This window comes from Hyperolius riggenbachi, chromosome 12 (assembly GCF_040937935.1).
Source record: "Hyperolius riggenbachi isolate aHypRig1 chromosome 12, aHypRig1.pri, whole genome shotgun sequence".
In the NCBI taxonomy this organism is placed as follows: domain Eukaryota; kingdom Metazoa; phylum Chordata; class Amphibia; order Anura; family Hyperoliidae; genus Hyperolius; species Hyperolius riggenbachi.
Genome location: NC_090657.1, coordinates 123048107 through 123192285, shown reverse-complemented (window position 1 = coordinate 123192285; position 144179 = coordinate 123048107).

Sequence of the window (144179 nt, the reverse complement as noted above, 5' to 3'; positions counted from 1 at the left end):
TAGTCATTTTTCTTTCAATTGCAAACGTAACCAGTTTTTCAATAGTGTAATGGTTTAACATAGAAAACTTACTGTTGGCTCTAGATTCTAATCTATCACTCCGATTTGCAAACGGATTTCACTGAAGCTGTAACTTTCATCCCAGAACATAGTTTAGGGGCCATTACTTCTTCAACTATAGTCATTTTTCTTTCAATTGCAAACATAACCAGTTTTTCAATGATGTAATGGTTTAACATAGAAAACTTACCGTTGGCTCTAGATTCTAATCTATTACTCCGATTTGCAAACGGATTTCACTGAAGCTGTAACTTTCATCCCAGAACATAGTTTAGGGGCCATTACTTCTTCAACTATAGTCATTTTTCTTTCAATTGCAAACGTAACCAGTTTTTCAATGGTGTAATGGTTTAACATAGAAAACTTACCGTTGGCTCTAGATTCTAATCTATCACTCCGATTTGCAAACGGATTTCACTGAAGCTGTAACTTTCATCCCAGAACATAGTTTAGGGGCCATTACTTCTTCAACTATAGTAATTTTTCTTTCAATTGCAAACGTAACCAGTTTTTCAATGGTGTAATGGTTTAACATAGAAAACTTACCGTTGGCTCTAGATTCTAATCTATCACTCCGATTTGCAAACGGATTTCACTGAAGCTGTAACTTTCATCCCAGAACATAGTTTAGGGGCCATTACTTCTTCAACTATAGTCATTTTTCTTTCAATTGCAAACGTAACCAGTTTTTCAATGGTGTAATGGTTTAACATAGAAAACTTACCGTTGGTTCTAGATTCTAATCTATCACTCCGATTTGCAAACGGATTTCACTGAAGCTGTAACTTTCATCCCAGAACATAGTTTAGGGGCCATTACTTCTTCAACTATAGTCTTTTTTCTTTCAATTGCAAACGTAACCAGTTTTTTAATGGTGTAATGGTTTAGCATAGAAAACTTACCGTTGGCTCTAGATTCTAATCTATTACTCCGATTTGCAAACCGATTTCACTGAAGCTGTAACTTTCATCCCAGAACATAGTTTAGGGGCCATTACTTCTTCAACTATAGTCATTTTTCTTTCAATTGCAAACGTAACCAGTTTTTCAATGGTGTAATGGTTTAACATAGAAAACTTACCGTTGGCTCTAGATTCTAATCTATCACTCCGATTTGCAAACGGATTTCACTGAAGCTGTAACTTTCATCCCAGAACATAGTTTAGGGGCCATTACTTCTTCAACTATAGTCATTTTTCTTTCAATTGCAAACGTAACCAGTTTTTTAATGGTGTAATGGTTTAACATAGAAAACTTACCGTTGGCTCTAGATTCTAATCTATCACTCCGATTTGCAAACGGATTTCACTGAAACTGTAACTTTCATCCCAGAACATAGTTTAGGGGCCATTACTTCTTCAACTATAGTCATTTTTCTTTCAATTGCAAACGTAACCAGTTTTTCAATGGTGTAATGGTTTAACATAGAAAACTTACCGTTGGCTCTAGATTCTAATCTATCACTCCGATTTGCAAACGGATTTCACTGAAGCTGTAACTTTCATCCCAGAACATAGTTTCGGGGCCATTACTTCTTCAACTATAGTCATTTTTCTTTCAATTGCAAACGTAACCAGTTTTTCAATGGTGTAATGGTTTAACATAGAAAACTTACCGTTGGCTCTAGATTCTAATCTATCACTCCGATTTGCAAACGGATTTCACTGAAGCTGTAACTTTCATCCCAGAACATAGTTTAGGGGCCATTTCTTCTTCAACTATAGTCATTTTTCTTTCAATTGCAAACGTAACCAGTTTTTCAATGGTGTAATGGTTTAACATAGAAAACTTACCGTTGGCTCTAGATTCTAATCTATCACTCCGATTTGCAAACGGATTTCACTGAAGCTGTAACTTTCATCCCAGAACATAGTTTAGGGGCCATTACTTCTTCAACTATAGTCATTTTTCTTTCAATTGCAAACGTAACCAGTTTTTCAATGGTGTAATGGTTTAACATAGAAAACTTACCGTTGGCTCTAGATTCTAATCTATCACTCCGATTTGCAAACGGATTTCACTGAAGCTGTAACTTTCATCCCAGAACATAGTTTAGGGGCCATTACTTCTTCAACTATAGTCATTTTTCTTTCAATTGCAAACGTAACCAGTTTTTCAATGGTGTAATGGTTTAACATAGAAAACTTACCGTTGGCTCTAGATTCTAATCTATCACTCCGATTTGCAAACGGATTTCACTGAAGCTGTAACTTTCATCCCAGAACATAGTTTAGGGGCCATTACTTCTTCAACTATAGTCATTTTTCTTTCGTTTCAAGGGTGTTTATTGACAGAAAGTGTAAAATATAATAACAACAATGTGGTATATTTAAGATTACCCCCCTTAGGGGAACATATTTATAGCTCTACATAACATTATTTATTCAATGAAATATTCACATGTAATTAGTATAAGAAAGTTGCTAATGATTGCTTCACATTACACACTTCCATATCATTTAGGGGGCAAGGGATAGGAGGTAGGGAGTAAGGTGAGATTGGGGAAGGATAAGGGAGAGAGGGTAGGGGGGGGTGGGGTAGGTGTGGATGGCAAGAGCCCTGAGTGGGGATTCCACAACATGCCAAGGGTCTCTCGCACCTGCACAGATTAGGGGGAGGCAAAGAGGGAAGAAATGAGGGGAAGGGGGATAAGACGGGACAGGGGAATATATTGTGCAAGAAAAAATGAAAACATTAATAACTTGTCAAAATTAACATCTTATGGATTGAAACCCAGTTCATCGACACACAACTTCATCAGTGTACCCTAATTGTAGTATGAATGTAAGATATATTCGCACAATCATGACCTAGAAGGTGTGTAGAGTGTAGGAAAGGCCTTGATTGTCCTGCCATGTTATCCAGAGTTCCCATATCTTAAAGAAATTATCTAGTTTATCAAAAAGTTTAGCCAAAATGTGCTCAGATTGCATCGTGTCGTTAAGGCCTTGAAAGACTGCGTCAGTTGACAATGAGGGCGACCGCCATTTAGAGGCAAGGTGTCTTTTGGCTTGTGCCATGATAAACTGAAGAAATTTATGTGAAGCATATGATAGAGATGGAGGTTTATTGCCTAGGAGGAATATTGTGGGGTCAAACGGGATTTTTTTACCCAAGATCAGTTCTATTTTTCTCCATATGTTTTTCCAATATGCTTGCGCTACCGGGCATGCCCACCATATGTGCCATGTATCCCCCTTTTCAGGGCATCCTCTGAAACACTGATCAGAGTGTGATGTGGAGAATATGCTAAGTCTTGCAGGAGTATAGTGGACTCTGTGGAGAAGTTTGAATGAGGTTTCTATGGATGAATAAAATAGGCTATTTTTGGTCAATTGAGTGCAACAGTATGACCATTTTGCAGTTGTTATAGTAGTTGAGCAGTCCCTCTCTCAGTCGGTCTGACATTTCAATTTGTCCTCCATATCGTGTTCGAGAATCTTGGCGTAGATCTCAGAAATAAAGCCTCTGTCTAGTGCTCTTCCTCTGCATCTCACCTCAAATGGGGTGTAAACTAAAGAATCGTCGTTTTTGTCAAGTGATTTCAAAAAGTTAAATACCTGGCCTGCTCTATAGCGTTCAGCTAGTGGAACTGCCAATTCTTTGAGCATGTGAGGTAGAGACATAATTTTAAATGCTCTTAGGAATTTTCCCAGAAATAGCAGCCCTTTATCATACCACCATCTAAAGGGTGATGTGGTGTGGCCCAGGGGGAAGTCGGGATTTCTCAGAATATGAGTCATACAGGATACTGGTGCTTGAAAACCGTATTTATATCTGAATTTACCCCAAAGTTTTAGTGAATGGGCTGATACAGGGGAATTCTTATGTATGGTTTTATAGGGAATTTTAGTAGCCCACATAGCTGCTGGTAAAGATAATATGGCGCTGCGATTCCCGAATTTGCCACCGCCAATTGGGATATCTGCGCAGCTAAGTAGTAGTTCCAAAGTATGGGGGCACCTAGGCCGCCCCTGTCTTTTGGTCTGGCTAGTGTGAGATATTTAATTCTAGGTTTGCGTTGTCTCCAGATACATTTTTGGATCTGTTGTTGTAGATTGTGAATGGCGGACTTTTTGACAGGAATAGGGAGTACTCTGAATAAATATAAGATGCGTGGGAGGAGAGTCATTTTGGCTGATATGATCCTACCAAGAAGCGAAATTGGATATTCATTCCAAGACTCCAGGTCTGCCTGAAGTTTCCTGAGTAAGGCTGGATAATTATGATCATATAATTTATTAGGGTCACGGGTTAATTCCCAGATATTTTATCTTTGTGGTTTGATGTTGAATGCCTAACGATTTAGCTAGAGATTCTGTATCCCGTAAGGAAGATTCAGTGAGCATCAATTCTGACTTATCAAAATTGAGCTTTAAGCCAGAAAAAGTAGTGAAGGTCTGGAGGGTCTTAAAAAGGTTTGGGATAGAGGTGTGTGGGGAGGTAAGGGTCAAAAAAATATCATCTGCAAAAAGACTAACTTTCTGCTCTCTGTTCCCTATAGTAACACCAAGGATTTCTTTAGAGTTGCGTATTGCGTTGGCTAAGGGCTCCATCATGAGGGCAAATAACCCAGGTGACAAGGGGCACCCCTGTCGAGTCCCCCTCTGTATAGGGAATGAGGATCTGCATGAAGAGGGCATTTTCAAAGTAGCGAATGGTGACGAGTATAAAGCATTTAAGGCTTTCAGGTAATTGCCCTTGAAGCCAAATTTCTGGAGAACTGCTGTCATGTAGGGCCATTTTACCAGATCAAAGGCCTTCTCCATATCTAAGGCTAGGAGGGCCAGATTGGTGTGGGACTGCTTACAGGTGTGTTGTATATCAATTATTTTTCTGATGTTGTCAGATGCCTGGCGGAAGGGAATAAATCCTACTTGGTCCTTGTTAATAAGCATGGGCAGTACATTATTTAATCTAGTTGCTAATATTGATGTAAATAGTTTATAATCAATGCCTAAGAGCGATATGGGCCTATAGTTTTTTACTAGGAGAGGGTCTCTGTCGGGCTTGAGGATGACTACTAAGGCTGAAGATAAAAATTCAGGGGGGGGGGACTATTCCTTTTAATATAGTGTTATAAAATTTTAGTAAATATGGGGCGAGTTTACAATCGAATTTTTTGTAATAGAAGGCTGTCAAGCCGTCCGGGCCCGGGGCTTTTGGCCTCTTAAGTTTTTTAATGGCTTCATGAAGTTCCTCCTGTGTTACATCGTGGTTAAGGGATTTTGCAGTATCCTCAGAAAGTGAGCCCCTGATATTATGGTTTAAAAAATCCTCTTGGGTTTTGGAATAAGCGTTATCAGATCGATCAGTGTATAGGGATTTATAAAACTCCAGGAAGGTGCCATAAATCTTATCAGGATTTGATGTGACTGTACCATCCGCCTTTTAATTTTGGTAATTCTGTTGAGGACCTGTTGGCCTCTTAATTTTTTTGCTAACCAGCGATTCGGCTTATTGATTTGTTCGTATGTTATTGCCTTGCACCACCTTAGAGATTTTTCCGACTCTGTGTTGAGAATAACGTTCAGCTGTAGTTGCAGGTCTTGGATCTGTTTTTTTAAGAATCTAGAGGGGTTAGTCTGGTTTTTAAATGAGAGCATTCGTATTTTGTGCTCTAGATTAGCTTGAATTGTGTTTTTCGATTTTTTGTAAGTTGAGGCAATGCGAATAAACTCCCCTCTAACAACAGCTTTGTGAGCCATCCAGCAAATACCAGGAGATATGTCTGGGGTCTCGTTTTCTGCGAAATAATGATTGATGCAGGTATCTATTTTTTCATATATGTCCGAATTGAGGAGTAGGGAGTCATTCAATCTCCAAGGTGATGGTTGGTGCCTGGCGGATAGAGTGGATAATACTGTCAGCACTGGATCATGGTCTGACCATGGTGTCAATAAGTTCCTTGAGTAGACCACAGAGGGAACACATGCTGCCGATATTAGAATCAAATCTATTCTAGAGTATGTGTTATGTGGTGCTGAGTAGAATGTGTAGCCTCTCTTGGAACCATTATGCTCCCTCCATGAGTCCACCAAGGAGTGGAGTCTGCATAGATTATCGAAATATGTCTTATTTTTCTTTACATCAGAAGGTCGGGGGGGGGTTGGTCCTATCCAGATTATCATTTGGAGTGGTATTAAAGTCCCCTGACCAGATTATAGAATCAAATTTAAGGTCTAACAATAGTTCCGAAACCTTGGTTATGGTGTCATGAGGCTTATCAGGAGGCGCATATACATTTACTACGCATAATGTTTTTGAGTGAAGGGTTCCTATCAGAATGATAAATGTACCTTCAGGGTCTATGATTTGTTGTTGTATTTCTATGGGGAAATCATTGGATAGGAATATTGCCACCCCTCTACGTTTCGTGGCATAGTTTGATAAAAAAAATCTCCTAAATTTTTTATGGAAAAAGGACGGGTGGGACTTTGGGGTGAAATGTGTCTCCTGGAGACATAAAATATCGGGGCAAGGCTTACTATATTCCTTAAAGGCTTTATTTCGTTTTTGAGGCGAGTTTAGGCCTCTGGGATTGTGCGAAATTATATTTAGGGTCTTATTAACCATGGTCTAAAAGGGGCCATGCTATAAGACGCTCAGAGAAGAAAATAAGGGTAGTTTTGATTAGCTGTGTGTTATTTGTATATTTTTGCTCTATGCTACATAATCTTAGGGAGTTCAGAACTGGGTGTAAACTATTTGCTAACAAGGAGATTAGGATAAGGCCAAAAGCCTTAAGGTAGCCCAATGGGGCTAATATCTCAGCCGAGATACAGCCCATATTAAAGTAAGGCTGCACTCGAATGACTAGTTCGGGGGACGCAATAAGCTCCAGGGCTTTCCACCTGTTAAAACCTACAAACCGTGTGTACAGCCTGGCCTGGGGTTATTATCATTTAAACATTCCTAGCTTACATTAGATAAACCTCTATCTTAAAACAGATCCTAATTATTAGAACAGATCACCAATACACACCTAATGGTGGGTTTACTTACTAAACAGATTTAACCAAAAGTTGGTGTTTTACAACTTGAGTTCCCATGCTAAAGTCCTTCAAGATGTCCATCAGGATGGAGCCTAACGGCTTTCCAAGATCCTAGCTTCGCTGGGGTAGTCCTACATGGTTAGTTCCAGTGGCTCCAAATAACCTTGACCCCCGCATCATAAAGGGGGGTTTGTTGTAGGGCCTATCAATAGGTTCTAATGAAGTCTCCATTTTGCAGCCCGACACGTTGGCATGAGGTTCTATCCCACATCATAAAGGGGACTTGTCTAGGAGCCTGTGGCGTTACAGGAGGAGCAGGGGAACTCTAAAGAGTACGATCTACCTAATGGAGGTCAAAGCTGTAATTGGTGTTGTGGTCATACTGCGTGTTACTCATCTTGCGAAGGGTCATGAGAAGGATATTCCAGAGCCCGTGGTTGAAATCGCGATCGGCCGATCGTGTCCCAATTTCTCCTTCTCCTCGGGGATCTCTGTTGTTTCGCCGGTTGGTTGTTAGGTGGAGGTACTGTGTAGGGTATATTTGCTTCGTCTAAGGCTGAGGCCATTTCCTCTGGGGTCTTGCAGTTGTGCTGTTTGTTGTTGATGGAGAAAGATACCATAAAAGGGAATCTCCAGCGATATCTTATTTGGGCCTTTTGGAGGGCAAGTGTATACGGTCTCAGTGCCCATCTTTTTGCAATGGTGGTAGGCGCCAGGTCTGCAAATATCTGGACCGTTTGTGGGACTCCGGGTAGATGATCAAGGTCTCGAGCCGCTAATAGAATCTCGTCCCTGGCATCCTCTGATGCTATTTTAGCTATTATGTCCCTGGGCAGTTCTGGGTTTCGAGGGCGAGCAAAAGCTCTGTGGATTCGAACTATGCGCCTTAGGGACGGTTCTATATTTGGGAGAAGCTCAGAGATCATGTTTGAGGCGTTCTGTTCTAGGTCCTCGTACGTTTCAGGAAGGCCTCTGATTCTTACATTGGCTCGACGGCATCTATTCTCTAAGTCCTCCATTTTTTCCTCAACAGAGGTGATTCGATTATCTTGGGAGTCTATTTGAGATTTATCGATTTGGACTGCTGATAGTAGGTCATCCGACTGACTTTCCAGTAGATTGACACGTTCACCCAGATCATCGATTTTAGTATTTAGTTCATTTACCGCCTCGCGTAATTCCGCACGAAAGATGTGTGTAATTGCCATCAGTAGCTCTTCGTTTGACATAGCTCCTGCTGGAATGGGTTGTGTATTTGTATGCGTATTTCTGTTGGGAGTATCCTGTATATTTCCCTGCGGATTCTTGCGTGTCTGCCCGTTTCCTTGGGAGCTTGTATGTATATTGCCATGCGAATTCCTATGTGCACCACGCGTAATCTGGGTGCCTGTGAACTCGCTGTCATGCGGATTCCTATGCGGATCGCTATGCGTATTTTCATACGCAACTTCATGTGTGGATGGAGGCCTGGCATGTTGCAATGGAGGGGAAGGCGTACCTCTATGCGGATCTTGACGCGTCGTGTCATGCGTACTTATGTACGCGTGCTCCGCCGCCGTACGCGTGTCTCCCTGCGGTGAAACAATGGGCTCTGTTCCGGCCTCTGGCATCTCATTCTGCGGTGGGGAGCTGGCGCCTACCTGCTGCGGATGCTGTGCGAAGGTCCCGGTGGCTGCCATCGGCGGTGATGTGGCTGGGCGGTGTAGAGGTGAGCCTGTCAGTTTTCCGGCCGCCCCTTTTGGTGCCTGGTAAGCGGCCTGAGCCCTTGGGAGAGCGGCGCTGGTTCTGGAGGCTTTTGTTTGGGCCTGGTCGGCCATCTTAGAGTATCTTCTCCGGAATTTCAGCGGGGAAAGAAGGGGTCTAGTGTCGGCTCTGCTTCTCAGGGGATATCCAAAGGGCGATCTTCTCATAGCTTAGAAGATAAGCTTTCCGGTGGTGTGCTTTGATCCCAGGTTTGGCTGGTGCTGTTAGCGGTGGAAGCCCTTAGATTGCAGAGCTCACAGAGCGCACATCCTCTCTGTAGCTCTGCACATGCGCACCCCCGTCATTTTTCTTTCAATTGCAAACGTAACCAGTTTTTCAATGGTGTAATGGTTTAACATAGAAAACTTACCGATGGCTCTAGATTCTAATCTATCACTTCGATTTGCAAATGGATTTCACTGAAGCTGTAACTTTCATCCCAGAACATAGTTTAGGGGCCATTACTTCTTCAACTATAGTCATTTTTCTTTCAATTGCAAACGTAACCAGTTTTTCAATGGTGTAATGGTTTAACATAGAAAACTTACCGTTGGCTCTAGATTCTAATCTATCACTCCGATTTACAAACCGATTTCACTGAAGCTGTAACTTTCATCCCAGAACATAGTTTAGGGGCCATTACTTCTTCAACTATAGTCATTTTTCTCTCAATTGCAAACGTAACCAGTTTTTCAATGGTGTAATGGTTTAACATAGAAAACTTACCGTTGGCTCTAGATTCTAATCTATCACTCCGATTTGCAAACGGATTTCACTGAAGCTGTAACTTTCATCCCAGAACATAGTTTAGGGGCCATTACTTCTTCAACTATAGTCATTTTTCTTTCAATTGCAAACGTAACCAGTTTTTCAATGGTGTAATGGTTTAACATAGAAAACTTACCGTTGGCTCTAGATTCTAATCTATCACTCCGATTTGCAAACGGATTTCACTGAAGCTGTAACTTTCATCCCAGAACATAGTTTAGGGGCCATTACTTCTTCAACTATAGTCATTTTTCTTTCAATTGCAAACGTAACCAGTTTTTCAATGGTGTAATGGTTTAACATAGAAAACTTACCGTTGGCTCTAGATTCTAATCTATCACTCCGATTTGCAAACGGATTTCACTGAAGCTGTAACTTTCATCCCAGAACATAGTTTAGGGGCCATTACTTCTTCAACTATAGTCATTTTTCTTTCAATTGCAAACGTAACCAGTTTTTCAATGGTGTAATGGTTTAACATAGAAAACTTACCGTTGGCTCTAGATTCTAATCTATCACTCCGATTTGCAAACGGATTTCACTGAAGCTGTAACTTTCATCCCAGAACATAGTTTAGGGGCCATTACTTCTTCAACTATAGTCATTTTTCTTTCAATTGCAAACGTAACCAGTTTTTCAATGGTGTAATGGTTTAACATAGAAAACTTACCGTTGGCTCTAGATTCTAATCTATCACTCCGATTTGCAAACGGATTTCACTGAAGCTGTAACTTTCATCCCAGAACATAGTTTCGGGGCCATTACTTCTTCAACTATAGTCATTTTTCTTTCAATTGCAAACGTAACCAGTTTTTCAATGGTGTAATGGTTTAACATAGAAAACTTACCGTTGGCTCTAGATTCTAATCTATCACTCCGATTTGCAAACGGATTTCACTGAAGCTGTAACTTTCATCCCAGAACATAGTTTCGGGGCCATTACATCTTCAACTATAGTCATTTTTCTTTCAATTGCAAACGTAACCAGTTTTTCAATGGTGTAATGGTTTAACATAGAAAACTTACCGTTGGCTCTAGATTCTAATCTATCACTCCGATTTGCAAACGGATTTCACTGAAGCTGTAACTTTCAACCCAGAACATAGTTTAGGGGCCATTACTTCTTCAACTATAGTCATTTTTCTTTCAATTGCAAACGTAACCAGTTTTTCAATGGTGTAATGGTTTAACATAGAAAACTTACCGTTGGCTCTAGATTCTAATCTATCACTCCGAATTTGCAAACGGATTTCACTGAAGCTGTAACTTTCATCCCAGAACATAGTTTAGGGGCCATTACTTCTTCAACTATAGTCATTTTTCTTTCAATTGCAAACGTAACCAGTTTTTCAATGGTGTAATGGCTTAACATAGAAAACTTACCATTGGCTCTAGATTCTAATCTATCACTCCGATTTGCAAACGGATTTCACTGAAGCTGTAACTTTCATCCCAGAACATAGTTTAGGGGCCATTACTTCTTCAACTATAGTCATTTTTCTTTCAATTGCAAACGTAACCAGTTTTTCAATGGTGTAATGGTTTAACATAGAAAACTTACCGTTGGCTCTAGATTCTAATCTATCACTCCGATTTGCAAACGGATTTCACTGAAGCTGTAACTTTCAACCCAGAACATAGTTTAGGGGCCATTACTTCTTCAACTATAGTCATTTTTCTTTCAATTGCAAACGTAACCAGTTTTTCAATGGTGTAATGGTTTAACATAGAAAACTTACCGTTGGCTCTAGATTCTAATCTATCACTCCGATTTGCAAACGGATTTCACTGAAGCTGTAACTTTCATCCCAGAACATAGTTTAGGGGCCATTACTTCTTCAACTATAGTCATTTTTCTTTCAATTGCAAACGTAACCAGTTTTTCAATGGTGTAATGGTTTAACATAGAAAACTTACCGTTGGCTCTAGATTCTAATCTATCACTCCGATTTGCAAACGGATTTCACTGAAGCTGTAACTTTCATCCCAGAACATAGTTTAGGGGCCATTACTTCTTCAACTATAGTCATTTTTCTTTCAATTGCAAACGTAACCAGTTTTTCAATGGTGTAATGGTTTAACATAGAAAACTTACCGTTGGCTCTAGATTCTAATCTATCACTCCGATTTGCAAACGGATTTCACTGAAGCTGTAACTTTCATCCCAGAACATAGTTTCGGGGCCATTACTTCTTCAACTATAGTTTTTTTTCTTTCAATTGCAAACGTAACCAGTTTTTCAATGGTGTAATGGTTTAACATAGAAAACTTACCGTTGGCTCTAGATTCTAATCTATCACTCCGATTTGCAAACGGATTTCACTGAAGCTGTAACTTTCATCCCAGAACATAGTTTAGGGGCCATTACTTCTTCAACTATAGTCATTTTTCTTTCGTTTCAAGGGTGTTTATTATAAAGAATGAGCATTACATACATGTGAATGCACAACATACCCCACATGTGGGGAACATGGGTAATAGGCAAACGTATAATTTTTCATAATGATTTCTAATAGCATTGATGGTATCGGCATAAAAGAAGTTTTGAATGGAAATAAAATAATTCAACCATAGGTAATGCACACTGGCTTCTTCTTAAGGTGCTAGAGAGGGGGAAGGGAGGATTAGGGGAAAGAGAGAGGGAGAGGGAAAGGGAGGGGGTAGTTGGGTGCCACCATGAGTGGTATCCCCACAGCATGCCAATGGAGGCACCCAGGGGAGAGAAAAAGGGAAGGGAATGGGGGTGTTTCTATATGAGATAAGTATGCCGAGAATGCTTTATGCTTAAAGTATGTCCCCTTGGTCCAAGCCAGCGGTCCCAGGGGAAAGGGTAAAACATATTAATGGAGAATTGTCTCTCAATCCTTGCCTGCTCCAGGACGCAACTAACGAAAGATGGGTAAACTAGTAAACAATCACATACGAGGAACTCAAAACGTGTGTAGTGTGTATGTAAGGCCTTGATTATCTTGCCACTCTATCCATGGCGTCCAGACATTAAGGAAATTGTCAAGCCTGTCCATAATTTTAGCGTTAATATGCTCTGCTAACATTGTTTTATTAAGATTTTGAAATACGGTGTCAGCAGATAAGTCAGGGGACTTCCATTTGTGGGCAATGTGTCTTTTCGTTTGGGCCATAAAGAATTGTATTAGTTTGTGGGCCGCATATGGAAGTGAGTGTGGTCGGTTGGCTAATATGGCTATTGCAGGTTCTAGCGGTATTTGAAGGTTCAGCATGAGAGTAAGTTTCGACCACACTGTGGACCAGAGCGAGTGAGCTTTAGGGCATTCCCACCATATGTGCCACATGGTACCTTTTTGTTGACATCCCCGGAAACACAAATCCGAATTATGAACTGAAAAAAAATGTAACTTTGTTGGTGTAAGATAAACACGGTGGAGCAATTTAAGAGATGTCTCTATGGAGGAGAAAAACAGACTGCCCTTGGTCAAGGAGGAGCAGCAATGGGCCCATTTTGTTTCAGAGATGGAGAGGTTACAGTCTCTCTCCCAGTCTAGTTGAGCTTTCAATTTGTTGGAGGATATATGTTCAGTAAGTATTCCATAAAGATCTGAAATCATACCTCCAGCTAAGGGGCAGTTCTTACATCTTACCTCAAATGAAGTGTACATTAGTATATCATTAGAGGTATCCAGTGTTTGTAAGAAGTCATAAATCTGGTGCATTCGAGGGACCTCCTCCAGAGGGACATCATGATCGCTTCGGAATTGGTTCCGGGGAGCAATCTTAAATCCTGAAGTGAATTTATTTAGGGTGGTGAGGTCTTTATGATGCCACCATGAAAAAAGATGTACTTTTTGGCCTGCTCTAAAGTCAGGACTACGAAAAATATAAGTTAGGCGTGAAACTGGTGACTGTAAATGGTAGGCAAATCTTAGCTTGGACCATGTGGACATAGCATAGGCAGATATAGGTGATAGTTTTCTTATTTGATTGATAGGAATTTTACGTGCCCACATGATTCCTGGTAACGAAAGAGGGAACAAGAGCTGGGATTCTATTTCGACCCACAAAGGCGCATTTCCCCTGGCATTAATGGGGGCCATCTGGGATAGCCGGGCGGCATGATAATAACTGAGAAGCAACGGGGCATTTAAGCCTCCTGCTGTTTTGGGACGAGCTAAGGACGTATACTTGATCCTTGCCCTACGCTTCCTCCAAATAAAAGCCTGTATTAGGGATTGTAGATGTTTTAGAGGGCCCTTTTTGATTGGGATCGGAAGGACACGAAAGAGATATAAGATCCTAGGGAGAAGGGTCATCTTGACAGAGGTCACTCTGCCCGACAATGAGATGGGATAGTCATTCCAAGTGTCGAGGTCTGAGGATAATTTTCTGATCATGGAAGGATAGTTATCTTGATAGAGGTTGGATGGATTTACAGATAGATTAATGCCAAGGTATTTAATATATTTTGGTTTATATTGTAGGCCAAGAGTCGAAGCTAGACTCTGGGCCTCAGTGGAAGGGGTTTGGGTAAGCATTAGTTCTGATTTATTAAGATTCAATTTGAATCCAGAAAAGGCAGAGAATTGCGATATTAAGTTTAAGACGTTTGGAATAGATTTGTGGGGTGACGTTAAAGTTAATAAGACGTCGTCGGCAAATAGGCATAATTTATATTCACGGGATCCTATACAAACACCCTGGACATTTTGGGCAGTTCGAATTTGCGCCGCCAGAGGCTCAATGACCAAGGCGAATAGGGCCGGAGAGAGGGGACATCCCTGTCTTGTGCCTCTTTCAATCGAAAAGGTAGTTCTTAAGGTAGAAGGTAGTTTCAGGGAGGCTGACGGTTGGGAATAGAGGGCTACGATAGCATTCAGAAAATTGCCCGAGATTCCATATTTCTGTAATACTGCCAGCATATATGACCAGTCGATTCTATCGAAGGCCTTTTCCATGTCCAACGATAGGACTGCTAGGCGTTTAGAAACTCTAAGGCAATAGTGCTGAATGTCTATAATTCTCCTAATATTGTCTGGGGCCTGACGTGTGGGAATGAATCCTACCTGGTCTTTATGGACCAGCGCAGGAAGAATTCTATTTAGTCTATTGGCGAGGATAGCGGTGAAAAGTTTGTAATCTACTCCTAATAGGGATATGGGCCTATAATTTTTAGGAAGTAGGGGATCACTCTGTGGCTTAGGGATGACTACGATGGATGAAGAAAGGAATTCAGGCGGAGGGGCATTACCTTTTAATATGGAGTTAAAAAATTTTACCATGTGGGGGGCCAAGATAGATTCGAATTTTTTGTAGTATAGGGCAGTGAGTCCATCAGGTCCTGGGGCTTTGGCTCTTTTGGTTTTTTTAATAGCTTCATGAAGTTCATCTAGAGTTATATCAGTATTCAAGGCTTTCACAGTATCCTGTGTCAGCTTAATTCCAATATTCGAGTCAAGGAAGGATTTCCTGTCGTTGTCCAAATTAGGGGGCAAATCATTATGGTATAAGGTTTTGTAATAGTCCGTGAAAATAGAATAAATGTTATCGGGGCTTGAAGTGGTCTTACCGTCAGGGCCTCTAATCCTCAGTATTCTATTAATCGTTTGTTGATTGCGCAATTTTTTTGCCAGCCATCTGTTAGCCTTATTAAGTTGGGAGTATGCTATAGCATTAGTCCACCTAAGAGCCTTTTCGGTTTCCGAGGAGAGTATTACGTCCAATTGGAGTTGTAGATCCCTAATCTGTTTAATGAGGAAGCGCGAGGGTCTTGATTGATTTAACACAAGGAGGGTGGCAAGTTTATGTTCTATATTAGAAGTTATGGTAGACTTTTCCCTTTTAATTTTAGCAGAAATCTGAATCAACTTCCCTCGGATGACCGTTTTATGGGCCATCCAGCATATTCCTGGGTTGATGTCTGGGGTAGTATTTTCTCTAAAATAGTTAGTGAGGGACTCCTCAATCTGATCACGAGTGTCTGGATTGATGATTAGGGACTCATTAAGGCGCCAGGGGGGTCTTTGAAATCTAGGAATTAGTGACGATAAGGAAGTCAACAGAGGGTCATGGTCTGACCATGGACATAGTAGGTATCTTGAGTATGCGAGGGAGGGAGCACATCTGACCGAGATCAAGGTGAGGTCTATCCTGGAGTAGGAATTATGAGGTGGTGAATAATATGAGTAGCCCCGTCTCATGCCGTTGTGATCCCTCCATGCATCAACCAGGGAATGTATTCTAAAGAGGTCATCAAAAAACGCCTTGTTAGTTTTGGCTTCAGAAGGGCGGGATGGGTGTGTCCTGTCCAAGGTATCGTTAGGGATAAGATTAAAGTCCCCTGACCAGATCATGGAGTCAAACTGTAGATTCAATAGTAAGTTAGAGACCTTGGAGATTGTGTCACGGGCATGAGGAGGAGGGGCATACATGTTAACAATACATAGGGACTGATCCTGAAAGTTGCCAATTAAGATACTATATGTTCCGTCGACGTCTTCGATATGATTAGTAATCTCAATAGGGAAGGAGTCGGCCAGGAGTGTAAGAACTCCTCTCTGTTTTCTATGAAAGTTAGACATATAAAAGCGTTTATAATTCTTATGGAAATGCTTAGGGAAGGAATTACTGGAGAAATGAGTCTCCTGTAGGCATACAATATCGGGGGAATGTTTGAGATACTCCTTGAGAGCTTTTGCTCTCTTTTGAGGCGAGTTGAGTCCTCGTACATTATGTGAAATTAAGTGATACGGCCTAGTACCCATATTGAGATGACTAAAATTCTGAAAGGAAACGTCCAGAGCGGCAGGAGAGAGACATTCTCAAAATGCAAAGTACAGAGTATGCAAGATAAAACATTAAGAAATTCAGCATAACAGAATAAGAATAACATAATGAAAAGGGGAATAGCACAATCGTGCTGGAATGGTGGTTGAGGCCCGGCCTGCGCTATAAGCACCAGCCTGACTCCAAGCGCCATTTCAAGTGGGGGGACAGCAATAGTGTATCACGACTGATTGCCATAACAACACTGATAAACAAAAGCTATTGTAGTCCTGCAGAACCGGACTTAGAACTTGTATAGAAATGAAAAAAAAAAAAAAAAACCCAAAATCAGTTAACATGTTGAACTGAACCCAGGATGGGGTTACAGATTAATGTGGAGTTCAAGCGCAAGGTAAGTACAGCATATAGATGTTGTACAAGATTGCGCAGTATAAGGACGGAGGTCAAAGTTCTAAGTCAGATCGTCCACTATACGCGGAGTGCGAGTTTGTGGAGACTGTTCAGGATCCCACTAATCGTCGACATAAGCCCACTCTTTGATGGAACCTACCCTCATAAAGGGCCGGAGCGAGTCCAGGGCATCCACTGGGCCACATTAATCAATTTTCAGCCCAAACGGGGTGAACAAGGTGCCACAAATGGATCTTCTAGAGAGAGGGCAATGAGAAACGCACCTTCCACATCATAAAGGGAAGGGACGTTTGCATGATGGGGAGTGGTTAGTCATCACCCAAAGCAGCAAGAAGTGAGTGAAAAACTCGAGCTGAAGTCATGTTGATTGCTGCAAAGTTCAGATGGGAGAAGAATATGGTGCAAAATGTTACAAGCGGTTTAGGGTCATATAGTTCACTATGAAGTACCCAGACTTGCTGCAACCCAACATCATAAAGGGGCCAAAGCAAGCCTTAGGGCTTTGCCGGTCTATAAAAGTAAACCTACTCCCCACGTGGGAAGTACATAATGCTATAAGTTGACCTCCGAGGAAAGAGAACAATAAAGAGCGCTCCCTCCTCATCATAAAGGGAGGGGGCGATTGAGTGATGTAGAGAGCCTGAAAGGCTTCAAAAATAGCTGATTGAAGCTAGAGAACTCCCATCAAAGTTAGGCTGGGTTCATATCAAGGACTCTTGGTCGGAATGAGGAGCCCCGTGCAGAATCCCATGTCTTTCGTGATCCACGCGTTCGTTGCTCCCCAGGGGGAGGTTGAGGAGGCTTTGGAATAGTGAATGGGATGGATGCCTCGTTGAGGGCCCGGGCTGCTTCCTCCGGGCGTCTACAGATGTATGTCTTACTGTTGATTTTAAACGAAAGCATAAAGGGAAATCCCCATTTATATCGTATAGACTTCTGTTGAAGAGCTAGAGTATAGGGCCTCATTTCTCTCCTTCTAGCTATGGTAGCAGGCGCAAGATCAGGGAAGAGTTGCACCGACGTCGGAAGCCCTGGTATGGCCGTAAGGTCTCGAGCTGCTAGCAGGATTTTGTCACGTGCATCCTCCGACGCCACCTTTGCAATAACATCCCTAGGGAGTTCTGGGTTTCGTGGCTTCGTTAGGGCTCGATGGACCCGAACCACCCTCATCTGTATCGGGTCCATCTGTGGAAGGAGGGTCCCAAACAGGTTGGTCATCACTGCTTCCAAATCCTCGAATGATTCAGGGAGACCACGTACTCTTACGTTTGCCCTTCTACTGCGATTTTCTAGGTCCTCCAATTTTGCATCATGAGCATCAAGTCTATCGGTGTGATCGTCTAGTTGTTTACCATCTTGGTTGATAGCTGTAACCATATCGTCAGTTTGTTTCTCCAGAATGTCCACCCTCTGGCCTATATCATGAATTTGCTGTGACAATTCGTCCACCGCCTCACGTAGTTCTTCTCTGAAGATTCGTCGCATTGTACGCATTAGGTCCTCAGCTGTTGTGCCTTGGAGATACATAGGTTGAGAGGAGTCGAGCGTACTGCAATGTGTCTGATGCGTACGTTCGTCTTTGGCATGCGAACGCTCGTTATAGCCATGCGTACGTTCATGCGGACGTTCGTCAGAACCATGCGTACGTTCATGCGAACGTTCTGGCGTGACACACGGTGCCCCATGCGAATCTCGCGGTGAAGCGGCTGACATACCTTGCGAGGGTGGGGATGATCTAGGGGCCTGACCTGGCGATCCACCTTGTAAGGGTCCAGGGTGATGGGTCCCCGCGTGGCTAGAATCATCAGTGGAGCGTGGGGAAGCTGAAGAATGGATCTGGGCTTCAGTGTGCTGTGAGGCCTGGGCGGCCATCTTGGAGAACCTTCTCTTAAACCTGAGTGGAGAAAGAAGGGGTCTGGAGGTTGAACGGCTTCTCAGTGGATATTGTTGGGGGCTCCTGTACATTCCTGGGGTCTTAAGCTGCTGATCGAGGTATAATTTGTCCGGATCCGAGGGTTAGTTCCAAAGCAATCAGTCTGTGAAGCAGGAGCTCACTGAAGGCACATCTTCTCCGGTAAGCGCCTCACTAGCGCCCCCCGTCATTTTTCTTTCAATTGCAAACGTAACCAGTTTTTCAATGGTGTAATGGTTTAACATAGAAAACTTACCGTTGGCTCTAGATTCTAATCTATCACTCCGATTTGCAAACGGATTTCACTGAAGCTGTAACTTTCATCCCAGAACATAGTTTAGGGGCCATTACTTCTTCAACTATAGTTTTTTTTCTTTCAATTGCAAACGTAACCAGTTTTTCAATGGTGTAATGGTTTAACATAGAAAACTTACCGTTGGCTCTAGATTCTAATCTATCACTCCGATTTGCAAACGGATTTCACTGAAGCTGTAACTTTCATCCCAGAACATAGTTTAGGGGCCATTACTTCTTCAACTATAGTCATTTTTCTTTCAATTGCAAACGTAACCAGTTTTTCAATGGTGTAATGGTTTAACATAGAAAACTTACCGTTGGCTCTAGATTCTAATCTATCACTCCGATTTGCAAACGGATTTCACTGAAGCTGTAACTTTCATCCCAGAACATAGTTTAGGGGCCATTACTTCTTCAACTATAGTCATTTTTCTTTCAATTGCAAACGTAACCAGTTTTTCAATGGTGTAATGGTTTAACATAGAAAACTTACCGTTGGCTCTAGATTCTAATCTATCACTCCGATTTGCAAACGGATTTCACTGAAGCTGTAACTTTCATCCCAGAACATAGTTTAGGGGCCATTACTTCTTCAACTATAGTCATTTTTCTTTCAATTGCAAACGTAACCAGTTTTTCAATGGTGTAATGGTTTAACATAGAAAACTTACCGTTGGCTCTAGATTCTAATCTATCACTCCGATTTGCAAACGGATTTCACTGAAGCTGTAACTTTCATCCCAGAACATAGTTTAGGGGCCATTACTTCTTCAACTATAGTCATTTTTCTTTCAATTGCAAACGTAACCATTTTTTCAATGGTGTAATGGTTTAACATAGAAAACTTACCGTTGGCTCTAGATTCTAATCTATCACTCCGATTTGCAAACGGATTTCACTGAAGCTGTAACTTTCATCCCAGAACATAGTTTCGGGGCCATTACTTCTTCAACTATAGTCATTTTTCTTTCGTTTCAAGGGTGTTTATTGAAGTAATATCACATGAACAAAACAAATACGTTCAAATATTCCCCACATGCGGGGAGTAGCAAATAATAGCTTACCATGTGAGCAAATCATTGCCAATCCGAGATTTCAACCCTGCAATCTAAACATATAACATAACTATAACCCAGATTGTTTAACCCTAATTTTATCAACTGTTTGGGGTAGAGGGGTAGGGAAAGAAGAGGAAGGACAAGGGGAAAAGGGATGGGATCCAGGGACGCACCTAGAGTGGATAGACCACGGCATGCCATAGGTAACGTCCGGGGGGAAGAGAGGGAAAGAAAGGGAAAAGGGAAAGATACGAGTTGAGCTAACGTAACTTCACACTCAGGGTAACACAGCCGTGGTACCACCCCCCATCACGCAATCCCGCGCGATATCTTCTTGGTGTCAGAGGAAAAGCAAATACATGTAGAGGCGTAGAATCATAGGGCTCCCTGAACGGGTCAAGGATCAAAAGACATGGAGAACATGTGAAAGGCCCAGGTTCTCTTGCCAGTCTATCCACAGATCCCACACTTTATAAAAGCTTTCCATGGTATCAAAAATTTTGGCCCTTATGTGTTCCGATGCCATGGTGTTATTTAGTTCCCTGAAGACTGCCTCAACAGACAAAGATCTCCCTCTCCAATTGCGTGCTAGATGTCTCTTGGCTTGTGCCATTACAAATTGAATAAATTTGTGCAGAGCGTATTTGATTGGGGCTGGTCTATTCCCAAGGAGTATCACAGATGGGTCTAAATCCGTCTGGATGTTAGTGATCAATTTGATCTTTGCCCAGATAGCCTTCCAAAATATTTGTGCTTTGGGGCAGGCCCACCATGTGTGCCATACATTTCCAATTTGGTTGCACTTACGGAAGCAAAGATCTGTAGATGAAGGGTTGAAGAGATTTAATTTATATGGGGTGAGGTAAGTTCTGTGAAGCAGCTTCAGGGAAGTTTCTATGGATGAGTAGAACAGGGATCCACGTGTTAAAGTTGTGGAGCAGTGAGCCCATCTAGTTTCTGATAGTTCAAACCCACAATCCCTCTCCCAGTCCAGCTGGGCCTTGATCTTCCCATCTAGAACTGGTTGAGAGAGTATGGCGTACGTGTCCGATATAAACCCCCTATCAATCGGCCGACTCTTACATCTAATCTCGAACGGAGAGTAAGTGAGGATCGTCCCATGCGGATCTATAGTATCCAGATATCTGAATATGTCTTCTAGTCTGCCCCACTCCTCCCGAGGTACTCTGTATTTCTCGCAGAAGTGTTTCGGGGTACAAATTTTGAAGGCCAGCAAGAATTTACCCACTCTAGTTAATCCATTATAAGTCCACCATTTATATTGCGCTACCTTTAACCCTGACGGGAAATCCGGGTTGCCAAGTATGGAGGTCATAAGCGAGGTGGGAGATTGCAGAGAGTATAGGTGTCTAGTTCTAGACCATAAGCTTAGAGCATATGCTGAGATGGGTGAGACTTTTGCTATCTTCTGGATGGGTATATTACAGGCCCACATGAGTCCTACCATGGAAAAGGGGGCTACCAGCAATGATTCAATTTCTACCCACAGGGGGGCGTCTCAATAGGGGCGTTAACACTAGCTAGTTGGGTGAGTCTGGCAGCCTTGTAATAGTTAAATAGCAATGGGGCGTTAAGGCCTCCGAGCTCCCTGGGTCTGGCTAATGTCAGATATTTGATCCTAGCCTTCCGGTTCCTCCAGATAAAACGCTGTATCAGGGTTTGTAAGTGTTGTATCGGGCCTTTGGTGACGGGAATCGGTATGGTCCTAAAGAGGTATAATAGCCGCGGGAGCAAAGTCATCCTGACCGCCGCCACTCTACCCAGCATAGAGAGGGGATAGTCAGTCCAAGTCTCCAGGTCTTTTGCTAATTTGGCATACATTGGCGGGTAATTAGTAGGATATAATTTCTGTGGGTCAACAGTTAATTTGATACCTAAGTAATTTATGTATTTGGGCTGATATATCAGGCCCAGGGAATCTGCTAGTGCTGTGGCCTGATTTTGGGGCATGTCCGCTATCATTACTTCCGATTTATCCAAATTTAATTTAAATCCTGAGAACATCGAGAAATGGTCAATCTCTTCAAGAAGTTTTGGGATGGAAGTGTGCGGTGTAGTTAGAGTCAGAAGAATATCATCCGCGAATAGCGAAAGTTTGTACTCTTTGGATTTGATCATGGCTCCTGTAATTTCGGGCGTTCTCCGTATCCTCTCTGCCAAGGGCTCCATCACCAACGCAAAGATGGCCGGTGAGAGAGGGCAGCCTTGTCTCGTACCTCTCTGTATTGGAAATGTAGTCCTCAAAGAGGCAGGCATTTTTAATGCGGCAGAAGGGGCCGAGTAAAGTGCTGTTATCGCGTTTAAGAAGTTACCCTTAATTCCGTATTGTCGTAGGACAGCCAGCATGTATGGCCACTTTATAAGGTCAAAGGCCTTCTCCATATCTAGCGATAGGGTGGCCATGCATACGGCTGTCCGCTTGCAGTGCTGTTGCAAGTTGACAATCTTCCTTATATTGTCCGGGGCTTGTCTCATGGGGATAAAACCGACTTGGTCCTTATTGACCAAGGCCGGCAAGATTTTATTTACCCTTTCCGCTAAAATAGAGGTTAGGAGCTTGTAATCTACCCCAAGAAGGGAGATTGGGCGATAGTTCTTGGGTAAAAGTGGGTCTCTTTGGGGTTTAGGGATCACAACGATGGCCGATGACAAGAATTCGGGAGGGGGGGGCATTTCCCCTCAAGATATGATTATAAAATTTGATAAGATGGGGTGAGAGAGTGGTCTCGTATTTTTTATAATATAGGGCAGTCAGTCCGTCCGGTCCAGGGGCTTTTGAACGCTTCGATTTCTTAATTGCGTCGTGTAATTCTTCCTGGGAAACGTCAGCATTGAGCATGGTAAGGGTAGTTTCAGTAACTGTTTTCCTAATGGTGTCTGCCAGGTAGTTCTGTCTCAGTCGAGGGGAAGAGTCAGGGGAGGTATCCGAATATAAGTTCTTATAATAGTTGGAGAAGGTCTCATATATTTTATCTGGACTGGAAGTGATCTTTCCACTTTTATCTCTAATCTTCACCACCCGATTAACTGCCTGCTGAGCCCTAAGCTTGGACGCCAGCCATCTTTTGGGCTTATTGATTTGATCATATGCGGTTGCCGCAGACCATCGCAAAGCCTTTTCCACCTCAGAATTCAGTATGACCTCCATTTGAAGTTGGAGATCTTGTATTTGTTTAAGGAGGTATTTAGTCGGGTGGAGTTGATTAGCTAGATGTAATTTATGTAGTTTATGTTCCAGATTAGATAAAACTTCCTTCCGTTCCCTCTTAAATTTAGATGCTATCTGTATAAGGGTGCCTCTAATCACAGCCTTATGGGCTAGCCATACCATGGCTGGAGATATGTCCTCCGATGCATTGTGATGGAAATAATCGTCTAGGGAGGATTCGACTTTCTCATAGATCTCTGAGTTGTAAAGAAGCGACTCATTCAGCCTCCAGGGTGATTTCTGCGTTTTTGGGGTCAGAGAATGAAATGAGGCCAGCACCGGGTCGTGATCTGACCACGGGCACAGGAGTATCCTGGAGTAAATTAACGAGGAGACCAAGTTCGAGGAGGCCAAAATCAGGTCAATCCTGGCATAAGAATTGTGTGGTGCCGACATATGGGTGTATCCTTTCTTATTGCCATTATATTCCCTCCATAGATCAATGAGGGAATGCAATTTTAACAGATTATCAAAAAATTGTGTGATTCTTTTGGCATCTGAGGGTCTAGCTGGGTGTGTTCTGTCTATCAAATTATTGGGGGCCATATTAAAATCGCCCGCCCAAATAAGAGAATCATATGTAAGTGTCGACAGAATGTCAGAGACCTTAGAGGGTATATTGAGTGCTCTGTCTGGGGGAGCATACATGTTAACTATGCATAGAGTCTTGTCCTGATGTTGGCCTAATAGAATGCTGTATGTTCCCTCCTCATCATGAAGGTGTGATGATAATTCAAAAGGAAAAGAATTAGCCAGCATAGTCAGGACTCCTCTTTGTTTTTTATGGTGATTTGAGAGGAACGTTCTCTGGTATTGGAGGTGGAAAAATTTTGGGTGGGACTTGTCAGTGAAGTGCGTCTCCTGAATACAAATCACATCAGGAGAGGACCTCACCAGTTCCATAATTGCCTTCTTCCGTTTTTGGGGGGAGTTAAGGCCTCTGACATTATGTGAGATTAAATTAAAGGATCTAGTGCTCATCATGGGTAGTGGTATATCCAGGTGGTAGATTGATGAGCCCTAAACCCAGGGAGGGTCAGGACATCGGGGGTGCGTGTCACCGGGGTGGACAAGTATCGGCTGCAAAAGCATAAAGCAACACATCGCTCAACTCTGGGGGTTAAAGGGGTATCTATGAACACGAAATCACAGTCTGGGGGAAGGGGAGTAGCACAAGTGTGCAGAGATAATGACCGGAAAAGGGTCCACGCTAACAGTGTGGTCCATAATCCAGACACCATCCTGGTATTGGGGGACAACAACTGTGGTCCCAACTTGAACTGCCTTAAAACCTATAAGAAAAAGCATATAATACAACCTAAACACCAGGCATCGGGGCACATAAGTCAACAGTAACTTACTATAGCTCATGATGAATCAACTAATATAAACAAAAGAAAAAAAAAAAGGGCATCACCCGTAAAGACAATGTCCCGATGATTTTCAGGATATTCGTTCATCCTTAGCCTCACGGTATGACCCATAACAGGGCGAACATGAAGGAGACAGGCCCAACATCATAAAGGGGCCTGTAGTCCCGCAGGGAGAGATCTGAGGAAACAATATAGTCCCGTGTGGGCCATCATATTCTGACAACCAGTAATGTTAATGGTAGACCATGACCCACATCATAAAGGGGTTAGTCCTCGAGTCTCCCAGCGGCGATCTAGGAGAGGTGAGTCCTCTTGAGTCTTGCAAGAAGAATATCAAGCTGCATCCATGTCAAGGGCTCTTGGGCGATAAGATGAAGAGCCTCGTGCTGTGTTCCATGATTGGGTCAGACGTCCCGTACGTCTGGGCTTGGGCTGTTGAGTCGGTGGAGAGGGTAAAGTGAATGGTATGTCAGCCTCTATGAGGATCGCCTTGACTTCATCCGGTTTCTTGCAGGTGAAGACCTTGTTGTCAATCTTGAAAGTAATCATGAATGGGATACCCCACCTGTAGCGAATGTCTTTTTGTTGCAAGGCCAAGGTGTAGGGCCGCATTTCTCGCCTCTTTTGGATGGTCATGGGTGACAGATCTGCGAAAATCTGGACGGATGATGGGACATCTGGGAGGGATGTCAGGCCTCGGGCTGCTAAAAGGATCTTGTCCCGGATGTCTTCCGAGTAGAATTTTGCGATGACATCCCTTGGTAGCTCTGGGTTGCGCATTTTGACTAGGGAGCGATGTATACGCACCACTCGAAGCAATGAGGAATCAATTTGTGGTAGAAGGGCTCCAAACAGGTTAGCTGCGACCGCCTGCAAATCAGTAAATGATTCCGGCAGGCCTCGTAAGCGGACATTTGACCTTCTGCTCCTGTTCTCCAGGTCCTCTAATTTTGCTTCAGCTTCCTCTAGTCGGTCATCATGCTCGTCTATCTTGAGCCTATCTTCATTGATGACTTTGACCATCTCGTCCGACTGGTGTTCAAGTAAGTCAACCCTTTGTCCCACATCAGCAATCTGTTGGGATAGCTCGTTGACCGCCCCACGAAGCTCTTGCTTAAATACAGACCTCATCATCGCCATCAATTGGTCGGATGACATTCCTATTGGCAATGCCTCAACTCGTGGTGGGCTGGAGTATTCAGGCTGTGAACGCGTACTTTCAGGGCTAGAGTGCGCATGTTCATGAAGTTGATGCGAATTTTCAGCTTGCTCTCCATGCGAACTTTGATGCGAACTTTCTTGCCCTTGACGCGAATTTTCCGCGCGAGAGGCATGCGAACTTTTATGCTCTTCATGCTTTTATGCTCTTCATGCGAACTTTTCAGCGCTGTATGCGAAGTTGTCTGTGGAGGATGCGAACTTTTAGTATTGGCATGCGAACTTTTGGTAGCGTTATGCGAATTTTTCGTCTGCGAGGCGGCCCGAGCGGCCTGGCTTGCTAGGGTCTTTAGAGAGGTTTGGGGTCCTCGTTTTTGGGTCTCCGAGCGTGCGGGGGCCTGTGCAGACCTCTGGGAAGGGGCTGGGGTGCTTAGATTGTCGGGGTGAGACCCACCTTCTAGTGCTGGGCTTGCAGGCTTTTCCTCTGGCTGGGCCCTGTCGGCCATCTTGGAGAATCTCCTTTTGAAGCTGAGTGGCGAAAGAAGGGGTCTGCTGGATGAACGGCTTCGGATGGGGTAATGTCGTGGGGACCCAAGCATTCCTGGGGTCCTAAGCAATCCGGGGATGTATGTCTTGCCCCGATCGGTGCAGTATTTCAGCGGCAGTCAAGCTGGGAAGCAGGAGCTCAGTGAAGGTGCATCCACTTCAGTAAGCGCCTCACTAGCGCCCCCCGTCATTTTTCTTTCAATTGCAAACGTAAACAGTTTTTCAATGGTGTAATGGTTTAACATAGAAAACTTACCATTGGCTCTAGATTCTAATCTATCACTCCGATTTGCAAACGGATTTCGCTGAAGCTGTAACTTTCATCCCAGAACATAGTTTAGGGGCCATTACTTCTTCAACTATAGTTTTTTTTTCTTTCAATTGCAAACGTAACCAGTTTTTCAATGGTGTAATGGTTTAACATAGAAAACTTACCGTTGGCTCTAGATTCTAATCTATCACTCCGATTTGCAAACGGATTTCACTGAAGCTGTAACTTTCATCCCAGAACATAGTTTAGGGGCCATTACTTCTTCAACTATAGTCATTTTTCTTTCAATTGCAAACGTAACCAGTTTTTCAATGGTGTAATGGTTTAACATAGAAAACTTACCGTTGGCTCTAGATTCTAATCTATCACTCCGATTTGCAAACGGATTTCACTGAAGCTGTAACTTTCATCCCAGAACATAGTTTAGGGGCCATTACTTCTTCAACTATAGTCATTTTTCTTTCAATTGCAAACGTAACCAGTTTTTCAATGGTGTAATGGTTTAACATAGAAAACTTACCGTTGGCTCTAGATTCTAATCTATGTTTCAATAATTTTTATTGAACAATTTTTGAAAATTTTTAACAACATCAGACTTAATAAATAAGTCTTATATATCTTACATAACATAATATATTACATATATAATCATATATATAAAACAGAATCTCTTGTTATGGGTGTACAAAGTTAGTATACATACAAGCCTGGTTAAGCTATGTTTCTACAGCTCTATTTTGTATGCAGTCCAGAACACCATAGTACAATATTTTCCTCAAATGGACTCAGCTCAACCTGGGAAATGGGGGAATAAAACCACCCTACAGAGATCCCAGGGAGCCGAGCCATTTTTCTATAAACAAAGTGTCTAGCTGCCAATCTTATCCACCCCACTAGATGGTTGACCAGCAACCATCCAGACAGGTTTCTAGGTTAGATTTTAGTATGAATTAGGCAGCAGGACAGGTGAACTAGGCTACAAAAGATAACAACCTTACAAAATCTAGAACATTGTTTTATACTAAACAGTATTCCGTATTATACTTTATTAATAAAGATAGTAAAAACTTAACATAACATATTCTTCATTCTTCTTCTATTATTATTCTCCATAAACTCAGTATTACAGAAAAAACCTAAACCTGAGTTATTTGTTAGCATTGTATCAAAGTGAATTAGAACCGAAATAAGATTTCTATTTTTATTTTTCTCGTTATCTCCAAAAATATGAGTGGAAGAGAACAGAAGTCTTGTATCTATTTATCTCCATATCTAGATTCTAATCTATCACTCCGATTTGCAAACGGATTTCACTGAAGCTGTAACTTTCATCCCAGAACATAGTTTAGGGGCCATTACTTCTTCAACTATAGTCATTTTTCTTTCAATTGCAAACGTAACCAGTTTTTCAATGGTGTAATGGTTTAACATAGAAAACTTACCGTTGGCTCTAGATTCTAATCTATCACTCCGATTTGCAAACGGATTTCACTGAAGCTGTAACTTTCATCCCAGAACATAGTTTAGGGGCCATTACTTCTTCAACTATAGTCATTTTTCTTTCAATTGGAAACGTAACCAGTTTTTCAATGGTGTAATGGTTTAACATAGAAAACTTACCGTTGGCTCTAGATTCTAATCTATCACTCCGATTTGCAAACGGATTTCACTGAAGCTGTAACTTTCATCCCAGAACATAGTTTAGGGGCCATTACTTCTTCAACTATAGTCATTTTTCTTTCAATTGCAAACGTAACCAGTTTTTCAATGGTGTAATGGTTTAACATAGAAAACTTACCGTTGGCTCTAGATTCTAATCTATCACTCCGATTTGCAAACGGATTTCGCTGAAGCTGTAACTTTCATCCCAGAACATAGTTTAGGGGCCATTACTTCTTCAACTATAGTCATTTTTCTTTCAATTGCAAACGTAACCAGTTTTTCAATGGTGTAATGGTTTAACATAGAAAACTTACCATTGGCTCTAGATTCTAATCTATCACTCCGATTTGCAAACGGATTTCACTGAAGCTGTAACTTTCATCCCAGAACATAGTTTAGGGGCCATTACTTCTTCAACTATAGTCATTTTTCTTTCAATTGCAAACGTAACCAGTTTTTCAAAGGTGTAATGGTTTAACATAGAAAACTTACCGTTGGCTCTAGATTCTAATCTATCACTCCGATTTGCAAACGGATTTCACTGAAGCTGTAACTTTCATCCCAGAACATAGTTTAGGGGCCATTACTTCTTCAACTATAGTCATTTTTCTTTCAATTGCAAACGTAACCAGTTTTTCAATAGTTTAATGGTTTAACATAGAAAACTTACCGTTGGCTCTAGATTCTAATCTATCACTCCGATTTGCAAACGGATTTCACTGAAGCTGTAACTTTCATCCCAGAACATAGTTTAGGGGCCATTACTTCTTCAACTATAGTCATTTTTCTTTCAATTGCAAACGTAACCAGTTTTTCAATAGTGTAATGGTTTAACATAGAAAACTTACCGTTGGCTCTAGATTCTAATCTATCACTCCGATTTGCAAACGGATTTCACTGAAGCTGTAACTTTCATCCCAGAACATAGTTTAGGGGCCATTACTTCTTCAACTATAGTTTTTTTTCTTTCAATTGCAAACGTAACCAGTTTTTCAATGGTGTAATGGTTTAACATAGAAAACTTACCGTTGGCTCTAGATTCTAATCTATCACTCCGATTTGCAAACGGATTTCACTGAAGCTGTAACTTTCATCCCAGAACATAGTTTAGGGGCCATTACTTCTTCAACTATAGTCATTTTTCTTTCAATTGCAAACGTAACCAGTTTTTCAATGGTGTAATGGTTTAACATTGAAAACTTACCGTTGGCTCTAGATTCTAATCTATCACTCCGATTTGCAAACGGATTTCACTGAAGCTGTAACTTTCATCCCAGAACATAGTTTAGGGGCCATTACTTCTTCAACTATAGTCATTTTTCTTTCAATTGCAAACGTAAACAGTTTTTCAATAGTGTAATGGTTTAACATAGAAAACTTACCGTTGGCTCTAGATTCTAATCTATCACTCCGATTTGCAAACGGATTTCGCTGAAGCTGTAACTTTCATCCCAGAACATAGTTTAGGGGCCATTACTTCTTCAACTATAGTCATTTTTCTTTCGTTTCAAGGGTGTTTATTGAAATAAAGTCACATGACAAAACAGATATGAGCAAATATTCCCCACATGCGGGGAGAGTCAAATAAAAGCTTATCATGTGCGCAAGTTATCACCAATCAGGGAGATCAACATGAAACATAGAAATGTAACTATACTATTACACTGATTGTATAATACTAATATTATCTTTATTATATAGTGGGGTAGAAATGGAGGAGGGGATGGGGAGAGAATAGGGAAAGCTAGGATGGGGGGAGTGGGTTACAGGGACGCACCTAGAGTGGGAATACCACAGCATGCCTTAGGTGACATCCAGGGGGAGATAAGGGTTAGAAGAGGGAAGGGGGAGGGGGAAGACGAGTTGAGCTGAAGTGGCTTCACTTCCAGGATAGTACAGCCGAGATACTACCTCCCGTCACATACTCCCAAACGTTGTCGCCTGTAACGTCAGAGGAAGGAAATCTTAAAAAGGCCCTAAGTCGAGGGGTAATGAAGGTGAATCTGTGAGTTAGAAGACATGGAGTACATGTGCAAGGCCCAGATTCTCTTGCCAGTTAATCCATGGATCCCATACTTTATAGAAGTTATCCAGGGTATCAAAGATCTTGGCCCGAATATGCTCCGAAGCCATAGTGTTGTTGAGTTCCCCGAAAACTGCCTCAACTGACAGAGATTCATTTCTCCAATTACGAGCTAAATGTCTTTTGGCCTGAGCCATTACAAATTGAATGAATTTATGTAGGGGATATTTTATTGGAGCTGGTCTATTTCCAAGTAGTATAACAGAAGGATCTAAGTCCGTTTGAAGTTTAGTGATCAGTTTGATCTTTGACCAGATAGCTTTCCAGAATCTTTGCGCTATGGGACAGGCCCACCAAGTGTGCCACAGATCTCCAATTTGATTACACTTCCGAAAACATAGATCCGTTGAGGAAGGATTAAATAGGTTCAATTTGTAAGGAGTTAGATAGACTCTGTGAAGCAGTTTCAGGGAAGTCTCTATAGATGAATAAAATAAGGATCCACGTGTTAATATTGTGGAGCAGTGAGCCCACTTGGCTTCAGTTAGTTCAAACCCACAATCTCTCTCCCAGTCTAGCTGGGGTTTGATTTTCCCATCCAGGGCTGGGCGGGAGAGTATGGCATATGTGTCCGATATAAAGCCCCTATCAATCGGTCGGTTCTTGCATCTAATCTCGAATGGAGAATAAGTGAGGACCGTCCCTTGTCGATCCAAAGTGTCCAAATAGTTAAATATCCCAGCCATTCTAGGCCACTCCTCTCTGGGTACCCTATATTTCTCACGGAAATGATCTAGAGTGCAAATTTTGAAGGCTATTAGAAATTTACCAACTCTAGTCAGTCCATTTCGAATCCACCACTTATATTGCATTGACTTTAAGCCTAAGGGGAAATCAGGGTTACCCAGTATGGTGGTCATGAGCGAGATGGGTGACTGCAAGGTGTACAGATGCCTAGTTCTAGACCATAAGCTTAGGGCATATGCTGACATGGGTGAGATTTTTGAAATTTTCTGGATGGGTATATTGCGGGCCCACATAAGTCCTGCCATAGAGAAGGGGGCCACTAGGGATGATTCAATTTCGACCCACAATGGAGCCGTCTCGATAGGGGCATTGACACAGGCCAATTGGGTAAGTCTTGCTGCTTTATAATAGTTAAAGAGGATCGGAGCATTAAGACCTCCAAGATCCCTGGGTCTGGCTAGAGTTAGATACTTGATCCTGGCCTTCCTGTTCCTCCATATAAAACGTTGGATCAATGTTTGTAGGTGCTGTATCGGGCCTTTAGTGATGGATATCGGTATGGTCCTAAAAAGATATAATAATCGTGGTAGTAGGGTCATCCTGACCGCCGCCACCCTCCCTAGCATGGAAAGGGGGTAGTCAGTCCATGTCTCCAGGTCCTTTGCTAATTTAGTGTACATGGGTGGGAAGTTACTGGAATACAATTTCTGCGGGTCTACAATTAATTTGATACCCAGGTAATTTATGTACTTAGGTTGGTAGGTGAGGCCCAAAGATTTCGCTAGTGTCGTGGCCAGGGATTGGGACATGTGGGAGATCATTACTTCAGATTTATCTAGGTTCAGCTTGAATCCAGAAAACAACGAAAAGTGCTCTATCTCTTCCAGGAGTTTTGGGATGGATATATGTGGTGTGGTTAGGGTCAGGAGAATATCGTCCGCAAATAGCGATAGTTTATGTTCCTTGGATTTAATAGTGACCCTCGTGATTTCAGGTGTCCTTCTTATTCTCTCTGCCAGGGGTTCCATTACTAAAGCGAAAATTGCCGGTGAGAGGGGACATCCCTGTCTAGTGCCCCTTTGGATTGCGAAGGTAGTCCTCAGGGAGGCAGGCATTTTCAATGCAGCTGAGGGAAGTGAGTACAGTGCAGTAACTGCATTTAATAGTTTCCCTTGATTCCATATTGCCGTAGGACGACCAGCATGTATGGCCACTTAATGAGGTCAAAGGCCTTCTCCATATCTAAGGATAGAGTGGCCACACATGTGGCCGCCCGCTTGCAGTAATACTGCAAGTTGACAATCTTCCTTATGTTGTCCTGGGCTTGTCTTGTGGGTATGAAGCCAACTTGGTCCTTATTGACAAGGGCTGGCAAAATTCTATTCATTCTTTCTGCTGGGATGGAAGTAAAAAGCTTATAATCCACTCCCAGGAGAGAGATAGGGCGGTAGTTCTTGGGGAGAAGTGGGTCTCTTTGGGGTTTGGGGATTACAACAATGGCCGAAGATAGAAATTCAGAGGGGGGGGCATTACCTTTCAGGATATGGTTGTAGAATTTAATTAAATGAGGTGAGAGTGTTGTCTCATACTTCTTATAGTAGAGGGCCGTCAGACCGTCCGGTCCGGGTGCTTTTGCTCGTTTCGATTTTTTTATTGCATTATGTAATTCCTCCTGGGAGATATCGGCATTAAGCATAGTGAGAGTGTTTTCGGTGACAGTTTTCCTAATGGTGTCTGCTAAATAGTTCTGTCTCTGGCGAGGGCAAGAATCTGGGGCACTATCTGAATACAAATTTTTATAATAGTCGGAAAATGTTTCATATATTTTGTCTGGACTAGAGGTAATCCTCCCATTTTTATCCCTGATTTTCACCACCCGGTTAATAGATTGTTGGGCCCTTAGCTTAGACGCCAGCCATCGTTTGGGCTTGTTGATCTGGTCATATGCCATTGCAGCTGACCATCGTAGAGCCTTTTCCACCTCAGAGTTCAGTATGATGTCCAACTGAAGCTGGAGATCCTGTATTTGTTTAAAGAGGTATCTGGTTGGGTTAGTTTGATTGGCTAGGTGGAGCTTCTGTATTTTATATTCAAGGTTAGATGTGATCTCATTCCTTTCCCTCTTAAATTTAGAAGCAAGCTGAATGAGACGACCTCTAATCACTGCTTTATGGGCTAACCATACTGTGGCTGGGGACATCTCTTCGGATGCGTTTTGGAGAAAGTAGTCATCCAAAGAAGATTCCACTTTCTCGTGAATCTCCGAGTTATACAGGAGTGATTCATTCAATCGCCAAGGTGATCTCTGTGTTTTGGGGGTCAGGGAGTGGAATGAAACGAGTACTGGATCGTGGTCCGACCAGGGGCAGAGAAGTATCCTAGAGTATATCAACGAGGGGACCAGGTGCGAGGAGACCAAAATCAGATCAATCCTTGCATAGGAATTGTGCGGTGCCGACATGTGAGTAAATCCCTTCTTATCCCCATTTTATTCCCTCCACATGTCCGTAAGGGAGTGCAATTTCAGAAGGTTATCAAAGAAGTGTGTGATTTTCTTGGCATCTGAGGGTCTGGCAGGGTGTGTTCTATCCAAAGAGTTATTGGGGGCCATGTTGAAGTCACCTGCCCAAATAAGGGAGTCAAATTGTAGGGTCAACAAGAGGTCGGATAGCTTAGTAGCCGTGAGAAGGGATCTATCTGGTGGGGCATACATATTGACAATGCACAAAGTTTTATCTTGGTGTTGGCCTATCAGGATGTTATATGTTCCCTCATCATCCTTCAGGTGTGTCGATAACTCAAATGGGAAGGAATTAGCCAACATAATTAGGACACCTCTTTGTTTCTTGTGATAATTAGAGAGAAATGTTCTCTGGTATTGTGAGTGGAAAAATTTTGGATGGGACTTATCAGTGAAATGTGTCTCCTGAATGCAAATCACATCAGGAGAGGATCTCACTAGTTCCATGATTGCCTTCTTTCTCTTTTGGGGGGAGTTAAGACCTCTGACGTTGTGGGAAATTAGGTTAAGAGATTTGGTGCTCGTCATGGATAGTGATATATCCACGTGGTAGTATAGCGAGCGTGTGGATCACGGAGGATCAACGTAGTGAGGGTGTATGGTATTAGGGCAGGCAGATAGCGGCTGCAAAAGCAAAGCAAAGCTCGGTTCTCAACTCTTGGGGGGAGGGATGTGGCTGTGGATACGGGATTACAGTATGGGGGGAGGGGGTTAGCACAAGTGTGCGAAGACAATGACCGGAGAAAGGCCCACGCTATCAGAGTGGTCCATAATCCAGACATTATCCTGTGGTTGGGGGACAACAACTGTGGTCCCAGCTTGATCAGCCGTAAAACATATCATAGAGTTAAGCTATCTAAGCACCAGACTTCGGGGCATATAGATCTATTGTATATTACTAAGGCAAATAATTAGCCAACTTTATAAACATAACAATGGAAATCACCAATAGCAGTTGTGTTCGGAAAAAGTCTAGGAAGTCTATTCATCCTAATCCGCATGCCGTGGCCCGAGGTAGGGCGAAAATTGAAGTGTCATGCCCAACATCATAAAGGGGCTTTCTATCTAAGGAAACAATAAAGTCTCAGGTGGGTAGGTAGAATCTGCCGACCAAAGATATCGACAGAGTAACACAACCCGCATCATAAAGGGGTTAGTCCTCTGAATTTCCTGGAGTGGCGTGAAAGAGATGAATCCTTTTAGATCAGGATTGAGAAGACATCAGGCTGATTCCATGTCGAGGGCTCTTGGGCGGTAGGATGAAGAACCTTGTGCTGTGGTCCAGGACTGGACCGGCCGGCCCGTACGTCTAGGTTTAGGCTGTTGAGTCGGGGGAGAGGGTAGAGTAAAGGGTATATCAGCCTCTGTAAGAATTTCTTCGACCTCCTCAGGCCTCTTGCACGTGAAGACCCTATTGTTGATCTTGAAGGAAATCATAAAGGGGAAGCCCCATCTATAGCGGATGTCCTTTTGTTGCAGGGCTAGGGTATAAGGCCTCATCTCACGTCTCTTGAGAATTGTCGTGGGGGCACCGTGGCTGGGACATCCGGAAGAGATGACAGGCCTCGAGCAGCGATAAGGAGCTTATCTCGAATATCCTCTGAGAAGAGTTTCGCGATAACGTCTCTTGGCAGATCTGGATTACGCATCTTGACTAGGGACCGGTGTATGCGCACAACTCGAAGTAGTGAGGAGTCAAGCTGTGGTAAGAGAGCTCCAAACAGATTGGCTGCGACTGCCTCCAGGTCAGTGAATGATTCAGGTAATCCTCGCAAACGCACATTTGACCTTCTACTTCTGTTTTCTAAGTCCTCCAATTTAGCTTCAGCGTCCTCCAGTCTTTCATCATGTTTGTCTATTTTGAGCCTGTCTTCATTAATAACTTTGACCATCTCATCTGATTGGTGTTCTAGTAGATCGACCCGGTGACCCACATCGGCAATCTGCTGTGACAACTCATCAACTGCTCCTCGGAGTTCTTGCTTAAAAACAGTCCGCATCATTGCCATCAATTGGTCAGAGGACATTGCCGGTGGCAATGCCACTGCTCGAGTTGGGCTCGGGGTTCCAGGCCGAGAATGCGTATTTTCATGGCCCATATGCGTATGGTCATGGTCATGATGCGTATTTTCAGCTTGCTCGGTATGCGTACATTCATGCGCGGGATGCGTACTTTCATGCTTTTGATGCGTATTTTCAATGCGTCCGCCTTGCGTTCCTTTATGCCCTGGTTGCGTACTTTTCTGGGCGGGATGCGTACTAGCATGGGAGGCATGCGTACTTTTTGTATTGGCAGGCGTACTTTTTGATGCGGCATGCGTATTTTTCGGCTGCAATGACGCCCGCGCGGTCTGACTTACCGAGGCCTTTGAAGTGGTTTGGGGTGCTCGTTTTGGGGTCTCCATGGGTGTGGGAGCCTGTGCGGACCTCTGAGAGGGGCCTGAGGTAGGCGGGCTGTCCGGATGGGAACTGGCATCTGATGCAGGGCTCACAGCCTTTCCTTCTGTCTGGGCCTTGTCGGCCATCTTGGAGAATCTTCTCTTGAAGCTGAGCGGCGAAAGAAGAGGTCTGTTGGAAGAACGGCTTCGGATGGGGTATTGTCGAGGGGATCCAAGCATTCCTGGGATCCTTAGGTATCCGGTGATATATGTCTTGCCCCGATCGGTGCAGTATTGCTGAGGCAATCAAGCTGGGAAGCAGGAGCTCACTGAAGGTGCATCTTCTCCAGTAAGCGCCTCACTAGCGCCCCGTCATTTTTCTTTCAATTGCAAACGTAACCAGTTTTTCAATGGTGTAATGGTTTAACATAGAAAACTTACCGTTGGCTCTAGATTCTAATCTATCACTCCGATTTGCAAACGGATTTCACTGAAGCTGTAACTTTCATCCCAGAACATAGTTTAGGGGCCATTACTTCTTCAACTATAGTCATTTTTCTTTCAATTGCAAACGTAACCAGTTTTTCAATAGTGTAATGGTTTAACATAGAAAACTTACCGTTGGCTCTAGATTCTAATCTATCACTCCGATTTGCAAACGGATTTCACTGAAGCTGTAACTTTCATCCCAGAACATAGTTTAGGGGCCATTACTTCTTCAACTATAGTCATTTTTCTTTCAATTGCAAACGTAACCAGTTTTTCAATAGTGTAATGGTTTAACATAGAAAACTTACCGTTGGCTCTAGATTCTAATCTATCACTCCGATTTGCAAACGGATTTCACTGAAGCTGTAACTTTCATCCCAGAACATAGTTTAGGGGCCATTACTTCTTCAACTATAGTCATTTTTCTTTCAATTGCAAACGTAAACAGTTTTTCAATGGTGTAATGGTTTAACATAGAAAACTTACCGTTGGCTCTAGATTCTAATCTATCACTCCGATTTGCAAACGGATTTCGCTGAAGCTGTAACTTTCATCCCAGAACATAGTTTAGGGGCCATTACTTCTTCAACTATAGTCATTTTTCTTTCAATTGCAAACGTAACCAGTTTTTCAATGATGTAATGGTTTAACATAGAAAACTTACCGTTGGCTCTAGATTCTAATCTATCACTCCGATTTGCAAACGGATTTCACTGAAGCTGTAACTTTCATCCCAGAACATAGTTTAGGGGCCATTACTTCTTCAACTATAGTCATTTTTCTTTCAATTGCAAACGTAACCAGTTTTTCAATGGTGTAATGGTTTAACATAGAAAACTTACCGTTGGCTCTAGATTCTAATCTATCACTCCGATTTGCAAACGGATTTCACTGAAGCTGTAACTTTCATCCCAGAACATAGTTTAGGGGCCATTACTTCTTCAACTATAGTCATTTTTCTTTCAATTGCAAACGTAACCAGTTTTTCAATGGTGTAATGGTTTAACATAGAAAACTTACCGTTGGCTCTAGATTCTAATCTATCACTCCGATTTGCAAACGGATTTCACTGAAGCTGTAACTTTCATCCCAGAACATAGTTTAGGGGCCATTACTTCTTCAACTATAGTCATTTTTCTTTCAATTGCAAACGTAACCAGTTTTTCAATGGTGTAATGGTTTAACATAGAAAACTTACCGTTGGCTCTAGATTCTAATCTATCACTCCGATTTGCAAACGGATTTCACTGAAGCTGTAACTTTCATCCCAGAACATAGTCTAGGGGCCATTACTTCTTCAACTATAGTCATTTTTCTTTCAATTGCAAACGTAACCAGTTTTTCAATGGTGTAATGGTTTAACATAGAAAACTTACCGTTGGCTCTAGATTCTAATCTATCACTCCGATTTGCAAACGGATTTCGCTGAAGCTGTAACTTTCATCCCAGAACATAGTTTAGGGGCCATTACTTCTTCAACTATAGTCATTTTTCTTTCAATTGCAAACGTAACCAGTTTTTCAATGGTGTAATGGTTTAACATAGAAAACTTACCGTTGGCTCTAGATTCTAATCTATCACTCCGATTTGCAAACGGATTTCGCTGAAGCTGTAACTTTCATCCCAGAACATAGTTTAGGGGCCATTACTTCTTCAACTATAGTCATTTTTCTTTCAATTGCAAACGTAACCAGTTTTTCAATGGTGTAATGGTTTAACATAGAAAACTTACCGTTGGCTCTAGATTCTAATCTATCACTCCGATTTGCAAACGGATTTCACTGAAGCTGTAACTTTCATCCCAGAACATAGTTTAGGGGCCATTACTTCTTCAACTATAGTCATTTTTCTTTCAATTGCAAACGTAAACAGTTTTTCAATGGTGTAATGGTTTAACATTGAAAACTTACCGTTGGCTCTAGATTCTAATCTATCACTCCGATTTGCAAACGGATTTCACTGAAGCTGTAACTTTCATCCCAGGACATAGTTTAGGGGCCATTACTTCTTCAACTATAGTCATTTTTCTTTCAATTGCAAAAGTAACCAGTTTTTGAATGGTGTAATGGTTTAACATAGAAAACTTACCGTTGGCTCTAGATTCTAATCTATCACTCCGATTTGCAAACGGATTTCACTGAAGCTGTAACTTTCATCCCAGAACATAGTTTAGGGGCCATTACTTCTTCAACTATAGTCATTTTTCTTTCAATTGCAAACGTAACCAGTTTTTCAATGGTGTAATGGTTTAACATAGAAAACTTACCGTTGGCTCTAGATTCTAATCTATCACTCCGATTTGCAAACGGATTTCACTGAAGCTGTAACTTTCATCCCAGAACATAGTTTAGGGGCCATTACTTCTTCATCTATAGTCATTTTTCTTTCAATTGCAAACGTAACCAGTTTTTCAATGGTGTAATGGTTTAACATAGAAAACTTACCGTTGGCTCTAGATTCTAATCTATCACTCCGATTTGCAAACGGATTTCACTGAAGCTGTAACTTTCATCCCAGAACATAGTTTAGGGGCCATTACTTCTTCAACTATAGTCATTTTTCTTTCGTTTCAAGGGTTTTTATTGAAGATAACACAAATATACAGAGATAATAACAATGATCCCCACACATGGGGATAAGCTAGAAGAAACATCATCATATATTTTTCATAACTAGGTGGTCATAGTAATTCTTCTCAAGGTTCTAAATAAGGTAACCACTATATCACAATTGCCATACAATGGGGGAGGGGGGGAAGTAAGGAAAAGGCAAGGATTGAGAGGGAAGGGTAGGGGATCAGGGATGGGGTAACAAGGAATGGTCCATGAGTGGGTGTACCACAGCATGCCAAAGGACCTATCCAAGGGATAAAGTAGGAAAAGTGAGGGAAAAGGAAGGGGAATGAACGGTGAGAATTACGCTTCAAATCTCTACCACCATTTCTTTCAATGATACCGAAAGGAACCAAACCCATCCCATGCCTCCAGGGCCAACTCATATTTCAGGGTAGTGTGTAATGTCAGGGGTATTAAAATGTATGAAGGGTATATCTGAGACCTTGGTTGTCTTCGTACTGTATCCATGGATCCCATATTTTTAAAAAATTTTCTAACCTGTCAAAAATTTTAGCTCTGATGTGCTCCGAGAGCATTGTTTTGTTTAGGTCTCTGAACATATCGTCCACGGACAGAAGGGGTTGTCTCCAGTGGGAGGCAATGTGCCTTTTGGCTTGTGCCATCACGAATTGAATAAGCTTATGGGCTGGGTGCAACATTGATTCAGGCCTATTCCCTAAAAGGGCCACCGATGGGTCCATGGGGATTTGCTTGCCCAACATTAAAGATAATTTGTTCCATATTGCTTTCCAGTAATGTTGAACTGTCGGGCAATCCCACCATATATGCCATAGGTCTCCCCTCATATGGCAGTTTCTAAAACAGAGGTCAGAAGAGTCATGATAAAATAGGCTTAGCCTTGAAGGCGTAAAGTATATTCTATGGAACAGTTTTAGAGACGTTTCAATAGATGAAAAGAATAGTGACCCTCTCGTAAGGGTTGAGCAACAGTGGGCCCATCTTGCTTCAGAGAAAGTAATGTTGCAATCCCGCTCCCAGCTTTCATGAACTTTTAGTTTAGGAGTTATGTCTGTATGGCACATTGTCAAATATAGGTCTGAAATAAGACCCTTTTCCATAGCATAATTTTTGCATTTGACTTCAAACGGAGTATATATCAGGATCTCTCCCCCACTGTCCAAGGATTGCAAGTATTTAAATATCACGGCCAGGTTATCCATCTCCTCATATGGGACATGTTTATCTTTACTAAATTGGGCAGGTGAAGCTAGTTTAAAGTGAGACATATATTTGCCAAGCGTAAGGTAGCCCTTCGAGATCCACCATGCAAATTTGTGAGTTTGAAGGCCTCCTGGGAAATCAGGATTTCTAAATATATTCGTCAAGCACGAAGTTGGAGACTGTAAAGCATGGGAAAATCTTAGCTTAGACCTCAAGCCCAAGGAGTGCGCAGCAACCGGAGCCTTTTTTCTAATTTTAGTAGTGTGGATCACTTTAGACCACATCAGGCCAGTGAGGGATGCAGGATTGAGAAGCCCTGATTCCAATTCTACCCAGATGGGCACATTAGATGTCGAATTTGCTGCCGCTAGCTGTGTCAGCTGAGCAGCATAATAATAGTTTAGAAGGATTGGGGCATTCAGACCTCCCATGTCTCTAGGCCTTGCCAGAGTAGCATATTTGATACGTGCCTTGCGCTTTCGCCAGATGAATTGCTGGATTTGTTTTTGGAGTCTTCCCAATGCTCCTTTCTTGATTTGAACAGGCAAGACCCGGAATAGGTAGAGAATGCGCGGTAGTAATGTCATTCTCACTGAGGTCACCCTTCCCAAAAGGGAAATTGGATAATTATTCCAGGTATCTAGGTCATTGCCCAATTTTCGTAGCATTGAGGGATAATTTTGTTCGTATAACTTAGAGGGATCTATCGTTAAATTTATACCCAGGTATTTTATGTATCTCGGTTGGTACTGTAGGCCAAAGGAGCGTGCAAGCTCCTGACCTGCTTTAGTGGTAGTATTCGATAGCATCAGCTCGGACTTTTCTAAATTTAGTTTGAAGCCTGAAAATAATGAGAATTCATCTATCACCTTCAAGAGGGCCGGTATAGATGTTTGAGGGGATGACAGTGTCAGCAGGATGTCATCCGCAAACAAGGATAGTTTATACTCTTTTGCACCTATAGTGACTCCTTGTATATCAGGAGTTCATCTAATCATTTCAGCAAGGGGTTCAATCATTAAGGCGAATATCGCCGGTGATAGAGGGCACCCCTGTCTAGTCCCCCTTTCAATTGGGAACGACACCCTGCTGACTGCCGGCATTTTGAGGTAAGCAGTGGGAGATGAATAAAGGGCTCTTATAGCGTTCAAATAGTTGCCAGTAAATCCATACTTTTGAAGGACCGAGATCATATATGGCCACTTGATCAAATCAAAGGCCTTCTCCATGTCCAAAGCCAAAATGGCCAGACGTGAAGAAGACCTGCAAGAGAAATGTTGTATATCTACGATTTTGCGGATATTGTCCGAAGCTTGCCTAGCGGGAATAAATCCCACCTGGTCTTTATGTATTAAGGCAGGAAGGATATTATTGAGCCTGGCTGCAAGTATGGCTGTAAATAATTTATAGTCAACTCCAAGTAGAGATATTGGGCGATAATTCTTAGTTAAAAGTGGGTCTCTTTGGGGCTTTGGGATCATTACAATAGAAGACGCAAGAAATTCTTGGGGAGGAGAGTGGCCCTTCAATATGGTGTTAAAGAATTTTAGCATATGAGGAGTTAAGGTGTGCTCAAATTTTTTATAGTAAAGGGCTGTTAGGCCATCTGGGCCCGGTGATTTAGCATTTTTTGTCTTTTTAATGGCCTCTCGGAGTTCCTCAGACGTGATATTTTGGTTAAGCTGCGTCACAGTAAGTGGGGATAAAGTTTTATGGAGAGTGGAATTCAAGAAGTTGGATCTGGCCTCTGACGCACTATAAGGATCTTCATCCTTATATAATTGTTTGTAATATGATAAAAAGGCTTCATATATTTTATCTGGGTTGGCCGTAATTTTACCCTTTGCATCTTTAATTCTCACTATCCTGTTCAGTGACTGTTGGGCCCTTAATTTTTGTGCTAGCCACCTGTTGGGCTTGTTAATTTGGTCGTAGGCTTTTGCATTAGTCCAACTTAAGGCTTTTTCGCACTCGGCATTCAGAATGGCCTCCAACTGAGTGTTTAGGTCATAGATTTGTTTACTAAGGTATCTCGAAGGGCTACTCTGGTTAATGTGATGAAGGGTAGTGATCTTATGCTCTAAATTAGAGATTATAATTCCTCTTTGTCTCTTATGTTTGGATGCCACTTTAATGAGGTGGCCTCTGATTACTGCTTTATGAGCCAGCCAGCATATTGCCGGTGTAACTTCGGGAGTGGCATTCTCAGCAAAGTAGTCATCCAGAGCTTTATCTATTTCCCCACAAATCTCCGGGTTGTATAAAAGTTTCTCATTGAGTCTCCAAGGGGCCCTCTGTGTCTTAGGTAATAGAGAGGTCATAGATGTTAAAATTGGGTCATGGTCTGACCAAGAGCACAATAAGTGCCTTGAGTAGGCCAAACTAGAGGCACAATGAGAAGAGATCAGGACCAGGTCTATCCTGGAATAGGAGTTGTGAGGTGCTGAATAATATGAGTAGCCTTTCCGTGCTCCATTATACTCCCTCCAGGAATCAATTAATGAGTATTGTTTCAACACATTATCAAAGTATTCCCTATTTTTCCTGGCGTCCGATGGACGGGTTGGAAGCGTTTTGTCAAGGACATCATTTGGTGCTAGATTAAAGTCTCCCAGCCATATCAGAGAATCATATTGTAGTGTCAGGAGGATCTCAGAGATTTTATTAATGGTTGTCTTGACCAGATTCGGTGGGGCATACATGTTAACTATACAGAGGACTCGATTATGGAGGTTTCCTAGGATGATATTATATGTTCCCTGGTCGTCAACCAATTGGGTAGATACTTCCAGAGGGAAGGAGTTGGCCAAAAAGGTGGCCACTCCTCTCTGTTTTTTATGATAGTTAGACATGAAAACCCGAGTGCAGTTTTTGTTGAAAAATTTAGGGGAGGATTTAGTAGAGAAATGGGTTTCCTGTAAAGCCAGGATATCAGGATGGGACTGGGAGTAGTAGATAAATGCCTTTTGTCTTTTTTGCGGGGAGTTAAAGCCCCTGACATTATGGGAGATTATATTAATTGGTCTCGTAGCCATGGTTTGTGAAATTGGTAATAGAAAAGTGTGGCCTCGTCGGCCAGGGGGGCAGGCCTCCTCTCGAGCTTTTCATGGGTAGAATTATAGGGTGGTAAAAAGAAATATTGTGGACCCTTCTCACCAGGTGGGTCCAAATGTATCTGTAGTAAAGCGAATGAACTCTGAAAAAAGAACATTGCACAATGGTGCAAAAACAATGCGAGGAGGGGAACCCAAACAAAGATGGGCTCACCACCTGGCATTTTGTATGGGGGAACAACTATGGTTTTCCCAGCCAGATTCATCTAAAAATCAGCTAATGATGGACTGACTGAGGGGCAAACTGTTCTATCTATAGTTAATGATATGCCTAGCTCGTTGGGGAGTGTAGGTATCCTAATATTTACTCTAAGGTGTACAGGGATTAAGCCCCCTACACATATATTTAATCTAAATAAAAATAAGCGAAACCTAATCAAATACACTCACTTGTACTTATAACCTTGCAAATGCCAATAAAAACAAAAATATAAGCAAACATGCCATCAAGATAACAATACATGTCATATAAAGAGGACAAAGGTCTGCAAAAGTTCCATGAAGTTGTTTCTTGACATGAAAGGGCCCGACATCATAAAGGGGTCCCTCTTGCCCTTAAAGGGGGCTCCATCAAGAGATAGGCCCGCCAAAGGATAAATACCAAGAGTGTCATATCTTCTATGTAGGACCATTAGGTCTTTTAAACAAACGTACGTAGTGGGCCCAGCATCATAAAGGGGCCACATCTACCGGGAAAGGGTGTCTCAAGATTTAAGCTGATGAAACCGGCCTCAATATGAAGATTAGTGGGACCAGCATTCAAGTCAGACAATTCCAAGTATATGACTGTGGTGTTAATAGTCTAGCTTAAATGGAGAAATGAGCAGGAAAACAAAACTTTTACACTGGGCCCAACATCATAAAGGGGCCCATGCAATCCAAATAGTATGACCTGCTTTTCAAAAAAAAACTTTAAGGTTGAGAGAGAACAGAACCAGTGGTGGGACCAGCATCATAAAGTGGCCCACCATAAAGAAACGACAGATCCTACGACAGAGGTCGGATAGCTTAGTAGCCGTGAGAAGGGATCTATCTGGTGGGGCATACATATTGACAATGCACAAAGTTTTATCTTGGTGTTGGCCTATCAGGATGTTATATGTTCCCTCATCATCCTTCAGGTGTGTCGATAACTTAAATGGGAAGGAATTAGCCAACATAATTAGGACACCTCTTTGTTTCTTGTGATAATTAGAGAGAAATGTTCTCTGGTATTGTGAGTGGAAAAATTTTGGATGGGACTTATCAGTGAAATGTGTCTCCTGAATGCAAATCACATCAGGAGAGGATCTCACTAGTTCCATGATTGCCTTCTTTCTCTTTTGGGGGGAGTTAAGACCTCTGACGTTGTGGGAAATTAGGTTAAGAGATTTGGTGCTCGTCATGGATAGTGATATATCCACGTGGTAGTATAGCGAGCGTGTGGATCACGGAGGATCAACGTAGTGAGGGTGTATGGTATTAGGGCAGGCAGATAGCGGCTGCAAAAGCAAAGCAAAGCTCGGTTCTCAACTCTTGGGGGGAGGGATGTGGCTGTGGATACGGGATTACAGTATGGGGGGAGGGGGTTAGCACAAGTGTGCGAAGACAATGACCGGAGAAAGGCCCACGCTATCAGAGTGGTCCATAATCCAGACATTATCCTGTGGTTGGGGGACAACAACTGTGGTCCCAGCTTGATCAGCCGTAAAACATATCATAGAGTTAAGCTATCTAAGCACCAGACTTCGGGGCATATAGATCTATTGTATATTACTAAGGCAAATAATTAGCCAACTTTATAAACATAACAATGGAAATCACCAATAGCAGTTGTGTTCGGAAAAAGTCTAGGAAGTCTATTCATCCTAATCCGCATGCCGTGGCCCGAGGTAGGGCGAAAATTGAAGTGTCATGCCCAACATCATAAAGGGGCTTTCTATCTAAGGAAACAATAAAGTCTCAGGTGGGTAGGTAGAATCTGCCGACCAAAGATATCGACAGAGTAACACAACCCGCATCATAAAGGGGTTAGTCCTCTGAATTTCCTGGAGTGGCGTGAAAGAGATGAATCCTTTTAGATCAGGATTGAGAAGACATCAGGCTGATTCCATGTCGAAGGCTCTTGGGCGGTAGGATGAAGAACCTCGTGCTGTGGTCCAGGACTGGACCGGCCGGCCCGTACGTCTAGGTTTAGGCTGTTGAGTCGGGGGAGAGGGTAGAGTAAAGGGTATATCAGCCTCTGTAAGAATTTTTTCGACCTCCTCAGGCCTCTTGCACGTGAAGACCCTATTGTTGATCTTGAAGGAAATCATAAAGGGGAAGCCCCATCTATAGCGGATGTCCTTTTGTTGCAGGGCTAGGGTATAAGGCCTCATCTCACGTCTCTTGAGAATTGTCGTGGGGGCACCGTGGCTGGGACATCCGGAAGAGATGACAGGCCTCGAGCAGCGATAAGGAGCTTATCTCGAATATCCTCTGAGAAGAGTTTCGCGATAACGTCTCTTGGCAGATCTGGATTACGCATCTTGACTAGGGACCGGTGTATGCGCACAACTCGAAGTAGTGAGGAGTCAAGCTGTGGTAAGAGAGCTCCAAACAGATTGGCTGCGACTGCCTCCAGGTCAGTGAATGATTCAGGTAATCCTCGCAAACGCACATTTGACCTTCTACTTCTGTTTTCTAAGTCCTCCAATTTAGCTTCAGCGTCCTCCAGTCTTTCATCATGTTTGTCTATTTTGAGCCTGTCTTCATTAATAACTTTGACCATCTCATCTGATTGGTGTTCTAGTAGATCGACCCGGTGACCCACATCGGCAATCTGCTGTGACAACTCATCAACTGCTCCTCGGAGTTCTTGCTTAAAAACAGTCCGCATCATTGCCATCAATTGGTCAGAGGACATTGCCGGTGGCAATGCCACTGCTTGAGTTGGGCTCGGGGTTCCAGGCCGAGAATGCGTATCTTCATGGCCCATATGCGTATGGTCATGGTCATGATGCGTATTTTCAGCTTGCTCGGTATGCGTACATTCATGCGCGGGATGCGTACTTTCATGCTTTTGATGCGTATTTTCAATGCGTTCGCCTTGCGTTCCTTTATGCCCTGGTTGCGTACTTTTCTGGGCGGGATGCGTACTAGCATGGGAGGCATGCGTACTTTTTGTATTGGCAGGCGTACTTTTTGATGCGGCATGCGTATTTTTCGGCTGCAATGACGCCCGCGCGGTCTGACTTACCGAGGCCTTTGAAGTGGTTTGGGGTGCTCGTTTTGGGGTCTCCATGGGTGCGGGAGCCTGTGCGGACCTCTGAGAGGGGCCTGAGGTAGGCGGGCTGTCCGGATGGGAACTGGCATCTGATGCAGGGCTCACAGCCTTTCCTTCTGTCTGGGCCTTGTCGGCCATCTTGGAGAATCTTCTCTTGAAGCTGAGCGGCGAAAGAAGAGGTCTGTTGGAAGAACGGCTTCGGATGGGGTATTGTCGAGGGGATCCAAGCATTCCTGGGATCCTTAGGTATCCGGTGATATATGTCTTGCCCCGATCGGTGCAGTATTGCTGAGGCAATCAAGCTGGGAAGCAGGAGCTCACTGAAGGTGCATCTTCTCCAGTAAGCGCCTCACTAGCGCCCCGTCATTTTTCTTTCAATTGCAAACGTAACCAGTTTTTCAATGGTGTAATGGTTTAACATAGAAAACTTACCGTTGGCTCTAGATTCTAATCTATCACTCCGATTTGCAAACGGACTTCACTGAAGCTGTAACTTTCATCCCAGAACATAGTTTAGGGGCCATTACTTCTTCAACTATAGTCATTTTTCTTTCAATTGCAAACGTAACCAGTTTTTCAATGGTGTAATGGTTTAACATAGAAAACTTACCGTTGGCTCTAGATTCTAATCTATCACTCCGATTTGCAAACGGATTTCACTGAAGCTGTAACTTTCATCCCAGAACATAGTTTAGGGGCCATTACTTCTTCAACTATAGTCATTTTTCTTTCAATTGCAAACGTAACCAGTTTTTCAATGGTGTAATGGTTTAACATAGAAAACTTACCGTTGGCTCTAGATTCTAATCTATCACTCCGATTTGCAAACGGATTTCACTGAAGCTGTAACTTTCATCCCAGAACATAGTTTAGGGGCCATTACTTCTTCAACTATAGTCATTTTTCTTTCAATTGCAAACGTAACCAGTTTTTCAATGGTGTAATGGTTTAACATAGAAAACTTACCGTTGGCTCTAGATTCTAATCTATCACTCCGATTTGCAAACGGATTTCACTGAAGCTGTAACTTTCATCCCAGAACATAGTTTAGGGGACATTACTTCTTCAACTATAGTCATTTTTCTTTCAATTGCAAACGTAACCAGTTTTTCAATGGTGTAATGGTTTAACATAGAAAACTTACCGTTGGCTCTAGATTCTAATCTATCACTCCGATTTGCAAACGGATTTCACTGAAGCTGTAACTTTCATCCCAGAACATAGTTTAGGGGCCATTACTTCTTCAACTATAGTCATTTTTCTTTCAATTGCAAACGTAACCAGTTTTTCAATGGTGTAATGGTTTAACATAGAAAACTTACCGTTGGCTCTAGATTCTAATCTATCACTCCGATTTGCAAACGGATTTCACTGAAGCTGTAACTTTCATCCCAGAACATAGTTTAGGGGCCATTACTTCTTCAACTATAGTCATTTTTCTTTCAATTGCAAACGTAACCAGTTTTTCAATGGTGTAATGGTTTAACATAGAAAACTTACCGTTGGCTCTAGATTCTAATCTATCACTCCGATTTGCAAACGGATTTCACTGAAGCTGTAACTTTCATCCCAGAACATAGTTTAGGGGCCATTACTTCTTCAACTATAGTCATTTTTCTTTCAATTGCAAACGTAACCAGTTTTTCAATGGTGTAATGGTTTAACATAGAAAACTTACCGTTGGCTCTAGATTCTAATCTATCACTCCGATTTGCAAACGGATTTCACTGAAGCTGTAACTTTCATCCCAGAACATAGTTTAGGGGCCATTACTTCTTCAACTATAGTCATTTTTCTTTCAATTGCAAACGTAACCAGTTTTTCAATGGTGTAATGGTTTAACATAGAAAACTTACCGTTGGCTCTAGATTCTAATCTATCACTCCGATTTGCAAACGGATTTCACTGAAGCTGTAACTTTCATCCCAGAACATAGTTTAGGGGCCATTACTTCTTCAACTATAGTCATTTTTCTTTCAATTGCAAACGTAACCAGTTTTTCAATGGTGTAATGGTTTAACATAGAAAACTTACCGTTGGCTCTAGATTCTAATCTATCACTCCGATTTGCAAACGGATTTCACTGAAGCTGTAACTTTCATCCCAGAACATAGTTTAGGGGCCATTACTTCTTCAACTATAGTCATTTTTCTTTCAATTGCAAACGTAACCAGTTTTTCAATGGTGTAATGGTTTAACATAGAAAACTTACCGTTGGCTCTAGATTCTAATCTATCACTCCGATTTGCAAACGGATTTCACTGAAGCTGTAACTTTCATCCCAGAACATAGTTTAGGGGCCATTACTTCTTCAACTATAGTCATTTTTCTTTCAATTGCAAACGTAACCAGTTTTTCAATGGTGTAATGGTTTAACATTGAAAACTTACCGTTGGCTCTAGATTCTAATCTATCACTCCGATTTGCAAACGGATTTCACTGAAGCTGTAACTTTCATCCCAGAACATAGTTTAGGGGCCATTACTTCTTCAACTATAGTCATTTTTCTTTCAATTGCAAACGTAACCAGTTTTTCAATAGTGTAATGGTTTAACATAGAAAACTTACCGTTGGCTCTAGATTCTAATCTATCACTCCGATTTGCAAACGGATTTCACTGAAGCTGTAACTTTCATCCCAGAACATAGTTTAGGGGAAATTACTTCTTCAACTATAGTCATTTTTCTTTCAATTGCAAACGTAACCAGTTTTTCAATGGTGTAATGGTTTAACATAGAAAACTTACCGTTGGCTCTAGATTCTAATCTATCACTCCGATTTGCAAACGGATTTCGCTGAAGCTGTAACTTTCATCCCAGAACATAGTTTAGGGGCCATTACTTCTTCAACTATAGTCATTTTTCTTTCAATTGCAAACGTAACCAGTTTTTCAATGGTGTAATGGTTTAACATAGAAAATTTACCGTTGGCTCTAGATTCTAATCTATCACTCCGATTTGCAAACGGATTTCACTGAAGCTGTAACTTTCATCCCAGAACATAGTTTAGGGGCCATTACTTCTTCAACTATAGTCATTTTTCTTTCAATTGCAAACGTAACCAGTTTTTCAAAGGTGTAATGGTTTAACATAGAAAACTTACCGTTGGCTCTAGATTCTAATCTATCACTCCGATTTGCAAACGGATTTCACTGAAGCTGTAACTTTCATCCCAGAACATAGTTTAGGGGCCATTACTTCTTCAACTATAGTCATTTTTCTTTCAATTGCAAACGTAACCAGTTTTTCAATAGTGTAATGGTTTAACATAGAAAACTTACCGTTGGCTCTAGATTCTAATCTATCACTCCGATTTGCAAACGGATTTCACTGAAGCTGTAACTTTCATCCCAGAACATAGTTTAGGGGCCATTACTTCTTCAACTATAGTCATTTTTCTTTCAATTGCAAACGTAACCAGTTTTTCAATAGTGTAATGGTTTAACATAGAAAACTTACCGTTGGCTCTAGATTCTAATCTATCACTCCGATTTGCAAACGAATTTCACTGAAGCTGTAACTTTCATCCCAGAACATAGTTTAGGGGCCATTACTTCTTCAACTATAGTTTTTTTTCTTTCAATTGCAAACGTAACCAGTTTTTCAATGGTGTAATGGTTTAACATAGAAAACTTACCGTTGGCTCTAGATTCTAATCTATCACTCCGATTTGCAAACGGATTTCGCTGAAGCTGTAACTTTCATCCCAGAACATAGTTTAGGGGCCATTACTTCTTCAACTATAGTCATTTTTCTTTCAATTGCAAACGTAACCAGTTTTTCAATGGTGTAATGGTTTAACATAGAAAACTTACCGTTGGCTCTAGATTCTAATCTATCACTCCGATTTGCAAACTGATTTCACTGAAGCTGTAACTTTCATCCCAGAACATAGTTTAGGGGCCATTACTTCTTCAACTATAGTCATTTTTCTTTCAATTGCAAACGTAACCAGTTTTTCAATGGTGTAATGGTTTAACATAGAAAACTTACCGTTGGCTCTAGATTCTAATCTATCACTCCGATTTGCAAACTGATTTCACTGAAGCTGTAACTTTCATCCCAGAACATAGTTTAGGGGCCATTACTTCTTCAACTATAGTCATTTTTCTTTCAATTGCAAACGTAACCAGTTTTTCAATGGTGTAATGGTTTAACATAGAAAACTTACCGTTGGCTCTAGATTCTAATCTATCACTCCGATTTGCAAACGGATTTCACTGAAGCTGTAACTTTCATCCCAGAACATAGTTTAGGGGCCATTACTTCTTCAACTATAGTCATTTTTCTTTCAATTGCAAACGTAACCAGTTTTTCAATGGTGTAATGGTTTAACATAGAAAACTTACCGTTGGCTCTAGATTCTAATCTATCACTCCGATTTGCAAACGGATTTCACTGAAGCTGTAACTTTCATCCCAGAACATAGTTTAGGGGCCATTACTTCTTCAACTATAGTCATTTTTCTTTCAATTGCAAACGTAACCAGTTTTTCAATGGTGTAATGGTTTAACATAGAAAACTTACCGTTGGCTCTAGATTCTAATCTATCACTCCGATTTGCAAACGGATTTCACTGAAGCTGTAACTTTCATCCCAGAACATAGTTTAGGGGCCATTACTTCTTCAACTATAGTCATTTTTCTTTCAATTGCAAACGTAACCAGTTTTTCAATGGTGTAATGGTTTAACATAGAAAACTTACCGTTGGCTCTAGATTCTAATCTATCACTCCGATTTGCAAACGGATTTCACCCCAGAACATAGTTTAGGGGCCATTACTTCTTCAACTATAGTCATTTTTCTTTCAATTGCAAACGTAACCAGTTTTTCAATGGTGTAATGGTTTAACATAGAAAACTTACCGTTGGCTCTAGATTCTAATCTATCACTCCGATTTGCAAACAGATTTCACTGAAGCTGTAACTTTCATCCCAGAACATAGTTTAGGGGCCATTACTTCTTCAACTATAGTCATTTTTCTTTCAATTGCAAACGTAACCAGTTTTTCAATGGTGTAATGGTTTAACATAGAAAACTTACCGTTGGCTCTAGATTCTAATCTATCACTCCGATTTGCAAACAGATTTCACTGAAGCTGTAACTTTCATCCCAGAACATAGTTTAGGGGCCATTACTTCTTCAACTATAGTCATTTTTCTTTCAATTGCAAACGTAACCAGTTTTTCAATGGTGTAATGGTTTAACATAGAAAACTTACCGTTGGCTCTAGATTCTAATCTATCACTCCGATTTGCAAATGGATTTCACTGAAGCTGTAACTTTCATCCCAGAACATAGTTTAGGGGCCATTACTTCTTCAACTATAGTCATTTTTCTTTCAATTGCAAACGTAACCAGTTTTTCAATGGTGTAATGGTTTAACATAGAAAACTTACCGTTGGCTCTAGATTCTAATCTATCACTCCGATTTGCAAACGGATTTCACTGAAGCTGTAACTTTCATCCCAGAACATAGTTTAGGGGCCATTACTTCTTCAACTATAGTCATTTTTCTTTCGTTTCAAGGGTGTTTATTGAATATAAAACTTCCATTAACAATTGGGATAAAATCACATATTCCCCACATGTGGGGATTATCACATATAAACTTTAAACGTTGAAAAATAAATGATATGGTCTGAAATTACAAATTGGAAACACATAACAACCTCAAAAAGTGACCATATATAGCTCGAGCTTCATACTTTTTTTTGTTTTTCAGGGCCTAGTCTGACCCTTAAGAAAGGGACATGAGAGGGAAAGATAGGTACAAGGTAGGTAACAGAGGGAGTTGGGGTGAAAGGAATCACCATGAGTGGTTGTTCCACAGCATGCCTATGGTGAAGTCCAGTGGGAAGGACAGGGAAAGGCAGAAGGGAGGGTAGGGGAAAGATGGGTAGCGTACACATAGCCAAAAGACTTAGAGCTGAGTTCAGTGTAAAATAACATTTATTCATGTCCTGAGAGAACAGTTATGTCCACACATTTAAGCAAACAAGGATTAAACAGTACGAAAGGGACGCCCCATGGCACCTTAGGGAATTCTCCATACATCCAATAATACATCCTGAATAAGATACATTCTCAGAAGGCATGTAATATGTGAGAGAGTCCCACATTTTCCTGCCATGTTATCCAGGGATCCCAGACCTTAAAGAAGTTGTCCAAATTATCAAAAAGTTTGGCCCTAATGTGCTCCGAGGACATGGTAGAATTGAGGCTTTAAAACACTTCATCAGGTATAAGAGTTTCCTTCCTCCATTGAGCAGCCAAATGTCGTCTGGCATGCGCCATAATGTATTGAATGAGTTTATGAGTGGCATGCTTTAGTGGGGACGGCCTATTACCCAGCAACATGACTGAAGGGTCAATATCGTTCTGTAAGTTTAAAATCAATTTAGTATTATTCCATATATTTATCCAAAAAGTCTGGGCCTTCGGACACTCCCACCAAATATGCCACATGTCTCCCCGGGTTGTGCAACCCCTAAAACAATCAGAGGAATTTGTACGGTCGTATAAATGTAGTTTAGCCGGGGTCTGATAAACTCTGTGTAACAATTTTAATGAAGTCTCAATGGAGGAGAAGAAGAGAGAGCCCCTGGTTAGGGAGGTGCAACAGTGTGCCCACTTGCTATCGGAAAGCTCAAGACCTGTATCCCGTTCCCAGTCTAACTGGGCCTTGATCTTACCATCTACCACAGGGTATGAGAGGATAGAGTATATTTCTGAGATAAATCCCCTTTCCATTGGTCCATTTCTACACCTAACCTCGAAAGGAGAATATGTAAGCATTTCTTTGTTAGGGTCCAATGCAGATAGGAATTTAAAAATCATATCTAATCTTTCCCATTCCTCTCTAGGAACACCAAATGATTTAATAAAATGTGTTGGGGTTTGTATTTTGAAGGCAGAAAGAAATTTACCTACAGTGAGCAGACCCTTTTGAATCCACCATTTAAAATGGGGGGTCTTTTGGCCACCCGGAAAATCTGGGTTCCGTAGGATTCTTGTCATACAGGAGACGGTAGATTGTAGAGAATAAACAAATCGCAATCTGGACCATACGCTCAGAGAATGGGCAGACACCGGGGATAGTTTCCTGATTTTAGCTATAGGAATACGCCTAGCCCACATAGCACCGTCTAATGACAGGGGGGCCATAAGCTTTGACTCTATCTCAACCCATAGCGGGACAACATCAGGGCCAGCATTTGAAGTTGCCAATTGGGATAATTGGGCAGCTTGGTAATACTTAAACAAAAGGGGAGCATTTAAACCTCCTAAATCTCTGGGTCTAGCTAACGTTATATATTTGATCCGGGCCTTCCTCTTCCTCCAGATAAATCTCTGGATAAGGGTTTGCAGATGTTGTATTGGGCCTTTCTTGACAGCTATAGGTAGTGACCTGAACAAATATAGAAGTCTGGGGAGTAGCGTCATCCGAACCGCCGAGACTCTGCCTAACATGGACAGAGGGTAACTATTCCAAATATCTAGGTCTCGAATAAATCTCCTATAGAGTGGTGGAAAATTGTAGTCATACAATTTTAGTGGGTCGTTTGTAAGTTTTACTCCTAAGTATTGGATAAATTTGGGTGAGTGTTGGAGGCCACAGGATTCCGCCAGGCGCTGGGCCTGTGCCTTGGGTATGTGTGATATCATTACCTCCGACTTCTCCAAGTTAAGCCTGAATCCAGAGAAAGGGGAAAATTGTTTAATTTCCGCAAGTAATTTAGGTATAGAAATATCGGGAGATGTTAAAGTCAAGAGGATATCATCCGCGAACAAAGACATTTTATACTCCCTAGAAGCAATTGTAACTCCAGAGATCTCAGGGATGTTGCGGATCCTTTCAGCCAAGGGCTCCATGATCAGTGCAAATATTGCCGGTGACAATGGGCAACCTTGCCTTGTGCCCCTTTGTATTATAAACGATTTCCTGTTGGATGCAGGCATCTTTAGGGAAGCGGATGGAAACGAGTACAGTGCTGATATAGCTTTGAGGAAATCACCCCTAAATCCATATTTTACGAGAACCGCCTCCATGTATGGCCACTTGATTAGGTCAAAAGCCTTTTCCATATCCAAAGAGAGAATGGCCATACATGTGGCGGTCCGCCTACAGTAATGCTGCAGGTTCAGCACCTTTCGTATGTTATCTGGGGCCTGTCTTTTCGGAACAAATCCCACCTGGTCTCGATGTATCAAGGCTGGTAAAATCTTATTTAGTCTGGCAGCTAATATAGAGGTAAAAAGCTTATAATCGACCCCCAATAGAGAGATCGGTCGATAATTTTTGGTGAGCAGTAGATCTCTCTGGTGTTTGGGGATGACCACTACTAGTGAGGATAGGAACTCCTTCGGGGGGATGTTGCCCTTCAGTAAGTAATTATAGAATTTAATTAGGTAAGGGGTAAGGATGGCCTCATATTTTTTATAATATAGGGCCGTGAAGCCATCAGGTCCAGGTGCCTTGGATCTCTTAAGTTTTTTTATTGCTTCGTGTACCTCCTCCTGTGTCACCCCAGCATTAAGGGAATCCACTGTGTTCGCCGTCAGAGTCTTCTTCACTGTTCCCTCTAAAAAATCCCTTCTCTAAGCAGAGTGTGAATTGGGATCGGAGTCGCTATATAATGTTTTATAGTATTCAGAGAAGATATCATAGATCCTATCAGGATCCGAGGTAACCTTCCCATCTCTATCCCTGATCCTGAGCACCCTGTTAATTGTTTGTTGTGCTCTAAGTTTCGCTGCTAGCCATCTCTTTGGCTTATTAATCTGGTCATAAGCCACAGCTGTGGACCAGCGCAAAGCTTTTTCCGTTTCAGAGTCAAGTATGGTGTCTATCTGCAGTTGTAAGTCTTGAATTTGTTTCAAAAGGAACCTTGACGGGTGCAACTGGTTGGCCAAATGTAATTTTTGTAATTTGTATTCTAAATCAGAAATGATTTTATTTCTCTCTCTCTTAAACTTTGAAGCCAGTTGTATAATCTTTCCTCTAATTACTGATTTATGCGCCAACCATATTGTAGCCGGAGAAGTGTCACTATTATCGTTAATATGAAAATACTCAGTCATCTGAGATTCTATTGCCTCGAATATTTCTGGATTAAGCAACAGGGACTCATTCAAGCGCCACGGCGCTCTCTGAGTCCTGGGGGCCAAGGAGTTCAGGGAGACAAGCACAGGGTCGTGGTCCGACCAGGGGCAGAGCAGATTTCTGGCGTAAACCAAGGAGGAGGCACACGACATTGAGATCAATATAAGGTCTATCCTGGAATAGGAGTTGTGGGGGGCAGACATGTAGGTGTATCCACGTTTGCTTCCATTATATACTCTCCAGGTATCAATGAGTGAGTGAGTTTTAAAGAGGTCATCAAATAATTGTTTGGATTTTTTAGCTAACGAGGGTCTCTGGAGATGCGTCCTGTCCAAGTTATCATTGGGAGTGAGATTAAAATCTCCCGCCCAAATGATCATATCAAATTTCAAAGCCAAGATGGCTTCTGACACTTTGTTAATGGTACAAAAGTTTGTTTCGGGAGGAGCATACATATTTACTATACATAATATCTTACCAAGGTAGCTACCTACTATAATACAATAAGTCCCTTCAGCGTCATGTATAAAGTTATTTAACTCAAATGGGAAGGAGTCAGATAGGAGAATAGCTACCCCTCTTTTTTTCTTTTTATAGTGAGAGTGGTAAACCCTCTTGTATCGTTGGTGGAGAAATTTTGGGTGAGATACTTCTGTGAAATGAGTCTCTTGTAAGCATATCACGTCTGGGCTAGACCTAACCAACTCCGTGATTGCCTTCTTCCTCTTCTGTGGAGAATTCAATCCTCTCACATTATGGGATACGATATTAAAGGGTTTACCAGTCATGGTGGGTAGTAAAGAGAACCTGCTCTAGTTTTTTACCTGAAGCATGTGCCATGGGGCTTAACAGTCCTAACAAACAAAGCGTGGGCATTTCACTCTCAGGAATCTCAACTATAAATTGTTTCTCAGCTCGGCTATGGGGGGAGATAGTTAAACACGCAGTATAAGCTAAAATCACTGAAAATGCACAAAAGTGCAGTGATGGAGGTTGGAGCAGGGCCTCCGCTATAAGCAGGGACCCGGCCCCAGGCGCCATCTTTTATAGGGGGGACAGCAACAGTGATCTACACCTGAGCCACCATATATTACTTACTTAGAGACCAGAATATGCTTCTCGGTTAAAGTCTATTCTTTGAGGTCTAAGTCTGGATATTGTAAACCAAATCAAAAGTTATGTAGCTGGTGATCAATAAGATCAAAGAAGATAACCGGGAAGATAAAAGCATATAAACCTATTGATAACAAACTCTATAAAGAATATAACCAATTCGCAGGGCGGTCCAATTCTCGATCATCGGGGGTCCTCTCGTAGAGCTGCCATAAATCCCAGGTATCTGCAATGAAGTCCAATAGCTTGAAAGAATAATTCTTCATTATCCCGCATCATAAAGGGGACAACCTTACAGTAACTTGAAAGAATAATTCTTCATTATCCCACATCATAAAGGGGACATCCTTCCAGTAACTTGAAAGAATAATTCTTCATTATCCCACATCATAAAGGGGACAACCTTGTGCAGATACCTGCCTAAGTTTAGGGGTTCTCTCTTACAACTCTGGAAAATAGTTCAATGCAATGCATTCCTCCCTCATCATAAAGGGGAGGAGTGCTCCTTGTTCCATAGTAGAAAACAGTAGAGATTGCCCGAGATCAGAGTGTGGACCGCAGTGAGTAGAGCAAAAGGATGGAAGATATTCAGGTGGTATTCATATCCAACGCTCGTGGTCTGAAAGTGGAACCCCTCACCGACGACCAGTTCTCCCTCAGTCCCCCAGCACGTTGTGGCTGAGGTGGTTGCTGGGAGGTAGTTGGGATAGTGAAGGGGATAGCAGCTTCTCTAAGGGCCCTGGCCGCATCTTCTGGACGTTTGCAATTGTATATCTTATTGTTAATTTTAAAGGTGAGCATGAAGGGGAAGTTCCAGCGGTAACGGATCGATTTTTGTTGCAATGCCAACGTGTACGGTCTCATTTCTCTCCTACGGAGTATTGTTATTGGGGCAAGATCCGCAAATATTTGGACAGAAGCAGGTACCCCGGGTAGTGCCGTCAAGTCGCGTGCTGCAAGTAGGATCTTATCTCTTGCATCTTCTGAAGCTAGCTTAGCTATAATATCCCTAGGGAGCTCAGGGTTGCGAGGTTTTGCCAATGCACGGTGGATGCGGACCACCCTCAGCAGGGAGGCATCCATTTGTGGTAGGAGTGATCCAAACAGATTGGTAGCGACCGGCTCCAGGTCCAAGAATGCTTCAGGTAGTCCTCTGATACGAACATTAGCCCGTCTACTTCTGTTTTCTAGGTCTTCGAGTTTAGCCTCAGCCTGGTCCAGTCTATCATCATGTACGTCTAGCTGCACTCTGTACTCGTTGATCGCTGCAACAATTGTATCAGATTGCGTTTCCAAGACGTCCACCCTCTGCCCGATATCGTTAATCTGATGTGACAGTTCTTGCACGGCGTTATGCAGTTCCTCTTTAAAGACACTTCGCATCATAGACATTAAATCTGCAGTTGACAGTGTCTGGGGGAGTGTTATGGCATGAGCCCCCTCTCCACGCGTATTTTCGGCCGCTTCCGCATGCGTACTGCTATGCTGGCTATGCGGGGACCCATCAGTCATTTTTCTTTCAATTGCAAACGTAACCAGTTTTTCAATAGTGTAATGGTTTAACATAGAAAACTTACCGTTGGCTCTAGATTCTAATCTATCACTCCGATTTGCAAACGGATTTCACTGAAGTTGTAACTTTCATCCCAGAACATAGTTTAGGGGCCATTACTTCTTCAACTATAGTCATTTTTCTTTCAATTGCAAACGTAACCAGTTTTTCAATGGTGTAATGGTTTAACATAGAAAACTTACCGTTGGCTCTAGATTCTAATCTATCACTCCGATTTGCAAACGGATTTCACTGAAGCTGTAACTTTCATCCCAGAACATAGTTTAGGGGCCATTACTTCTTCAACTATAGTCATTTTTCTTTCAATTGCAAACGTAACCAGTTTTTCAATGGTGTAATGGTTTAACATAGAAAACTTACCGTTGGCTCTAGATTCTAATCTATCACTCCGATTTGCAAACGGATTTCACTGAAGCTGTAACTTTCATCCCAGAACATAGTTTAGGGGCCATTACTTCTTCAACTATAGTCATTTTTCTTTCAATTGCAAACGTAACCAGTTTTTCAATGGTGTAATGGTTTAACATAGAAAACTTACCGTTGGCTCTAGATTCTAATCTATCACTCCGATTTGCAAACGGATTTCGCTGAAGCTGTAACTTTCATCCCAGAACATAGTTTAGGGGCCATTACTTCTTCAATTATAGTCATTTTTCTTTCAATTGCAAACGTAACCAGTTTTTCAATGGTGTAATGGTTTAACATAGAAAACTTACCGTTGGCTCTAGATTCTAATCTATCACTCCGATTTGCAAATGGATTTCACTGAAGCTGTAACTTTCATCCCAGAACATAGTTTAGGGGCCATTACTTCTTCAACTATAGTCATTTTTCTTTCAATTGCAAACTTAACCAGTTTTTCAATGGTGTAATGGTTTAACATAGAAAACTTACCGTTGGCTCTAGATTCTAATCTATCACTCCGATTTGCAAACTGATTTCACTGAAGCTGTAACTTTCATCCCAGAACATAGTTTAGGGGCCATTACTTCTTCAACTATAGTCATTTTTCTTTCAATTGCAAACTTAACCAGTTTTTCAATGGTGTAATGGTTTAACATAGAAAACTTACCGTTGGCTCTAGATTCTAATCTATCACTCCGATTTGCAAACTGATTTCACTGAAGCTGTAACTTTCATCCCAGAACATAGTTTAGGGGCCATTACTTCTTCAACTATAGTCATTTTTCTTTCAATTGCAAACGTAACCAGTTTTTCAATGGTGTAATGGTTTAACATAGAAAACTTACCGTTGGCTCTAGATTCTAATCTATCACTCCGATTTGCAAACGGATTTCACTGAAGCTGTAACTTTCATCCCAGAACATAGTTTAGCGGCCATTACTTCTTCAACTATAGTCATTTTTCTTTCAATTGCAAACGTAACCAGTTTTTCAAAGGTGTGATGGTTTAACATAGAAAACTTACCGTTGGCTCTAGATTCTAATCTATCACTCCGATTTGCAAACGGATTTCACTGAAGCTGTAACTTTCATCCCAGAACATAGTTTAGGGGCCATTACTTCTTCAACTATAGTCATTTTTCTTTCAATTGCAAACGTAACCAGTTTTTCAATGGTGTAATGGTTTAACATAGAAAACTTACCGTTGGCTCTAGATTCTAATCTATCACTCCGATTTGCAAACGGATTTCACTGAAGTTGTAACTTTCATCCCAGAACATAGTTTAGGGGCCATTACTTCTTCAACTATAGTCATTTTTCTTTCGTTCCAAGGGTGTTTATTAATGAATGAAATCAATTAACAATATAAGTAAATGCAAATGTTCTCCACATGTGGAGAGTATCAATTAGAAAACTAGGATTTAAAACAAAAGATATACGGTCACTATACAAACTTAAACCATAAAGACAATCGAAAGTAACCATACGTGTCTAGTGTTTCATACATTTCTATCTGGGCCAAGGGAGGCCCTTGAGGGAAAAGGGGAATGGGGATAGAGAGGGATAGACATAGGTGGGAGGGGTAGGTGGGATGAAAGGATTCACCATGGGTGGGGGAACCACATCATGCCTATGGTGAAATCCAGTGGATAAGAGAGGATTGGGTAGGGAAGGGAGAAGGGTAAAGTCAGTGGCCGAGGAAAGGAAAAGCAGGATCAAAAGGAAATTACTACATTTGTTGGATCAAAGCACACACATGCCCAAAGATATGAATAAATCATAAAGAGGAAGGTGCCCCGCGGGACTCAGTAGCAAACGCCGGTGCCTCCAAATCCATAGAGTTACACTCCGTCAGGGAGGATTGTCCCTAAAAGGAGTGCAAAACATAGGAGAGGCCCATATTTCCCTGCCAGTCAATCCACGGATCCCATACCTTAAAGAAATTCTCCAAGTTATCATATATTTTAGCCCTGATATGTTCTGCGGACATGGTGGAGTTAAGGCCCTTAAATACCTCGTCAACTATAAGTGAATCTTTCCTCCATCGAGACGCCAAATATCTCCGAGCCTGTGATGCAATGTATTGGATTAATTTGTGGGTGGCATATTTCAGCGACTGAGGTCGATTGCCCAGTAAAAGGACCGAGGGATCCATATCACTTTGTAGGCTGAGTATCAATTTAATTCTATTCCATACGCCTTTCCAAAAAGTCTGGGCCTTAGGGCACGCCCACCAAATATGCCACAGATCACCTCGCTGGGCACAGCCCCTAAAGCAGTCAGGTGAATTCGAAGGATTATATAAATGCAGTTTGGCAGGGGTCTGATATGTTCTATGTAAAAGTTTTAGGGACGTCTCGATGGAAGAGAAGAAAAGTGAACCTCTAGTCAGGGAGGTACAGCAGTGAGCCCACTTGCTATCAGAGAGTTCAAAAGCACAGTCTTTTTCCCAGTCTAGCTGAGCCTTGATCTTGCTATCAATAGTGGGGTGAGAGAGAAGGGTATATAAGTCTGAGATGAAGCCACTGTCCATTGAACCATTTTTGCATCTAATCTCAAAAGGGGAGTAGGTGTGGACATCATTATTAGGGTCTAATGAAGATAAAAATTTAAATATAACGTCCATTCTTCCCCACTTTTCTCTGGGAACATCATGTTTTTTTAAAAAGTGAGTGGCTTTTTGGATTTTGAAGGCAGATAAAAGTTTGCCTAAGGTGGTTAATCCCTTTTGAATCCACCATTTAAATTGGTGTATTTTACACCCCTCTGGAAAATCAGGATTGCGAAAGAGCCTTGTCATACAAGACGTGGGCGACTGGAATGCATACATGAACCTTGTCTTAGACCAAAGGCTTAGTGAATGGGCAGAGACCGGGGAAAGTTTTCTAATCTTAGCCACAGGAATGCGTTTAGCCCACATTACTCCATATAGCGAGAGGGGAGCCATCAATAGCGACTCCGCCTCAACCCAGAGTGGAACCATATTAGAGCCAGCATTCGAGGCGGCTAATTGAGAAATCTGGGCCGCCCTATAATAGTTAAAAAGTATGGGAGCGTTTAGGCCACCAAGGTCCCTAGGTCTGGCTAGTGTTACATATTTAATCCGGGCTTTTCGTTTTCTCCAGTTATCGGGCCTTTCTTTACAACTATTGGTAGAGATCTAAAAAGGTATAACAACCGTGGAAGTAAGGTCATCCTTACTGCAGATATTCTGCCCAGCATGGAGAGAGGGAAGTCATTCCAACTTTCCAGGTCTCGAATAAGCCTAGTATAGAGGGGGGGATAATTGAACTGATACAATTTTGATGGATCTACCGTGAGTTTGACTCCCAGGTATTGTATAAATTTGGTCTGGTGTTGGAGGCCATATGACTCTGCTAGATGACAGGCTTGAGCCTTAGGCATGTCTGAGACCATCAACTCTGACTTCTCCAAATTAAGCCTGAATCCAGAGAAAGGAGAGAATTTAGTAATTTCATCTAATAATTTGGGAATAGAGGTATGAGGGGAGGTGAGGGTTAGCAAAATATCATCTGCAAAGAGAGATAGTTTATATTCTTTTGAGGCAATTTTCACGCCTGTAATCTCTGGTGTATTGCGGATCCGCTCTGCTAGGGGCTCCATAATAAGAGCAAAAATTGCCGGTGACAGAGGGCACCCCTGCCTCGTACCTCTTTGTATTGTAAATGATTTTCTTATGGATGCAGGCATCTTCAGAGAAGCAGATGGATGTGAATATAATACTGATATGGCTTTAACAAAATTCCCTTTGAATCCATATTTATGCAGAACCGCCTCCATGTATGGCCATTTAATAAGGTCAAAGGCCTTTTCCATGTCAAGTGACAGGATGGCCATACATGTGGCGGCTCGCCTACAATAATGTTGAAGATTCAAAATTTTCCGTACATTATCTGGGGCCTGTCTTTTTGGGACAAAACCCACTTGGTCTCGGTGAATCAAGGCTGGTAAGATCCCGTTCAGTCTGTTCGCCAGTATCGAAGTGAAGAGCTTATAATCGACCCCCAAAAGAGAGATTGGTCGGTAATTTTTTGTAAGCAGGGGGTCTCTTTGGGGCTTGGGGATTACTACTAGTGATGAGGATAAAAACTCCTCCGGGGGTACATTCCCTTTTAGTAAGTGATTGTAAAATTTGATCAGGTGTGAGGTTACGTGGGATTCGTATTTCTTGTAATAAAGAGCCGTAAAGCCATCCGGTCCCGGGGCCTTGGATCTTTTAAGTCTCTTAATTGCCTCATGTACCTCCTCCTGTGTAACATCAGCATTAAGCGATTTCACCGTGTCCTCTGTCAAGGTCTTTCTCACCGTACCCTCCAAGAAATCCCTTCTCTGAGTGGAATATAGGTTAGGTTCAGGGTCGCTATACAGAGTTTTATAATACTCCGAAAAGATATCATAGATCCTATCGGGGTCTGAGGTTACCTTCCCATTTTTGTCCTTGATCCTATGGACCCTATTAACTGTTTGCTGTGCCCTCAATTTTGCGGCTAACCATCGTTTAGGTTTATTGATTTGATCATATGTTATGGCGGCTGTCCACCTCAGTGCTTTTTCTATTTCAGAATTGAGAATCGTATCTATTTGTATTTGAAGGTCCTGGATCTGTTTAAGGAGAAATCTAGATGGGTATTGTTGGTTGGCAAGGTGGAGTTTTTGCAGCTTATATTCTAGGTCTGTGAGGATTCTGTTTCTATCTCTTTTGTGTTTAGCAGCTAGTTGTATAAATTTTCCTCTGACCACTGTTTTATGTGCCATCCAGAGTACAGCCGGTGAAGTATCTTCAGTATCATTAAGGCTAGAGTATTCCGTCAGTTGGGATTCTATTTTGTTGTATATTTCTGGGTTGTGTAGTAGGGACTCATTTACTCGCCATGGGGCTCTTTGTGTTTTAGGGATCAGGGAGTTCAAAGAGACAAGGAGAGGGTCGTGGTCCGACCAAGGGCACAGCAAGTTCCTAGCATAAATCAAGGAGGAGGCACAGGACAATGAGATCAAGATGAGATCAATCCTAGAGTAGGAGTTGTAAGGGGCAGACATATAAGTGTATCCCCGTTTATTACCATTATAAACTCTCCATGTATCAACCAGCGAATGTGTCCTGAACAGGTCTTCAAAGAGTTGCCTTGATTTCTTCGCAACTGAGGGTCTTTGAGGGTGCGTCCTATCAACATTGTCGTTGGGTGTTAAATTAAAATCTCCCGCCCAGATCAGCATGTCGTATGTCAGCGTAAGGAGAACTTCATATAGTTTAGTAATGACACAAAAGTTCTGGTCTGGAGGGGCATACAGATTAACAATGCATATAGTTTTTCCCAAAAATTTACCCAAGAGTATACCATATGTCCCATCGTCATCCTTAGTAAAGGAGGTGGGTTCTAGAGGAAAGGAATCTGCAAGGAGAATTGCAACACCTCTCTGTTTTTTGCTATAGTTTGAGCAATAAACCCTCTTATATCTCTGATGGAAAAATTTAGGATGGGACTTGTTGGTAAAGTGCGTTTCTTGAAGACAAATAATGTCGGGGGAAGACCGGATCAGTTCCGTAATAGCCTTCTTCCTCTTCTGGGGGGAATTCAGACCTCACACATTGTGAGATACGATATTGAAGGGTTTATTACTCATGGTGGGTGGTAGTTAGAGGCAAGCTCGAGAACCTTAGTAATAGAGAGAGCCACGGGGCAGACAAAGCTCAATAAGTACAATGAGGGCAGGAGGTGCCCGACCAACTTGTTGGTAATGTATTCCTCAACTCGGCTATAGGGGGATAGGAAAGAAGAAGCTTTATAAGCTGAAAGGGAGCGGAAAGCACAATAGTGCGTTGATAGCGATTGGAGCAAGGCCACCACTAACAGTGCGGGCCTGGCCCCAAGTACCATCTTGGGTAGGGGGACAGCAATAGTGCACCACACCTGAGCCGCCAGTTAACCTTTAAACATGGGGCTAGATCAAATTTCACTAGACTAGGAGTCCCATTAAGCTGTTTTTCATTATAAACTATGAATAAGCATTAATAAACCTTATCACACCAACCTGGGTATGGAAATTAAAGCTAAAACATAAAAGCTTAACATAGAATAACATCTATAACAGAATACTCAGGAGCAAGGGTTGTCCATGTCATGTTGTTTTCTTGAGCCAGGAGTTGGCCTTCCAAAGAGGCCGGTCCATGCTCTCACTAGCATAATAGCCATGGTGAAGGGAGTTCCAAGTTCTCCAAAGAGTTTTTTCATGAGCGGAGACAGCCAAAACTTAATTGTTCCTACATCATAAAGGGGACAATCAGGCTTTAACAAAAATCTAGATATCGGATGAGGCAGTCTCAATTGTAGCTCTGAAAGAATGGCGGACGTATCCCCCACATCATAAAGGGGGGAGCCGTCCACCCATCACCAGACCATGTAAATGCAGAGGGAGATCCTCCAGCAGAGGGCATTTACCCACAAAGGTTTCAAGGGGCGCCCATATCGAGCGCTCGTGGCCTGAAAGAGGATCCTCTTACTGTTGACCAGTTTGTTGCCATGCGACCAGTGCGTTGTTCCTTAGGAGGTTGCTGAGGCACAGTCGGGACGGTAAAAGGGATAGCCGCCTCCCTGAGTGCCCTTGCCGCTTCTTCTGGACGTTTGCAGATATACAGTTTGTTGTTAATTTTAAAGGACAACATGAAGGGGAATCCCCACCTGTATCGAATCGCCTTTTGTTGCAATGCCAGTGTGTAGGGTCTCATTTCCCTCCTCCTGATGATCGTGATGGGTGCTAAGTCAGCAAAAATCTGGACAGACGTGGGGACCCCCGGAAGAGCGGTTAGATCTCGTGCTGCCAAGAGAAGCTTGTCTCTTGCGTCTTCTGATGCTAATTTTGCAATGATATCTCTTGGAAATTCTGGGTTGCGTGGCTTAGCTAAAGAGCGGTGGATACGAACCACCCTAAGCAGGGAGGGATCCACCTGTGAAAGCAATGAAACAAAAAGGTTGTTGGCAACAGACTCCAAATCGGTGAAAGATTCGGGGAGGCCCCTAATGCGCACGTTGGCCCTCCTGCTCCTGTTCTCCAGGTCTTCTAACTTGGCCTCAGCCTGTTCCAGTCTATCATCGTGTTCATCTAGCTGTGCCCTGTCCTCGTTGATCGCCTCTACGATCTTATCGGACTGCTGCTCCAGGACGTCCACTCTCTGCCCAATGTCCTGCATCTGTTGAGATAGCTCATGAACAGCTTGACGTAATTCCTCTTTAAACACATTGCGCATCATTGCCATTAGTTCAGCTGAAGATAAGGCTTGTGGCAATATTGACGCTTGGTCGCTTGCTGCATGCGTACTATCATGGTGGTATTGCAGACTTTCATGCCGGGAACGCGTATTTTCAGTATGGGCACCATGCGTACATTCATGTGAGCCATGCGTATTTTTGTAAGCATAGTTTCCATTAACTTCATGCGTACATTCATGTGAACCATGCGTATTTTTGGCTGCATTGTTTCCATTAACTCCATGCGTACATTCATCTGAGAAATGCGTATTTTAGCTTGCCTTGATTCCATTAGCTCCATGCGTACATTCATGCTGGCTATGCGTATTTTTGGCCGCATTGTCCGCGGCGGAGGTCTGGCGTGACTTGGGGTCCCCAACGCTCGTTTCGGGGTCTGAGTGGCTGGCGGGGCCTGGGCACCCTCTTGTGAACGCCCTAGGGCAGTTGGGCTGAGGGATTGGGCAGGGGCACCGCTTACTGAGGAGCATGCTTCTTTCTCAAGCAGGGCCTTGTCGGCCATCTTGGAGAATCTTCTCTTGAACTGAAGAGGAGAAAGAAGGGGTCTGGAGGGAGAACGGCTTCGTATGGGATAGTGTTTGGGGGATCCAAGCATACCTGAGGTATTCAGCCTTCAGATGGTGCAAGTCCAGCCTCGGTATTCACTCTTGATAGGCGGCAATCAGGTGTGGAAGAAGGAGCTCAGTGGAGATGCATCCTTCTCAGCAGAGCCTCACTAGCGCCCCCGTAATTTTTCTTTCAATTGCAAACGTAACCAGTTTTTCAATGGTGTAATGGTTTAACATAGAAAACTTACCGTTGGCTCTAGATTCTAATCTATCACTCCGATTTGCAAACGGATTTCACTGAAGCTGTAACTTTCATCCCAGAACATAGTTTAGGGGCCATTACTTCTTCAACTATAGTCATTTTTCTTTCAATTGCAAACGTAACCAGTTTTTCAATGGTGTAATGGTTTAACATAGAAAACTTACCGTTGGCTCTAGATTCTAATCTATCACTCCGATTTGCAAACTATAGTCTATCAAAGAAAAATGACTATAGTTGAAGAAGTAATGACCCCTAAACTATGTTCTGGGATGAAAGTTACAGCTTCAGTGAAATCCGTTTGCAAATCGGAGTGATAGATTAGAATCCAGAGCCAACGGTAAGTTTTCTATGTTAAACCATTACACCATTGAAAAACTGGTTACGTTTGCAATTGAAAGAAAAATGACTATAGTTGAAGAAGTAATGGCCCCTAAACTATGTTCTGGGATGAAAGTTACAGCTTCAGTGAAATCCGTTTGCAAATCGGAGTGATAGATTAGAATCTAGAGCCAACGGTAAGTTTTCTATGTTAAACCATTACACCATTGAAAAACTGGTTACGTTTGCAATTGAAAGAAAAATGACTATAGTTGAAGAAGTAATGGCCCCTAAACTATGTTCTGGGATGAAAGTTACAGCTTCAGTGAAATCCGTTTGCAAATCGGAGTGATAGATTAGAATCTAGAGCCAACGGTAAGTTTTCTATGTTAAACCATTACACCATTGAAAAACTGGTTACGTTTGCAATTGAAAGAAAAATGACTATAGTTGAAGAAGTAATAGCCCCTAAACTATGTTCTGGGATGAAACTTACAGCTTCAGTGAAATCCGTTTGCAAATCGGAGTGATAGATTAGAATCTAGAGCCAACGGTAAGTTTTCTATGTTAAACCATTACACCATTGAAAAACTGGTTACGTTTGCAATTGAAAGAAAAATGACTATAGTTGAATAAGTAATGGCCCCTAAACTATGTTCTGGGATGAAAGTTACAGCTTCAGTGAAATCCGTTTGCAAATCGGAGTGATAGATTAGAATCTAGAGCCAACGGTAAGTTTTCTATGTTAAACCATTACACCATTGAAAAACTGGTTACGTTTGCAATTGAAAGAAAAATGACTATAGTTGAAGAAGTAATGGCCCCTAACCTATGTTCTGGGATGAAAGTTACAGCTTCAGTGAAATCCGTTTGCAAATCGGAGTGATAGATTAGAATCTAGAGCCAACGGTAAGTTTTCTATGTTAAACCATTACACCATTAAAAAACTGGTTACGTTTGCAATTGAAAGAAAAATGACTATAGTTGAAGAAGTAATGGCCCCTAAACTTTGTTCTGGGATGAAAGTTACAGCTTCAGTGAAATCCGTTTGCAAATCGGAGTGATAGATTAGAATCTAGAGCCAACGGTAAGTTTTCTATGTTAAACCATTACACCATTGAAAAACTGGTTACGTTTGCAATTGAAAGAAAAATGACTATAGTTGAAGAAGTAATGGCCCCTAAACTATGTTCTGGGATGAAAGTTACAGCTTCAGTGAAATCCGTTTGCAAATCGGAGTGATAGATTAGAATCTAGAGCCAACGGTAAGTTTTCTATGTTAAACCATTACACCATTGAAAAACTGGTTACGTTTGCAATTGAAAGAAAAATGACTATAGTTGAAGAAGTAATGGCCCCTAACCTATGTTCTGGGATGAAAGTTACAGCTTCAGTGAAATCCGTTTGCAAATCGGAGTGATAGATTAGAATCTAGAGCCAACGGTAAGTTTTCTATGTTAAACCATTACACCATTGAAAAACTGGTTACGTTTGCAATTGAAAGAAAAATGACTATAGTTGAAGAAGTAATGGCCCCTAAACTATGTTCTGGGATGAAAGTTACAGCTTCAGTGAAATCCGTTTGCAAATCGGAGTGATAGATTAGAATCTAGAGCCAACGGTAAGTTTTCTATGTTAAACCATTACACCATTGAAAAACTGGTTACGTTTGCAATTGAAAGAAAAATGACTATAGTTGAAGAAGTAATGGCCCCTAAACTATGTTCTGGGATGAAAGTTACAGCTTCAGTGAAATCCGTTTGCAAATCGGAGTGATAGATTAGAATCTAGAGCCAACGGTAAGTTTTCTATGTTAAACCATTACACCATTGAAAAACTGGTTACGTTTGCAATTGAAAGAAAAATGACTATAGTTGAAGAAGTAATGGCCCCTAAACTATGTTCTGGGATGAAAGTTACAGCTTCAGTGAAATCCGTTTGCAAATCGGAGTGATAGATTAGAATCTAGAGCCAACGGTAAGTTTTCTATGTTAAACCATTACACCATTGAAAAACTGGTTACGTTTGCAATTGAAAGAAAAATGACTATAGTTGAAGAAGTAATGGCCCCTAAACTATGTTCTGGGATGAAAGTTACAGCTTCAGTGAAATCCGTTTGCAAATCGGAGTGATAGATTAGAATCTAGAGCCAACGGTAAGTTTTCTATGTTAAACCATTACACCATTGAAAAACTGGTTACGTTTGCAATTGAAAGAAAAATGACTATAGTTGAAGAAGTAATGGCCCCTAAACTATGTTCTGGGATGAAAGTTACAGCTTCAGTGAAATCCGTTTGCAAATCGGAGTGATAGATTAGAATCTAGAGCCAACGGTAAGTTTTCTATGTTAAACCATTACACCATTGAAAAACTGGTTACGTTTGCAATTGAAAGAAAAATGACTATAGTTGAAGAAGTAATGGCCCCTAAACTATGTTCTGGGATGAAAGTTACAGCTTCAGTGAAATCCGTTTGCAAATCGGAGTGATAGATTAGAATCTAGAGCCAACGGTAAGTTTTCTATGTTAAACCATTACACCATTGAAAAACTGGTTACGTTTGCAATTGAAAGAAAAATGACTATAGTTGAAGAAGTAATGGCCCCTAAACTATGTTCTGGGATGAAAGTTACAGCTTCAGTGAAATCCGTTTGCAAATCGGAGTGATAGATTAGAATCTAGAGCCAACGGTAAGTTTTCTATGTTAAACCATTACACCATTGAAAAACTGGTTACGTTTGCAATTGAAAGAAAAATGACTATAGTTGAAGAAGTAATGGCCCCTAAACTATGTTCTGGGATGAAAGTTACAGCTGCAGTGAAATCCGTTTGCAAATCGGAGTGATAGATTAGAATCTAGAGCCAACGGTAAGTTTTCTATGTTAAACCATTACACCATTGAAAAACTGGTTACGTTTGCAATTGAAAGAAAAATGACTATAGTTGAAGAAGTAATGGCCCCTAAACTATGTTCTGGGATGAAAGTTACAGCTTCAGTGAAATCCGTTTGCAAATCGGAGTGATAGATTAGAATCTAGAGCCAACGGTAAGTTTTCTATGTTAAACCATTACACCATTGAAAAACTGGTTACGTTTGCAATTGAAAGAAAAATGACTATAGTTGAAGAAGTAATGGCCCCTAAACTATGTTCTGGGATGAAAGTTACAGCTTCAGTAAAATCCGTTTGCAAATCGGAGTGATAGATTAGAATCTAGAGCCAACGGTAAGTTTTCTATGTTAAACCATTACACCATTGAAAAACTGGTTACGTTTGCAATTGAAAGAAAAATGACTATAGTTGAAGAAGTAATGGCCCCTAAACTATGTTCTGGGATGAAAGTTACAGCTTCAGTGAAATCCGTTTGCAAATCGGAGTGATAGATTAGAATCTAGAGCCAACGGTAAGTTTTCTATGTTAAACCATTACACCATTGAAAAACTGGTTACGTTTGCAATTGAAAGAAAAATGACTATAGTTGAAGAAGTAATGGCCCCTAAACTATGTTCTGGGATGAAAGTTACAGCTTCAGTGAAATCCGTTTGCAAATCGGAGTGATAGATTAGAATCTAGAGCCAACGGTAAGTTTTCTATGTTAAACCATTACACCATTGAAAAACTGGTTACGTTTGCAATTGAAAGAAAAATGACTATAGTTGAAGAAGTAATGGCCCCCTAAACTTTGTTCTGGGATGAAAGTTACAGCTTCAGTGAAATCCGTTTGCAAATCGGAGTGATAGATTAGAATCTAGAGCCAACGGTAAGTTTTCTATGTTAAACCATTACACCATTGAAAAACTGGTTACGTTTGCAATTGAAAGAAAAATGACTATAGTTGAAGAAGTAATGGCCCCTAAACTATGTTCTGGGATGAAAGTTACAGCTTCAGTGAAATCCGTTTGCAAATCGGAGTGATAGATTAGAATCTAGAGCCAACGGTAAGTTTTCTATGTTAAACCATTACACCATTGAAAAACTGGTTACGTTTGCAATTGAAAGAAAAATGACTATAGTTGAAGAAGTAATGGCCCCTAAACTATGTTCTGGGATGAAAGTTACAGCTTCAGTGAAATCCGTTTGCAAATCGGAGTGATAGATTAGAATCTAGAGCCAACGGTAAGTTTTCTATGTTAAACCATTACACCATTGAAAAACTGGTTACGTTTGCAATTGAAAGAAAAATGACTATAGTTGAAGAAGTAATGGCCCCTAAACTATGTTCTGGGATGAAAGTTACAGCTTCAGTGAAATCCGTTTGCAAATCGGAGTGATAGATTAGAATCTAGAGCCAACGGTAAGTTTTCTATGTTAAACCATTACACCATTGAAAAACTGGTTACGTTTGCAATTGAAAGAAAAATGACTATAGTTGAAGAAGTAATGGCCCCTAAACTATGTTCTGGGATGAAAGTTACAGCTTCAGTGAAATCCGTTTGCAAATCGGAGTGATAGATTAGAATCTAGAGCCAACGGTAAGTTTTCTATGTTAAACCATTACACCATTGAAAAACTGGTTACGTTTGCAATTGAAAGAAAAATGACTATAGTTGAAGAAGTAATAGCCCCTAAACTATGTTCTGGGATGAAAGTTACAGCTTCAGTGAAATCCGTTTGCAAATCGGAGTGATAGATTAGAATCTAGAGCCAACGGTAAGTTTTCTATGTTAAACCATTACACCATTGAAAAACTGGTTACGTTTGCAATTGAAAGAAAAATGACTATAGTTGAAGAAGTAATGGCCCCTAAACTATGTTCTGGGATGAAAGTTACAGCTTCAGTGAAATCCGTTTGCAAATCGGAGTGATAGATTAGAATCTAGAGCCAACGGTAAGTTTTCTATGTTAAACCATTACACCATTGAAAAACTGGTTACGTTTGCAATTGAAAGAAAAATGACTATAGTTGAAGAAATAATGGCCCCTAACCTATGTTCTGGGATGAAAGTTACAGCTTCAGAGAAATCCGTTTGCAAATCGGAGTGATAGATTAGAATCTAGAGCCAACGGTAAGTTTTCTATGTTAAACCATTACACCATTGAAAAACTGGTTACGTTTGCAATTGAAAGAAAAATGACTATAGTTGAAGAAGTAATGGCCCCTAAACTATGTTCTGGGATGAAAGTTACAGCTTCAGTGAAATCCGTTTGCAAATCGGAGTGATAGATTAGAATCTAGAGCCAACGGTAAGTTTTCTATGTTAAACCATTACACCATTGAAAAACTGGTTACGTTTGCAATTGAAAGAAAAATGACTATAGTTGAAGAAGTAATGGCCCCTAAACTTTGTTCTGGGATGAAAGTTACAGCTTCAGTGAAATCCGTTTGCAAATCGGAGTGATAGATTAGAATCTAGAGCCAACGGTAAGTTTTCTATGTTAAACCATTACACCATTGAAAAACTGGTTACGTTTGCAATTGAAAGAAAAATGACTATAGTTGAAGAAGTAATGGCCCCTAAACTATGTTCTGGGATGAAAGTTACAGCTTCAGTGAAATCCGTTTGCAAATCGTAGTGATAGATTAGAATCTAGAGCCAACGGTAAGTTTTCTATGTTAAACCATTACACCATTGAAAAACTGGTTACGTTTGCAATTGAAAGAAAAATGACTATAGTTGAAGAAGTAATGGCCCCTAAACTATGTTCTGGGATGAAAGTTACAGCTTCAGTGAAATCCGTTTGCAAATCGGAGTGATAGATTAGAATCTAGAGCCAACGGTAAGTTTTCTATGTTAAACCATTACACCATTGAAAAACTGGTTACGTTTGCAATTGAAAGAAAAATGACTATAGTTGAAGAAGTAATGGCCCCTAAACTATGTTCTGGGATGAAAGTTACAGCTTCAGTGAAATCCGTTTGCAAATCGGAGTGATAGATTAGAATCTAGAGCCAACGGTAAGTTTTCTATGTTAAACCATTACACCATTGAAAAAATGGTTACGTTTGCAATTGAAAGAAAAATGACTATAGTTGAAGAAGTAATGGCCCCTAAACTATGTTCTGGGATGAAAGTTACAGCTTCAGTGAAATCCGTTTGCAAATCGGAGTGATAGATTAGAATCTAGAGCCAACGGTAAGTTTTCTATGTTAAACCATTACACCATTGAAAAACTGGTTACGTTTGCAATTGAAAGAAAAATGACTATAGTTGAAGAAGTAATGGCCCCTAAACTATGTTCTGGGATGAAAGTTACAGCTTCAGTGAAATCCGTTTGCAAATCGGAGTGATAGATTAGAATCTAGAGCCAACGGTAAGTTTTCTATGTTAAACCATTACACCATTGAAAAACTGGTTACGTTTGCAATTGAAAGAAAAATGACTATAGTTGAAGAAGTAATGGCCCCTAAACTATGTTCTGGGATGAAAGTTACAGCTTCAGTGAAATCCGTTTGCAAATCGGAGTGATAGATTAGAATCTAGAGCCAACGGTAAGTTTTCTATGTTAAACCATTACACCATTGAAAAACTGGTTACGTTTGCAATTGAAAGAAAAATGACTATAGTTGAAGAAGTAATGGCCCCTAAACTATGTTCTGGGATGAAAGTTACAGCTGCAGTGAAATCCGTTTGCAAATCGGAGTGATAGATTAGAATCTAGAGCCAACGGTAAGTTTTCTATGTTAAACCATTACACCATTGAAAAACTGGTTACGTTTGCAATTGAAAGAAAAATGACTATAGTTGAAGAAGTAATGGCCCCTAAACTATGTTCTGGGATGAAAGTTACAGCTTCAGTGAAATCCGTTTGCAAATCGGAGTGATAGATTAGAATCTAGAGCCAACGGTAAGTTTTCTATGTTAAAGCATTACACCATTGAAAAACTGGTTACGTTTGCAATTGAAAGAAAAATGACTATAGTTGAAGAAGTAATGGCCCCTAAACTATGTTCTGGGATGAAAGTTACAGCTTCAGTAAAATCCGTTTGCAAATCGGAGTGATAGATTAGAATCTAGAGCCAACGGTAAGTTTTCTATGTTAAACCATTACACCATTGAAAAACTGGTTACGTTTGCAATTGAAAGAAAAATGACTATAGTTGAAGAAGTAATGGCCCCTAAACTATGTTCTGGGATGAAAGTTACAGCTTCAGTGAAATCCGTTTGCAAATCGGAGTGATAGATTAGAATCTAGAGCCAACGGTAAGTTTTCTATGTTAAACCATTACACCATTGAAAAACTGGTTACGTTTGCAATTGAAAGAAAAATGACTATAGTTGAAGAAGTAATGGCCCCTAAACTATGTTCTGGGATGAAAGTTACAGCTTCAGTGAAATCCGTTTGCAAATCGGAGTGATAGATTAGAATCTAGAGCCAACGGTAAGTTTTCTATGTTAAACCATTACACCATTGAAAAACTGGTTACGTTTGCAATTGAAAGAAAAATGACTATAGTTGAAGAAGTAATGGCCCCTAAACTATGTTCTGGGATGAAAGTTACAGCTTCAGTGAAATCCGTTTGCAAATCGGAGTGATAGATTAGAATCTAGAGCCAACGGTAAGTTTTCTATGTTAAACCATTACACCATTGAAAAACTGGTTACGTTTGCAATTGAAAGAAAAATGACTATAGTTGAAGAAGTAATGGCCCCTAAACTATGTTCTGGGATGAAAGTTACAGCTTCAGTGAAATCCGTTTGCAAATCGGAGTGATAGATTAGAATCTAGAGCTAACGGTAAGTTTTCTATGTTAAACCATTACACCATTGAAAAACTGGTTACGTTTGCAATTGAAAGAAAAATGACTATAGTTGAAGAAGTAATGGCCCCTAAACTATGTTCTGGGATGAAAGTTACAGCTTCAGTGAAATCCGTTTGCAAATCGGAGTGATAGATTAGAATCTAGAGCCAACGGTAAGTTTTCTATGTTAAACCATTACACCATTGAAAAACTGGTTACGTTTGCAATTGAAAGAAAAATGACTATAGTTGAAGAAGTAATGGCCCCTAAACTATGTTCTGGGATGAAAGTTACAGCTTCAGTGAAATCCGTTTGCAAATCGGAGTGATAGATTAGAATCTAGAGCCAACGGTAAGTTTTCTATGTTAAACCATTACACCATTGAAAAAGTGGTTACGTTTGCAATTGAAAGAAAAATGACTATAGTTGAAGATGTAATGGCCCCTAAACTATGTTCTGGGATGAAAGTTACAGCTTCAGTTAAATCCGTTTGCAAATCGGAGTGATAGATTAGAATCTAGAGCCAACGGTAAGTTTTCTATGTTAAACCATTACACCATTGAAAAACTGGTTACGTTTGCAATTGAAAGAAAAATGACTATAGTTGAAGAAGTAATGGCCCCTAAACTATGTTCTGGGATGAAAGTTACAGCTTCAGTGAAATCCGTTTGCAAATCGGAGTGATAGATTAGAATCTAGAGCCAACGGTAAGTTTTCTATGTTAAACCATTACACCATTGAAAAACTGGTTACGTTTGCAATTGAAAGAAAAATGACTATAGTTGAAGAAGTAATGGCCCCTAAACTATGTTCTGGGATGAAAGTTACAGCTTCAGTAAAATCCGTTTGCAAATCGGAGTGATGGATTAGAATCTAGAGCCAACGGTAAGTTTTCTATGTTAAACCATTACACCATTGAAAAACTGGTTACGTTTGCAATTGAAAGAAAAATGACTATAGTTGAAGAAGTAATGGCCCCTAACCTATGTTCTGGGATGAAAGTTACAGCTTCAGTGAAATCCGTTTGTAAATCGGAGTGATAGATTAGAATCTAGAGCCAACGGTAAGTTTTCTATGTTAAACCATTACACCATTGAAAAACTGGTTACGATGGCGCAATTGAAAGAAAAATGACTATAGTTAAAGAAGTAATGGCCCCTAAACTATGTTCTGGGATGAAAGTTACAGCTTCAGTGAAATCCGTTTGCAAATCGGAGTGATAGATTAGAATCTAGAGCCAACGGTAAGTTTTCTATGTTAAACCATTACACCATTGAAAAACTGGTTACGTTTGCAATTGAAAGAAAAATGACTATAGTTGAAGAAGTAATGGCCCCTAAACTATGTTCTGGGATGAAAGTTACAGCTTCAGTGAAATCCGTTTGCAAATCGGAGTGATAGATTAGAATCTAGAGCCAACGGTAAGTTTTCTATGTTAAACCATTACACCATTGAAAAACTGGTTACGTTTGCAATTGAAAGAAAAATGACTATAGTTGAAGAAGTAATGGCCCCTAAACTATGTTCTTGGATGAAAGTTACAGCTTCAGTGAAATCCGTTTGCAAATCGGAGTGATAGATTAGAATCTAGAGCCAACGGTAAGTTTTCTATGTTAAACCATTACACCATTGAAAAACTGGTTACGTTTGCAATTGAAAGAAAAATGACTATAGTTGAAGAAGTAATGGCCCCTAAACTATGTTCTGGGATGAAAGTTACAGCTTCAGTAAAATCCGTTTGCAAATCGGAGTGATAGATTAGAATCTAGAGCCAACGGTAAGTTTTCTATGTTAAACCATTACACCATTGAAAAACTGGTTACGTTTGCAATTGAAAGAAAAATGACTATAGTTGAAGAAGTAATGGCCCCTAACCTATGTTCTGGGATGAAAGTTACAGCTTCAGTGAAATCCGTTTGCAAATCGGAGTGATAGATTAGAATCTAGAGCCAACGGTAAGTTTTCTATGTTAAACCATTACACCATTGAAAAACTGGTTACGTTTGCAATTGAAAGAAAAATGACTATAGTTGAAGAAGTAATGGCCCCTAAATTTTGTTCTGGGATGAAAGTTACAGCTTCAGTGAAATCCGTTTGCAAATCGGAGTGATAGATTAGAATCTAGAGCCAACGGTAAGTTTTCTATGTTAAACCATTACACCATTGAAAAACTGGTTACGTTTGCAATTGAAAGAAAAATTACTATAGTTGAAGAAGTAATGGCCCCTAAACTATGTTCTGGGATGAAAGTTACAGCTTCAGTAAAATCCGTTTGCAAATCGGAGTGATAGATTAGAATCTAGAGCCAACGGTAAGTTTTCTATGTTAAACCATTACACCATTGAAAAACTGGTTACGATGGCGCAATTGAAAGAAAAATGACTATAGTTGAAGAAGTAATGGCCCCTAAACTATGTTCTGGGATGAAAGTTACAGCTTCAGTGAAATCCGTTTGCAAATCGGAGTGATAGATTAGAATCTAGAGCCAACGGTAAGTTTTCTATGTTAAACCATTACACCATTGAAAAACTGGTTACGTTTGCAATTGAAAGAAAAATGACTATAGTTGAAGAAGTAATGGCCCCTAACCTATGTTCTGGGAGGAAAGTTACAGCTTCAGTGAAATCCGTTTGCAAATCGGAGTGATAGATTAGAATCTAGAGCCAACGGTAAGTTTTCTATGTTAAACCATTACACCATTGAAAAACTGGTTACGTTTGCAATTGAAAGAAAAATGACTATAGTTGAAGAAGTAATGGCCCCTAAACTTTGTTCTGGGATGAAAGTTACAGCTTCAGTGAAATCCGTTTGCAAATCGGAGTGATAGATTAGAATCTAGAGCCAACGGTAAGTTTTCTATGTTAAACCATTACACCATTGAAAAACTGGTTACGTTTGCAATTGAAAGAAAAATGACTATAGTTGAAGAAGTAATGGCCCCTAAACTATGTTCTGGGATGAAAGTTACAGCTTCAGTGAAATCCGTTTGCAAATCGGAGTGATAGATTAGAATCTAGAGCCAACGGTAAGTTTTCTATGTTAAACGATTACACCATTGAAAAACTGGTTACGTTTGCAATTGAAAGAAAAATGACTATAGTTGAAGAAGTAATGGCCCCTAAACTTTGTTCTGGGATGAAAGTTACAGCTTCAGTGAAATCCGTTGGCAAATCGGAGTGATAGATTAGAATCTAGAGCCAACGGTAAGTTTTCTATGTTAAACCATTACACCATTGAAAAACTGGTTACGTTTGCAATTGAAAGAAAATTGACTATAGTTGAAGAAGTAATGGCCCCTAAACTTTGTTCTGGGATGAAAGTTACAGCTTCAGTGAAATCCGTTTGCAAATCGGAGTGATAGATTAGAATCTAGAGCCAACGGTAAGTTTTCTATGTTAAACCATTACACCATTGAAAAACTGGTTACGTTTGCAATTGAAAGAAAAATGACTATAGTTGAAGAAGTAATGGCCCCTAAACTATGTTCTGGGATGAAAGTTACAGCTTCAGTGAAATCCGTTTGCAAATCGGAGTGATAGATTAGAATCTAGCGCCAACGGTAAGTTTTCTATGTTAAACCATTACACCATTGAAAAACTGGTTACGTTTGCAATTGAAAGAAAAATGACGGGGGCGCTAGAGAGGCGCTGCAGGGAGAAGACGTGTTCCCTGTGAGCTCCTGTTTTCCAGCCAGATCGTGACACTTTTAGAAGACTGATTGGGGCACCTCGCCTGAAAGCTTGGCACCCCAGCAATGCAAAGAGCCTCTCAACAATATCCACTGAGAAGTCGTGCGACCGTGAAACCCTTGCTTTCGCCTCTCAAGTACAAGAGACCTTTCTCCAAGATGGCCGCCCAGCCTCAGCATGGAGCCAAGGCCCCGCTGCCTGCATCTCCTCAGCCGGATCAACAGGCTCCTCAGGAGCAACCACAGGGTGTCCATAGCCCGGAGCCGACCCAGAGGACCCCTCCGCAGGTAATACCTACACCGGGGCTTGCTGTAACAGGTATGACGGCGGAGGAGCTAGTAGCGCTAATGAAATCCGTATTCCGTACGGAACTCCGTACGGAACTCCGTGAAGCAGTTACGGAATTATCCCAGCAGATTGCGGAAATTGGCCAGAGGGTGAATACGTTAGAGTCCCAAGCTGACGAGATAGTGGGGGCACTTAATGTTGACAGAGAGGCCATAGATGCCCATGATGATCGCTTAGATGCCCATGAGGCCAAATTAGAGGACCTGGAGAATAGAAGCAGGCGGGCAAACATTCGCATACGTGGTCTACCTGAAGCCTGTGCAGATTTTGAGGGGGTCGCAAATAAATTGTTTAAAACTATTCTCCCCCCTGATGATGCCCCCTGATGATGCGTCAACCTTGAGAATAGTGCGGATTCACAGGGCCTTGGCCAAAACCCCGCAATCCAGATCTTCCGAGAGACATCATAGCCAAACTCTCGGCCGAAGACTTGCGCGACAAGATACTTGTAGCTGCACGTGACATCGACCAACTACCTGGGGTCCCACCTGCGGTTCAGTTATAATATGCTGACCTGGCCCCTTCTACTATTGCTAAGCGAAGGGACATGCGACCATACACACTGGCCCTCCAAAAGAAAGCTATTCGTTACAAGTGGGGATTCCCGTTTCTCCTATCCTTTAAAATTGGAGGCAAAATTTACAACTGCAAAACTCCAAAAGATGCGGCTGCAGCCCTAAATGAACTAAATATCCCATTCGTCCTCCCGCCGACCACTGCATTGTCCCCTAAAGAACAAAGGCCTCAGGGACCATCTAGAATCTGGAACACGGCCAGAGCAAGCAAGTATCGCCCAAGATCTTTGGCTCTGGAAATGGGTCCTCCAACTTGATCCGGTCTCTCCTTTAACATAGGATCTGTTGTTTCTTTATGGGGGGCCACTTTATGATGCTGGCCCCACCACTGGTTCTGCTCTCTCTCTACCTTAAAGGTTTTCTTTTTTTCTTTCTTTTAAAAAGCAGGTCATACTATTTGGATTGCATGGGCCCCTTTATGATGTTGGGCCCAGTGTAAAAGTTTTGTTTTCCTGCTTATTTTTCCATTTAAGTTAGACTATTAACACCACAGTCATATACTTGGAATTGTCTGACTTGAATGCTGGTCCCACTAATCTTCATATTGAGGCCGGTTTCATCAGCTTAAACCTTGAGTCATCCTATCCCGGTAGATGTGGCCCCTTTATGATGCTGGGCCCACTGCATAGAAGATATGACACTCTTGGCATTTATCCTTTGGCGGGCCTATCTCTTGATGGAGCCCCCTTTAAGGGCAAGAGGGACCCCTTTATGATGTCGGGCCCTCTCATGTCAAGAAGCAACTTCATGGAACTTCTGCAGACCTTTGTCCTCTCTATATGACATGTATTGTTATCTTGATGGCTTGTTTGCTTATATTTTTGTTTTTATTGCCATTTGCAAGGTTATAAGAATAAGTGAGTGTATTTGATTAGGTTTCGCTTATTTTTACTTAGATTAAATATATGTGTAGGGGACTTAATCCCTGTACACCCTAGAGTAAATATTAGGATACCTACACTCCCCAACGAGCTAGGCATATCATTAACTATAGATAGAACAGTTTGCCCCTCAGTCAGTCCATCATTAGCTGATTTTCAGATGAATCTGGCTGGGAAAACCATAGTTGTTCCCCCATACAAAATGCCAGGCGGTGAGCCCATCTTTGTTTGGGTTCCCCTCCTCGCATTGTTTCTGCACCATTGTGCAATGTTCTTTTTTCAGAGTTCATTCGCTTCACTACAGATACATTTGGACCCACCTGGTGAGAAGGGTCCACAATATTTCTTTTTACCACCCTATAATTCTACCCATGAAAATCTCGAGAGGAAGCCTGCCCCCCTGCCCGACGAGGCCACACTTTTCTATTACCAATTTCACAAACCATGGCTACGAGACCAATTAATATAATCTCCCATAATGTCAGGGGCTTTAACTCCCCGCAAAAAAGGCAAAAGGCATTTATCTACTACTCCCAGTCCCATCCTGATATCCTGGCTTTACAGGAAACTCATTTCTCTACTAAATCCTCCCCTAAATTTTTCAACAAAAACTACACTCGGGTTTTCATGTCTAACTATCATAAAAAACAGAGAGGAGTGGCCACCTTTCTGGCCAACTCCTTTCCTTTGGAAGTATCTACCCAATTGGTTGACGACCAGGGAACATATAATATTATCCTAGGAAACCTCCATAATCGAGTCCTCTGTATAGTTAACATGTATGCCCCACCGAATCTGGTCAAGACAACCATTAATAAAATCTCTGAGATCCTCCTGACACTACAATATGATTCTCTGATATGGCTGGGAGACTTTAATCTAGCGCCAAATGATGTCCTTGACAAAACACTTCCAACTCGTCCATCGGACGCCAGGAAAAATAGGGAATACTTTGATAATGTGTTGAAACAATACTCATTAATTGATTCCTGGAGGGAGCATAATGGAGCAAGGAAGGGCTACTCATTTTATTCAGCACCTCACAACTCCTATTCCAGGATAGACCTGATCCTGATCTCTTCTCATTGTGCCTCTAGTTTGGCCTATTCAAGGCACTTATTGTGCTCTTGGTCAGACCATGACCCAATTTTAACATCTATGACCTCTCTATTACCAAAGACACAGAGGGCCCCTTGGAGACTCAATGAGAAACTTTTATATAACCCGGAGATATGTGGGGAAATAGATAAAGCTTTGGATGACTACTTTGCTGAGAATGCCACTCCCGAAGTTACACCGGCAATATGCTGGCTGGCCCATAAAGCAGTAATCAGAGGCCACCTCATTAAAGTGGCATCCAAACATAAGAGACAAAGAGGAATTATAATCTCTAATTTAGAGCATAAGATTACTACCCTTCATCACATTAACCAGAGTAGCCCTTCGAGATACCTTAGTAAACAAATCTATGACTTAAACACCCAGTTGGAGGCCATTTTGAATGCTGAGTGCGAAAAGGCCTTAAGTTGGACTAATGCAAAAGCCTACGACCAAATTAACAAGCCCAACAGGTGGCTAGCACAAAAATTAAGGGCCCAACAGTCACTGAACAGGATAGTGAGAATTAAAGATGTAAAGGGTAAAATTACGGCCAACCCAGATAAAATATATGAAGCCTTTTTATCATATTACAAACAATTATATAAGGATGAAGATCCTTATAGTGCTGCAGAGGCCAGATCCAACTTCTTGAATTCCACCCTCCATAAAACTTTATCCCCACTTACTGTGACGCAGCTTAACCAAAATATCACGTCTGAGGAACTCCGAGAGGCCATTAAAAAGACAAAAAATGCTAAATCACCGGGCCCAGATGGCCTAACAGCCCTTTACTATAAAAAATTTGAGCATACCCTAACTCCTCATATGCTAAAATTCTTTAACACCATATTGAAGGGCCACTCTCCTCCCCAAGAATTTCTGGCGTCTTCTATTGTAATGATCCCAAAGCCCCATAGAGACCCACTTTTAACTAAAAATTATCGCCCAATATCTCTACTTGGAGCTGACTATAAATTATTTACAGCCATACTTGCAGCCAGGCTCAATAATATCCTTCCTGCCTTAATACATAAAGACCAGGTGGGATTTATTCCCGCTAGGCAAGCTTCGGACAATATCCGCAAAATCATGGATATACAACATTTCTCTAGCAGGTCTTCTTCATGTCTAGCCATTTTGGCTTTGGACATGGAGAAGGCCTTTGATTTGATCAAGTGGCCATATATGATCTCGGTCCTTCAAAAGTATGGATTTACTGGCAACTATTTGAACGCTATAAGAGCCCTTTATTCATCTCCTACTGCTTACCTCAAAATGCCGGCAGTCAGCAGGGTGTCGTTCCCAATTGAAAGGGGGACTAGACAGGGGTGTCCTCTATCACCGGCGATATTCGCCTTAATGATTGAACCCCTTGCTGAAATGATTAGACGAACTCCTGATATACAAGGAGTCACTATAGGTGCAAAAGAGTATAAACTATCCTTGTTTGCGGACGACATCCTGCTGACACTGTCATCCCCTCAAACATCTATACCGGCCCTCTTGAAGGTGATAGATGAATTCTCATTATTTTCAGGCTTCAAACTAAATTTAGAAAAGTCCGAGCTGATGCTATCGAATACTACCACTAAAGCAGGTCAGGAGCTTGCACGCTCCCTTGGCCTACAGTACCAATCGAGATATGTAAAATATCTGGGTATAAATTTAACGATAGATCCCTCTAAGCTATATGAACAAAATTATCCCTCAATGCTACGAAAACTGGGCAATGACCTAGATACCTGGAATAATTATCCAATTTCCCTTTTGGGAAGGGTGACCTCAGTGAGAATGACACTACTACCGCGCATTCTCTACCTATTCCGGGTCTTGCCTGTTCAAATCAAGAAAGGAGCATTGGGAAGACTTCAAAAACAAATTCAGCAATTCATCTGGCGAAAGCGCAAGGCACGTATCAAATATGCCACTCTGGCAAGGCCTAGAGACATGGGAGGTCTGAATGCCCCAATCCTTCTAAACTATTATTATGCTGCGCAGCTGACACAGCTAGCGGCAGCAAATTCGACATCTAATGTGCCCATCTGGGTAGAATTGGAATCAGGGCTTCTCAATCCTGCATCCCTCACTGGCCTAATGTGGTCTAAAGTGATCCACACTACTAAAATTAGAAAAAAGGCTCCGGTTGCTGCGCACTCCTTGGGCTTGTGGTCTAAGCTAAGATTTTCCCATGCTTTACAGTCTCCAATTTCGTGCTTGACGAATATATTTAGAAATCCTGATTTCCCAGGAGGCCTTCAAACTCACAGATTTGCATGGTGGATCTCGAAGGGCTACCTTACGCTTGGCAAATATATGTCTCACTTTAAACTAGCTTCACCTGCCCAATTTAGTAAAGATAAAAATGTCCCATATGAGGAGATGGATAACCTGGCCGCGATATTTAAATACCTACAATCCTTGGACAGTGGGGGAGAGATCCTGATATATACTCCGTTTGAAGTCAAATGCAAAAATTATGCTATGGAAAAGGGTCTTATTTCAGACCTATATTTGACAATGTGCCACACTGATATGACTCCTAAACTAAAAGTTCATGAAAGCTGGGAGCGGGATTGCAACATTACTTTCTCTGAAGCAAGATGGGCCCACTGTTGCTCAACCCTTACGAGAGGGTCACTATTTTTTTCATCTATTGAAACGTCTCTAAAATTGTTCCATAGAATATACTTTACGCCTTCAAGGCTAAGCCTATTTTACCATGATTCTTCTGACCTTTGTTTTAGAAACTGCCATATGAGGGGAGACCTATGGCATATATGGTGGGATTGCCCGACAGTTCAACATTACTGGAAAGCAATATGGAACAAATTATCTTTAATGTTGGGCAAGCAAATCCCCATGGACCCATCGGTGGCCCTTTTAGGGAATAGGCCTGAATCAGTGTTGCACCCAGCCCATAAGCTTATCCAATTCGTGATCGCACAAGCCAAAAGGCACATAGCCTCCCATTGGAGACAACCCCTTCTGTCCGTGGACGATATGTTCAGAGACCTAAACAAAACAATGCTCTCGGAGCACATCAGAGCTAAAATTTTTGACAGGTTAGAAAATTTCTTCAAAATATGGGATCCATGGATACATTATCAAGATAACCAAGGTCTCAGATATACCCTTCATACATTCTAACACCCCTGACATTACACACTGCCATGAAACATGAGTTGACTCTGGAGGCATGGGATGGGTTTGGTTCCTTTCGGTATCACTGGAAAAAATGGTGGTAGAGATTTGAAGCGTAATTCTCACTGTTCACTCCCCTTCCTTTTCCCTCACTTTTCCTACTTTATCCCCTGGATAGGTCCATTGGCATGCTGTGGTACACCCACTCATGGACCATTCCTTGCTACCCCATCCCTGATCCCCTACCCTTCCCTCTCAATCCTTGCCTTTTCCTTACTTCCCCCCCCCCCCCCCCATTGTATGGCAATTGTGATCTAGTGGTTACCTTATTTACAACCTTGAGAAGAATTACTATGACCACCTAGTTATGAAAAATATACGATGATGTTTCCTCTAGCTTATCCCCATGTGTGGGGATCATCGTTATTATCTCTGTATATTTGTGCTATCTTCAATAAAAACCCTTGAAACGAAAGAAAAATGACTATAGTTGAAGAAGTAATGGCCCCTAAACTATGTTCTGGGATGAAAGTTACAGCTTCAGTGAAATCCGTTTGCAAATCGGAGTGATAGATTAGAATCTAGAGCCAACGGTAAGTTTTCTATGTTAAACCATTACACCATTGAAAAACTGGTTACGTTTGCAATTGAAAGAAAAATGACTATAGTTGAAGAAGTAATGGCCCCTAAACTATGTTCTGGGATGAAAGTTACAGCTTCAGTGAAATCCGTTTGCAAATCGGAGTGATAGATTAGAATCTAGAGCCAACGGTAAGTTTTCTATGTTAAACCATTACACCATTGAAAAACTGGTTACGTTTGCAATTGAAAGAAAAATGACTATAGTTGAAGAAGTAATGGCCCCTAAACTATGTTCTGGGATGAAAGTTACAGCTTCAGTAAAATCCGTTTGCAAATCGGAGTGATAGATTAGAATCTAGAGCCAACGGTAAGTTTTCTATGTTAAACCATTACACCATTGAAAAACTGGTTACGTTTGCAATTGAAAGAAAAATGACTATAGTTGAAGAAGTAATGGCCCCTAACCTATGTTCTGGGATGAAAGTTACAGCTTCAGTGTAATCCGTTTGCAAATCGGAGTGATAGATTAGAATCTAGAGCCAACGGTAAGTTTTCTATGTTAAACCATTACACCATTGAAAAACTGGTTACGTTTGCAATTGAAAGAAAAATGACTATAGTTGAAGAAGTAATGGCCCCTAAACTATGTTCTGGGATGAAAGTTACAGCTTCAGTGAAATCCGTTTGCAAATCGGAGTGATAGATTAGAATCTAGAGCCAATGGTAAGTTTTCTATGTTAAACCATTACACCATTGAAAAACTGGTTACGATGGCGCAATTGAAAGAAAAATGACTATAGTTGAAGAAGTAATGGCCCCTAAACTATGTTCTGGGATGAAAGTTACAGCTTCAGTGAAATCCGTTTGCAAATCGGAGTGATAGATTAGAATCTAGAGCCAACGGTAAGTTTTCTATGTTAAACCATTACACCATTGAAAAACTGGTTACGTTTGCAATTGAAAGAAAAATGACTATAGTTGAAGAAGTAATGGCCCCTAAACTATGTTCTGGGATGAAAGTTACAGCTTCAGTGAAATCCGTTTGCAAATCGGAGTGATAGATTAGAATCTAGAGCCAACGGTAAGTTTTCTATGTTAAACCATTACACCATTGAAAAACTGGTTACGTTTGCAATTGAAAGAAAAATGACTATAGTTGAAGAAGTAATGGCCCCTAAACTATGTTCTGGGATGAAAGTTACAGCTTCAGTGAAATCCGTTTGCAAATCGGAGTGATAGATTAGAATCTAGAGCCAACGGTAAGTTTTCTATGTTAAACCATTACACCATTGAAAAACTGGTTACGTTTGCAATTGAAAGAAAAATGACTATAGTTGAAGAAGTAATGGCCCCTAAACTATGTTCTGGGATGAAAGTTACAGCTTCAGTGAAATCCGTTTGCAAATCGGAGTGATAGATTAGAATCTAAAGCCAATGGTAAGTTTTCTATGTTAAACCATTACACCATTGAAAAACTGGTTACGATGGCGCAATTGAAAGAAAAATGACTATAGTTGAAGAAGTAATGGCCCCTAAACTATGTTCTGGGATGAAAGTTACAGCTTCAGTGAAATCCGTTTGCAAATCGGAGTGATAGATTAGAATCTAGAGCCAACGGTAAGTTTTCTATGTTAAACCATTACACCATTGAAAAACTGGTTACGTTTGCAATTGAAAGAAAAATGACTATAGTTGAAGAAGTAATGGCCCCTAAACTATGTTCTGGGATGAAAGTTACAGCTTCAGTGAAATCCGTTTGCAAATCGGAGTTTGCAAATCGGAGTTTGGAAATCCGTTTGCAAATCGGAGTGATAGATTAGAATCTAGAGCCAACGGTAAGTTTTCTATGTTAAACCATTACACCATTGAAAAACTGGTTACGTTTGCAATTGAAAGAAAATTGACTATAGTTGAAGAAGTAATGGCCCCTAAACTTTGTTCTGGGATGAAAGTTACAGCTTCAGTGAAATCCGTTTGCAAATCGGAGTGATAGATTAGAATCTAGAGCCAACGGTAAGTTTTCTATGTTAAACCATTACACCATTGAAAAACTGGTTACGTTTGCAATTGAAAGAAAAATGACTATAGTTGAAGAAGTAATGGCCCCTAAACTATGTTCTGGGATGAAAGTTACAGCTTCAGTGAAATCCGTTTGCAAATCGGAGTGATAGATTAGAATCTAGAGCCAACGGTAAGTTTTCTATGTTAAACCATTACACCATTGAAAAACTGGTTACGTTTGCAATTGAAAGAAAATTGACTATAGTTGAAGAAGTAATGGCCCCTAAACTTTGTTCTGGGATGAAAGTTACAGCTTCAGTGAAATCCGTTTGCAAATCGGAGTGATAGATTAGAATCTAGAGCCAACGGTAAGTTTTCTATGTTAAACCATTACACCATTGAAAAACTGGTTACGTTCGCAATTGAAAGAAAAATGACTATAGTTGAAGAAGTAATGGCCCCTAAACTATGTTCTGGGATGAAAGTTACAGCTTCAGTGAAATCCGTTTGCAAATCGGAGTGATAGATTAGAATCTAGAGCCAACGGTAAGTTTTCTATGTTAAACCATTACACCATTGAAAAACTGGTTACGTTTGCAATTGAAAGAAAAATGACTATAGTTGAAGAAGTAATGGCCCCTAAACTATGTTCTGGGATGAAAGTTACAGCTTCAGTGAAATCCGTTTGCAAATCGGAGTGATAGATTAGAATCTAGAGCCAACGGTAAGTTTTCTATGTTAAACTATTACACCATTGAAAAACTGGTTACGTTTGCAATTGAAAGAAAAATGACTATAGTTGAAGAAGTAATGGCCCCTAAACTATGTTCTGGGATGAAAGTTACAGCTTCAGTGAAATCCGTTTGCAAATCGGAGTGATAGATTAGAATCTAGAGCCAACGGTAAGTTTTCTATGTTAAACCATTACACCATTGAAAAACTGGTTACGTTTGCAATTGAAAGAAAAATGACTATAGTTGAAGAAGTAATGGCCCCTAAACTATGTTCTGGGATGAAAGTTACAGCTTCAGTGAAATCCGTTTGCAAATCGGAGTGATAGATTAGAATCTAGAGCCAACGGTAAGTTTTCTATGTTAAACCATTACACCATTTAAAAACTGGTTACGTTTGCAATTGAAAGAAAAATGACTATAGTTGAAGAAGTAATGGCCCCTAAACTATGTTCTGGGATGAAAGTTACAGCTTCAGTGAAATCCGTTTGCAAATCGGAGTGATAGATTAGAATCTAGAGCCAACGGTAAGTTTTCTATGTTAAACCATTACACCATTGAAAAACTGGTTACGATGGCGCAATTGAAAGAAAAATGACTATAGTTGAAGAAGTAATGGCCCCTAAATTATGTTCTGGGATGAAAGTTACAGCTTCAGTGAAATCCGTTTGCAAATCGGAGTGATAGATTAGAATCTAGAGCCAACGGTAAGTTTTCTATGTTAAACCATTACACCATTGAAAAACTGGTTACGTTTGCAATTGAAAGAAAAATGACTATAGTTGAAGAAGTAATGGCCCCTAAACTATGTTCTGGGATGAAAGTTACAGCTTCAGTGAAATCTGTTTGCAAATCGGAGTGATAGATTAGAATCTAGAGCCAACGGAAGTTTTCTATGTTAAACCATTACACCATTGAAAAACTGGTTACGTTTGCAATTAAAAGAAAAATGACTATAGTTGAAGAAGTAATGGCCCCTAACCTATGTTCTGGGATGAAAGTTACAGCTTCAGTGAAATCCGTTTGCAAATCGGAGTGATAGATTAGAATCTAGAGCCAACGGTAATGTTAAACCATTACACCATTGAAAAACTGGTTACGTTTGCAATTGAAAGAAGAATGACTATAGTTGAAGAAGTAATGGCCCCTAAACTATGTTCTGGGATGAAAGTTACAGCTTCAGTGAAATCCGTTTGCAAATCGGAGTGATAGATTAGAATCTAGAGCCAACGGTAAGTTTTCTATGTTAAACCATTACACCATTGAAAAACTGGTTACGATGGCGCAATTGAATGAAAAATGACTATAGTTGAAGAAGTAATGGCCCCTAAACTATGTTCTGGGATGAAAGTTACAGCTTCAGTGAAATCCGTTTGCAAATCGGAGTTTGCAAATCGGAGTTTGGAAATCCGTTTGCAAATCGGAGTGATAGATTAGAATCTAGAGCCAACGGTAAGTTTTCTATGTTAAACCATTACACCATTGAAAAACTGGTTACGTTTGCAATTGAAAGAAAAATGACTATAGTTGAAGAAGTAATGGCCCCTAAACTATGTTCTGGGATGAAAGTTACAGCTTCAGTGAAATCCGTTTGCAAATCGGAGTGATAGATTAGAATCTAGAGCCAACGGTAAGTTTTCTATGTTAAACCATTACACCATTGAAAAACTGGTTACGTTTGCAATTGAAAGAAAAATGACTATAGTTGAAGAAGTAATGGCCCCTAAACTATGTTCTGGGATGAAAGTTACAGCTTCAGTGAAATCCGTTTGCAAATCGGAGTGATAGATTAGAATCTAGGGCCAACGGTAAGTTTTCTATGTTAAACCATTACACCATTGAAAAACTGGTTACGTTTGCAATTGAAAGAAAAATGACTATAGTTGAAGAAGTAATGGCCCCTAAACTATGTTCTGGGATGAAAGTTACAGCTTCAGTGAAATCCGTTTGCAAATCGGAGTGATAGATTAGAATCTAGAGCCAACGGTAAGTTTTCTATGTTAAACCATTGCACCATTGAAAAACTGGTTACGTTTGCAATTGAAAGAAAAATGACTAAAGTTGAAGAAGTAATGGCCCCTAAACTATGTTCTGGGATGAAAGTTACAGCTTCAGTGAAATCCGTTTGCAATTCGGAGTGATAGATTAGAATCTAGAGCCAACGGTAAGTTTTCTATGTTAAACCATTACACCATTGAAAAACTGGTTACGTTTGCAATTGAAAGAAAAATGACTATAGTTGAAGAAGTAATGGCCCCTAAACTATGTTCTGGGATGAAAGTTACAGCTTCAGTGAAATCCGTTTGCAAATCGGAGTGATAGATTAGAATCTAGAGCCAACGGTAAGTTTTCTATGTTAAACCATTACACCATTGAAAAACTGGTTACGTTTGCAATTGAAAGAAAAATGACTATAGTTGAAGAAGTAATGGCCCCTAAACTATGTTCTGGGATGAAAGTTACAGCTTCAGTGAAATCCGTTTGCAAATCGGAGTTTGCAAATCGGAGTTTGGAAATCCGTTTGCAAATCGGAGTGATAGATTAGAATCTAGAGCCAACGGTAAGTTTTCTATGTTAAACCATTACACCATTGAAAAACTGGTTACGTTTGCAATTGAAAGAAAAATGACTATAGTTGAAGAAGTAATGGCCCCTAAACTATGTTCTGGGATAAAAGTTACAGCTTCAGTGAAATCCGTTTTCAAATCGGAGTGATAGATTAGAATCTAGAGCCAACGGTAAGTTTTCTATGTTAAACCATTACACCATTGAAAAACTGGTTACGTTTGCAATTGAAAGAAAAATGACTATAGTTGAAGAAGTAATGGCCCCTAAACTATGTTCTGGGATGAAAGTTACAGCTTCAGTGAAATCCGTTTGCAAATTGGAGTGATAAATTAGAATCTAGAGCCAACAGTAAGTTTTCTATGTTAAACCATTACACCATTGAAAAACTGGTTACGTTTGCAATTGAAAGAAAAATGACTATAGTTGAAGAAGTAATGGCCCCTAAACTATGTTCTGGGATGAAAGTTACAGCTTCAGTGAAATCTGTTTGCAAATCGGAGTGATAGATTAGAATCTAGAGCCAACGGTAAGTTTTCTATGTTAAACCATTACACCATTGAAAAACTGGTTACGTTTGCAATTGAAAGAAAAATGACTATAGTTGAAGAAGTAATGGCCCCTAAACTATGTTCTGGGATGAAAGTTACAGCTTCAGTGAAATCTGTTTGCAAATCGGAGTGATAGATTAGAATCTAGAGCCAACGGTAAGTTTTCTATGTTAAACCATTACACCATTGAAAAACTGGTTACGTTTGCAATTGAAAGAAAAATGACTATAGTTGAAGAAGTAATGGCCCCTAAACTATGTTCTGGGATGAAAGTTACAGCTTCAGTGAAATCCGTTTGCAAATCGGAGTGATAGATTAGAATCTAGAGCCAACGGTAAGTTTTCTATGTTAAACCATTACACCATTGAAAAACTGGTTACGTTTGCAATTGAAAGAAAAATGACTATAGTTGAAGAAGTAATGGCCCCTAAACTATGTTCTGGGATGAAAGTTACAGCTTCAGTGAAATCCGTTTGCAAATCGGTGTGATAGATTAGAATCTAGAGCCAACGGTAATGTTAAACCATTACACCATTGAAAAACTGGTTACGTTTGCAATTGAAAGAAGAATGACTATAGTTGAAGAAGTAATGGCCCCTAAACTATGTTCTGGGATGAAAGTTACAGCTTCAGTGAAATCCGTTTGCAAATCGGAGTGATAGATTAGAATCTAGAGCCAACGGTAAGTTTTCTATGTTAAACCATTACACCATTGAAAAACTGGTTACGATGGCGCAATTGAATGAAAAATGACTATAGTTGAAGAAGTAATAGCCCCTAAACTATGTTCTGGGATGAAAGTTACAGCTTCAGTGAAATCCGTTTGCAAATCGGAGTTTGCAAATCGGAGTTTGGAAATCCGTTTGCAAATCGGAGTGATAGATTAGAATCTAGACCCAACGGTAAGTTTTCTATGTTAAACCATTACACCATTGAAAAACTGGTTAGGTTTGCAATTGAAAGAAAAATGACTATAGTTGAAGAAGTAATGGCCCCTAAACTATGTTCTGGGATGAAAGTTACAGCTTCAGTGAAATCCGTTTGCAAATCGGAGTGATAGATTAGAATCTAGAGCCAACGGTAAGTTTTCTATGTTAAACCATTACACCATTGAAAAACTGGTTACGTTTGCAATTGAAAGAAAAATGACTATAGTTGAAGAAGTAATGGCCCCTAAACTATGTTCTGGGATGAAAGTTACAGCTTCAGTGAAATCTGTTTGCAAATTGGAGTGATAGATTAGAATCTAGAGCCAACGGTAAGTTTTCTATGTTAAACCATTACACCATTGAAAAACTGGTTACGTTTGCAATTGAAAGAAAAATGACTATAGTTGAAGAAGTAATGGCCCCTAAACTATGTTCTGGGATGAAAGTTACAGCTTCAGTGAAATCCGTTTGCAAATCGGAGTGATAGATTAGAATCTAGAGCCAACGGTAAGTTTTCTATGTTAAACCATTACACCATTGAAAAACTGGTTACGTTTGCAATTGAAAGAAAAATGACTATAGTTGAAGAAGTAATGGCCCCTAAACTATGTTCTGGGATGAAAGTTACAGCTTCAGTGAAATCCGTTTGCAAATCGGAGTGATAGATTAGAATCTAGAGCCAACGGTAAGTTTTCTATGTTAAACAATTACACCATTGAAAAACTGGTTACGTTTGCAATTGAAAGAAAAATGACTATAGTTGAAGAAGTAATGGCCCCTAAACTATGTTCTGGGATGAAAGTTACAGCTTCAGTGAAATCCGTTTGCAAATCGGAGTGATAGATTAGAATCTAGAGCTAACGGAAAGTTTTCTATGTTAAACAATTACACCATTGAAAAACTGGTTACGTTTGCAATTGAAAGAAAAATGACTATAGTTGAAGAAGTAATGGCCCCTAAACTATGTTCTGGGATGAAAGTTACAGCTTCAGTGAAATCCGTTTGCAAATCGGAGTGATAGATGAGAATCTAGAGCCAACGGTAAGTTTTCTATGTTAAACCATTACACCATTGAAAAACTGGTTACGTTTGCAATTGAAAGAAAAATGACTATAGTTGAAGAAGTAATGGCCCCTAAACTATGTTCTGGGATGAAAGTTACAGCTTCAGTGAAATCCGTTTGCAAATCGGAGTGATAGATTAGAATCTAGAGCCAACGGTAAGTTTTCTATGTTAAACCATTACACCATTGAAAAACTGGTTACGTTTGCAATTGAAAGAAAAATGACTATAGTTGAAGAAGTAATGGCCCCTAAACTATGTTCTGGGATGAAAGTTACAGCTTCAGTGAAATCCGTTTGCAAATCGGAGTGATAGATTAGAATCTAGAGCCAACGGTAAGTTTTCTATGTTAAACCATTACACCATTGAAAAACTGGTTACGTTTGCAATTGAAAGAAAAATGACTATAGTTGAAGAAGTAATGGCCCCTAAACTATGTTCTGGGATGAAAGTTACAGCTTCAGTGAAATCCGTTTGCAAATCGGAGTGATAGATTAGAATCTAGAGCCAACGGTAAGTTTTCTATGTTAAACCATTACACCATTGAAAAACTGGTTACGTTTGCAATTGAAAGAAAAATGACTATAGTTGAAGAAGTAATGGCCCCTAAACTATGTTCCGGGATGAAAGTTACAGCTTCAGTGAAATCCGTTTGCAAATCGGAGTTTGGAAATCCGTTTGCAAATCGGAGTGATAGATTAGAATCTAGAGCCAACGGTAAGTTTTCTATGTTAAACCATTACACCATTGAAAAACTGGTTACGTTTGCAATTGAAAGAAAAATGACTATAGTTGAAGAAATAATGGCCCCTAAACTATGTTCTAGGATGAAAGTTACAGCTTCTGTGAAATCCGTTTGCAAATCGGAGTGATAGATTAGAATCTAGAGCCAACGGTAAGTTTTCTATGTTAAACCATTACACCATTGAAAAACTGGTTACGTTTGCAATTGAAAGAAAAATGACTATAGTTGAAGAAGTAATGGCCCCTAAACTATGTTCTGGGATGAAAGTTACAGCTTCAGTGAAATCCGTTTGCAAATCGGAGTGATAGATTAGAATCTAGGGCCAACGGTAAGTTTTCTATGTTAAACCATTACACCATTGAAAAACTGGTTACGTTTGCAATTGAAAGAAAAATGACTATAGTTGAAGAAGTAATGGCCCCTAAACTTTGTTCTGGGATGAAAGTTACAGCTTCAGTGAAATCCGTTTGCAAATCGGAGTGATAGATTAGAATCTAGAGCCAACGGTAAGTTTTCTATGTTAAACCATTACACCATTGAAAAACTGGTTATGTTTGCAATTGAAAGAAAAATGACTATAGTTGAAGAAGTAATGGCCCCTAACCTATGTTCTGGGATGAAAGTTACAGCTTCAGTGAAATCCGTTTGCAAATCGGAGTGATAGATTAGAATCTAGAGCCAACGGTAAGTTTTCTATGTTAAACCATTACACCATTGAAAAACTGGTTACGTTTGCAATTGAAAGAAAAATGACTATAGTTGAAGAAGTAATGGCCCCTAAACTATGTTCTGGGATGAAAGTTACAGCTTCAGTGAAATCCGTTTGCAAATCGGAGTGATAGATTAGAATCTAGAGCCAACGGTAAGTTTTCTATGTTAAACCATTACACCATTGAAAAACTGGTTACGATGGCGCAATTGAAAGAAAAATGACTATAGTTGAAGAAGTAATGGCCCCTAAATTATGTTCTGGGATGAAAGTTACAGCTTCAGTGAAATCCGTTTGCAAATCGGAGTGATAGATTAGAATCTAGAGCCAACGGTAAGTTTTCTATGTTAAACCATTACACCATTGAAAAACTGGTTACGTTTGCAATTGAAAGAAAAATGACTATAGTTGAAGAAGTAATGGCCCCTAAACTATGTTCTGGGATGAAAGTTACAGCTTCAGTGAAATCTGTTTGCAAATCGGAGTGATAGATTAGAATCTAGAGCCAACGGTAAGTTTTCTATGTTAAACCATTACACCATTGAAAAACTGGTTACGTTTGCAATTGAAAGAAAAATGACTATAGTTGAAGAAGTAATGGCCCCTAAGCTATGTTCTGGGATGAAAGTTACAGCTTCAGTGAAATCCGTTTGCAAATCGGAGTGATAGATTAGAATCTAGAGCCAACGGTAATGTTAAACCATTACACCATTGAAAAACTGGTTACGTTTGCAATTGAAAGAAGAATGACTATAGTTGAAGAAGTAATGGCCCCTAAACTATGTTCTGGGATGAAAGTTACAGCTTCAGTGAAATCCGTTTGCAAATCGGAGTGATAGATTAGAATCTAGAGCCAACGGTAAGTTTTCTATGTTAAACCATTACACCATTGAAAAACTGGTTACGATGGCGCAATTGAATGAAAAATGACTATAGTTGAAGAAGTAATGGCCCCTAAACTATGTTCTGGGATGAAAGTTACAGCTTCAGTGAAATCCGTTTGCAAATCGGAGTTTGCAAATCGGAGTTTGGAAATCCGTTTGCAAATCGGAGTGATAGATTAGAATCTAGAGCCAACGGTAAGTTTTCTATGTTAAACCATTACACCATTGAAAAACTGGTTACGTTTGCAATTGAAAGAAAAATGACTATAGTTGAAGAAGTAATGGCCCCTAAACTATGTTCTGGGATGAAAGTTACAGCTTCAGTGAAATCCGTTTGCAAATCGGAGTGATAGATTAGAATCTAGAGCCAACGGTAAGTTTTCTATGTTAAACCATTACACCATTGAAAAACTGGTTACGTTTGCAATTGAAAGAAAAATGACTATAGTTGAAGAAGTAATGGCCCCTAAACTATGTTCTGGGATGAAAGTTACAGCTTCAGTGAAATCCGTTTGCAAATCAGAGTGATAGATTAGAATCTAGGGCCAACGGTAAGTTTTCTATGTTAAACCATTACACCATTGACAAACTGGTTACGTTTGCAATTGAAAGAAAAATGACTATAGTTGAAGAAGTAATGGCCCCTAAACTATGTTCTGGGATGAAAGTTACAGCTTCAGTGAAATCCGTTTGCAAATCGGAGTGATAGATTAGAATCTAGAGCCAACGGTAAGTTTTCTATGTTAAACCATTACACCATTGAAAAACTGGTTACGTTTGCAATTGAAAGAAAAATGACTATAGTTGAAGAAGTAATGGCCCCTAAACTATGTTCTGGGATGAAAGTTACAGCTTCAGTGAAATCCGTTTGCAAATCGGAGTGATAGATTAGAATCTAGAGCCAACGGTAAGTTTTCTATGTTAAACCATTACACCATTGAAAAACTGGTTACGTTTGCAATTGAAAGAAAAATGACTATAGTTGAAGAAGTAATGGCCCCTAAACTATGTTCTGGGATGAAAGTTACAGCTTCAGTGAAATCCGTTTGCAAATCGGAGTTTGCAAATCGGAGTTTGGAAATCCGTTTGCAAATCGGAGTGATAGATTAGAATCTAGAGCCAACGGTAAGTTTTCTATGTTAAACCATTACAGCATTGTAAAACTGGTTACGTTTGCAATTGAAAGAAAAATGACTATAGTTGAAGAAGTAATGGCCCCTAAACTATGTTCTGGGATAAAAGTTACAGCTTCAGTGAAATCCGTTTGCAAATCGGAGTGATAGATTAGAATCTAGAGCCAACGGTAAGTTTTCTATGTTAAACCATTACACCATTGAAAAACTGGTTACGTTTGCAATTGAAAGAAAAATGACTATAGTTGAAGAAGTAATGGCCCCTAAACTATGTTCTGGGATGAAAGTTACAGCTTCAGTGAAATCCGTTTGCAAATTGGAGTGATAAATTAGAATCTAGAGCCAACAGTAAGTTTTCTATGTTAAACCATTACACCATTGAAAAACTGGTTACGTTTGCAATTGAAAGAAAAATGACTATAGTTGAAGAAGTAATGGCCCCTAAACTATGTTCTGGGATGAAAGTTACAGCTTCAGTGAAATCCGTTTGCAAATCGGAGTGATAGATTAGAATCTAGAGCCAACGGTAAGTTTTCTATGTTAAACCATTACACCATTGAAAAACTGGTTACGTTTGCAATTGAAAGAAAAATGACTATAGTTGAAGAAGTAATGGCCCCCTAAACTTTGTTCTGGGATGAAAGTTACAGCTTCAGTGAAATCCGTTTGCAAATCGGAGTGATAGATTAGAATCTAGAGCCAACGGTAAGTTTTCTATGTTAAACCATTACACCATTGAAAAACTGGTTACGTTTGCAATTGAAAGAAAAATGACTATAGTTGAAGAAGTAATGGCCCCTAAACTATGTTCTGGGATGAAAGTTACAGCTTCAGTGAAATCCGTTTGCAAATCGGAGTGATAGATTAGAATCTAGAGCCAACGGTAAGTTTTCTATGTTAAACCATTACACCATTGAAAAACTGGTTACGTTTGCAATTGAAAGAAAAATGACTATAGTTGAAGAAGTAATGGCCCCTAAACTATGTTCTGGGATGAAAGTTACAGCTTCAGTGAAATCCGTTTGCAAATCGGAGTGATAGATTAGAATCTAGAGCCAACGGTAAGTTTTCTATGTTAAACCATTACACCATTGAAAAACTGGTTACGTTTGCAATTGAAAGAAAAATGACTATAGTTGAAGAAGTAATGGCCCCTAAACTATGTTCTGGGATGAAAGTTACAGCTTCAGTGAAATCCGTTTGCAAATCGGAGTGATAGATTAGAATCTAGAGCCAACGGTAAGTTTTCTATGTTAAACCATTACACCATTGAAAAACTGGTTACGTTTGCAATTGAAAGAAAAATGACTATAGTTGAAGAAGTAATGGCCCCTAAACTATGTTCTGGGATGAAAGTTACAGCTTCAGTGAAATCCGTTTGCAAATCGGAGTGATAGATTAGAATCTAGAGCCAACGGTAAGTTTTCTATGTTAAACCATTACACCATTGAAAAACTGGTTACGTTTGCAATTGAAAGAAAAATGACTATAGTTGAAGAAGTAATAGCCCCTAAACTATGTTCTGGGATGAAAGTTACAGCTTCAGTGAAATCCGTTTGCAAATCGGAGTGATAGATTAGAATCTAGAGCCAACGGTAAGTTTTCTATGTTAAACCATTACACCATTGAAAAACTGGTTACGTTTGCAATTGAAAGAAAAATGACTATAGTTGAAGAAGTAATGGCCCCTAAACTATGTTCTGGGATGAAAGTTACAGCTTCAGTGAAATCCGTTTGCAAATCGGAGTGATAGATTAGAATCTAGAGCCAACGGTAAGTTTTCTATGTTAAACCATTACACCATTGAAAAACTGGTTACGTTTGCAATTGAAAGAAAAATGACTATAGTTGAAGAAATAATGGCCCCTAACCTATGTTCTGGGATGAAAGTTACAGCTTCAGAGAAATCCGTTTGCAAATCGGAGTGATAGATTAGAATCTAGAGCCAACGGTAAGTTTTCTATGTTAAACCATTACACCATTGAAAAACTGGTTACGTTTGCAATTGAAAGAAAAATGACTATAGTTGAAGAAGTAATGGCCCCTAAACTATGTTCTGGGATGAAAGTTACAGCTTCAGTGAAATCCGTTTGCAAATCGGAGTGATAGATTAGAATCTAGAGCCAACGGTAAGTTTTCTATGTTAAACCATTACACCATTGAAAAACTGGTTACGTTTGCAATTGAAAGAAAAATGACTATAGTTGAAGAAGTAATGGCCCCTAAACTTTGTTCTGGGATGAAAGTTACAGCTTCAGTGAAATCCGTTTGCAAATCGGAGTGATAGATTAGAATCTAGAGCCAACGGTAAGTTTTCTATGTTAAACCATTACACCATTGAAAAACTGGTTACGTTTGCAATTGAAAGAAAAATGACTATAGTTGAAGAAGTAATGGCCCCTAAACTATGTTCTGGGATGAAAGTTACAGCTTCAGTGAAATCCGTTTGCAAATCGTAGTGATAGATTAGAATCTAGAGCCAACGGTAAGTTTTCTATGTTAAACCATTACACCATTGAAAAACTGGTTACGTTTGCAATTGAAAGAAAAATGACTATAGTTGAAGAAGTAATGGCCCCTAAACTATGTTCTGGGATGAAAGTTACAGCTTCAGTGAAATCCGTTTGCAAATCGGAGTGATAGATTAGAATCTAGAGCCAACGGTAAGTTTTCTATGTTAAACCATTACACCATTGAAAAACTGGTTACGTTTGCAATTGAAAGAAAAATGACTATAGTTGAAGAAGTAATGGCCCCTAAACTATGTTCTGGGATGAAAGTTACAGCTTCAGTGAAATCCGTTTGCAAATCGGAGTGATAGATTAGAATCTAGAGCCAACGGTAAGTTTTCTATGTTAAACCATTACACCATTGAAAAAATGGTTACGTTTGCAATTGAAAGAAAAATGACTATAGTTGAAGAAGTAATGGCCCCTAAACTATGTTCTGGGATGAAAGTTACAGCTTCAGTGAAATCCGTTTGCAAATCGGAGTGATAGATTAGAATCTAGAGCCAACGGTAAGTTTTCTATGTTAAACCATTACACCATTGAAAAACTGGTTACGTTTGCAATTGAAAGAAAAATGACTATAGTTGAAGAAGTAATGGCCCCTAAACTATGTTCTGGGATGAAAGTTACAGCTTCAGTGAAATCCGTTTGCAAATCGGAGTGATAGATTAGAATCTAGAGCCAACGGTAAGTTTTCTATGTTAAACCATTACACCATTGAAAAACTGGTTACGTTTGCAATTGAAAGAAAAATGACTATAGTTGAAGAAGTAATGGCCCCTAAACTATGTTCTGGGATGAAAGTTACAGCTTCAGTGAAATCCGTTGGCAAATCGGAGTGATAGATTAGAATCTAGAGCCAACGGTAAGTTTTCTATGTTAAACCATTACACCATTGAAAAACTGGTTACGTTTGCAATTGAAAGAAAAATGACTATAGTTGAAGAAGTAATGGCCCCTAAACTATGTTCTGGGATGAAAGTTACAGCTTCAGTAAAATCCGTTTGCAAATCGGAGTGATAGATTAGAATCTAGAGCCAACGGTAAGTTTTCTATGTTAAACCATTACACCATTGAAAAACTGGTTACGTTTGCAATTGAAAGAAAAATGACTATAGTTGAAGAAGTAATGGCCCCTAAACTATGTTCTGGGATGAAAGTTACAGCTTCAGTGAAATCCGTTTGCAAATCGGAGTGATAGATTAGAATCTAGAGCCAACGGTAAGTTTTCTATGTTAAACCATTACACCATTGAAAAACTGGTTACGTTTGCAATTGAAAGAAAAATGACTATAGTTGAAGAAGTAATGGCCCCTAAACTATGTTCTGGGATGAAAGTTACAGCTTCAGTGAAATCCGTTTGCAAATCGGAGTGATAGATTAGAATCTAGAGCCAACGGTAAGTTTTCTATGTTAAACCATTACACCATTGAAAAACTGGTTACGTTTGCAATTGAAAGAAAAATGACTATAGTTGAAGAAGTAATGGCCCCTAAACTATGTTCTGGGATGAAAGTTACAGCTTCAGTGAAATCCGTTTGCAAATCGGAGTGATAGATTAGAATCTAGAGCCAACGGTAAGTTTTCTATGTTAAACCATTACACCATTGAAAAACTGGTTACGTTTGCAATTGAAAGAAAAATGACTATAGTTGAAGAAGTAATGGCCCCTAAACTATGTTCTGGGATGAAAGTTACAGCTTCAGTGAAATCCGTTTGCAAATCGGAGTGATAGATTAGAATCTAGAGCCAACGGTAAGTTTTCTATGTTAAACCATTACACCATTGAAAAACTGGTTACGTTTGCAATTGAAAGAAAAATGACTATAGTTGAAGAAGTAATGGCCCCTAAACTATGTTCTGGGATGAAAGTTACAGCTTCAGTGAAATCCGTTTGCAAATCGGAGTGATAGATTAGAATCTAGAGCCAACGGTAAGTTTTCTATGTTAAACCATTACACCATTGAAAAACTGGTTACGTTTGCAATTGAAAGAAAAATGACTATAGTTGAAGAAGTAATGGCCCCTAAACTATGTTCTGGGATGAAAGTTACAGCTTCAGTGAAATCCGTTTGCAAATCGGAGTGATAGATTAGAATCTAGAGCTAACGGTAAGTTTTCTATGTTAAACCATTACACCATTGAAAAACTGGTTACGTTTGCAATTGAAAGAAAAATGACTATAGTTGAAGAAGTAATGGCCCCTAAACTATGTTCTGGGATGAAAGTTACAGCTTCAGTGAAATCCGTTTGCAAATCGGAGTGATAGATTAGAATCTAGAGCCAACGGTAAGTTTTCTATGTTAAACCATTACACCATTGAAAAACTGGTTACGTTTGCAATTGAAAGAAAAATGACTATAGTTGAAGAAGTAATGGCCCCTAAACTATGTTCTGGGATGAAAGTTACAGCTTCAGTGAAATCCGTTTGCAAATCGGAGTGATAGATTAGAATCTAGAGCCAACGGTAAGTTTTCTATGTTAAACCATTACACCATTGAAAAAGTGGTTACGTTTGCAATTGAAAGAAAAATGACTATAGTTGAAGATGTAATGGCCCCTAAACTATGTTCTGGGATGAAAGTTACAGCTTCAGTTAAATCCGTTTGCAAATCGGAGTGATAGATTAGAATCTAGAGCCAACGGTAAGTTTTCTATGTTAAACCATTACACCATTGAAAAACTGGTTACGTTTGCAATTGAAAGAAAAATGACTATAGTTGAAGAAGTAATGGCCCCTAAACTATGTTCTGGGATGAAAGTTACAGCTTCAGTGAAATCCGTTTGCAAATCGGAGTGATAGATTAGAATCTAGAGCCAACGGTAAGTTTTCTATGTTAAACCATTACACCATTGAAAAACTGGTTACGTTTGCAATTGAAAGAAAAATGACTATAGTTGAAGAAGTAATGGCCCCTAAACTATGTTCTGGGATGAAAGTTACAGCTTCAGTAAAATCCGTTTGCAAATCGGAGTGATGGATTAGAATCTAGAGCCAACGGTAAGTTTTCTATGTTAAACCATTACACCATTGAAAAACTGGTTACGTTTGCAATTGAAAGAAAAATGACTATAGTTGAAGAAGTAATGGCCCCTAACCTATGTTCTGGGATGAAAGTTACAGCTTCAGTGAAATCCGTTTGTAAATCGGAGTGATAGATTAGAATCTAGAGCCAACGGTAAGTTTTCTATGTTAAACCATTACACCATTGAAAAACTGGTTACGATGGCGCAATTGAAAGAAAAATGACTATAGTTAAAGAAGTAATGGCCCCTAAACTATGTTCTGGGATGAAAGTTACAGCTTCAGTGAAATCCGTTTGCAAATCGGAGTGATAGATTAGAATCTAGAGCCAACGGTAAGTTTTCTATGTTAAACCATTACACCATTGAAAAACTGGTTACGTTTGCAATTGAAAGAAAAATGACTATAGTTGAAGAAGTAATGGCCCCTAAACTATGTTCTGGGATGAAAGTTACAGCTTCAGTGAAATCCGTTTGCAAATCGGAGTGATAGATTAGAATCTAGAGCCAACGGTAAGTTTTCTATGTTAAACCATTACACCATTGAAAAACTGGTTACGTTTGCAATTGAAAGAAAAATGACTATAGTTGAAGAAGTAATGGCCCCTAAACTATGTTCTTGGATGAAAGTTACAGCTTCAGTGAAATCCGTTTGCAAATCGGAGTGATAGATTAGAATCTAGAGCCAACGGTAAGTTTTCTATGTTAAACCATTACACCATTGAAAAACTGGTTACGTTTGCAATTGAAAGAAAAATGACTATAGTTGAAGAAGTAATGGCCCCTAAACTATGTTCTGGGATGAAAGTTACAGCTTCAGTAAAATCCGTTTGCAAATCGGAGTGATAGATTAGAATCTAGAGCCAACGGTAAGTTTTCTATGTTAAACCATTACACCATTGAAAAACTGGTTACGTTTGCAATTGAAAGAAAAATGACTATAGTTGAAGAAGTAATGGCCCCTAACCTATGTTCTGGGATGAAAGTTACAGCTTCAGTGAAATCCGTTTGCAAATCGGAGTGATAGATTAGAATCTAGAGCCAACGGTAAGTTTTCTATGTTAAACCATTACACCATTGAAAAACTGGTTACGTTTGCAATTGAAAGAAAAATGACTATAGTTGAAGAAGTAATGGCCCCTAAATTTTGTTCTGGGATGAAAGTTACAGCTTCAGTGAAATCCGTTTGCAAATCGGAGTGATAGATTAGAATCTAGAGCCAACGGTAAGTTTTCTATGTTAAACCATTACACCATTGAAAAACTGGTTACGTTTGCAATTGAAAGAAAAATTACTATAGTTGAAGAAGTAATGGCCCCTAAACTATGTTCTGGGATGAAAGTTACAGCTTCAGTAAAATCCGTTTGCAAATCGGAGTGATAGATTAGAATCTAGAGCCAACGGTAAGTTTTCTATGTTAAACCATTACACCATTGAAAAACTGGTTACGATGGCGCAATTGAAAGAAAAATGACTATAGTTGAAGAAGTAATGGCCCCTAAACTATGTTCTGGGATGAAAGTTACAGCTTCAGTGAAATCCGTTTGCAAATCGGAGTGATAGATTAGAATCTAGAGCCAACGGTAAGTTTTCTATGTTAAACCATTACACCATTGAAAAACTGGTTACGTTTGCAATTGAAAGAAAAATGACTATAGTTGAAGAAGTAATGGCCCCTAACCTATGTTCTGGGAGGAAAGTTACAGCTTCAGTGAAATCCGTTTGCAAATCGGAGTGATAGATTAGAATCTAGAGCCAACGGTAAGTTTTCTATGTTAAACCATTACACCATTGAAAAACTGGTTACGTTTGCAATTGAAAGAAAAATGACTATAGTTGAAGAAGTAATGGCCCCTAAACTTTGTTCTGGGATGAAAGTTACAGCTTCAGTGAAATCCGTTTGCAAATCGGAGTGATAGATTAGAATCTAGAGCCAACGGTAAGTTTTCTATGTTAAACCATTACACCATTGAAAAACTGGTTACGTTTGCAATTGAAAGAAAAATGACTATAGTTGAAGAAGTAATGGCCCCTAAACTATGTTCTGGGATGAAAGTTACAGCTTCAGTGAAATCCGTTTGCAAATCGGAGTGATAGATTAGAATCTAGAGCCAACGGTAAGTTTTCTATGTTAAACGATTACACCATTGAAAAACTGGTTACGTTTGCAATTGAAAGAAAAATGACTATAGTTGAAGAAGTAATGGCCCCTAAACTTTGTTCTGGGATGAAAGTTACAGCTTCAGTGAAATCCGTTGGCAAATCGGAGTGATAGATTAGAATCTAGAGCCAACGGTAAGTTTTCTATGTTAAACCATTACACCATTGAAAAACTGGTTACGTTTGCAATTGAAAGAAAATTGACTATAGTTGAAGAAGTAATGGCCCCTAAACTTTGTTCTGGGATGAAAGTTACAGCTTCAGTGAAATCCGTTTGCAAATCGGAGTGATAGATTAGAATCTAGAGCAAACGGTAAGTTTTCTATGTTAAACCATTACACCATTGAAAAACTGGTTACGTTTGCAATTGAAAGAAAAATGACTATAGTTGAAGAAGTAATGGCCCCTAAACTATGTTCTGGGATGAAAGTTACAGCTTCAGTGAAATCCGTTTGCAAATCGGAGTGATAGATTAGAATCTAGCGCCAACGGTAAGTTTTCTATGTTAAACCATTACACCATTGAAAAACTGGTTACGTTTGCAATTGAAAGAAAAATGACGGGGGCGCTAGAGAGGCGCTGCAGGGAGAAGACGTGTTCCCTGTGAGCTCCTGTTTTCCAGCCAGATCGTGACACTTTTAGAAGACTGATTGGGGCACCTCGCCTGAAAGCTTGGCACCCCAGCAATGCAAAGAGCCTCTCAACAATATCCACTGAGAAGTCGTGCGACCGTGAAACCCTTGCTTTCGCCTCTCAAGTACAAGAGACCTTTCTCCAAGATGGCCGCCCAGCCTCAGCATGGAGCCAAGGCCCCGCTGCCTGCATCTCCTCAGCCGGATCAACAGGCTCCTCAGGAGCAACCACAGGGTGTCCATAGCCCGGAGCCGACCCAGAGGACCCCTCCGCAGGTAATACCTACACCGGGGCTTGCTGTAACAGGTATGACGGCGGAGGAGCTAGTAGCGCTAATGAAATCCGTATTCCGTACGGAACTCCGTACGGAACTCCGTGAAGCAGTTACGGAATTATCCCAGCAGATTGCGGAAATTGGCCAGAGGGTGAATACGTTAGAGTCCCAAGCTGACGAGATAGTGGGGGCACTTAATGTTGACAGAGAGGCCATAGATGCCCATGATGATCGCTTAGATGCCCATGAGGCCAAATTAGAGGACCTGGAGAATAGAAGCAGGCGGGCAAACATTCGCATACGTGGTCTACCTGAAGCCTGTGCAGATTTTGAGGGGGTCGCAAATAAATTGTTTAAAACTATTCTCCCCCCTGATGATGCCCCCTGATGATGCGTCAACCTTGAGAATAGTGCGGATTCACAGGGCCTTGGCCAAAACCCCGCAATCCAGATCTTCCGAGAGACATCATAGCCAAACTCTCGGCCGAAGACTTGCGCGACAAGATACTTGTAGCTGCACGTGACATCGACCAACTACCTGGGGTCCCACCTGCGGTTCAGTTATAATATGCTGACCTGGCCCCTTCTACTATTGCTAAGCGAAGGGACATGCGACCATACACACTGGCCCTCCAAAAGAAAGCTATTCGTTACAAGTGGGGATTCCCGTTTCTCCTATCCTTTAAAATTGGAGGCAAAATTTACAACTGCAAAACTCCAAAAGATGCGGCTGCAGCCCTAAATGAACTAAATATCCCATTCGTCCTCCCGCCGACCACTGCATTGTCCCCTAAAGAACAAAGGCCTCAGGGACCATCTAGAATCTGGAACACGGCCAGAGCAAGCAAGTATCGCCCAAGATCTTTGGCTCTGGAAATGGGTCCTCCAACTTGATCCGGTCTCTCCTTTAACATAGGATCTGTTGTTTCTTTATGGGGGGCCACTTTATGATGCTGGCCCCACCACTGGTTCTGCTCTCTCTCTACCTTAAAGGTTTTCTTTTTTTCTTTCTTTTAAAAAGCAGGTCATACTATTTGGATTGCATGGGCCCCTTTATGATGTTGGGCCCAGTGTAAAAGTTTTGTTTTCCTGCTTATTTTTCCATTTAAGTTAGACTATTAACACCACAGTCATATACTTGGAATTGTCTGACTTGAATGCTGGTCCCACTAATCTTCATATTGAGGCCGGTTTCATCAGCTTAAACCTTGAGTCATCCTATCCCGGTAGATGTGGCCCCTTTATGATGCTGGGCCCACTGCATAGAAGATATGACACTCTTGGCATTTATCCTTTGGCGGGCCTATCTCTTGATGGAGCCCCCTTTAAGGGCAAGAGGGACCCCTTTATGATGTCGGGCCCTCTCATGTCAAGAAGCAACTTCATGGAACTTCTGCAGACCTTTGTCCTCTCTATATGACATGTATTGTTATCTTGATGGCTTGTTTGCTTATATTTTTGTTTTTATTGCCATTTGCAAGGTTATAAGAATAAGTGAGTGTATTTGATTAGGTTTCGCTTATTTTTACTTAGATTAAATATATGTGTAGGGGACTTAATCCCTGTACACCCTAGAGTAAATATTAGGATACCTACACTCCCCAACGAGCTAGGCATATCATTAACTATAGATAGAACAGTTTGCCCCTCAGTCAGTCCATCATTAGCTGATTTTCAGATGAATCTGGCTGGGAAAACCATAGTTGTTCCCCCATACAAAATGCCAGGCGGTGAGCCCATCTTTGTTTGGGTTCCCCTCCTCGCATTGTTTCTGCACCATTGTGCAATGTTCTTTTTTCAGAGTTCATTCGCTTCACTACAGATACATTTGGACCCACCTGGTGAGAAGGGTCCACAATATTTCTTTTTACCACCCTATAATTCTACCCATGAAAATCTCGAGAGGAAGCCTGCCCCCCTGCCCGACGAGGCCACACTTTTCTATTACCAATTTCACAAACCATGGCTACGAGACCAATTAATATAATCTCCCATAATGTCAGGGGCTTTAACTCCCCGCAAAAAAGGCAAAAGGCATTTATCTACTACTCCCAGTCCCATCCTGATATCCTGGCTTTACAGGAAACTCATTTCTCTACTAAATCCTCCCCTAAATTTTTCAACAAAAACTACACTCGGGTTTTCATGTCTAACTATCATAAAAAACAGAGAGGAGTGGCCACCTTTCTGGCCAACTCCTTTCCTTTGGAAGTATCTACCCAATTGGTTGACGACCAGGGAACATATAATATTATCCTAGGAAACCTCCATAATCGAGTCCTCTGTATAGTTAACATGTATGCCCCACCGAATCTGGTCAAGACAACCATTAATAAAATCTCTGAGATCCTCCTGACACTACAATATGATTCTCTGATATGGCTGGGAGACTTTAATCTAGCGCCAAATGATGTCCTTGACAAAACACTTCCAACTCGTCCATCGGACGCCAGGAAAAATAGGGAATACTTTGATAATGTGTTGAAACAATACTCATTAATTGATTCCTGGAGGGAGCATAATGGAGCAAGGAAGGGCTACTCATTTTATTCAGCACCTCACAACTCCTATTCCAGGATAGACCTGATCCTGATCTCTTCTCATTGTGCCTCTAGTTTGGCCTATTCAAGGCACTTATTGTGCTCTTGGTCAGACCATGACCCAATTTTAACATCTATGACCTCTCTATTACCAAAGACACAGAGGGCCCCTTGGAGACTCAATGAGAAACTTTTATATAACCCGGAGATATGTGGGGAAATAGATAAAGCTTTGGATGACTACTTTGCTGAGAATGCCACTCCCGAAGTTACACCGGCAATATGCTGGCTGGCCCATAAAGCAGTAATCAGAGGCCACCTCATTAAAGTGGCATCCAAACATAAGAGACAAAGAGGAATTATAATCTCTAATTTAGAGCATAAGATTACTACCCTTCATCACATTAACCAGAGTAGCCCTTCGAGATACCTTAGTAAACAAATCTATGACTTAAACACCCAGTTGGAGGCCATTTTGAATGCTGAGTGCGAAAAGGCCTTAAGTTGGACTAATGCAAAAGCCTACGACCAAATTAACAAGCCCAACAGGTGGCTAGCACAAAAATTAAGGGCCCAACGGTCACTGAACAGGATAGTGAGAATTAAAGATGTAAAGGGTAAAATTACGGCCAACCCAGATAAAATATATGAAGCCTTTTTATCATATTACAAACAATTATATAAGGATGAAGATCCTTATAGTGCTGCAGAGGCCAGATCCAACTTCTTGAATTCCACCCTCCATAAAACTTTATCCCCACTTACTGTGACGCAGCTTAACCAAAATATCACGTCTGAGGAACTCCGAGAGGCCATTAAAAAGACAAAAAATGCTAAATCACCGGGCCCAGATGGCCTAACAGCCCTTTACTATAAAAAATTTGAGCATACCCTAACTCCTCATATGCTAAAATTCTTTAACACCATATTGAAGGGCCACTCTCCTCCCCAAGAATTTCTGGCGTCTTCTATTGTAATGATCCCAAAGCCCCATAGAGACCCACTTTTAACTAAAAATTATCGCCCAATATCTCTACTTGGAGCTGACTATAAATTATTTACAGCCATACTTGCAGCCAGGCTCAATAATATCCTTCCTGCCTTAATACATAAAGACCAGGTGGGATTTATTCCCGCTAGGCAAGCTTCGGACAATATCCGCAAAATCATGGATATACAACATTTCTCTAGCAGGTCTTCTTCATGTCTAGCCATTTTGGCTTTGGACATGGAGAAGGCCTTTGATTTGATCAAGTGGCCATATATGATCTCGGTCCTTCAAAAGTATGGATTTACTGGCAACTATTTGAACGCTATAAGAGCCCTTTATTCATCTCCTACTGCTTACCTCAAAATGCCGTCAGTCAGCAGGGTGTCGTTCCCAATTGAAAGGGGGACTAGACAGGGGTGTCCTCTATCACCGGCGATATTCGCCTTAATGATTGAACCCCTTGCTGAAATGATTAGACGAACTCCTGATATACAAGGAGTCACTATAGGTGCAAAAGAGTATAAACTATCCTTGTTTGCGGACGACATCCTGCTGACACTGTCATCCCCTCAAACATCTATACCGGCCCTCTTGAAGGTGATAGATGAATTCTCATTATTTTCAGGCTTCAAACTAAATTTAGAAAAGTCCGAGCTGATGCTATCGAATACTACCACTAAAGCAGGTCAGGAGCTTGCACGCTCCCTTGGCCTACAGTACCAATCGAGATATGTAAAATATCTGGGTATAAATTTAACGATAGATCCCTCTAAGCTATATGAACAAAATTATCCCTCAATGCTACGAAAACTGGGCAATGACCTAGATACCTGGAATAATTATCCAATTTCCCTTTTGGGAAGGGTGACCTCAGTGAGAATGACACTACTACCGCGCATTCTCTACCTATTCCGGGTCTTGCCTGTTCAAATCAAGAAAGGAGCATTGGGAAGACTTCAAAAACAAATTCAGCAATTCATCTGGCGAAAGCGCAAGGCACGTATCAAATATGCCACTCTGGCAAGGCCTAGAGACATGGGAGGTCTGAATGCCCCAATCCTTCTAAACTATTATTATGCTGCGCAGCTGACACAGCTAGCGGCAGCAAATTCGACATCTAATGTGCCCATCTGGGTAGAATTGGAATCAGGGCTTCTCAATCCTGCATCCCTCACTGGCCTAATGTGGTCTAAAGTGATCCACACTACTAAAATTAGAAAAAAGGCTCCGGTTGCTGCGCACTCCTTGGGCTTGTGGTCTAAGCTAAGATTTTCCCATGCTTTACAGTCTCCAATTTCGTGCTTGACGAATATATTTAGAAATCCTGATTTCCCAGGAGGCCTTCAAACTCACAGATTTGCATGGTGGATCTCGAAGGGCTACCTTACGCTTGGCAAATATATGTCTCACTTTAAACTAGCTTCACCTGCCCAATTTAGTAAAGATAAAAATGTCCCATATGAGGAGATGGATAACCTGGCCGCGATATTTAAATACCTACAATCCTTGGACAGTGGGGGAGAGATCCTGATATATACTCCGTTTGAAGTCAAATGCAAAAATTATGCTATGGAAAAGGGTCTTATTTCAGACCTATATTTGACAATGTGCCACACTGATATGACTCCTAAACTAAAAGTTCATGAAAGCTGGGAGCGGGATTGCAACATTACTTTCTCTGAAGCAAGATGGGCCCACTGTTGCTCAACCCTTACGAGAGGGTCACTATTTTTTTCATCTATTGAAACGTCTCTAAAATTGTTCCATAGAATATACTTTACGCCTTCAAGGCTAAGCCTATTTTACCATGATTCTTCTGACCTTTGTTTTAGAAACTGCCATATGAGGGGAGACCTATGGCATATATGGTGGGATTGCCCGACAGTTCAACATTACTGGAAAGCAATATGGAACAAATTATCTTTAATGTTGGGCAAGCAAATCCCCATGGACCCATCGGTGGCCCTTTTAGGGAATAGGCCTGAATCAGTGTTGCACCCAGCCCATAAGCTTATCCAATTCGTGATCGCACAAGCCAAAAGGCACATAGCCTCCCATTGGAGACAACCCCTTCTGTCCGTGGACGATATGTTCAGAGACCTAAACAAAACAATGCTCTCGGAGCACATCAGAGCTAAAATTTTTGACAGGTTAGAAAATTTCTTCAAAATATGGGATCCATGGATACATTATCAAGATAACCAAGGTCTCAGATATACCCTTCATACATTCTAACACCCCTGACATTACACACTGCCATGAAACATGAGTTGACTCTGGAGGCATGGGATGGGTTTGGTTCCTTTCGGTATCACTGGAAAAAATGGTGGTAGAGATTTGAAGCGTAATTCTCACTGTTCACTCCCCTTCCTTTTCCCTCACTTTTCCTACTTTATCCCCTGGATAGGTCCATTGGCATGCGGTGGTACACCCACTCATGGACCATTCCTTGCTACCCCATCCCTGATCCCCTACCCTTCCCTCTCAATCCTTGCCTTTTCCTTACTTCCCCCCCCCCCCCCATTGTATGGCAATTGTGATCTAGTGGTTACCTTATTTACAACCTTGAGAAGAATTACTATGACCACCTAGTTATGAAAAATATACGATGATGTTTCCTCTAGCTTATCCCCATGTGTGGGGATCATCGTTATTATCTCTGTATATTTGTGCTATCTTCAATAAAAACCCTTGAAACGAAAGAAAAATGACTATAGTTGAAGAAGTAATGGCCCCTAAACTATGTTCTGGGATGAAAGTTACAGCTTCAGTGAAATCTGTTTGCAAATCGGAGTGATAGATTAGAATCTAGAGCCAACGGTAAGTTTTCTATGTTAAACCATTACACCATTGAAAAACTGGTTACGTTTGCAATTGAAAGAAAAATGACTATAGTTGAAGAAGTAATGGCCCCTAAACTATGTTCTGGGATGAAAGTTACAGCTTCAGTGAAATCCGTTTGCAAATCGGAGTGATAGATTAGAATCTAGAGCCAACGGTAAGTTTTCTATGTTAAACCATTACACCATTGAAAAACTGGTTACGTTTGCAATTGAAAGAAAAATGACTATAGTTGAAGAAGTAATGGCCCCTAAACTATGTTCTGGGATGAAAGTTACAGCTTCAGTAAAATCCGTTTGCAAATCGGAGTGATAGATTAGAATCTAGAGCCAACGGTAAGTTTTCTATGTTAAACCATTACACCATTGAAAAACTGGTTACGTTTGCAATTGAAAGAAAAATGACTATAGTTGAAGAAGTAATGGCCCCTAACCTATGTTCTGGGATGAAAGTTACAGCTTCAGTGTAATCCGTTTGCAAATCGGAGTGATAGATTAGAATCTAGAGCCAACGGTAAGTTTTCTATGTTAAACCATTACACCATTGAAAAACTGGTTACGTTTGCAATTGAAAGAAAAATGACTATAGTTGAAGAAGTAATGGCCCCTAAACTATGTTCTGGGATGAAAGTTACAGCTTCAGTGAAATCCGTTTGCAAATCGGAGTGATAGATTAGAATCTAGAGCCAATGGTAAGTTTTCTATGTTAAACCATTACACCATTGAAAAACTGGTTACGATGGCGCAATTGAAAGAAAAATGACTATAGTTGAAGAAGTAATGGCCCCTAAACTATGTTCTGGGATGAAAGTTACAGCTTCAGTGAAATCCGTTTGCAAATCGGAGTGATAGATTAGAATCTAGAGCCAACGGTAAGTTTTCTATGTTAAACCATTACACCATTGAAAAACTGGTTACGTTTGCAATTGAAAGAAAAATGACTATAGTTGAAGAAGTAATGGCCCCTAAACTATGTTCTGGGATGAAAGTTACAGCTTCAGTGAAATCCGTTTGCAAATCGGAGTGATAGATTAGAATCTAGAGCCAACGGTAAGTTTTCTATGTTAAACCATTACACCATTGAAAAACTGGTTACGTTTGCAATTGAAAGAAAAATGACTATAGTTGAAGAAGTAATGGCCCCTAAACTATGTTCTGGGATGAAAGTTACAGCTTCAGTGAAATCCGTTTGCAAATCGGAGTGATAGATTAGAATCTAGAGCCAACGGTAAGTTTTCTATGTTAAACCATTACACCATTGAAAAACTGGTTACGTTTGCAATTGAAAGAAAAATGACTATAGTTGAAGAAGTAATGGCCCCTAAACTATGTTCTGGGATGAAAGTTACAGCTTCAGTGAAATCCGTTTGCAAATCGGAGTGATAGATTAGAATCTAGAGCCAACGGTAAGTTTTCTATGTTAAACCATTACACCATTGAAAAACTGGTTACGTTTGCAATTGAAAGAAAAATGACTATAGTTGAAGAAGTAATGGCCCCTAAACTATGTTCTGGGATGAAAGTTACAGCTTCAGTGAAATCCGTTTGCAAATCGGAGTTTGCAAATCGGAGTTTGGAAATCCGTTTGCAAATCGGAGTGATAGATTAGAATCTAGAGCCAACGGTAAGTTTTCTATGTTAAACCATTACACCATTGAAAAACTGGTTACGTTTGCAATTGAAAGAAAATTGACTATAGTTGAAGAAGTAATGGCCCCTAAACTTTGTTCTGGGATGAAAGTTACAGCTTCAGTGAAATCCGTTTGCAAATCGGAGTGATAGATTAGAATCTAGAGCCAACGGTAAGTTTTCTATGTTAAACCATTACACCATTGAAAAACTGGTTACGTTTGCAATTGAAAGAAAAATGACTATAGTTGAAGAAGTAATGGCCCCTAAACTATGTTCTGGGATGAAAGTTACAGCTTCAGTGAAATCCGTTTGCAAATCGGAGTGATAGATTAGAATCTAGAGCCAACGGTAAGTTTTCTATGTTAAACCATTACACCATTGAAAAACTGGTTACGTTTGCAATTGAAAGAAAATTGACTATAGTTGAAGAAGTAATGGCCCCTAAACTTTGTTCTGGGATGAAAGTTACAGCTTCAGTGAAATCCGTTTGCAAATCGGAGTGATAGATTAGAATCTAGAGCCAACGGTAAGTTTTCTATGTTAAACCATTACACCATTGAAAAACTGGTTACGTTCGCAATTGAAAGAAAAATGACTATAGTTGAAGAAGTAATGGCCCCTAAACTATGTTCTGGGATGAAAGTTACAGCTTCAGTGAAATCCGTTTGCAAATCGGAGTGATAGATTAGAATCTAGAGCCAACGGTAAGTTTTCTATGTTAAACCATTACACCATTGAAAAACTGGTTACGTTTGCAATTGAAAGAAAAATGACTATAGTTGAAGAAGTAATGGCCCCTAAACTATGTTCTGGGATGAAAGTTACAGCTTCAGTGAAATCCGTTTGCAAATCGGAGTGATAGATTAGAATCTAGAGCCAACGGTAAGTTTTCTATGTTAAACTATTACACCATTGAAAAACTGGTTACGTTTGCAATTGAAAGAAAAATGACTATAGTTGAAGAAGTAATGGCCCCTAAACTATGTTCTGGGATGAAAGTTACAGCTTCAGTGAAATCCGTTTGCAAATCGGAGTGATAGATTAGAATCTAGAGCCAACGGTAAGTTTTCTATGTTAAACCATTACACCATTGAAAAACTGGTTACGTTTGCAATTGAAAGAAAAATGACTATAGTTGAAGAAGTAATGGCCCCTAAACTATGTTCTGGGATGAAAGTTACAGCTTCAGTGAAATCCGTTTGCAAATCGGAGTGATAGATTAGAATCTAGAGCCAACGGTAAGTTTTCTATGTTAAACCATTACACCATTTAAAAACTGGTTACGTTTGCAATTGAAAGAAAAATTACTATAGTTGAAGAAGTAATGGCCCCTAAACTATGTTCTGGGATGAAAGTTACAGCTTCAGTGAAATCCGTTTGCAAATCGGAGTGATAGATTAGAATCTAGAGCCAACGGTAAGTTTTCTATGTTAAACCATTACACCATTGAAAAACTGGTTACGATGGCGCAATTGAAAGAAAAATGACTATAGTTGAAGAAGTAATGGCCCCTAAATTATGTTCTGGGATGAAAGTTACAGCTTCAGTGAAATCCGTTTGCAAATCGGAGTGATAGATTAGAATCTAGAGCCAACGGTAAGTTTTCTATGTTAAACCATTACACCATTGAAAAACTGGTTACGTTTGCAATTGAAAGAAAAATGACTATAGTTGAAGAAGTAATGGCCCCTAAACTATGTTCTGGGATGAAAGTTACAGCTTCAGTGAAATCTGTTTGCAAATCGGAGTGATAGATTAGAATCTAGAGCCAACGGAAGTTTTCTATGTTAAACCATTACACCATTGAAAAACTGGTTACGTTTGCAATTAAAAGAAAAATGACTATAGTTGAAGAAGTAATGGCCCCTAACCTATGTTCTGGGATGAAAGTTACAGCTTCAGTGAAATCCGTTTGCAAATCGGAGTGATAGATTAGAATCTAGAGCCAACGGTAATGTTAAACCATTACACCATTGAAAAACTGGTTACGTTTGCAATTGAAAGAAGAATGACTATAGTTGAAGAAGTAATGGCCCCTAAACTATGTTCTGGGATGAAAGTTACAGCTTCAGTGAAATCCGTTTGCAAATCGGAGTGATAGATTAGAATCTAGAGCCAACGGTAAGTTTTCTATGTTAAACCATTACACCATTGAAAAACTGGTTACGATGGCGCAATTGAATGAAAAATGACTATAGTTGAAGAAGTAATGGCCCCTAAACTATGTTCTGGGATGAAAGTTACAGCTTCAGTGAAATCCGTTTGCAAATCGGAGTTTGCAAATCGGAGTTTGGAAATCCGTTTGCAAATCGGAGTGATAGATTAGAATCTAGAGCCAACGGTAAGTTTTCTATGTTAAACCATTACACCATTGAAAAACTGGTTACGTTTGCAATTGAAAGAAAAATGACTATAGTTGAAGAAGTAATGGCCCCTAAACTATGTTCTGGGATGAAAGTTACAGCTTCAGTGAAATCCGTTTGCAAATCGGAGTGATAGATTAGAATCTAGAGCCAACGGTAAGTTTTCTATGTTAAACCATTACACCATTGAAAAACTGGTTACGTTTGCAATTGAAAGAAAAATGACTATAGTTGAAGAAGTAATGGCCCCTAAACTATGTTCTGGGATGAAAGTTACAGCTTCAGTGAAATCCGTTTGCAAATCGGAGTGATAGATTAGAATCTAGGGCCAACGGTAAGTTTTCTATGTTAAACCATTACACCATTGAAAAACTGGTTACGTTTGCAATTGAAAGACAAATGACTATAGTTGAAGAAGTAATGGCCCCTAAACTATGTTCTGGGATGAAAGTTACAGCTTCAGTGAAATCCGTTTGCAAATCGGAGTGATAGATTAGAATCTAGAGCCAACGGTAAGTTTTCTATGTTAAACCATTGCACCATTGAAAAACTGGTTACGTTTGCAATTGAAAGAAAAATGACTAAAGTTGAAGAAGTAATGGCCCCTAAACTATGTTCTGGGATGAAAGTTACAGCTTCAGTGAAATCCGTTTGCAATTCGGAGTGATAGATTAGAATCTAGAGCCAACGGTAAGTTTTCTATGTTAAACCATTACACCATTGAAAAACTGGTTACGTTTGCAATTGAAAGAAAAATGACTATAGTTGAAGAAGTAATGGCCCCTAAACTATGTTCTGGGATGAAAGTTACAGCTTCAGTGAAATCCGTTTGCAAATCGGAGTGATAGATTAGAATCTAGAGCCAACGGTAAGTTTTCTATGTTAAACCATTACACCATTGAAAAACTGGTTACGTTTGCAATTGAAAGAAAAATGACTATAGTTGAAGAAGTAATGGCCCCTAAACTATGTTCTGGGATGAAAGTTACAGCTTCAGTGAAATCCGTTTGCAAATCGGAGTTTGCAAATCGGAGTTTGGAAATCCGTTTGCAAATCGGAGTGATAGATTAGAATCTAGAGCCAACGGTAAGTTTTCTATGTTAAACCATTACACCATTGAAAAACTGGTTACGTTTGCAATTGAAAGAAAAATGACTATAGTTGAAGAAGTAATGGCCCCTAAACTATGTTCTGGGATAAAAGTTACAGCTTCAGTGAAATCCGTTTTCAAATCGGAGTGATAGATTAGAATCTAGAGCCAACGGTAAGTTTTCTATGTTAAACCATTACACCATTGAAAAACTGGTTACGTTTGCAATTGAAAGAAAAATGACTATAGTTGAAGAAGTAATGGCCCCTAAACTATGTTCTGGGATGAAAGTTACAGCTTCAGTGAAATCCGTTTGCAAATTGGAGTGATAAATTAGAATCTAGAGCCAACAGTAAGTTTTCTATGTTAAACCATTACACCATTGAAAAACTGGTTACGTTTGCAATTGAAAGAAAAATGACTATAGTTGAAGAAGTAATGGCCCCTAAACTATGTTCTGGGATGAAAGTTACAGCTTCAGTGAAATCTGTTTGCAAATCGGAGTGATAGATTAGAATCTAGAGCCAACGGTAAGTTTTCTATGTTAAACCATTACACCATTGAAAAACTGGTTACGTTTGCAATTGAAAGAAAAATGACTATAGTTGAAGAAGTAATGGCCCCTAAACTATGTTCTGGGATGAAAGTTACAGCTTCAGTGAAATCTGTTTGCAAATCGGAGTGATAGATTAGAATCTAGAGCCAACGGTAAGTTTTCTATGTTAAACCATTACACCATTGAAAAACTGGTTACGTTTGCAATTGAAAGAAAAATGACTATAGTTGAAGAAGTAATGGCCCCTAAACTATGTTCTGGGATGAAAGTTACAGCTTCAGTGAAATCCGTTTGCAAATCGGAGTGATAGATTAGAATCTAGAGCCAACGGTAAGTTTTCTATGTTAAACCATTACACCATTGAAAAACTGGTTACGTTTGCAATTGAAAGAAAAATGACTATAGTTGAAGAAGTAATGGCCCCTAAACTATGTTCTGGGATGAAAGTTACAGCTTCAGTGAAATCCGTTTGCAAATCGGTGTGATAGATTAGAATCTAGAGCCAACGGTAATGTTAAACCATTACACCATTGAAAAACTGGTTACGTTTGCAATTGAAAGAAGAATGACTATAGTTGAAGAAGTAATGGCCCCTAAACTATGTTCTGGGATGAAAGTTACAGCTTCAGTGAAATCCGTTTGCAAATCGGAGTGATAGATTAGAATCTAGAGCCAACGGTAAGTTTTCTATGTTAAACCATTACACCATTGAAAAACTGGTTACGATGGCGCAATTGAATGAAAAATGACTATAGTTGAAGAAGTAATAGCCCCTAAACTATGTTCTGGGATGAAAGTTACAGCTTCAGTGAAATCCGTTTGCAAATCGGAGTTTGCAAATCGGAGTTTGGAAATCCGTTTGCAAATCGGAGTGATAGATTAGAATCTAGACCCAACGGTAAGTTTTCTATGTTAAACCATTACACCATTGAAAAACTGGTTACGTTTGCAATTGAAAGAAAAATGACTATAGTTGAAGAAGTAATGGCCCCTAAACTATGTTCTGGGATGAAAGTTACAGCTTCAGTGAAATCCGTTTGCAAATCGGAGTGATAGATTAGAATCTAGAGCCAACGGTAAGTTTTCTATGTTAAACCATTACACCATTGAAAAACTGGTTACGTTTGCAATTGAAAGAAAAATGACTATAGTTGAAGAAGTAATGGCCCCTAACCTATGTTCTGGGATGAAAGTTACAGCTTCAGTGAAATCCGTTTGCAAATCGGAGTGATAGATTAGAATCTAGAGCCAACGGTAAGTTTTCTATGTTAAACCATTACACCATTAAAAAACTGGTTACGTTTGCAATTGAAAGAAAAATGACTATAGTTGAAGAAGTAATGGCCCCTAAACTTTGTTCTGGGATGAAAGTTACAGCTTCAGTGAAATCCGTTTGCAAATCGGAGTGATAGATTAGAATCTAGAGCCAACGGTAAGTTTTCTATGTTAAACCATTACACCATTGAAAAACTGGTTACGTTTGCAATTGAAAGAAAAATGACTATAGTTGAAGAAGTAATGGCCCCTAAACTATGTTCTGGGATGAAAGTTACAGCTTCAGTGAAATCCGTTTGCAAATCGGAGTGATAGATTAGAATCTAGGGCCAACGGTAAGTTTTCTATGTTAAACCATTACACCATTGAAAAACTGGTTACGTTTGCAATTGAAAGAAAAATGACTATAGTTGAAGAAGTAATGGCCCCTAAACTATGTTCTGGGATGAAAGTTACAGCTTCAGTGAAATCCGTTTGCAAATCGGAGTGATAGATTAGAATCTAGAGCCAACGGTAAGTTTTCTATGTTAAACCATTGCACCATTGAAAAACTGGTTACGTTTGCAATTGAAAGAAAAATGACTAAAGTTGAAGAAGTAATGGCCCCTAAACTATGTTCTGGGATGAAAGTTACAGCTTCAGTGAAATCCGTTTGCAATTCGGAGTGATAGATTAGAATCTAGAGCCAACGGTAAGTTTTCTATGTTAAACCATTACACCATTGAAAAACTGGTTACGTTTGCAATTGAAAGAAAAATGACTATAGTTGAAGAAGTAATGGCCCCTAAACTATGTTCTGGGATGAAAGTTACAGCTTCAGTGAAATCCGTTTGCAAATCGGAGTGATAGATTAGAATCTAGAGCCAACGGTAAGTTTTCTATGTTAAACCATTACACCATTGAAAAACTGGTTACGTTTGCAATTGAAAGAAAAATGACTATAGTTGAAGAAGTAATGGCCCCTAAACTATGTTCTGGGATGAAAGTTACAGCTTCAGTGAAATCCGTTTGCAAATCGGAGTTTGCAAATCGGAGTTTGGAAATCCGTTTGCAAATCGGAGTGATAGATTAGAATCTAGAGCCAACGGTAAGTTTTCTATGTTAAACCATTACACCATTGAAAAACTGGTTACGTTTGCAATTGAAAGAAAAATGACTATAGTTGAAGAAGTAATGGCCCCTAAACTATGTTCTGGGATAAAAGTTACAGCTTCAGTGAAATCCGTTTTCAAATCGGAGTGATAGATTAGAATCTAGAGCCAACGGTAAGTTTTCTATGTTAAACCATTACACCATTGAAAAGCTGGTTACGTTTGCAATTGAAAGAAAAATGACTATAGTTGAAGAAGTAATGGCCCCTAAACTATGTTCTGGGATGAAAGTTACAGCTTCAGTGAAATCCGTTTGCAAATTGGAGTGATAAATTAGAATCTAGAGCCAACAGTAAGTTTTCTATGTTAAACCATTACACCATTGAAAAACTGGTTACGTTTGCAATTGAAAGAAAAATGACTATAGTTGAAGAAGTAATGGCCCCTAAACTATGTTCTGGGATGAAAGTTACAGCTTCAGTGAAATCTGTTTGCAAATCGGAGTGATAGATTAGAATCTAGAGCCAACGGTAAGTTTTCTATGTTAAACCATTACACCATTGAAAAACTGGTTACGTTTGCAATTGAAAGAAAAATGACTATAGTTGAAGAAGTAATGGCCCCTAAACTATGTTCTGGGATGAAAGTTACAGCTTCAGTGAAATCTGTTTGCAAATCGGAGTGATAGATTAGAATCTAGAGCCAACGGTAAGTTTTCTATGTTAAACCATTACACCATTGAAAAACTGGTTACGTTTGCAATTGAAAGAAAAATGACTATAGTTGAAGAAGTAATGGCCCCTAAACTATGTTCTGGGATGAAAGTTACAGCTTCAGTGAAATCCGTTTGCAAATCGGAGTGATAGATTAGAATCTAGAGCCAACGGTAAGTTTTCTATGTTAAACCATTACACCATTGAAAAACTGGTTACGTTTGCAATTGAAAGAAAAATGACTATAGTTGAAGAAGTAATGGCCCCTAAACTATGTTCTGGGATGAAAGTTACAGCTTCAGTGAAATCCGTTTGCAAATCGGTGTGATAGATTAGAATCTAGAGCCAACGGTAATGTTAAACCATTACACCATTGAAAAACTGGTTACGTTTGCAATTGAAAGAAGAATGACTATAGTTGAAGAAGTAATGGCCCCTAAACTATGTTCTGGGATGAAAGTTACAGCTTCAGTGAAATCCGTTTGCAAATCGGAGTGATAGATTAGAATCTAGAGCCAACGGTAAGTTTTCTATGTTAAACCATTACACCATTGAAAAACTGGTTACGATGGCGCAATTGAATGAAAAATGACTATAGTTGAAGAAGTAATAGCCCCTAAACTATGTTCTGGGATGAAAGTTACAGCTTCAGTGAAATCCGTTTGCAAATCGGAGTTTGCAAATCGGAGTTTGGAAATCCGTTTGCAAATCGGAGTGATAGATTAGAATCTAGACCCAACGGTAAGTTTTCTATGTTAAACCATTACACCATTGAAAAACTGGTTACGTTTGCAATTGAAAGAAAAATGACTATAGTTGAAGAAGTAATGGCCCCTAAACTATGTTCTGGGATGAAAGTTACAGCTTCAGTGAAATCCGTTTGCAAATCGGAGTGATAGATTAGAATCTAGAGCCAACGGTAAGTTTTCTATGTTAAACCATTACACCATTGAAAAACTGGTTACGTTTGCAATTGAAAGAAAAATGACTATAGTTGAAGAAGTAATGGCCCCTAAACTATGTTCTGGGATGAAAGTTACAGCTTCAGTGAAATCTGTTTGCAAATTGGAGTGATAGATTAGAATCTAGAGCCAACGGTAAGTTTTCTATGTTAAACCATTACACCATTGAAAAACTGGTTACGTTTGCAATTGAAAGAAAAATGACTATAGTTGAAGAAGTAATGGCCCCTAAACTATGTTCTGGGATGAAAGTTACAGCTTCAGTGAAATCCGTTTGCAAATCGGAGTGATAGATTAGAATCTAGAGCCAACGGTAAGTTTTCTATGTTAAACCATTACACCATTGAAAAACTGGTTACGTTTGCAATTGAAAGAAAAATGACTATAGTTGAAGAAGTAATGGCCCCTAAACTATGTTCTGGGATGAAAGTTACAGCTTCAGTGAAATCCGTTTGCAAATCGGAGTGATAGATTAGAATCTAGAGCCAACGGTAAGTTTTCTATGTTAAACAATTACACCATTGAAAAACTGGTTACGTTTGCAATTGAAAGAAAAATGACTATAGTTGAAGAAGTAATGGCCCCTAAACTATGTTCTGGGATGAAAGTTACAGCTTCAGTGAAATCCGTTTGCAAATCGGAGTGATAGATTAGAATCTAGAGCTAACGGAAAGTTTTCTATGTTAAACAATTACACCATTGAAAAACTGGTTACGTTTGCAATTGAAAGAAAAATGAATATAGTTGAAGAAGTAATGGCCCCTAAACTATGTTCTGGGATGAAAGTTACAGCTTCAGTGAAATCCGTTTGCAAATCGGAGTGATAGATGAGAATCTAGAGCCAACGGTAAGTTTTCTATGTTAAACCATTACACCATTGAAAAACTGGTTACGTTTGCAATTGAAAGAAAAATGACTATAGTTGAAGAAGTAATGGCCCCTAAACTATGTTCTGGGATGAAAGTTACAGCTTCAGTGAAATCCGTTTGCAAATCGGAGTGATAGATTAGAATCTAGAGCCAACGGTAAGTTTTCTATGTTAAACCATTACACCATTGAAAAACTGGTTACGTTTGCAATTGAAAGAAAAATGACTATAGTTGAAGAAGTAATGGCCCCTAAACTATGTTCTGGGATGAAAGTTACAGCTTCAGTGAAATCCGTTTGCAAATCGGAGTGATAGATTAGAATCTAGAGCCAACGGTAAGTTTTCTATGTTAAACCATTACACCATTGAAAAACTGGTTACGTTTGCAATTGAAAGAAAAATGACTATAGTTGAAGAAGTAATGGCCCCTAAACTATGTTCTGGGATGAAAGTTACAGCTTCAGTGAAATCCGTTTGCAAATCGGAGTGATAGATTAGAATCTAGAGCCAACGGTAAGTTTTCTATGTTAAACCATTACACCATTGAAAAACTGGTTACGTTTGCAATTGAAAGAAAAATGACTATAGTTGAAGAAGTAATGGCCCCTAAACTATGTTCCGGGATGAAAGTTACAGCTTCAGTGAAATCCGTTTGCAAATCGGAGTTTGGAAATCCGTTTGCAAATCGGAGTGATAGATTAGAATCTAGAGCCAACGGTAAGTTTTCTATGTTAAACCATTACACCATTGAAAAACTGGTTACGTTTGCAATTGAAAGAAAAATGACTATAGTTGAAGAAATAATGGCCCCTAAACTATGTTCTAGGATGAAAGTTACAGCTTCTGTGAAATCCGTTTGCAAATCGGAGTGATAGATTAGAATCTAGAGCCAACGGTAAGTTTTCTATGTTAAACCATTACACCATTGAAAAACTGGTTACGTTTGCAATTGAAAGAAAAATGACTATAGTTGAAGAAGTAATGGCCCCTAAACTATGTTCTGGGATGAAAGTTACAGCTTCAGTGAAATCCGTTTGCAAATCGGAGTGATAGATTAGAATCTAGGGCCAACGGTAAGTTTTCTTTGTTAAACCATTACACCATTGAAAAACTGGTTACGTTTGCAATTGAAAGAAAAATGACTATAGTTGAAGAAGTAATGGCCCCTAAACTTTGTTCTGGGATGAAAGTTACAGCTTCAGTGAAATCCGTTTGCAAATCGGAGTGATAGATTAGAATCTAGAGCCAACGGTAAGTTTTCTATGTTAAACCATTACACCATTGAAAAACTGGTTATGTTTGCAATTGAAAGAAAAATGACTATAGTTGAAGAAGTAATGGCCCCTAACCTATGTTCTGGGATGAAAGTTACAGCTTCAGTGAAATCCGTTTGCAAATCGGAGTGATAGATTAGAATCTAGAGCCAACGGTAAGTTTTCTATGTTAAACCATTACACCATTGAAAAACTGGTTACGTTTGCAATTGAAAGAAAAATGACTATAGTTGAAGAAGTAATGGCCCCTAAACTATGTTCTGGGATGAAAGTTACAGCTTCAGTGAAATCCGTTTGCAAATCGGAGTGATAGATTAGAATCTAGAGCCAACGGTAAGTTTTCTATGTTAAACCATTACACCATTGAAAAACTGGTTACGATGGCGCAATTGAAAGAAAAATGACTATAGTTGAAGAAGTAATGGCCCCTAAATTATGTTCTGGGATGAAAGTTACAGCTTCAGTGAAATCCGTTTGCAAATCGGAGTGATAGATTAGAATCTAGAGCCAACGGTAAGTTTTCTATGTTAAACCATTACACCATTGAAAAACTGGTTACGTTTGCAATTGAAAGAAAAATGACTATAGTTGAAGAAGTAATGGCCCCTAAACTATGTTCTGGGATGAAAGTTACAGCTTCAGTGAAATCTGTTTGCAAATCGGAGTGATAGATTAGAATCTAGAGCCAACGGTAAGTTTTCTATGTTAAACCATTACACCATTGAAAAACTGGTTACGTTTGCAATTGAAAGAAAAATGACTATAGTTGAAGAAGTAATGGCCCCTAACCTATGTTCTGGGATGAAAGTTACAGCTTCAGTGAAATCCGTTTGCAAATCGGAGTGATAGATTAGAATCTAGAGCCAACGGTAATGTTAAACCATTACACCATTGAAAAACTGGTTACGTTTGCAATTGAAAGAAGAATGACTATAGTTGAAGAAGTAATGGCCCCTAAACTATGTTCTGGGATGAAAGTTACAGCTTCAGTGAAATCCGTTTGCAAATCGGAGTGATAGATTAGAATCTAGAGCCAACGGTAAGTTTTCTATGTTAAACCATTACACCATTGAAAAACTGGTTACGATGGCGCAATTGAATGAAAAATGACTATAGTTGAAGAAGTAATGGCCCCTAAACTATGTTCTGGGATGAAAGTTACAGCTTCAGTGAAATCCGTTTGCAAATCGGAGTTTGCAAATCGGAGTTTGGAAATCCGTTTGCAAATCGGAGTGATAGATTAGAATCTAGAGCCAACGGTAAGTTTTCTATGTTAAACCATTACACCATTGAAAAACTGGTTACGTTTGCAATTGAAAGAAAAATGACTATAGTTGAAGAAGTAATGGCCCCTAAACTATGTTCTGGGATGAAAGTTACAGCTTCAGTGAAATCCGTTTGCAAATCGGAGTGATAGATTAGAATCTAGAGCCAACGGTAAGTTTTCTATGTTAAACCATTACACCATTGAAAAACTGGTTACGTTTGCAATTGAAAGAAAAATGACTATAGTTGAAGAAGTAATGGCCCCTAAACTATGTTCTGGGATGAAAGTTACAGCTTCAGTGAAATCCGTTTGCAAATCAGAGTGATAGATTAGAATCTAGGGCCAACGGTAAGTTTTCTATGTTAAACCATTACACCATTGACAAACTGGTTACGTTTGCAATTGAAAGAAAAATGACTATAGTTGAAGAAGTAATGGCCCCTAAACTATGTTCTGGGATGAAAGTTACAGCTTCAGTGAAATCCGTTTGCAAATCGGAGTGATAGATTAGAATCTAGAGCCAACGGTAAGTTTTCTATGTTAAACCATTACACCATTGAAAAACTGGTTACGTTTGCAATTGAAAGAAAAATGACTATAGTTGAAGAAGTAATGGCCCCTAAACTATGTTCTGGGATGAAAGTTACAGCTTCAGTGAAATCCGTTTGCAAATCGGAGTGATAGATTAGAATCTAGAGCCAACGGTAAGTTTTCTATGTTAAACCATTGCACCATTGAAAAACTGGTTACGTTTGCAATTGAAAGAAAAATGACTAAAGTTGAAGAAGTAATGGCCCCTAAACTATGTTCTGGGATGAAAGTTACAGCTTCAGTGAAATCCGTTTGCAAATCGGAGTGATAGATTAGAATCTAGAGCCAACGGTAAGTTTTCTATGTTAAACCATTACACCATTGAAAAACTGGTTACGTTTGCAATTGAAAGAAAAATGACTATAGTTGAAGAAGTAATGGCCCCTAAACTATGTTCTGGGATGAAAGTTACAGCTTCAGTGAAATCCGTTTGCAAATCGGAGTGATAGATTAGAATCTAGAGCCAACGGTAAGTTTTCTATGTTAAACCATTACACCATTGAAAAACTGGTTACGTTTGCAATTGAAAGAAAAATGACTATAGTTGAAGAAGTAATGGCCCCTAAACTATGTTCTGGGATGAAAGTTACAGCTTCAGTGAAATCCGTTTGCAAATCGGAGTTTGCAAATCGGAGTTTGGAAATCCGTTTGCAAATCGGAGTGATAGATTAGAATCTAGAGCCAACGGTAAGTTTTCTATGTTAAACCATTACAGCATTGTAAAACTGGTTACGTTTGCAATTGAAAGAAAAATGACTATAGTTGAAGAAGTAATGGCCCCTAAACTATGTTCTGGGATAAAAGTTACAGCTTCAGTGAAATCCGTTTGCAAATCGGAGTGATAGATTAGAATCTAGAGCCAACGGTAAGTTTTCTATGTTAAACCATTACACCATTGAAAAACTGGTTACGTTTGCAATTGAAAGAAAAATGACTATAGTTGAAGAAGTAATGGCCCCTAAACTATGTTCTGGGATGAAAGTTACAGCTTCAGTGAAATCCGTTTGCAAATTGGAGTGATAAATTAGAATCTAGAGCCAACAGTAAGTTTTCTATGTTAAACCATTACACCATTGAAAAACTGGTTACGTTTGCAATTGAAAGAAAAATGACTATAGTTGAAGAAGTAATGGCCCCTAAACTATGTTCTGGGATGAAAGTTACAGCTTCAGTGAAATCCGTTTGCAAATCGGAGTGATAGATTAGAATCTAGAGCCAACGGTAAGTTTTCTATGTTAAACCATTACACCATTGAAAAACTGGTTACGTTTGCAATTGAAAGAAAAATGACTATAGTTGAAGAAGTAATGGCCCCTAAACTATGTTCTGGGATGAAAGTTACAGCTTCAGTGAAATCTGTTTGCAAATCGGAGTGATAGATTAGAATCTAGGGCCAACGGTAAGTTTTCTATGTTAAACCATTACACCATTGAAAAACTGGTTACGTTTGCAATTGAAAGAAAAATGACTATAGTTGAAGAAGTAATGGCCCCTAACCTATGTTCTGGGATGAAAGTTACAGCTTCAGTGAAATCCGTTTGCAAATCGGAGTGATAGATTAGAATCTAGAGCCAACGGTAATGTTAAACCATTACACCATTGAAAAACTGGTTACGTTTGCAATTGAAAGAAGAATGACTATAGTTGAAGAAGTAATGGCCCCTAAACTATGTTCTGGGATGAAAGTTACAGCTTCAGTGAAATCCGTTTGCAAATCGGAGTTTGCAAATCGGAGTTTGGAAATCCGTTTGCAAATCGGAGTGATAGATTAGAATCTAGAGCCAACGGTAAGTTTTCTATGTTAAACCATTACACCATTGAAAAACTGGTTACGTTTGCAATTGAAAGAAAAATGACTATAGTTGAAGAAGTAATGGCCCCTAAACTATGTTCTGGGATGAAAGTTACAGCTTCAGTGAAATCCGTTTGCAAATCGGAGTGATAGATTAGAATCTAGAGCCAACGGTAAGTTTTCTATGTTAAACCATTACACCATTGAAAAACTGGTTACGTTTGCAATTGAAAGAAAAATGACTATAGTTGAAGAAGTAATGGCCCCTAAACTATGTTCTGGGATGAAAGTTACAGCTTCAGTGAAATCCGTTTGCAAATCGGAGTGATAGATTAGAATCTAGAGCCAACGGTAAGTTTTCTATGTTAAACCATTGCACCATTGAAAAACTGGTTACGTTTGCAATTGAAAGAAAAATGACTAAAGTTGAAGAAGTAATGGCCCCTAAACTATGTTCTGGGATGAAAGTTACAGCTTCAGTGAAATCCGTTTGCAAATCGGAGTGATAGATTAGAATCTAGAGCCAACGGTAAGTTTTCTATGTTAAACCATTACACCATTGAAAAACTGGTTACGTTTGCAATTGAAAGAAAAATGACTATAGTTGAAGAAGTAATGGCCCCTAAACTATGTTCTGGGATGAAAGTTACAGCTTCAGTGAAATCCGTTTGCAAATCGGAGTGATAGATTAGAATCTAGAGCCAACGGTAAGTTTTCTATGTTAAACCATTACACCATTGAAAAACTGGTTACGATGGCGCAATTGAATGAAAAATGACTATAGTTGAAGAAGTAATGGCCCCTAAACTATGTTCTGGGATGAAAGTTACAGCTTCAGTGAAATCCGTTTGCAAATCGGAGTTTGCAAATCGGAGTTTGGAAATCCGTTTGCAAATCGGAGTGATAGATTAGAATCTAGAGCCAACGGTAAGTTTTCTATGTTAAACCATTACACCATTGAAAAACTGGTTACGTTTGCAATTGAAAGAAAAATGACTATAGTTGAAGAAGTAATGGCCCCTAAACTATGTTCTGGGATGAAAGTTACAGCTTCAGTGAAATCCGTTTGCAAATCGGAGTGATAGATTAGAATCTAGAGCCAACGGTAAGTTTTCTATGTTAAACCATTACACCATTGAAAAACTGGTTACGTTTGCAATTGAAAGAAAAATGACTATAGTTGAAGAAGTAATGGCCCCTAAACTATGTTCTGGGATGAAAGTTACAGCTTCAGTGAAATCCGTTTGCAAATCAGAGTGATAGATTAGAATCTAGGGCCAACGGTAAGTTTTCTATGTTAAACCATTACACCATTGACAAACTGGTTACGTTTGCAATTGAAAGAAAAATGACTATAGTTGAAGAAGTAATGGCCCCTAAACTATGTTCTGGGATGAAAGTTACAGCTTCAGTGAAATCCGTTTGCAAATCGGAGTGATAGATTAGAATCTAGAGCCAACGGTAAGTTTTCTATGTTAAACCATTACACCATTGAAAAACTGGTTACGTTTGCAATTGAAAGAAAAATGACTATAGTTGAAGAAGTAATGGCCCCTAAACTATGTTCTGGGATGAAAGTTACAGCTTCAGTGAAATCCGTTTGCAAATCGGAGTGATAGATTAGAATCTAGAGCCAACGGTAAGTTTTCTATGTTAAACCATTGCACCATTGAAAAACTGGTTACGTTTGCAATTGAAAGAAAAATGACTAAAGTTGAAGAAGTAATGGCCCCTAAACTATGTTCTGGGATGAAAGTTACAGCTTCAGTGAAATCCGTTTGCAAATCGGAGTGATAGATTAGAATCTAGAGCCAACGGTAAGTTTTCTATGTTAAACCATTACACCATTGAAAAACTGGTTACGTTTGCAATTGAAAGAAAAATGACTATAGTTGAAGAAGTAATGGCCCCTAAACTATGTTCTGGGATGAAAGTTACAGCTTCAGTGAAATCCGTTTGCAAATCGGAGTGATAGATTAGAATCTAGAGCCAACGGTAAGTTTTCTATGTTAAACCATTACACCATTGAAAAACTGGTTACGTTTGCAATTGAAAGAAAAATGACTATAGTTGAAGAAGTAATGGCCCCTAAACTATGTTCTGGGATGAAAGTTACAGCTTCAGTGAAATCCGTTTGCAAATCGGAGTTTGCAAATCGGAGTTTGGAAATCCGTTTGCAAATCGGAGTGATAGATTAGAATCTAGAGCCAACGGTAAGTTTTCTATGTTAAACCATTACAGCATTGTAAAACTGGTTACGTTTGCAATTGAAAGAAAAATGACTATAGTTGAAGAAGTAATGGCCCCTAAACTATGTTCTGGGATAAAAGTTACAGCTTCAGTGAAATCCGTTTGCAAATCGGAGTGATAGATTAGAATCTAGAGCCAACGGTAAGTTTTCTATGTTAAACCATTACACCATTGAAAAACTGGTTACGTTTGCAATTGAAAGAAAAATGACTATAGTTGAAGAAGTAATGGCCCCTAAACTATGTTCTGGGATGAAAGTTACAGCTTCAGTGAAATCCGTTTGCAAATTGGAGTGATAAATTAGAATCTAGAGCCAACAGTAAGTTTTCTATGTTAAACCATTACACCATTGAAAAACTGGTTACGTTTGCAATTGAAAGAAAAATGACTATAGTTGAAGAAGTAATGGCCCCTAAACTATGTTCTGGGATGAAAGTTACAGCTTCAGTGAAATCCGTTTGCAAATCGGAGTGATAGATTAGAATCTAGAGCCAACGGTAAGTTTTCTATGTTAAACCATTACACCATTGAAAAACTGGTTACGTTTGCAATTGAAAGAAAAATGACTATAGTTGAAGAAGTAATGGCCCCTAAACTATGTTCTGGGATGAAAGTTACAGCTTCAGTGAAATCTGTTTGCAAATCGGAGTGATAGATTAGAATCTAGGGCCAACGGTAAGTTTTCTATGTTAAACCATTACACCATTGAAAAACTGGTTACGTTTGCAATTGAAAGAAAAATGACTATAGTTGAAGAAGTAATGGCCCCTAAACTATGTTCTGGGATGAAAGTTACAGCTTCAGTGAAATCCGTTTGCAAATCGGAGTGATAGATTAGAATCTAGAGCCAACGGTAAGTTTTCTATGTTAAACCATTACACCATTGAAAAACTGGTTACGTTTGCAATTGAAAGAAAAATGACTATAGTTGAAGAAGTAATGGCCCCTAAACTATGTTCTGGGATGAAAGTTACAGCTTCAGTGAAATCCGTTTGCAAATCGGAGTGATAGATTAGAATCTAGAGCCAACGGTAAGTTTTCTATGTTAAACCATTACACCATTGAAAAACTGGTTACGTTTGCAATTGAAAGAAAAATGACTATAGTTGAAGAAGTAATGGCCCCTAAACTATGTTCCGGGATGAAAGTTACAGCTTCAGTGAAATCCGTTTGCAAATCGGAGTTTGGAAATCCGTTTGCAAATCGGAGTGATAGATTAGAATCTAGAGCCAACGGTAAGTTTTCTATGTTAAACCATTACACCATTGAAAAACTGGTTACGTTTGCAATTGAAAGAAAAATGACTATAGTTGAAGAAATAATGGCCCCTAAACTATGTTCTAGGATGAAAGTTACAGCTTCTGTGAAATCCGTTTGCAAATCGGAGTGATAGATTAGAATCTAGAGCCAACGGTAAGTTTTCTATGTTAAACCATTACACCATTGAAAAACTGGTTACGTTTGCAATTGAAAGAAAAATGACTATAGTTGAAGAAGTAATGGCCCCTAAACTATGTTCTGGGATGAAAGTTACAGCTTCAGTGAAATCCGTTTGCAAATCGGAGTGATAGATTAGAATCTAGGGCCAACGGTAAGTTTTCTTTGTTAAACCATTACACCATTGAAAAACTGGTTACGTTTGCAATTGAAAGAAAAATGACTATAGTTGAAGAAGTAATGGCCCCTAAACTTTGTTCTGGGATGAAAGTTACAGCTTCAGTGAAATCCGTTTGCAAATCGGAGTGATAGATTAGAATCTAGAGCCAACGGTAAGTTTTCTATGTTAAACCATTACACCATTGAAAAACTGGTTATGTTTGCAATTGAAAGAAAAATGACTATAGTTGAAGAAGTAATGGCCCCTAACCTATGTTCTGGGATGAAAGTTACAGCTTCAGTGAAATCCGTTTGCAAATCGGAGTGATAGATTAGAATCTAGAGCCAACGGTAAGTTTTCTATGTTAAACCATTACACCATTGAAAAACTGGTTACGTTTGCAATTGAAAGAAAAATGACTATAGTTGAAGAAGTAATGGCCCCTAAACTATGTTCTGGGATGAAAGTTACAGCTTCAGTGAAATCCGTTTGCAAATCGGAGTGATAGATTAGAATCTAGAGCCAACGGTAAGTTTTCTATGTTAAACCATTACACCATTGAAAAACTGGTTACGATGGCGCAATTGAAAGAAAAATGACTATAGTTGAAGAAGTAATGGCCCCTAAATTATGTTCTGGGATGAAAGTTACAGCTTCAGTGAAATCCGTTTGCAAATCGGAGTGATAGATTAGAATCTAGAGCCAACGGTAAGTTTTCTATGTTAAACCATTACACCATTGAAAAACTGGTTACGTTTGCAATTGAAAGAAAAATGACTATAGTTGAAGAAGTAATGGCCCCTAAACTATGTTCTGGGATGAAAGTTACAGCTTCAGTGAAATCTGTTTGCAAATCGGAGTGATAGATTAGAATCTAGAGCCAACGGTAAGTTTTCTATGTTAAACCATTACACCATTGAAAAACTGGTTACGTTTGCAATTGAAAGAAAAATGACTATAGTTGAAGAAGTAATGGCCCCTAACCTATGTTCTGGGATGAAAGTTACAGCTTCAGTGAAATCCGTTTGCAAATCGGAGTGATAGATTAGAATCTAGAGCCAACGGTAATGTTAAACCATTACACCATTGAAAAACTGGTTACGTTTGCAATTGAAAGAAGAATGACTATAGTTGAAGAAGTAATGGCCCCTAAACTATGTTCTGGGATGAAAGTTACAGCTTCAGTGAAATCCGTTTGCAAATCGGAGTGATAGATTAGAATCTAGAGCCAACGGTAAGTTTTCTATGTTAAACCATTACACCATTGAAAAACTGGTTACGATGGCGCAATTGAATGAAAAATGACTATAGTTGAAGAAGTAATGGCCCCTAAACTATGTTCTGGGATGAAAGTTACAGCTTCAGTGAAATCCGTTTGCAAATCGGAGTTTGCAAATCGGAGTTTGGAAATCCGTTTGCAAATCGGAGTGATAGATTAGAATCTAGAGCCAACGGTAAGTTTTCTATGTTAAACCATTACACCATTGAAAAACTGGTTACGTTTGCAATTGAAAGAAAAATGACTATAGTTGAAGAAGTAATGGCCCCTAAACTATGTTCTGGGATGAAAGTTACAGCTTCAGTGAAATCCGTTTGCAAATCGGAGTGATAGATTAGAATCTAGAGCCAACGGTAAGTTTTCTATGTTAAACCATTACACCATTGAAAAACTGGTTACGTTTGCAATTGAAAGAAAAATGACTATAGTTGAAGAAGTAATGGCCCCTAAACTATGTTCTGGGATGAAAGTTACAGCTTCAGTGAAATCCGTTTGCAAATCAGAGTGATAGATTAGAATCTAGGGCCAACGGTAAGTTTTCTATGTTAAACCATTACACCATTGACAAACTGGTTACGTTTGCAATTGAAAGAAAAATGACTATAGTTGAAGAAGTAATGGCCCCTAAACTATGTTCTGGGATGAAAGTTACAGCTTCAGTGAAATCCGTTTGCAAATCGGAGTGATAGATTAGAATCTAGAGCCAACGGTAAGTTTTCTATGTTAAACCATTACACCATTGAAAAACTGGTTACGTTTGCAATTGAAAGAAAAATGACTATAGTTGAAGAAGTAATGGCCCCTAAACTATGTTCTGGGATGAAAGTTACAGCTTCAGTGAAATCCGTTTGCAAATCGGAGTGATAGATTAGAATCTAGAGCCAACGGTAAGTTTTCTATGTTAAACCATTGCACCATTGAAAAACTGGTTACGTTTGCAATTGAAAGAAAAATGACTAAAGTTGAAGAAGTAATGGCCCCTAAACTATGTTCTGGGATGAAAGTTACAGCTTCAGTGAAATCCGTTTGCAAATCGGAGTGATAGATTAGAATCTAGAGCCAACGGTAAGTTTTCTATGTTAAACCATTACACCATTGAAAAACTGGTTACGTTTGCAATTGAAAGAAAAATGACTATAGTTGAAGAAGTAATGGCCCCTAAACTATGTTCTGGGATGAAAGTTACAGCTTCAGTGAAATCCGTTTGCAAATCGGAGTGATAGATTAGAATCTAGAGCCAACGGTAAGTTTTCTATGTTAAACCATTACACCATTGAAAAACTGGTTACGTTTGCAATTGAAAGAAAAATGACTATAGTTGAAGAAGTAATGGCCCCTAAACTATGTTCTGGGATGAAAGTTACAGCTTCAGTGAAATCCGTTTGCAAATCGGAGTTTGCAAATCGGAGTTTGGAAATCCGTTTGCAAATCGGAGTGATAGATTAGAATCTAGAGCCAACGGTAAGTTTTCTATGTTAAACCATTACAGCATTGTAAAACTGGTTACGTTTGCAATTGAAAGAAAAATGACTATAGTTGAAGAAGTAATGGCCCCTAAACTATGTTCTGGGATAAAAGTTACAGCTTCAGTGAAATCCGTTTGCAAATCGGAGTGATAGATTAGAATCTAGAGCCAACGGTAAGTTTTCTATGTTAAACCATTACACCATTGAAAAACTGGTTACGTTTGCAATTGAAAGAAAAATGACTATAGTTGAAGAAGTAATGGCCCCTAAACTATGTTCTGGGATGAAAGTTACAGCTTCAGTGAAATCCGTTTGCAAATTGGAGTGATAAATTAGAATCTAGAGCCAACAGTAAGTTTTCTATGTTAAACCATTACACCATTGAAAAACTGGTTACGTTTGCAATTGAAAGAAAAATGACTATAGTTGAAGAAGTAATGGCCCCTAAACTATGTTCTGGGATGAAAGTTACAGCTTCAGTGAAATCCGTTTGCAAATCGGAGTGATAGATTAGAATCTAGAGCCAACGGTAAGTTTTCTATGTTAAACCATTACACCATTGAAAAACTGGTTACGTTTGCAATTGAAAGAAAAATGACTATAGTTGAAGAAGTAATGGCCCCTAAACTATGTTCTGGGATGAAAGTTACAGCTTCAGTGAAATCTGTTTGCAAATCGGAGTGATAGATTAGAATCTAGGGCCAACGGTAAGTTTTCTATGTTAAACCATTACACCATTGAAAAACTGGTTACGTTTGCAATTGAAAGAAAAATGACTATAGTTGAAGAAGTAATGGCCCCTAACCTATGTTCTGGGATGAAAGTTACAGCTTCAGTGAAATCCGTTTGCAAATCGGAGTGATAGATTAGAATCTAGAGCCAACGGTAATGTTAAACCATTACACCATTGAAAAACTGGTTACGTTTGCAATTGAAAGAAGAATGACTATAGTTGAAGAAGTAATGGCCCCTAAACTATGTTCTGGGATGAAAGTTACAGCTTCAGTGAAATCCGTTTGCAAATCGGAGTTTGCAAATCGGAGTTTGGAAATCCGTTTGCAAATCGGAGTGATAGATTAGAATCTAGAGCCAACGGTAAGTTTTCTATGTTAAACCATTACACCATTGAAAAACTGGTTACGTTTGCAATTGAAAGAAAAATGACTATAGTTGAAGAAGTAATGGCCCCTAAACTATGTTCTGGGATGAAAGTTACAGCTTCAGTGAAATCCGTTTGCAAATCGGAGTGATAGATTAGAATCTAGAGCCAACGGTAAGTTTTCTATGTTAAACCATTACACCATTGAAAAACTGGTTACGATGGCGCAATTGAATGAAAAATGACTATAGTTGAAGAAGTAATGGCCCCTAAACTATGTTCTGGGATGAAAGTTACAGCTTCAGTGAAATCCGTTTGCAAATCGGAGTTTGCAAATCGGAGTTTGGAAATCCGTTTGCAAATCGGAGTGATAGATTAGAATCTAGAGCCAACGGTAAGTTTTCTATGTTAAACCATTACACCATTGAAAAACTGGTTACGTTTGCAATTGAAAGAAAAATGACTATAGTTGAAGAAGTAATGGCCCCTAAACTATGTTCTGGGATGAAAGTTACAGCTTCAGTGAAATCCGTTTGCAAATCGGAGTGATAGATTAGAATCTAGAGCCAACGGTAAGTTTTCTATGTTAAACCATTACACCATTGAAAAACTGGTTACGTTTGCAATTGAAAGAAAAATGACTATAGTTGAAGAAGTAATGGCCCCTAAACTATGTTCTGGGATGAAAGTTACAGCTTCAGTGAAATCCGTTTGCAAATCGGAGTGATAGATTAGAATCTAGGGCCAACGGTAAGTTTTCTATGTTAAACCATTACACCATTGACAAACTGGTTACGTTTGCAATTGAAAGAAAAATGACTATAGTTGAAGAAGTAATGGCCCCTAAACTATGTTCTGGGATGAAAGTTACAGCTTCAGTGAAATCCGTTTGCAAATCGGAGTGATAGATTAGAATCTAGAGCCAACGGTAAGTTTTCTATGTTAAACCATTACACCATTGAAAAACTGGTTACGTTTGCAATTGAAAGAAAAATGACTATAGTTGAAGAAGTAATGGCCCCTAAACTATGTTCTGGGATGAAAGTTACAGCTTCAGTGAAATCCGTTTGCAAATCGGAGTGATAGATTAGAATCTAGAGCCAACGGTAAGTTTTCTATGTTAAACCATTACACCATTGAAAAACTGGTTACGTTTGCAATTGAAAGAAAAATGACTATAGTTGAAGAAGTAATGGCCCCTAAACTATGTTCTGGGATGAAAGTTACAGCTTCAGTGAAATCCGTTTGCAAATCGGAGTGATAGATTAGAATCTAGAGCCAACGGTAAGTTTTCTATGTTAAACCATTGCACCATTGAAAAACTGGTTACGTTTGCAATTGAAAGAAAAATGACTAAAGTTGAAGAAGTAATGGCCCCTAAACTATGTTCTGGGATGAAAGTTACAGCTTCAGTGAAATCCGTTTGCAAATCGGAGTGATAGATTAGAATCTAGAGCCAACGGTAAGTTTTCTATGTTAAACCATTACACCATTGAAAAACTGGTTACGTTTGCAATTGAAAGAAAAATGACTATAGTTGAAGAAGTAATGGCCCCTAAACTATGTTCTGGGATGAAAGTTACAGCTTCAGTGAAATCCGTTTGCAAATCGGAGTGATAGATTAGAATCTAGAGCCAACGGTAAGTTTTCTATGTTAAACCATTACACCATTGAAAAACTGGTTACGTTTGCAATTGAAAGAAAAATGACTATAGTTGAAGAAGTAATGGCCCCTAAACTATGTTCTGGGATGAAAGTTACAGCTTCAGTGAAATCCGTTTGCAAATCGGAGTTTGCAAATCGGAGTTTGGAAATCCGTTTGCAAATCGGAGTGATAGATTAGAATCTAGAGCCAACGGTAAGTTTTCTATGTTAAACCATTACAGCATTGTAAAACTGGTTACGTTTGCAATTGAAAGAAAAATGACTATAGTTGAAGAAGTAATGGCCCCTAAACTATGTTCTGGGATAAAAGTTACAGCTTCAGTGAAATCCGTTTGCAAATCGGAGTGATAGATTAGAATCTAGAGCCAACGGTAAGTTTTCTATGTTAAACCATTACACCATTGAAAAACTGGTTACGTTTGCAATTGAAAGAAAAATGACTATAGTTGAAGAAGTAATGGCCCCTAAACTATGTTCTGGGATGAAAGTTACAGCTTCAGTGAAATCCGTTTGCAAATTGGAGTGATAAATTAGAATCTAGAGCCAACAGTAAGTTTTCTATGTTAAACCATTACACCATTGAAAAACTGGTTACGTTTGCAATTGAAAGAAAAATGACTATAGTTGAAGAAGTAATGGCCCCTAAACTATGTTCTGGGATGAAAGTTACAGCTTCAGTGAAATCCGTTTGCAAATCGGAGTGATAGATTAGAATCTAGAGCCAACGGTAAGTTTTCTATGTTAAACCATTACACCATTGAAAAACTGGTTACGTTTGCAATTGAAAGAAAAATGACTATAGTTGAAGAAGTAATGGCCCCTAAACTATGTTCTGGGATGAAAGTTACAGCTTCAGTGAAATCCGTTTGCAAATCGGAGTGATAGATTAGAATCTAGAGCCAACGGTAAGTTTTCTATGTTAAACCATTACACCATTGAAAAACTGGTTACGTTTGCAATTGAAAGAAAAATGACTATAGTTGAAGAAGTAATGGCCCCTAAACTATGTTCTGGGATGAAAGTTACAGCTTCAGTGAAATCCGTTTGCAAATCGGAGTGATAGATTAGAATCTAGAGCCAACGGTAAGTTTTCTATGTTAAACCATTACACCATTGAAAAACTGGTTACGTTTGCAATTGAAAGAAAAATGACTATAGTTGAAGAAGTAATGGCCCCTAAACTATGTTCTGGGATGAAAGTTACAGCTTCAGTGAAATCCGTTTGCAAATCGGAGTGATAGATTAGAATCTAGGGCCAACGGTAAGTTTTCTATGTTAAACCATTACACCATTGACAAACTGGTTACGTTTGCAATTGAAAGAAAAATGACTATAGTTGAAGAAGTAATGGCCCCTAAACTATGTTCTGGGATGAAAGTTACAGCTTCAGTGAAATCCGTTTGCAAATCGGAGTGATAGATTAGAATCTAGAGCCAACGGTAAGTTTTCTATGTTAAACCATTACACCATTGAAAAACTGGTTACGTTTGCAATTGAAAGAAAAATGACTATAGTTGAAGAAGTAATGGCCCCTAAACTATGTTCTGGGATGAAAGTTACAGCTTCAGTGAAATCCGTTTGCAAATCGGAGTGATAGATTAGAATCTAGAGCCAACGGTAAGTTTTCTATGTTAAACCATTACAGCATTGAAAAACTGGTTACGTTTGCAATTGAAAGAAAAATGACTATAGTTGAAGAAGTAATGGCCCCTAAACTATGTTCTGGGATAAAAGTTACAGCTTCAGTGAAATCCGTTTTCAAATCGGAGTGATAGATTAGAATCTAGAGCCAACGGTAAGTTTTCTATGTTAAACCATTACACCATTGAAAAACTGGTTACGTTTGCAATTGAAAGAAAAATGACTATAGTTGAAGAAGTAATGGCCCCTAAACTATGTTCTGGGATGAAAGTTACAGCTTCAGTGAAATCCGTTTGCAAATCGGAGTGATAGATTAGAATCTAGAGCCAACGGTAAGTTTTCTATGTTAAACCATTACACCATTGAAAAACTGGTTACGTTTGCAATTGAAAGAAAAATGACTATAGTTGAAGAAGTAATGGCCCCTAAACTATGTTCTGGGATGAAAGTTACAGCTTCAGTGAAATCCGTTTGCAAATTGGAGTGATAAATTAGAATCTAGAGCCAACAGTGAGTTTTCTATGTTAAACCATTACACCATTGAAAAACTGGTTACGTTTGCAATTGAAAGAAAAATGACTATAGTTGAAGAAGTAATGGCCCCTAAACTATGTTCTGGGATGAAAGTTACAGCTTCAGTGAAATCCGTTTGCAAATCGGAGTGATAGATTAGAATCTAGAGCCAGCGGTAAGTTTTCTATGTTAAACCATTACACCATTGAAAAACTGGTTACGTTTGCAATTGAAAGAAAAATGACTATAGTTGAAGAAGTAATGGCCCCTAAACTATGTTCTGGGATGAAAGTTACAGCTTCAGTGAAATCCGTTTGCAAATCGGAGTGATAGATTAGAATCTAGAGCCAACGGTAAGTTTTCTATGTTAAACCATTACACCATTGAAAAACTGGTTACGTTTGCAATTGAAAGAAAAATGACTATAGTTGAAGAAGTAATGGCCCCTAAACTATGTTCTGGGATGAAAGTTACAGCTTCAGTGAAATCCGTTTGCAAATCGGAGTGATAGATTAGAATCTAGAGCCAACGGTAAGTTTTCTATGTTAAACCATTACACCATTGAAAAACTGGTTACGTTTGCAATTGAAAGAAAAATGACTATAGTTGAAGAAGTAATGGCCCCTAAACTATGTTCTGGGATGAAAGTTACAGCTTCAGTGAAATCCGTTTGCAAATCGGAGTGATAGATTAGAATCTAGAGCCAACGGTAAGTTTTCTATGTTAAACCATTACAGCATTGAAAAACTGGTTACGTTTGCAATTGAAAGAAAAATGACTATAGTTGAAGAAGTAATGGCCCCTAAACTATGTTCTGGGATAAAAGTTACAGCTTCAGTGAAATCCGTTTTCAAATCGGAGTGATAGATTAGAATCTAGAGCCAACGGTAAGTTTTCTATGTTAAACCATTACACCATTGAAAAACTGGTTACGTTTGCAATTGAAAGAAAAATGACTATAGTTGAAGAAGTAATGGCCCCTAAACTATGATCTGGGATGAAAGTTACAGCTTCAGTGAAATCCGTTTGCAAATTGGAGTGATAAATTAGAATCTAGAGCCAACAGTAAGTTTTCTATGTTAAACCATTACACCATTGAAAAACTGGTTACGTTTGCAATTGAAAGAAAAATGACTATAGTTGAAGAAGTAATGGCCCCTAAACTATGTTCTGGGATGAAAGTTACAGCTTCAGTGAAATCCGTTTGCAAATCGGAGTGATAGATTAGAATCTAGAGCCAACGGTAAGTTTTCTATGTTAAACCATTACACCATTGAAAAACTGGTTACGTTTGCAATTGAAAGAAAAATGACTATAGTTGAAGAAGTAATGGCCCCTAAACTATGTTCTGGGATGAAAGTTACAGCTTCAGTGAAATCTGTTTGCAAATTGGAGTGATAGATTAGAATCTAGAGCCAACGGTAAGTTTTCTATGTTAAACCATTACACCATTGAAAAACTGGTTACGTTTGCAATTGAAAGAAAAATGACTATAGTTGAAGAAGTAATGGCCCCTAAACTATGTTCTGGGATGAAAGTTACAGCTTCAGTGAAATCCGTTTGCAAATCGGAGTGATAGATTAGAATCTAGAGCCAACGGTAAGTTTTTTGTGTTAAACCATTACACCATTGAAAAACTGGTTACGTTTGCAATTGAAAGAAAAATGACTATAGTTGAAGAAGTAATGGCCCTTAAACTATGTTCTGGGATGAAAGTTACAGCTTCAGTGAAATCCGTTTGCAAATCGGAGTGATAGATTAGAATCTAGAGCCAACGGAAAGTTTTCTATGTTAAACAATTACACCATTGAAAAACTGGTTACGTTTGCAATTGAAAGAAAAATGACTATAGTTGAAGAAGTAATGGCCCCTAAACTATGTTCTGGGATGAAAGTTACAGCTTCAGTGAAATCTTTTTGCAAATCGGAGTGATAGATTAGAATCTAGAGCCAACGGTAAGTTTTCTATGTTAAACCATTACACCATTGAAAAACTGGTTACGTTTGCAATTGAAAGAAAAATGACTATAGTTGAAGAAGTAATGGCCCCTAAACTATGTTCTGGGATGAAAGTTACAGCTTCAGTGAAATCCGTTTGCAAATCGGAGTGATAGATTAGAATCTAGAGCCAACGGTAAGTTTTCTATGTTAAACCATTACACCATTGAAAAACTGGTTACGTTTGCAATTGAAAGAAAAATGACTATAGTTGAAGAAGTAATGGCCCCTAAACTATGTTCTGGGATGAAAGTTACAGCTTCAGTGAAATCCGTTTGCAAATCGGAGTGATAGATTAGAATCTAGAGCCAACGGTAAGTTTTCTATGTTAAACCATTACAGCATTGAAAAACTGGTTACGTTTGCAATTGAAAGAAAAATGACTATAGTTGAAGAAGTAATGGCCCCTAAACTATGTTCTGGGATAAAAGTTACAGCTTCAGTGAAATCCGTTTTCAAATCGGAGTGATAGATTAGAATCTAGAGCCAACGGTAAGTTTTCTATGTTAAACCATTACACCATTGAAAAACTGGTTACGTTTGCAATTGAAAGAAAAATGACTATAGTTGAAGAAGTAATGGCCCCTAAACTATGTTCTGGGATGAAAGTTACAGCTTCAGTGAAATCCGTTTGCAAATTGGAGTGATAGATTAGAATCTAGAGCCAACAGTAAGTTTTCTATGTTAAACCATTACACCATTGAAAAACTGGTTACGTTTGCAATTGAAAGAAAAATGACTATAGTTGAAGAAGTAATGGCCCCTAAACTATGTTCTGGGATGAAAGTTACAGCTTCAGTGAAATCCGTTTGCAAATCGGAGTGATAGATTAGAATCTAGAGCCAACGGTAAGTTTTCTATGTTAAACCATTACACCATTGAAAAACTGGTTACGTTTGCAATTGAAAGAAAAATGACTATAGTTGAAGAAGTAATGGCCCCTAAACTATGTTCTGGGATGAAAGTTACAGCTTCAGTGAAATCTGTTTGCAAATTGGAGTGATAGATTAGAATCTAGAGCCAACGGTAAGTTTTCTATGTTAAACCATTACACCATTGAAAAACTGGTTACGTTTGCAATTGAAAGAAAAATGACTATAGTTGAAGAAGTAATGGCCCCTAAACTATGTTCTGGGATGAAAGTTACAGCTTCAGTGAAATCCGTTTGCAAATCGGAGTGATAGATTAGAATCTAGAGCCAACGGTAAGTTTTCTATGTTAAACCATTACACCATTGAAAAACTGGTTACGTTTGCAATTGAAAGAAAAATGACTATAGTTGAAGAAGTAATGGCCCCTAAACTATGTTCTGGGATGAAAGTTACAGCTTCAGTGAAATCCGTTTGCAAATCGGAGTGATAGATTAGAATCTAGAGCCAATGGTAAGTTTTCTATGTTAAACAATTACACCATTGAAAAACTGGTTACGTTTGCAATTGAAAGAAAAATGACTATAGTTGAAGAAGTAATGGCCCCTAAACTATGTTCTGGGATGAAAGTTACAGCTTCAGTGAAATCCGTTTGCAAATCGGAGTGATAGGTTAGAATCTAGAGCCAACGGAAAGTTTTCTATGTTAAACAATTACACCATTGAAAAACTGGTTACGTTTGCAATTGAAAGAAAAATGACTATAGTTGAAGAAGTAATGGCCCCTAAACTATGTTCTGGGATAAAAGTTACAGCTTCAGTGAAATCCGTTTTCAAATCGGAGTGATAGATTAGAATCTAGAGCCAACGGTAAGTTTTCTATGTTAAACCATTACACCATTGAAAAACTGGTTACGTTTGCAATTGAAAGAAAAATGACTATAGTTGAAGAAGTAATGGCCCCTAAACTATGTTCTGGGATGAAAGTTACAGCTTCAGTGAAATCCGTTTGCAAATTGGAGTGATAAATTAGAATCTAGAGCCAACAGTAAGTTTTCTATGTTAAACCATTACACCATTGAAAAACTGGTTACGTTTGCAATTGAAAGAAAAATGACTATAGTTGAAGAAGTAATGGCCCCTAAACTATGTTCTGGGATGAAAGTTACAGCTTCAGTGAAATCCGTTTGCAAATCGGAGTGATAGATTAGAATCTAGAGCCAACGGTAAGTTTTCTATGTTAAACCATTACACCATTGAAAAACTGGTTACGTTTGCAATTGAAAGAAAAATGACTATAGTTGAAGAAGTAATGGCCCCTAAACTATGTTCTGGGATGAAAGTTACAGCTTCAGTGAAATCTGTTTGCAAATCGGAGTGATAGATTAGAATCTAGAGCCAACGGTAAGTTTTCTATGTTAAACCATTACAGCATTGAAAAACTGGTTACGTTTGCAATTGAAAGAAAAATGACTATAGTTGAAGAAGTAATGGCCCCTAAACTATGTTCTGGGATAAAAGTTACAGCTTCAGTGAAATCCGTTTTCAAATCGGAGTGATAGATTAGAATCTAGAGCCAACGGTAAGTTTTCTATTTTAAACCATTACACCATTGAAAAACTGGTTACGTTTGCAATTGAAAGAAAAATGACTATAGTTGAAGAAGTAATGGCCCCTAAACTATGTTCTGGGATGAAAGTTACAGCTTCAGTGAAATCCGTTTGCAAATTGGAGTGATAAATTAGAATCTAGAGCCAACAGTAAGTTTTCTATGTTAAACCATTACACCATTGAAAAACTGGTTACGTTTGCAATTGAAAGAAAAATGACTATAGTTGAAGAAGTAATGGCCCCTAAACTATGTTCTGGGATGAAAGTTACAGCTTCAGTGAAATCCGTTTGCAAATCGGAGTGATAGATTAGAATCTAGAGCCAACGGTAAGTTTTCTATGTTAAACCATTACACCATTGAAAAACTGGTTACGTTTGCAATTGAAAGAAAAATGACTATAGTTGAAGAAGTAATGGCCCCGAAACTATGTTCTGGGATGAAAGTTACAGCTTCAGTGAAATCCGTTTGCAAATCGGAGTGATAGATTAGAATCTAGAGCCAACGGTAAGTTTTCTATGTTAAACCATTACACCATTGAAAAACTGGTTACGTTTGCAATTGAAAGAAAAATGACTATAGTTGAAGAAGTAATGGCCCCTAAACTATGTTCTGGGATGAAAGTTACAGCTTCAGTGAAATCCGTTTGCAAATCGGAGTGATAGATTAGAATCTAGAGCCAACGGTAAGTTTTCTATGTTAAACAATTACACCATTGAAAAACTGGTTACGTTTGCAATTGAAAGAAAAATGACTATAGTTGAAGAAGTAATGGCCCCTAAACTATGTTCTGGGATGAAAGTTACAGCTTCAGTGAAATCCGTTTGCAAATCGGAGTGATAGATTAGAATCTAGAGCCAACGGTAAGTTTTCTATGTTAAACCATTACACCATTGAAAAACTGGTTACGTTTGCAATTGAAAGAAAAATGACTATAGTTGAAGAAGTAATGGCCCCTAAACTATGTTCTGGGATGAAAGTTACAGCTTCAGTGAAATCCGTTTGCAAATCGGAGTGATAGATTAGAATCTAGAGCCAACGGTAAGTTTTCTATGTTAAACCATTACACCATTGAAAAACTGGTTACGTTTGCAATTGAAAGAAAAATGACTATAGTTGAAGAAGTAATGGCCCCTAAACTATGTTCTGGGATGAAAGTTACAGCTTCAGTGAAATCCGTTTGCAAATCGGAGTGATAGATTAGAATCTAGAGCCAACGGTAAGTTTTCTATGTTAAACCATTACACCATTGAAAAACTGGTTACGTTTGCAATTGAAAGAAAAATG